At 43.7% G+C, this 135,699-nt stretch overlaps 1 protein-coding gene across 1 annotated transcript; it reads left to right on the top strand.

Moving 5' to 3' along the window:
* Positions 1 to 54,659: 54,659 nt before the first annotated feature.
* Positions 54,660 to 128,668, top strand: LOC147885043 (putative methyltransferase PMT23). The gene is made up of 9 exons (XM_087397776.1): positions 54,660 to 54,872; positions 66,098 to 67,421; positions 77,971 to 78,120; positions 108,449 to 108,719; positions 109,018 to 109,128; positions 109,449 to 109,623; positions 109,710 to 109,982; positions 123,120 to 123,314; positions 128,165 to 128,668. Exons 2-9 carry the CDS (start codon positions 66,162 to 66,164, stop codon positions 128,382 to 128,384), a joined length of 2,655 nt encoding a protein of 884 aa, XP_087253902.1. The 5' UTR covers positions 54,660 to 54,872; positions 66,098 to 66,161; the 3' UTR covers positions 128,385 to 128,668.
* The last annotated feature ends 7,031 nt before the right edge of the window (positions 128,669 to 135,699 follow it).

Genomic DNA, 135,699 nt, shown 5'->3' with positions numbered 1-135,699 from the left:
GAGATGTGACATGCGGTTACAGAATGTGCCAAAGATGGTTGCTACATGTTTTTTGAATTTGAGAGGCACAAGCCGAGCTTGAACGTGCAAGAGAGAAAGCACTTGATCTGGATGAAGCTATTCAAAATGGCTTACAGGAGGGACTCAATGAGGTAACAACATTATTACAAAAAAATCCATCAACCGTGGCTCAAAGGGCTCAAAGTGCAGAAACATATACAGTGGATTAAACTCAACTTGGTGGGATCGAAGGAGGGACAACTTAGCAATTTCATTGACAAATAGGTAAAAAGAACCAACTCAGATATTGATGCAAGTTGTATGTACAACCAAGCCGCCTTGGCTTGTAGTGGACACTTGGTATCAAGATTCCTAACCTAGCAAGCTCAGATGAAGGAGAGTGTGTGCTCATACTTTTACACCTCTCTTCCCTTCTTCCTATTACAAAGCTTTTTCTAGACTAAGCAAAACTGCCTTTTAAAAGGTGGTGCACTCAGCTCGCTACACTCAACTTGCCATTGGCCAATCACCCTAAATAATTTGGTTCATTGTGTGCTATTGTTGGTGCTCATGATTCAGAAGTTAACTGACACGCCGCTTGTAGTGGCAGCTACTCGTTCCAGTCAATGTGGCACTTGGTACCGCATGTAGGAACGATGCTCGATAAGTTCCTTTGTTGTCAACCCAAGGGCCAACATATCCCTTCATGACTTGATTGCATCCTAGGTCTGAATTGAATGTCTACCTACCTAGTAACCTTCATTACCATTGCATCTCACCTAAGGAGGGGAATTCCCGCTGTCAGATCCCCATTGGAGAGGGAGCTGCAACAAGTCTTGTAGGTGTAGAGGGACAATGTAGGAGAGGATGGAGAGGTGGGAGGGGGAGGGAGGAGATAGGAGTGAGGAGGCAAGGGTTATAGGAAATCGCGAGCTAAAAGCAAAAGCAAGGGAGGAGAACGCATGAAAAATCGAATGGCGTTGCGAGACAAACATCGCGGGTTTTTATTCCCAAAATCCATCGGTACGGGCATCAGTATGAAAGTGGGTATATAAATGCAGAGTGTCGGTATGGTCGTTAGTATATACTGACGCACATACCAATGAAATAGGGCTTTTCTAGGGGTTTAGGATTTAGGGTTTTTGGGGGGCTTGTGAGATTTTGGGGAGTGAGTGGTGTTTGAAATTTGAAGGGATTTAGGCCCCATGGTGTTTGATGAAAGAGAGGGGATTAGGGGGTTCGAGGAAATTTGGGGGATTTGGGTGTTTGGGTGTTTGACTTGACTTGGGGGGATGGTTGTGGATGTGTGCACATGAAGAGAATCAGTAGTCGTGACAACTCATCGAATAGGGGGCCACCTCCCAAGAGTTTGGAGTGGCTTTGTGAGAGATTGCCTTGTCCTTGCACGCATTGCAAGCGAGGGGTTTGTCATCAGTGCTGTATTTTCATGCACCACTTGCAGATGTATGGAGAGGTGCCACCAGAAGAGGATATTGGTTGACATGCTAGTGCATCATCGGTAAACCAATGATATTTTAATGATTCATGGATATTTATATTGCTTGTCCTTGTTGCACGACACATTATATTATACAAGATGCGGAGCACATGCACCACCACCACAGTTCGATTAAGATGATCTTGAGGATGATCCTCTAGAGGAGGATGAGGATATGGTGAACATGATGGATTCTTTTTTTGGAGGCACCACGGGAGATGGGGTTGACATATGTGAGCATGAGACCATGATGCAAGATTTGGCATCAACATTGTTGTATGATTGTGCGAGGATGTCAAAACTATGAGCTTGCCTCTTGATATTGAATTCGCAAGCAAAGTATGGATGGTCAGACACAAGTGTCTCAGCCTTGATGAGGTCTATAGACTTGATCTTAGTATCCCATTCCTAATTGTTTTAATTAAGTAGTATCTCATTCACAAGGTTCTTGGATATGCAAATTGTAATAGATTGCTCCCGAAGATGTTGCTTGTCCCAAATACCATGCCCAATTCTTGAGACAAAGCAAAGAAGATGTTGACGATGGTTGGAATGGATTATGACACCATCCATGCTTGCCCAAATGATTGCATTTTGTTTTGTCATGAGTATGGTGATTTTGCCAATTGCCCGGAGTGTGGTGCACAGTGCTACAAATAGGACTTGCTAGGCAAGACGATCCCAGTGAAGGTCGTGAGAGTTTCTCATCATCCCCATAATATAGCACATGTTCAAATGCAACTCCATTGCGCAACTCATGATGTGGCATGCTACACACCAGTCCACGTATGACACTTTGAGGAGGAAGGGGATGTTTTTTGGCAAGATTTCACAAAAAGAGCAAGCACATTCTCTGTCATCTCTCATCTCTCTTCTCTCATCTATCTTCTCTCTTAATGTCCCTCACTCTCTCTCTCTCTCTCTCTCTCTCTCTCTCTCTCTCCCCCCACTCACCCCTCTCCATTCACCTCTTTAAAGTTTACGTCTTTCTCTCTCTCTCTCTCTCTCTCTCTCTCTCTCTCTCTCTCCCCCCCCCACTCCCTCTCTCTCTCTCTCTCTCTCTCTCTCTATCTCTCCCCCTCTCCCTCTCCCCCCACTCCCCCCCCTCCATTCACCTCTTTGAATTTTACATCGCTCCCCCCCCCCTCTCTTTTCCCCCCATATTTTTCTCAACCTCTCTCTTTCACCATACTAGGATCTCCCTCACTATCCCTCTACCCTCCCATTTCTTTATCATTCCCTCTCTCCCCTTGCTTCTCTCTACATGTCTCTCTACCCATCTCACTCCCTCTCTTCTATATTCATGTCCATACCTTCTCTCTCTCTCATTGTACATGGAACTTTCTCTTTTCCTCCTCTTCTCCTCTGCCCTTGGTCCCCCCCTCCCCCCACTTTCACTCCCCTTTACTCTTGTTTTTTGTTATGCTACTACTCCCTCTACCTCTCTCTCGCCCTCTCATCCCTCTCACTCCCTTTGTCACCCCATCTCTCTCTCTCTCTCTCTCTCTCTCTCTTTCTCTCTCTCTCTCTCTCCAAAGTACTGTACTGGTCCTATTTACATCATGCTACTACTCTTGCTTTTGGTCATGCCACTAATCTTGACTTTTATTATGCTACTATTCTTCCTTTTGTTGTGCTATTATTGGTGCCTAGTGTGTACTTATTTGATCCAAATATTTCATTTTGGTGCACGGGATTTTCGATTTTGCATGCCTTGCACTAGGGGTTTAGCGTTCATTGAAGCTGTCTCTGCCTCTCTCTCTCTCTCTCTCTCTCTCTCTCTCTCTCTCTCTCTCTCTCCCCACTCACCTCCCTCCATTTACCTCTTTAAAGTTTACGTCTCCCCTCCCCTCCCCCTCTTTCCCCCCCATATTTTTCTCAACCTCTCTCCCTCACTCTACTAGGATCTCCCTCACTGTCCCTCTACCCCCCCATTTTTTAATCATTCCCTCGCTCCCCTCGCTTCTCTCTACATTTCTCTCTGTGCATCTCACTCCCTCTCTTCTATCTTCATGTCCTTACCGTCTCTCTCTCATTGTACATGGAACTTTCTCTTCTCCTCCTCTTCTCCTCTCCCCTTGGTCCCCCCCTCCCTCCACTTTCACTCCCCTTTACTCTTGTTTTTTGTTATGCTACTCCTCCCTCTACCACTCTCTCTCTCCCTCTCATTCCCTCTCTCCCTCCCCCCCTCTCATTCCCTCTCTCCCTCCCTCCCTCTCTCTCTCTCTCTTTCTCTCGTACTGTACTACTCCTATTTTCATCATGCTACTACTCTTGCTTTTGGCCATGCTACTACTCTTGCCTTTTATTATGCTACTATTCTTCCTTTTTGTTATGCTATTATTGGTGCCTAGTGTGTACTTATTTGATCCAAGTCTTTCAATTTGGTGCACGGGATTTTTGTTTTTGCATGCCTTGCACTAGGGGTTTAGGGTTCATATACATATACACATTGTTCGTAGGAAATGAATTTTGCTCTCTATTAAAATATCATTGTTCATTTTTTAATACACAAGTTGCTAGCTCTAGCTCCCTCTCTATGTAGATCTTCATTGTCCATGTTGATGATCACGAAATGGGGGTACATAAATGCCTGGAAACCACGTGCTTATATTATGACACATGCGTCCAATACGCTCCAAATGCCAAGCTAGACAGCTTCCATCTGACTCTAAGCTTAGGCAATGTCGCCGAAGCTCTGTGCATGCCCTCACCATGCAGCCAATACCAGTGAGAAGGTCCACTACTGTATCACCTGGCACTGTGAATGTCTTTAGTAGGAACCTGTGCAACAGAGTTATTCATGAAATTAGCAACATCCATTGTGTGTTTGAATTCAAAATTTGGAGAATATGCTATCATAATTCTAGCCTATACTCACTTGGCAAGATGGGGGTGCCATTGCGCTGCCCCCCTAATATAAGTGCCATCGTGGGATTTTGCAAGAACATGGGTGCGGTTTGGCTCAATTAATGTGTCTATGAAAGGAGGGAAACTTTGACCATCTGTAATCAAGGATGCTACTTGCTCACGATCATACATTGGTGGGTGGGATCTCCCCGTATGGTGAAAGAATCCCATAGCAAGCGTGCTCACTTGCAAGAATACTCATTAGTTCTAAAGAAATCTCCAACTAGACACCACAATATTATTCAAGAGTTTTGTGCATAACCGATTCTGAAGAATTAATGCACCAATACACCTCACCACATGTCCTCACAAACATGGTTCTCCAGATAAGAAATCCCTCACCAAACATGGCATGCATCACATGCCCAAAATGATATAGAACACACATGGTAAAAAAACAACCATCATCAGCCACCATCGAGAGCCAATCCCTACAGCTGCAACATCTAACCCAAGTTCTGTGGGAAAATCGGGCCACATGAGGCTGCATGCACAGACCTCTGGCAGATTCCAAACTATATGAGGTCGGTTTTGAATGCTTGCAAGGAAATTTAACATTAAGAGCAAGTTCCTAAAAAATCCCAAAAAATGCAATACTTCAACTCAATGTGTAAAACTAACAACACAAAAGAGAAATCGAGTGAACATAAGGTCATAGAACTCACGTCAATGGTGGTATATCCCCGCCACAGCCGAGTGGAAGGTAGTAATGTTGGCAAAAAGTGGCTTGCGGAAGGCTTGCAAGCCCCTTGGTGGTGCAACGGCCAAGGGTAATGGCTGTCGTTGTATGTATTGCTCTGCTAAACCCATGCTTGTTGAGGGTTCATGCTGCAGGAGGGCTGAAGCACCTTCTTCTAGGAAAGATGGGTGAACATTCTCTAAATCATTATGCATTCATATACTACATGTGCCCCTATTGGCTAATGCCTCACTAGCTCAGTCAAACTCCTCATCACTCTCTCATATAGAAGAAAGCTGTTATACATGTGCACACTGTGGAGATGAAGGGATGTTTGTAAGGATGAATGTGAGGACACAGAGTGTGTAGAGATGGAGCCTCTTGTAGAGGACTCTGAGGCTGAGCTCTCTACATCTGTTCTCTCACTTGAGGCATCTAAGATCAACTTGCATTGCCCTTTCGGGGTGGGTGGCTAGCTTGGTTCGACAGGCGGATCTCTTCTCTTCTTTGTTGCTGACCCTTGTCCACCACCTATTGTGGCATGGAGCTCTGCCATCATGCAATCATAACATTAAGACAGTATAACATCACATCAATATTGTATACTCATTGTTATATCCACTACTAACCTTGCCAAATATTTGTGTCACTTTCATGACGTTTGTTAGGTAAGTACTCCACCCACCAGGGATATCTCTCTCGCTCCCAATTAGATAACAATCTCCCTTCCTCATACATGCACTCTGCCCCTCCTGAGACAATCCATGTTTTCACAATACTTATGGCATAGCTTGCAAAGCTCCCTCTTGCATGAGGTCCATGCACCATGTGCCCAAAAGCATGAAGGGTCATAAAACCCCAAAATTTTAAACTAACCAACATATTGACCACGGCAGCCCTTGCCTCATCCCCCTCTACAAGGGTGAATAGAATAGTAGCTTTCCTATTGGCATCCATTGTTCAACAATCATTACTTGCAAATATTTGAAGTGATACCATAAGAAAGGAGAGAGAACAATTGCAAGAAAGAGGACACAACTACCTTTTGTAGGATGGATCTTTGCAAACCTAATAATGCCCTCATAATGCCTATTTTACCTATGGTAAGTGGGAGGCCTTTCACCATCCAATTGATTTGAAAAACTTCATCAAAGAACTCCTTTCCATTAGATGGATTTGCAATGGTAGAGATCTTTTGAAACTTCGGCCATAGACTGTCCTCAACCTTCTTACACCCTAATCGCCTCACTTTCCTGTTTAGGGCTTCCGTGAGGGCATCCACGTTTTGAGACTCTATGTACTCATGGACAATGTGTCTAAAATCATCCTAATGAATGAAAAGTTTTAATAAGAAAACAAATCTTTCAATAAAGTTAAGAAATTGTAAATGAAACTCGTATTGGTGGTACTTACTCACCAAGGAGTTGCACAAGCACTGCGGCATTATACTACGCGTCGGAAGCTCTCATCTTCCTCTTCTTCTCCCGCTCCAAAAATTCTATATCCTCGTTTGAAAGGTATTGTACTAGAGACTCAAACAAAACTTGGCCTAGCTTTTGGGTGTAGAACATGTCCACAGCGAGAGTGTGAGGCACTGTCACTTTTGTTAACCTACATAGACCAATAAAAGATAAGGACACATGAAAAATTCAAGCTTTCACCTCACTTTTAAAATGTAAAGAGGCAGTCGCACGTTGATTCCACTAAGTGCCATCAACACCTCTGTCTCCTCGCAAGCTTCAAACTTTAACATTTGACACTTCACTCGTGCATAGAATGATGAGTCAACGTAAGGATCTGCATAACATTCTATGCTGTGTAAGGAACTTTGAGATATGAAATGGTATGTTTGAATCAAATCAAATAATTATGTACTTACTTCATTGCAAAACTCCCATCCAAGCACGTAAGCGATGGTTCCCATCAAGTACATGGAGCTTTCTGCCTTGCAAAAGTATGACCACTTCTCTGAGTTTCCCAACTCCATTTCAAATTCTACATTTATTCGACCCCATGCTGTCCTACGCCATAGTTGCTCCTTCAAATCCGAAACTTAAATAGGCTCCTGATCAAGAAGGCGATCACAAACTATGATCATTCCCATCGTACGAAAGTATCTTGTTTGTAGGAATTTTCTGTGACAATAGACACGTATGCCACATCCTCCGTAGTACGTACCCTCTCATTAACCATGAGGTGACACAATGGCACAAGGGGTAGTCGGGTCGAGTCTATGCTCTAGGAATGCTTACCACAATGGTGCTTCCCAGCACCCATGCCAAGAAATCAAAAAGAGATTATGCTGCAAAAGAGAGGAAAGGGATGGAAGCGAGAGAAGGTGCAAAAGCAAATGCATGAGTTATGACTTACACATATATGAATAGATAACTTTGGGAGGGAATGATGGATTCAAGGTATTTGGTATTGATGGAGAGTTGTTTTGCAAAGGTGTTCCCATGTAGATGAGTAGAAGCTGGCAATGAAGATTCCAAGAAAAGTATAAAAACATTATTCAACACAACCATTTTGTCTCTTTGGTTCAGAGTTAAAAGACATCCAATCTTTTACATTGTATTTTAGGCAAGGCAAGGAATACGGCAAGACACACCCCCAAGATTGCAATGAGAGAGCAACACATGACTCGACCCTCCAGAGATATGAAAGAAACAACTTGAGCACTCTTGAGTTAATATGCCGAAAGATCAATATGCTTCATTGACTCACAATGCAAATAACAAAGCCTTTTGTTACAATTTCTAGTCATGTCATCTCTTTGTGCAAGTTTTGTTGAATGCATTGTATGTTTTAAATGCATTCTATGTTCTCACCTTTATGTGCATTGCATGTTTTCAGCTCACTATACATTCTATTTTAAGAGCTTCATATGTTTTCAGCTATAAATTCATTCTATGTACTCTACTTTCTATGCATTCTATATTCCCAACTTAGTATGTTTTCATCTTTGAATTCATTACATATTTTGAATGCATTCTATACTTTGCATGCATCACATGAGCTATATGTTTTCAACTTTGAATGCATTGTATGTTTTGAATAAATTCTATGCTTTGAATGCATTCTATGTTCTCAACTTTGTGTGCATTGTATGTTTTTAGCCATCTATGCAACTTTGAATGCATTCTATGTAATTTATGTGCTCTATGCTTGGTATGCATTCTATGCTGTGCGTGCTTTCACCTTTGTATGCATTCTATATTCTCCATTTTTTATGCATTGTATGCTCACCTTTGTAATATGCACTCTGATATGCATTCTAGGCATTCTATAATATGAGTTTTGTATGCATTCTATGCTCTCAACTATGTGTTCCATGTTCTATGCATTCTATGTTCTCAAAAGCACATTACATCAAATCATTGGCATTAATTGTAATCATTGACTGAAATCATTAACTATAATGAAAGGCAACTCACTTAATTGAAACTCGAAAGATAAATAATTCAAAGGCACATTACATTGACTCGTTCTAAAGAATGTAACATGAACTGAGAGAGCAGCTTGCTCATTGACATGGACTTCAATTTCATTACCCTTCAAACTCAAAAGTGACAGAGCAGCCTAGACATGAGCTGGAATCATTACTTCAAACCCGAAAGTGAGCGAGTAGCTTGCTCATTGACATTAAATACTACAATGAATGAGGGAGGGCGATAGAGTCCGTCCTTCGAAGTATGTGCTCTTGAGACTGGGAGCTAAGAGCTTGCTTGCAAGGTATATGGATGGTGATTGATATCCATCTATGACTTTGTTTTCAACCTTTGTAGTTTCCCTATTTTTGGAACTTTAATAGCTTGTCAACCTTTGAAGTTATCATGCTACCCAAGTGGCAGCCTACTTGCTGCCCACATGCTACCTCCATTCCATCCCAAGATATACAACATATAAAAGCTATTGTTCTACTCTTGGGATGCTCGCATTCACATCGCTATCTTTTGCATAGCCAACTTCCCATAGTGAACGATTGAAAATGGCCCTAGATCACACAACTATGGAAGAGAAACAACACTGTGTCTACGCAGTATATAAGGAAATCATAGCTAAAAGCTAAATCATGCACATGAAGTAGAATAGCAAAAGTATGTACAATAGAATGTACCAAAATAGGCAAACCCCGATACAGAATAAGCAATCCCTGATACAAAATATAGTGCACAAACTACCACCATCTAGCAGCATGGGTGTTGCCTAGCTGTGGACTATTGGCACTTTCGGATGCTGCTCTCTACCTCCTCAGATACCTCTCACCCTTGTCAACTTGCATGCTCATATAGAGCTTCAGTGGGCTGGCAAAGTCCTGAACCACAATCTCTCCTTGCAGCTCTTCTTCCTGCAGAAGCTCTACTGCCATGGCAAGCCCCTGCACCCTGCCATTTGCAGGGCTATTGCTGCCCTTGGATCTACCCCAATCTATGGCCTTTCTGTCTACCTTGGATTTGTCCTGCCGACTATCAGCTTTCCTATGAGCTACAAAAGCCTCTACACCCAGCCAGTTGCAGGGCTATTGCTACCCTTAAATCTACCCCATCTATGGGCCTTTCTGTCCACCATATGGGGCTTAGCTGTGGGCAGCTTTAGGGCCTATCGTGATGTCCATGTGGCAACTGATGCTGCTGTGTACAGCCACAACCAAAGCCTTTGTCATGTTCTTCTCTCTATAAGTTCAGCTCCTGTGGCTTGCATGTTCTTAGCCCAGGTGGAATCTCTCTGAATCAATCGTCTTCCCCCATGTCATCCTCATGTGGGGGCTCACACGTGGAGGTGACTCCTAACCCCAACACTATGAGGGCCCATATGAGGAAGACACAGGGAATGATGACCAGCAACATGAAGTGGGATGAGAGGAATGTCTAAATCAAGATTCTCCTTTAGCAAGCCCTTGTCTTCAGGCTCCACTTCCCTAAACTTTTGATTAGGTCTCAGATACTGTGTTAAAACTAATCCTTAAAGAGGGTATCCTGCAGCGGAAGATTGATAGCCTTTACACGTAGAAGTGTTTTATGGAATCTTCTTTACTTATGTGTACATCACAATCATTTGTGTGTGTGCAAGCCAGTAAATAGACAGTGATCCAAGAGTGATATAGCACCAGTGCAAGATATATATGTCCTCAAATGGGCACAATACAAAAGAGAGATCCAAAGTCCCACCATCCTCTAATCTTACCAAAAGTTGTCTTAATATCCCCTTGGCACCTTAGATCCCTGAGCCTATGAGCTTCAGTAGACTTAGTCACCTATGGTGACAAACACACCTCCAAGCTATCCTTCGTGAAAGATACCTATGGCAATGAATGCCTAGAAGGCTTGACCTCCTTGCTACCCTGATTTGTAGCCAATGGCGACATCTTCATACACCTTGTGTAGATAGCCTATAATACCCACCTATCGCACCCTCTGGTTTGACAAATCTCATTCTTGGATCTGGTCCTTAACACGCTACAAACAATCACAATGTTTCCTACAAACATTTTGCCTCTAATCCGTGCTAATCCAATCATCCAAAGAGCCTCCAAAATGCCACGTACATCCTTCATTATGCTTCCCACAAGGCAGCCTATTTGTTGCCCATGTGGCAGTCCCTTCTCCATGGTTTAGTATGAGAGAGCTTGCTGCCCAAATGGCAACCTAGGTGCTGCCCATGTGGCAGCCCCTCTTCATGCTATTCCTTGTGGGTTTGCTGCCCACATGGCAAAGTATACTCTACACGTCCTTGCCACCTCCTTGGTCTTGTGGAAGCCTTCTAGCTGGCTGTGTATTGCTCCAATCTGCTCCTTAGAAGCTGCCACACTGAATGGTTAAATGGCTCTCTTGACTCCCAATCTACTTGCTTTCCTACAGGAAAGTGAAGAGTGCTTATCCTCATGAGCGCTTTGTCTGCTGCTCATGGCCACCTTCTTTGTCCATGTATTGGTCCTTGGCGAAGGCTCCCTGCAGCTCCAATCTGCTCCTCAGATGGACTCTTGGTGAGTGATTAAGGAGGCACCAAAAGACCCTTCATATAGGGGAAATGCCCCTCCAAAAATAGCAGACCCAATAGCCCTAGGTGGCCGACCTATGCTGTCCAAAACTGATGGGGGCTCGGCCCTAAAAACCAACCAGCACAGTCCCTACCAGTCGACATGCAAGTCGGCCTTTTGGTTGCCTCTGCCTAGCCTATAAACAAGAGTTTTAAGGTACATGTGAGAATGTTCAAATTGTAGTGAACCATGATATAGGGAAGGTATGCAAGGTTTGGGAGTACCCAATAAGGCTTGATAGATTGGCATGCTTAGCTTATGGGTTGGCATGCCAAGAATCGCGTTATTGCTTAGCTTATGGATTTGCATGTCTGAGAACCATCCCATGGTTGTTACCTTAAGGGTGTAAGTTGATGGAAAGACATGAGAACACATATATAAAAACTTTGCCAGTATCATCTATGGATTAGATCGACTATATATGGGAATCCATTTGGTCATCAATGTATGGGAATCCATTTGGTCATCAATGCACATCCTCTAGTGTTCTTGGCCTAGTACCTATGTGTTCAAAATTTGTGCATCATGTTATAGGGAAGGTATGTAAGGTTTGGATGAATAGAATGCAACTCAATTCATGCACATCCTAGTGGCTTGCTCTTCTTTTGAGGTACATATGAGCATGTTCAAATTGTAGTGAATCATGATATAGGGAAGGTATGCAAGGTTTGGGGGTACCTATAGATCGGCATGCTTAGATTATGGGTTGGCATGTCAAGAATCATGTTATTGCTTAGCTTATGGATTTGTATACCTAGAACCATCCCATGGATGTAAACTTAAGGATGTAAGTTGATGGAAAGACATGAGAACACATGTATAAAAACTTTGCCAAGATCATCTATGGATTAGATCGACAATGTATCGGAATCTATTTGGTCATCAATGCACATCCTAGTGTTCTTGGCAATTGATACATGAACTACAATATTCGTCTATGGCTCACTATAAAGAAGGGACATCTGATGTTAGTACTTATTATCCTAACCAAGAAATAAGGTGAGAAACATGGATGTTTCTCTCTCTTCTTTGGTGGAATAGATGAATAATTTGTGGAATGGTTTATAAGATGAGATCTCAATGCCAATTAACCAATGAAACCTTTAGCTAAGAGCTTTAATGTGGACTATTCATGAATAACCTTGCTTGGATGATTTCTTGTACATATTACAAAACATAATTACTCTATCTTTTAACTCAATAATGACTCATGTTTGTTGGTTGTGGGACAATTGTCTCAAGATATTTTGATCTTGGCAATCGATACATGAACTACAATATTCCTCAGTGGCTCACTATAAAGAAGGGACATCTGATGTTAAAACTGATTATCCTAACGAAGAAATAAGGTGAGAAACATGGATGTTTATCTCTCTTCTTTGGTGGAATAGATGAATTATTTGTGGAATGGTTTATAAGATGAGATCTCAATGCAAATTAACCAATGAAACCTTCAACTAAGAACTTTAATATGGGCTATTCATGGGTATCCTAGCTTGGATGATTTCTCAAGTACATATTACAAAACATAATTACTCTATCTTATAATGACTCATGTTTGCTCAGGGGGTTCACCTAAAAAAATTTAGTATACCACGTGCATTCAAAAGGAGGGGTATTTTAATCTAGCTTGTTGAAAAAATTTAACAAAACTACAATAACAAGAGGGGTTTTTTAATTCAATTTTTGAAAAAATTCACTTAGTTCATAAGTAAAGGGGATTGTTTTTATTGTGGGAGAAATTTTAGTTAAGGGGTTTTTTAATACCCTTTGAACACACGTGATACATAGGATTTCTTAATAGTGCACCCCCCCATTATGTTTGTTGGTTGTGGGACAATTGTCTCAAGATATTTTGTTTCCCCTACATGTGGATATACTTTACAAATTACATAGTTGCCACTCCATAATCAGTTAGGCAAGGTTATGTTTAAAAACCTAGGAGACTTCTTTCCACAAATCACCCATACTATGTGCTTTTAATATTTATCAATCCCAAGGAGTTTTATATTCCTAGAATCATAAAATTTGGGGATTGTTTGAGACTTTTGGATCATTTTAGTTCATAAGTAAAGGGGATTGTTTTTATTGTGGGAGAAATTTTAGTTAAGGGGTTTTTTAATACCCTTTGAACACATGTGATACATAGGATTTCTTAATAGTGCACCCCCCCATTATGTTTGTTGGTTGTGGGACAATTGTCTCAAGATATTTTGTTTCCCCTACATGTGGATATACTTTACAAATTACATAGTTGCCACTCCATAATCAGTTAGGCAAGGTTATGTTTAAAAACCTAGGAGACTTCTTTCCACAGATCACCCATACTATGTGCTTTTAATATTTATCAATCCCAAGGAGTTTTATATTCCTAGAATCATAAAATTTGGGGATTGTTTGAGACTTTTGGATCATTTTAGTTCATAAGTAAAGGGGATTGTTTTTATTGTGGGAGAAAGTTTAGTTAAGGGGTTTTTTAATACCCTTTGAACACACGTGATACATAGGATTTCTTAATAGTGCACCCCCCCAGTATGTTTGTTGGTTGTGGGACAAGATATTTTGTTTCCCCTACATGTGGATATACTTTACAAATTACATAGTTGCCACTCCATAATCAGTTAGGCAAGGTTATGTTTAAAAACCTAGGAGACTTCTTTCTGCAGATCACCCATACTATGTGCTTTTAATATTTATCAATCCCAAGGAGTTTTATATTCCTAGAATCATAAAATTTGGGGATTGTTTGAGACTTTTGGATCATTTTATCCCAACAGTTCCAACGAGCATAAGCAAACTCTCCATATTTTTTTCCTAATATTGGTTGAGAATTTGGATGTTTCCTGGCTTCCTAAGGCCTCCACCCAACATAAGCAAATTCTTTATACTTTTTATTATTTCTTATGGAAAGATTTGAATATCATTAATCGTTTGGACCCCCATAAACATACTCAAAAATGTCACCAAAATCTTATGGAAGTAGATTATCGGTGATAGAGACACATCGAAATATCATGAAGGCTTTGTAGAAGATGGGAATGATGAGGAGCTTGTGGACAACAATAACAAGAGGCTCAATGATGTTACCAAAGGTACCATGGATTCATACCATGGATGCATTATGCAAGATTCAATTTTTTACTAATTACTAAGTTTTAGTACAAATAATACATTCATGCTTCAATTTTGGGATCATGAGAAAGATTATCCGAGGACAAAGAAAGAGATTGCACAATTAGAGGGAAGGCAAAGAAATAAGACCATGTCCTTCTAGTTGGCATTCAAGACTGTTTATTTCATACAAATATGTAGAAATGGAGATGATGAGGAGGGAAAAAAGACAATGAGAGGATGACAAGAGGGCTTTCAAACAAACAATGTCCTTATGGCATAGATTTATCTATGAAGTGAGAAGGGCATAACAAAGAGATTGTGACCTGTAGGTCTATAAGCATACTCCTTTGTGCCTTCTCTTTGCTTCTCTCTTTTCAGATTTGTTCTAAGCATTTTCGATATAACAAATTGCTATTTTGGTTGATTCATCAATATTCATTTTTCAAATGCAATTTGGTCACATGGTAATCACTTCTAAGTAGAGAAGATTGATATAAAGCATAATTGGTGATCACATGTATTGGAAAAGTTTTTACAACACAATAGAGCTAATGTGAGGAATAGAAAACATCTTAAACGAGGTTCATTAAATTGGAATCACGCAAAACATTCCTCAAGTGACTTTTAAATAAAACATTCCTCAAGTGACTTTTAAAAGTGTCATTATGGAAATCACTATTAGGTTGTTTTTCAACTTGATGGAATCAATGATAAGTGGTGGTATATGATTCAAGTTGCACCTCAAGACGTCGAAGAAGAGCTCTCTATGAAAGATGGAAAAACAAAGGACATGAAAGGTAGTTCCCTTATACACCTCCTACACACAATTTCATGAATCAAAATAGTTTGAGCTCAAGACTATGACTACTGATGATAGACGATAAAATCATGAATTACATCCAAATACTTCAAAATTTAATCATCCCTACTATACACATGCGCAACAATGTATCTTCGGGACGCTTCATTTAATTCTTTCAAAGCTTTTCTCCAACCTGATATTGACGTTTATTTTTTCATATATTTCAATCTAATCTCCATGCTTATGCTGAACTTATGCTTCCTAAAATATATATTCTGAAATTTATTTAGATGCCTGTCAAATAAGACATTTCATAGCTCTATAGTTTGGACGGCCAAACCGATAGCGTTTTACAGTAGAAGAAATGTGACCTATATGAAACTTTGAAAATTCGGCGGGAGCTGTGGAAATTTGGTAAATTGTGTGAACTTGTTACATATCTTTCATAGATAATAGAACTAACTGTCTCGTTTTTTATTTTGAGAATGATGCATATACAACGCCTGATTTGAAAGCTGGAAAGACAATAATATTTCTTGCTTGCTTTCCTGCTTTTGAAAGCCTTATATTCAATCTATTGTGCATACATGCACACTTCGACCTACATATGAGCTAAATCCCGCACAATGAAACGTTGGAGAATAAAGAACTGCCTTTTTTATATAACGTAAAGCGCGAATTCGCATTATCAAAATTCAAAATATATACGGAGCTATGCAAAATTTGTGATGCCTGATAAAATGCATCATCTATGCTAAGGCCAAAGCAATGGTCCAATTCTTGGTCCTACTTTGTTCTCCAGATTGCGCGTTAACAATATACTCCTGGGAGATAGCAGCGATTGAAGACGTCTCTAATTAATTGCAGGGCTTCTGAATCTGCCGTCCGCAGAGACCAGGGTTTCCTTCAAAGCTGCGAGACGACGAAACATGGCGGATAAGTTGTTGTGATGCAACCTCGAACGGCATAGACCTGATAATTCTATCCTGTTTGGAAGAAGGGCTGGGGAAGGAAAGGGAGCAGTACCTCTCAGCAGGAAAGTTGGCGAAAACCCCGTTGAGTGGGATAGGGCCAGTGAGTTGGTTGTAGCCGAGCTCCCTGAAACCAAAGGAAAAGAAACGGGTTACGGTATGAGCGTGACAGCGTGGAGCTTCGAGGGAAAGAAGGTAAAGAACGTCACGATCGTAGTGTCTACACTGACAGGAACTGAAGCTGGGATAGGTTCCCCAGCTCGGACGGTATAGAGCCCGTGAGATCATTGTGTTGAACCTCCAGAGCTTGAAGGTTGGACAGATTGGCAAGCTCCTTTGGAATGGCGCCATTGAAATTGTTGTTCTTGAGATATCTGTACGTCCCACGGATCAGTGTTAGTCCAGTGAAATGGCAGATGTCGCGAAAGAAAGCTCCTGCTTAAATTAAGACACGAATCTGAGATGTACACGTACAGGACTTGCAGAAGGCTGAGGTTTGCGAGTTGAGGAGACAGCGGACCCGAGAGACCCCAGTTTGGCAGCGTCCTGAAGTAATTCCGGATAAAATCAGGTTAGGACGCAAGGTATCAAGAAATTCTGCCACCAGAGTAGCCGACGTAGACGGGCATTAGCTAAACAGAGAAGCAAGCTCTCACACGCTGGTGACGCGGAAGTCGGAGTTACAAACGACGTAGAAGAAGTCGCAGGGATCTAGTGCAGTCGGATCCCAAGTGTCGAGCGCGTGCTGGGGATCGGTGAGACCGCTCTTGAACGCTATAAGCGCGTCAACTGCGGACAAAGAGAGGAAGAGCAATATATTAGACAATCAAACCGTCCTGTTAGAAGGTGGCATGCTACAAGAGCCAACAAGTCGATATTCCTTACCCTCTGGGTTAGGAGGCGTGCGAGCGTGGGCCGGCAGAAGAGGTAGAGCGAGCAGGAGGATGGTGAGATGCAGGGCAGCTGAAAGATGATCCATGGTGGAGATTGGGATCAAATTGGTAGGGAGCGGAGGCTGCGCAGTAATCAGGAGGGCAAGATACGAAGTGAAGTTGGAGCGTGGAGCCTGCAGGATGCGGAGGGTGATATATACTACGTTCGGTAGTGGGCAGTCGGGAATGATATGAGTCGGGTTATTGATCATTGATGGTTCCCGCAGAAGCATGCAGCTTGCTGAAGGCGGCGGTTCTCGATCGGCTGACGAAATTACAGATGGTTTAAGTTCCACTAGTATGCGACCCGCGCAATGCTACGGTTGTTATCTTTTAGGTCCAAACAACAGGTTTGATATATTCTCAAGTTGGGAATGCGACCCATTGCCTGGCTTGGTTTGAACAAAAGACCACACAGGACTTGCACCGCAGCCAATCCAGATCATGGAAGTCGGAGATCAAAATCGACATCCAGCGCACAGGAGTTTTGACACTCTACATCTCGTCGGCCTCTAGCAAAAAATCAGATTTCCTTGCCACTTTTTCTGATGGAGAACGAAGATGGGGACTACTCCGCAGTTTTTCTGCCCTTCGCTCCACCTCCTCCCCCCCCATGCACTCTGATTCTACCTTGATTTCTGCTCCAAGGCATCTCTAATTGGCTACCGAGGCTCCCTCTAGCTCTTGCTGTTCTTTTAAGACAAAAAAATGTGGGTGTTGGATAAGGCGAAATCATCATCGCATGATAGAGGCTTGGCATTAAGGGCGGTGGATTTTGAAGGACGTGATTTCTAACATCATTGAGACACTCAGACGCAGTTTGAGCACAGAGGCTTGACGGCAAACAAGTTGTAGTGCACCACCATCAGGGAAGCATCAGGGTCTCGAGGGTAGGTTCAGACTCCTGGTCGTAGCACCAATTTGTAACAGCAATTTGTAGCATCACTAATTAGCAGCATTACTAATTAGTAGCATCACTAGGCAGGACTAGCAGCACTATATACACCACTTTTTAGTAGCACCAATTTGTAATAGCAATTTGTAGCATCACTAATTAGTAGAAGTAGCATTACTAATTAGTGCTGTGAGAATTCAGAGACTGAGTGCAACGATCGGACCAGGGGAATAGGAGCACAGTCCCATGCTACTGATCTATCCACTTCTCCAGCTTCACCTCCCATAAAAACCCTCTTATATTCCTTTCTTTTGATGGATAGGAGGCTTGAGCTCCATTTGAGAGATCTAAACGCAGAAAACTCACCACATCAATAACACAAGTAAGCTTCTCTGAATTTTCCTTCAGTTGCTCATGTGTCAAGGCTCTTTTCACAATAGCTCCTACTCCATCATGCTCACCCTTTCCATGTCTAGAGCCAAAGAAATTCCATGTCATCTTCAGGTTCATTAAGGATACCTTGCAACAAAGAAAGCAGTCTGTGTCGCTTTAAACTAGGAAGCTGCACCATCTGACCAAACCCAATGTTGCTTTAGTGCTAAATCTTGTCCTACAAACCAATTGTGAGGTAGCATAAAACAATGTTGAACAAACAGAGTATCATGCACCTTGTCATCCGATATGTAGAAATGGATGGCTTTTTGAACCTCACCTCTTGTCCAAACATATGTTATTTGAACAAGAATAGTGACTTGGTCTGAGTGCCAATGCATAGATTATATCTCATTTTGTTCCTTAAAGGTGTAACTTTCTGCAAAATCCACCACAAACACCACAACATCTTTAGGAAACCTTTGCAGACACTCTTTAAATTGTTCAGCTTGCCACTTGTATGTGAAGTTGTGCTTAATGAACTTCTTCATGCAATCCCGAGACATTCGTCAATAAGGCATTGCAAGTCATTTTCTTGAATATGAGCACCTTTCTTCTTTTTTTCTCCCCCTGTTTTTCAACAGTTACGTCTAGATCCTCAAAAACCTTAACGGAAACATGGTGGGTAGAGTCAACCTTCTCTTGTGGGCAGGCTAAAAAGTTTTTTGGCCCACAACTAGGACATTCTCCCATGAGGCATTCCAAGTGATGGTACATGCTTCCTGAAGGCTTCTGACACAACACACTTTCCCAAAAGCACATAACGCCAGTGCATGTATGATTAGAAGCTTTACAAATAGCTCCAGTATTGTCCCTTGCACATATTTCACAATTGTAATAACAATGCACTCCATGCAAACCGGTGTTGGGACGATGCATTATATTGATGGAGTCTTTCAAGAAGGCCATTTGGACATGTTGAATGCAGCAACATGTATATATGTCCTTCAATTTACGGATAAAAAATGGTTTTAATCGTTCAAATGAGCGTTGTTGCATTGTGATGTCTAGATCATTTTTCTTAAACTCTATAAATGACTCAACCTGCACATGAAAACATTCAATGTGATCAAAAATTTTATCTACAAAAGTGATCAGATTAGGATCAAGCATCAACAAGTATTAACAAGCACTAACAAGTACTAATTAGTAGGTTTCTGAACTAACAGGAACTAACAAGCACTAAGTGGGGCAATAACAAGCAACACTAGCAGGCACTAACATGCATTATCAGGCACTAACATGCACTAACATGCAAAAACAAGCAACACTAGATAGCATTAAACTAAGAAGCACGAAATAGCATGTCATTAAGTAGTACTAACTAGAAGGTTACTGAACTAGTAGGCACTAATAAGCACTAAGTCGGGCACTAACAAGCAACAACAAGTATTAACAGGCACTAAAAGGTACTAATTATAACGTTTTTGAACTAATAGGACTAACAAGCAGTAACAAGCACTAAGTGGGGCAATAACAAGCAACACTAGCAGACAACACTAACAGGCACTAACAGGCATTATCAAGAACTAACAGGCAAAAACAAGCAGCACTAGATAGCATTAAACTAGCAAGCACAAAATAGCATGTCATTAAGTAGTACTAATTAGCAGGTTACTGAACAAACATGCACTAACAACCATTAACAGGTACTAAGGAGTAGTTTACTGAACTAACAAGGTACTTACAAGTATAAACAAGTACTAATTAGCACCAACAAGTATTAACAAGTACTAATCAGTAGGTTACTTAACTAATAGGAACTAACAAGCACTAATTAGCACAACAAGTATTAACAAGTACTAATTAGCAGGTCACTGAACTGGCAGGCACTAACAAGCACTAACAGGCACTAACAAACACTATGTGACAGTAAGTGGAAGTAACATGAAATATGTAGCACAAACAAGCACTACCAAGCACCAACAACTTATATGTGGCATTAGCAAGTACTAACAAGCACTGATAACCACTATTAAGCAATAATAGGAACTAAATTGTTGCAAAATAAACAAGTAGTACTTGAAGCACTAATCAGCACTATCAAGCACTATGTCATAGTAACTACACTAACCACCACAAGCAATTAGTAGCACTAACAAGCAATGTCTCCTACTAAGTAGCAGTAACAAGTATGAATATGCCATAACTAGCATACTTAGCAAGTACTCTATCACAATAAGTAGCACTAACAAGCAAATGTGGCACTAATAAGTAGTATGTCATATGAAGAGAATGAACAAGCAATATGTAAGTTTAACAAGCAATACATGGCACCTCCAAGCACTATAATCCGGGTGGATCTAGATGATAAGGATCTTGATACAACACTCACTTGGGAAATATCAAGAAGATGAATAGGGTGTTTTACATAAGACTTTCTCCCTATCCGTTTGTGGCATACATCCTTCTTATTGGGTGACACGCGAGTTTACATTGACCAAAAGGAGAACACCTAGTCCTTCACTTCCTGGGTGATGATGCTACTATGTGCTTGCCATTGGCAGTGGACAAGGGGATGTTTTCATCCTCCTTTAAAAGGAGTCGAGATTTGGCTGCATATCCTTCTATGAATGTTTAAAACTCTTGAAGTTGCTAAAATGTTTAGATTGGGAGCCCCTTCTATCCCATCATTCACTAACATCATCAAACTAGACCTTTTGAAAAATAGTTCATCTGATGACTTTGGTTGCTTCACCATTTCAAGGGTATTGCGAACACCACATAGGAGAGCTACTTGAACACTAGATTCATCTCTTGTTTCTTGTAGTTGATCTACTCTCAGGGCAGGATGTGCCTGTAATCTATCCAATATGTCTCTCTTTACTCCACTATCCATTCCAACTGTTTGTTGAGCAAAAAACATTGCCACATCATAACAAACTTTTTTCCTCTTTCTTTCATCAGTAGTGAGATTGGACTCTTGAAGTCTTGCTTTGTTGCATTGTTCCCTTTTTCTTCTCGCTTCATATTCCCTTATAATTGTGCACTAGTCTCGAGCACAATGGGTGCACGTTGAGGATGTAGGGATGGAGCATCTGCACAAATCATTGTGGCTTCTTGAAATCATCTGCATGCCCTCCATGTTAAAAAAAGTATGTCTGAATAGTGCAACACGACAACAACTGAGCAAGAGGATCACTGAACAAATTGTATAACAATGTGTTTACAGAGAAATAAAACAACTGAAGAGCGTGAGAGAGAGAGAGAGAGTTTGTGCAGGCTATGGTTGCTTAAGAGCATCAATCAAGAGACACCTGACAAGAACTAAACCCACGACCATGTTTCTTATCTTCAGACAGCTACCCAAGCAGAGAGAATTACCAGAATTATAGAATCGGCACAAACAATAGTGTGTTTTCCATGAACGTGAATAGACCAACATTGTGGAAGGAATTTCTTGGAACTATTTGAATCGATATCAGAGACTAGCAACAAACTCACCAAAATTTATACACACACACACAGCTGAAAGCACCTTCCCCTTGTGCAGGTAAAAGACAAACAAACAAAGCTCAAATGGAGAATGAGAGAGACAGAGAAAGAGTGACAGAGACAGAGACAAAGAGGAGGTCGTGGGGTCAGAGACATGACATGGAGGTTGTTATAGGTCATTACAAGAAGACGTGCAACTGAATTCAGTTATGGGATACGTTTTTAAATTTTCATACATTGTACACTGCAGAGCACTATTAAAAGCACCAACATAGCAATGTCTCGAACACCACTTTCTGTACCACCTTATCATGCATCCACCCCTTCATAATTAATTGTCTTAAGTAATTAATTGTCTTTCTGCTTCTTACCCACTCTTCTTTTTGTTTTTTGTTTTTGTCTTTGTGTTTGTGTCTACGTTTGTCCAATCCCCCAAATTAGACATGGGATCACGTCACACATCCAATGAGTATGGAAACCCTCGTAGGAGGAGACATCATGATCTCTACTCTCCAGAGGACTTTGATTCCACTCAAGCGACACCTCAGGGGCCTACCCATGTGACTAACTCCTCTCGAACCTAGCACTGCAACTACCCCTCTGAAAACTTCTTTGCTAGCAGCCCATGGCTTTGTTAGGAGTCCCGACGAGTTTGTCACACAGATGAGTGATGCGGAGGTAGCTAGATTCTTCTCTCTACTATCCCAGAGGACCTCTTCTACACCAATAGCTGGACCTACTTGACAGTCGTCCCCTCTAGCCCCTTCAACTGAGGGGTCATCACCTGAGCATACCCATCATAAGAGAAGGAAGAGTAGAAAGGGTCGAGGCTACTGTGCTGACTTGGGAGATGTAGAGAAGTCAACACACTCACATCCCTACAAGTCTCCACTTGGTTATGAGACCCAGTACCAGTCAGGTCCCTTGCCCTCTCCCACTTCCTCTGCTACTCCTTGCTCCATAAGTGCTTGCAGTAATACCCCTCGCTCTAGGTCTGCCATTCCCATGACTCCTTCTTTCCCGCCTGAGGACTTGTCGTATGAAATAACTAGGGTTGGAGAGATAATAGAAAATAAAAGGGCTCAGCAATGATGGCCACCATGAGGCAGTTGGTGAGCCACCACTTCAAGAGCGGCATAGCTACTGACTAGTGGTACCAAGATGACCAAAAGAAGCAAGCAGTCATCGGTGAATTGAAAAGACAATGCCCTAACCTCCCAAATTGGGAGTTCAATGAGGATTACATGCAAGAGCGCATGGGTGGGGTCTTGAAGCATCGTAGGTCAACCTTGCATACTTCCATCAGAAAGGGGAAGGCTAAACCCAGCTAGGTAGACAAAGCAGACTGGAAGTTTTTCAAGGAGGAGTATAGGGACCATCTCGAAAAGTTTGAGGGTCAAAGGAGGGCTACGAGGAGACGACTGGACTCTGTAGGTACTTCGCACTTTGGTGCAGGCGGACGGTTGGCATTCGAGGCAACTATGGTAAATCTACTTCTTCTCATTTAATTTATTGTTCTATATTTATTTTATTACATATTTCATGCACTTTATCTAACTCTCATAAATTGGTCCCACAGCAAGTTGCGATGAGTCACCTTCCCATAGACAAAGAGGTGAGATGTGCGTTCTGCATAGGAACAAAGCTGTGGTTTATTGAGATGGAGGCATGGGAGTGACAGTTGATTGGGCTGAGGTGGCTGCTCTCACGGTATGTCTACTCCTAATGTAATCTCACTTTTTAAATTGTTTTATTCTTTAAGTTCCAATATAATTTCCAATTAATATGGTTTCACTCTTAAAGTGCAAGCTCGAATGTCCCATCAATGGAGGTGAGTGGTGATGACGAGGGATTAGGCGTACATGGCTTCGATGAGGGCCAGGGATCAAGGCGTAGCTCACGAGGGCCAGGGATCAGGCCAGCATGACCACGATGATGATGAGGATGAGGATGAGGATGACGATTCGGATGAGCAATAGTAGTAGCAATATTAGTAGTAGTTTGTATATACTTTGGCATACTTGTATATGCTTCTATATGTCGGCTCGTTTGAGCGATTTTGTATCACCCTTTTTGAAAGGGTAATTTTGTAACAAACAATGTTGTATATCTTCGGCATGTATATGCTTTTGTCACTCGCCTCATTTGAGAGATTTTGTATCACCCCTTTCACAAGGGAAATTTTATAACAAACAACATTCTTTTGTAATTACTATAAAAAAACATTAGTGGGGCAAAACAAGGCTTGTTGTGGCCCTATTTAGTCCCACTAATGTGTTTTTAAGCTTTTGTCAAGCGTCGCTATATAGCGACATTTACCAGTGTCGCTATATAGCGACTGTTATTTTTCAATGCTAGTAGCGATGTAAATACCGACCTTTGTGCCCATCAAAAAAAAACTTTTTAGTGTAAAAAGGGTCGGTATTTCTGTCGAAAAATGGCCTGTGCCTTGTAGTGTAAGCATCAAAGTCTCTTCCAAGAATGTTCAACTGCCTACTACCTAACAATGGGGAGGTGGCTTAACCTCTTTGTCCCTAAGGAAAAGCAATTCCCTGACACAAAAAGGCTTTATCCAAGACATATGGGCTATTGGATTTATCTTTCTTCAATCTAGGCTGCAACGCTAAATTGCATACATTGTCTTTCCAACCAACTTGAACCTAAGGAAACTAAAATATAATCTTTAAATTTGAGCCTAGTTATATAAATCTTAGTGAAGGATGGAAGAGACAATATAAGAGGGCATGTTTGAATATACTAACCACGTAGTAGGAGTATCTACTGCGACCACAAAGCTGATGCATGTTGGGGTTGTTATAGCTATATATGGCTGGCCTCTAGTAGAATAAGGCCTCATCTACATAAGCCTATGCGGTAATGCAATATAATATGGTGCTTTGGGAGAATATTGTGTCTCTTTCCTTTACGTTCAACATCCCCTGCTGAAACCAAGGCCACTATATGGATGAAGAACCCATGGGGAGTCACAAGGCAAAAAAACTAAGCTCAATATAAGTCTATGTCAATAAAATATACAATGAGCATTATGAATCACAACATGTGTGAATATATATAGTGGTGTGTGTGTGCTAAGTTACAATGATTATGGTAATGGTGTAACACCAAGCCCATTCCTCAAAGAAGAAAATTAAGCTTCTTAAAGCCCCTCAATGAAGATGTTAGCAATAATGTGATTAGTTGGGAAATATTCAATCATAATGGATCCTTTATGTCCTTGCCCTACGTAGGGATAGTGTATTGCAATGTCTTATCATGCTGAGTATAGTCTTTGGCAATGCTTATGGCACCTTGAGTGTCATAGCAAAGACTCGTGCTTGAAGAAGGATCATGATCGATATTGAAAGTAATCAACAAAGCCAAATCAATTCTCATGCTACGAGGGAAGCTATGATATACTCTATTTTTGTACTAGAGACCAAAATGCCACGTTGTTTCTTGCTTGCTTAGAAAACAATATATTGGTTAACAAAAGAGCAATTGCCACTGGTAGAACGCATCTGAGAATGAGAACTAGCCTAATCCACATCAGAATACCCAATTAAAGAAATGGAAGTAGATATTTCCCTTTGATAAAGAAGAGCATAGTCTGAGGTACACTTTAAGTATCTCAACACCTATGTGGATGTTGCCCACTAACCCTGACAAGGTTTGACAAGATACTACCAACAATGTTTGTCAAGTCGAGTGTTTAAACCAATTAATTGCAAGCATCCAACCAAATTCACATATGGAATGCCAACCCTCCAAAGGATGAGCACATTTTGCAAAATGACTCTTGTTGGAATGATTAACAATGGGAGTAGCACCTGAATGAGCATCTCTTAAGTGAAATTTGCAAGAGTGTCTATAATGAACTAGGTTTGTCAAAGCATAAAAGGCCATGATCACGAAGACACTAAACTTCAATGCCCAGACAAGAATAGCTTGACCATTTCAAAGGTGGAAGATAATAGATTTTTGATATGTGTAAGAAAGTCCATATTGTTAGCACCAAGAATACTAGTGTCATCACCAAATAAAGCAATAATGATGAAGAGTTGATGTTCCATCTTCAAATATAGATTAGCATTAGAAGATCAAACATGACATCCTTGAGACTGAAGAAAAGTGTCAATTTTGAGATACCAGGCTTCGAGAGGCTTGTTTTAGACCATAGAGTGCATGATGAAGGTGGACAAACCAAATGTTCCTTGCTAGGAATGGAGGTGGGTATTCCATGAAAATTTCTTCAATAAGATCACCTTTGAGAAAAGCCCTCTTAACATCCATGAGACATCCATTTGATGAATCTCAAAATTAAATTGAGTAGTAAAAGCTATAAAACACGAATGTTGGTCATATGAACCATCGGTGAAAAGGTTTTATGATAATCATTTGCAATTTGTGAAAGACCTTTGGTATTAGTGGAATATCCTTTTTCGAGAAGATCTTCAAAAAGATATCCCATCCGAAATAAGGTGACATTCCAATTAGGTAGTGGCAAGTATTCCAACATAGTAATCAAAAGACTTCTACTTTTTGCTAGACATTCATAGATTTTGGAGTGCACGTGATGATGAGAGGACCTGTGGATTTCTTTCTCCTCTAGCATGAGACACAAACCCTTGGAAGTCCCACTTATGTTATGTTGTATGGAGTGGTCAGGATATGGACTCTACGTGCATAGCAAGAATGATTCAAGGCATTGGATCTTTAATCCACATTCTCTCTTGCTTGTCTTGGTTGCATACACACCATTGTAGATCTTGAAATCATAGGCATAAACTTTCTCTATCTACATGATGTAATCTTTCTCTCTCTCTCTCTCTCTCTCTCTCTCTCTCTCTCTCTCTCTCTCTCTCACCTTAGTTGGATGCAATAGACATGAATTCATGATTGTTAAACCCAAGCACATGTTTCTCTTCCTATCTATTTGCATAATGTAATCTCTCTCTCTCTCTCTCTCTCTCTCTCTCTCTCTCTCTCTCTCTCTCTCTCTCTCTCTCTCTTTCTCTCTCTCTCTCTCCGACACATGTATGTGCTACTTGTTGAGAATATATTTCATTATTTCACGAATGCAGACGAAGAAATCACATGCAAGCACTGGACATAAGTCCATGCTACTTGCTTTCAAACAAAAATTTTAGTACTTCAAGTCTCAAACAATAATAATTTTACTGACATTTCAAAGTAGCATTACAATTCTATTTATTCTTCCATGGGCGGCACATGGAAGGGGTTTTTGGACACAAAATCCTCAACTGTGTCTCAGCATGGTTTGTTAATCGATGTAGAGAGGGTTTCTATATTCTGAGCAAATTGAATCATGAATGTATATTTTTGTCTAAAAGTTCATGAAATGAAGCCATGCATAGGGACCCCTTTTGTGAATAATAGGGTGTTTGAGCCTCTTTTGTTTATAGTGCCCATATTGGGCAATTAAAAAAAAGAGGCCCAAAGACCCCTTTCTTCGAAGAAAGGGCTTTTTGGGGCTATTTTTTTCATGGACCATGTGAAAAAAAAGGCCCAAAAATCCTTTTTTGTTGAAGAAAGGGATATTTCGGCCTCTTTTTTTTATATGTGGCCAAAAACTCCTATTTTCAACGAAAGGGGTTTTTGGGCTGTTCTTTTTCACATGAAAGCAACCCCAAAACTCCTTTCGTTGAAGAAAGGGGTCGCCCCTTTCTTCAACGAAAGGAGTTTTGGGGTTGCTTTCATGTGAAAAAGAACAGCCCAAAAACCCCTTTCATCAAAAAAAGGGGTCTTTGGGCCTCTTTTTTCCACATGGCCCATCTGAAAAAAAGAGGCCCAAAGACCCCTTTCTTCGATGAAAGGGGCTTTTGGGCTGTCCTTTTCCATATGAAAGTTTTCAAAAACCCCTTTCTTCAACGAAATGTGTTTTTGGGCTGCTCTTTTTTAGAAGAAAGCTTTCTCTTTTTCACATAAAAGCAGTCCAAAAACCCCTGCTCTTTTTTAGAAGAAAGCATCCTGAAAACCCCTGCTCTTTTTTAGAAGAAAGCATCCCAAAATCTCCTTTTATTGAAGAAAGCAGTATTTGGGTCTTTTTTTTTCACATGGGCCATGTGAAAAAAAGGGGCCAAAATACCCATTTCTTCAACAAAGTGTGGTCTACTCTTTTTCACATGAAAGTAGCCCAAACCCTCGTGCATTGAAGAAAGGGGTCTCCCAATCCTTTTCACATGAAAGCAATCGAAAGCCTCTTTCATTGAAGAAAGGGGTAGGAGACCCCTTTCTTCAACAAAAGAATTTTTTGGGCTACTTCCTTCTAAAAACAAGCAACCTAATTCGTTGAAGAAAGGGTTTTTGGACTGCTTTCATGTTTGGGCTACTTTCATGTGAAAAATGACAGCCCAAAAACCCCTTTTCGTTGAAGAAAGGAGTCTACAATGGGCATTTGGGTGGGGTGGTTTTGTGACTAAAGGGGTATACAATTACACAACAACATTATCTCTCTAAAGATAATATTCACCATGATCAAAAAATTTGCTCAAACCAAAAGCTTAGAGAAAGGCCACACCCTCGGTGTAGATGGATCAAGTGACTTGAGTGGAGAATTGTATCCATGCTAATCGGTGTAGATAGGGAAAGTGACTTGAGTGGACAACTATATCCATGCGATCCCTCATAAAAGTGGGTGGGACTATGTACGTGTTTGCGGGATTTGTTGAGAAAACAGAAAGAGGAGAGAGACAAACACAAGAGTTACTCCCAAGGAAGTGATTCTATTCATAGATCATAGGCATATATATAGTTGAGGACTAGGTTGAGTTAGGGCAACCTATATATAGCTCTAACACCCCCACTCAAACTAGGCCCTCTAGCTATAGACGAAAAACCCTTGGAGAGTACAAGGGAAAAACCCGAGCCAGTATATATATCTATGTGAAAATATATATACAAAGTATGGCCATATGCCAGTTTGAATGATACAGTGTTATGTTGGATGATACAATGCAAATCGCATGTGGATAGTACAAAGGCATAAGACAAGCATTTGTCCATTGTATAGTGCAAAGTATAGGCACTATGTTTGGTGCATGATACAACGCAAAGTATGTGTGAAAAATAGAAAAACAAATTTGCCTGAAAATCTCAACTTTCTTGACATAGTGATGATGCATAATCAGGGCTTGAGATCTTCGAGTTTGATGGTTGAGCTCTTCATCTGAATAGTAGAGCTTGTTGTCTCCAAGTTCAATCTGGTCAAACCTCCTCAAACTTTTATAATCATTCCTTCATGTTTGTCAGAATTCATCCACCTAAAATGACCAATTTCATGCAGTGTATATGAACACATCAAATATTTAAGTGTCCTTTTCTATTGTACCAAGGATGAATATATCAGGAAAGTGCTTCGATCACTCCAAAGATGAGTATGGAGGGGCGATTTGACATGTCCACAAAGCCAAGGCTAAAATGTCTCTTGTGTAGTGTAAGAAAGCCGTAGCAACACAATAGAAAGGCCCAAAAAGATCTTGCAAATCAAGAACCAATAATCCAGAAACACAATGAGCATCTAGGCATCTGGAAGGATCGGATTTGAGATGTCCACCACAAAGCCAAGGTTGAAATGTCGCTTGCATAGTGTAAGAAAGCCATAGCAACACAATAGGAAAGCCCCTAATGATCCTACAAATCAAGAACCAATAATCCAAAAACATAATGAGCATCCAAACATCCAGAAGTACAAAACAATTGGGCATCCCAAAAGTATCAAATAGATGGGCAGCCGAAAGTACCGAACAACCAAAAATACAAATGATTGGGCATCCCAGAAGTACCGAACAACTGGGCAGCCGGAAGTACCGCTGAAAGTGTGAGTGATGTGATGGCTCATAGTTGAAGGCAGTGCTTGCTTTTGAGCTAGGACAGTGGCCATTGGGCTTGCAGTTGTTCGGTGGACATCTGTGAGTAGTTAGAAGACAGATTGCTTTTGCACTATAGTCCATTAACGGTGTTGCAAGAGCCTTAGTCCAATTCAGGCAGTCGCTTGGAGAGCTGGTAGTTTGTTGTAGTCCGTTGAGAGTTACATGATAGGGTCATTACTAGCTTAGAGTTGTGAAGGTCATTGGTTAGAAGGTCCTTGTTTGCTGCTTCAGGGAGCTGTTGATAGGGACGGCTATCGAAGGAGACTTGTTGGAGAGGCTTAGTTTAGGAGCTTAGCTTCGGAGTTGGGCTACTATAAAGCCTTTGTGCCTTTGAGTCGATGGTTACAGCTGCCTTTGTAGCTACATTGATAGCTTTGCTGAAGATTATTGGAGAAGTTCCCTGGGAGCTTCCCCTCTATCTATGGAGTCCTCTTCTCTCCCTATATTTGAGACCTATCTCTCTCAAGGAAGGATAATGTTAAATGAACACTCAAACTCTCTCTCTCTCTCTTACATGGATGAAAATCCTTAAAGTGGACAGAGATTTTTAGCAAAATGAATGGAAATGTCTCTCTTAATGGAAGTGAACTTGCTCGAAGAACACTCAAGAGAAATTCTCAATCTCTCAATCACTCTCACTCTCTCAATAATCGCAATGCCTCAGTGGAAGGCAAGGGAGCTCTAATACCATGACAAAATATGAAGAGGGGAGAGGAGAAGAGCGGAGATGAGCAGAGAGGGCACAGCTAGAGAGCACACCACAAATGACTAACTGTACAGACTAACTGTACACTAGATTTAGTTGAAAATGTAGAATATATACAAACCCATTTAGGGTTAGGATTAGGGCATCTAACCCTTTCCTTTATAGCACTCTATTGGGTTAGTGCTATGCACATCATATGATCACATGATGGTGCTATGCACATATGATCACATGATGTTGAGCGTGAACTCTCAACACATGCAACGCGGAAGATTGTTTTGGACGAGGTAGTTGCAGGCCTTCTTAGAAAATGGAGACATGCTCCTCAATTGAAATGAAGGGTGCGGAGATTTGGCAGAACCCGTAGTGCAAGAGGGGTAGAGAGTCTTGTGCCTCCTCACAGAGGGAGGGGTAGCATGATTTCTAAGAGGCAGAGTATGGATTTGAGTTTGACATCTGCATGAATGTTTGTTGAAATTCAACTACGTACAATTTGGATTTTCCTTTATGCAATATTGCATGATATCATCGTAGTTCAGTATAATGCTTTGTTCTTGATATTCCACTTAAAAGGTTATGTTATTTGTATTTCAATACATTCATATGCTTGGTGTTTTATTCACAATGATGATACATGCATTATTATGTTTTGCTAACAAGTTTAGCTGCAGCTTCCAATTTCCATGAATCTTAGTTAAAGATACTTGCCAAATATTCTATATCAAGGTGCTCTGAATACAGAGTTGGATAGCCAGCAGGACTGTTCTCCATGCAGCACCAGCCAACAAATGCCCTACTCACATATCGATGGAACCTCTACATCAACATATCCAAGCTCTAGGACTAGAGCTGCAGCTATGGTCTTTAAGAGCAAGGATGCCTTCACTGCAGCACTTCTACAACAACAAGTGACACTAGCCTGCCGATGACCTTCACCCTCAAACTACAGCAAACAATGTGCAATGGAGAAGGTGACAAATTCGTCCATCACCAAAATCTTTTAACGATTCCTAAATCTTTAAAAGATTCTGGCGAATCCTATCTTTGCCATGTGGAACCTTGCCATGTTGGCTTATCTTCCATATCACCTGGCTACCCTGTGAGCCCCATGATGCCATGTCATCACACCACGTGGACAACCACGTAAGTAGTGCCATGTTAGCAATCTCTATGTGCACACCTTACCCTCAATGGTCCAGTACTTAACATGTGGCAGCTTATCTACCATGTCATCCTCATTACCACATCAGTAAGAAGATACTTTGCCAAGCCAGCATCCATGTGGATTGCCACATAGGCAAGTCCATGTCATACCTACCACATAGGCAAGTCCAATCAACAGCTTATGCCATGTCATCCTGGTTAATGTAATGTTGGTTAGTCTGACCTTGGTTACCTAACTGCAATACAGTCAGCAATGCCACTTCAACACACATAGTGCTCCACAGACACTTCATGTGAACACAGGTGCCACCTCAGTCCTTGCTCGGCACAGTTGCTGCATGTGACCCGCTGACTACCACATCATCATTGAGCACATTTGCACTCCTTTTGCCCCTCCACCTAGATCAATTCATATCTCTTGATCCAAGGGCGCTCTAAAAAGAAAAAATTGATTGATTTTTTGTACTCTATGCACTCGTCACATCACACACACATTTTGGTGCAAGTATCACTCACTTTTGAGCCTCGTAGACAAATTCACTTCCTACACGCACATCAGCCTCTACATTGACGCATCTCTGACCTAGACTAGATCGCTAGAGAGGGGACGCTTTGAATCTCCCCAAGTTTCCAATCTAAGCCATACCTGAAATTTTCGACTAGTTCCTACGTGGAGTCATGCCATATGCTCACATATGGTTCCACATCATCACATTACCTGAAACCTAATGTTCATTAGTTCAATGAGCAGACTTAAGAGTGTTCAGAGGCATTGCCGGTTGTTCAGTGGGTAGATAGCACATGATTTGATTTCACACACACAGGCCATCATTGAGCTTATTTGACTATTTGATGGCATTGTGCATTTCATTTCATCCTTGTAAAGCCTCTTGCTATTCCCGGCATCATTTGCCACAAGCCTTGTAATTCAGATTGGATTGTATATATTGCAATTCTACCTTCATCAACAGTTCAGATTTCACTTGCCACAGTCAATGTTTTGCAGTTCATTCAGACAGTGATTTTCAAGACACTTTGAGTACATTTCTTGCACCATGTCTACGACTAGCAACCTCAATCTGGAGGCATCTGCTAAGCTAGACAACTCCAATTACGGCACATGGAAATACCGAATGGAGACCATTCTTGTACTTCAAGACAAATGGGAGTATGTCAATGGATCTACACCTAGACCATTGGATGATCCAACCAACAGTAGCTCTACTCCACCTGTTGTCTTACAGCACTAGCAGCAAGATCTATAGTAGGATCTCTAGCTACACAAATAGTTTCTGCACCTATAGCAGATCCTGCCATTGCCTAAGCACAGGCAGAGTGGCATAAGAAAGATAAGTATGCATATCATCTAATCAAGTAGAATGTGCAAGATGTCATGCTAGGACAGCTCAACACTGTCAAGACATCAAAAGAAGCATGGGATATGTTCGCAGCTCTCTACGAGTCCAAAATTAACACATCCAAGATTCTCACACTGAGAAATCAAATCAACCAGAGTTTTCACAGCAGCAACAAAACCAGTCATGCTTATGTAATTCGGATCAAAGACTACAACAATCAACTCACAACAGTAGTAGAGACCATGAATCCAATAGAAATGGTTCAAGTCATCTTGAATGGACTAGGAGAGGGATATGAGAATCTAGTCCAGAGTATTGCCATTCAATGGCAAATTCTGACACCAGAAGAACTTCAGTCCGTCTTACCTGGTGAAGAACTCACGATTCAGGCCATTCATGCACACAAAGGTCATTCTAATGATCAAGCATTAACAGCTTCAAACAAAAGCAGAGACAAAGGGAGAGGCAAAGGTAGATCATTCTAGAGAAGTGGTCATCATCAGCAACAAAGTCATCAGCAAAGTCAGTCTTAGCATCAACATCATCCTCAGCAACGTCAGAATCAGCAAAGAGGAAATCATTCCAACTGAGGAAGATTTCAAGGACGAGGGAATGCATCCACCAATGTGTCAAACATCCATTGCAACTACTATCATAAGATTGGACACTATGAACGAGATTTTTGCAAGAAGCAATACAACCAAGGTGGTCAATCCAGTAGCAATCGAGGGAATTTTTGCAACAGAGGAGATCATCGTGGTGGACATTCTAGTCATAGTCATTTTGCAAATGATGGGAATATGTTTCTTGCCAATGAGGAAATGCAGAATACTGATACAATGTACCTAGACATTGATGGCAATCCAAATTTCAGCTATCAAGTCGACCAAGCAAATCAAGATCCTTAGTATATCGACAGTGGTGCATCATCTCACATGACAAATCATCAAGAATGGTTCACAGAAATGAAGCCATTAGAAGGTCAAAAGAATGTCATCTACAGTAGATAATACAGCAAATCTAGTTCAAGGGATAGGCATTATCCCTATGGACAATTTCATTGGTTTGTAGGTGATGGACTCCGAGGAACTTGCCAACACTCCAAAGACAAACTTGTCAGAGTCTAAACATGGAATCTGGCTAGCATTAGAGTGTTACATAAGACAAATATCATTATATGATGCTTGTGTAGGGGACTTGACTACTGCATTGTTGCAAATCGCACAGTGTGAGCAACATGAAAAAGGAATGCATATTGGATCGAGTCCCTCTTTGGAAAATCTTTTGCATCGGATTGGTCAAACAAGATCAAGTTATGTTAGTCCATATCAAACACTCAAATTTGCAAATTCTGCAGTTGGTGCAACAAGTGTTGGCAATGACCCTACATATCTCCCTGGGGACCTTGAAAATGTAGGAAAGAAAAAAAGAGTGGTTGAAGGACCTGGGATTAATGATAGCCATCGACATGACTATGAGTATGTGGTGCATCCTAGAACATGACCTGTAGCATCTACTACTAGAGTAGAATCATCTGGCACTAAAGAGAGGCCTCCATCTCCCTCTACCATTTGAGGTGAGCAAAATGCAACTACTATTGGAAATATGGTGCATGAATAGGATGTAGGCAATGTCAGTGTGGAAAGCTAATTAATGAGAATCAACATGTGCAAAATGTGGCACCATGCTTCAAAGGAAGAATGGAGCACAATCACGGTCAAAAGGTGCAATTCTTTTGGTTTTGTGGAGATGATGTCTCCCATGCATGGTCACCAAGCAATAGAATCATTGGTGCACAATCTACACCTCTGATATGGCCAGTGCAAAAGAGAGGAGAAAGAGAGTAAACTTGACATCTTTGGAAGCAACAAAATTGCATGCATCGGGTTTCATTCTTCATGTCCATGATATTTCAAACATCAATAGAGGTATTGGATCCACAACAAGTAGGGCAGGTACAACAAATGTACCTAAAACAAGTGCACCCTCTTCTACTCATCGCAAAATGAAGTGACACTCTTCCATTTCAAAGGCTTGTGCGGAGCGCATTGATCGCTCATTCAAGTTGCCAACTTCAGTGACCCCTGGATTGGTGCATCAACTAGATGTTGATGAAGAGTTCTTCGTCACAAGTTTTGCTTCCAACCCTGTAGGAGAAACATATACTGTGAGAATTTGTAGTGAACCAGCATGCGATTGTGAAGACTTTACACATCATATGTCACAAGGTTCATTTGTGCCTTGCAAGCATATGTACCTTGTCTACATTTGTGTGTTGGGACAAAATATGGACTACATGATGATACACCAACCATAGCTCACATTAGCAGAGATCTTTCAGCTCTTGACCTCTTCAAGGTTGTATGTGACATCCACAGTAGCTTAGCTTGATATCGTGGAGGTTTTTTGGTTATGCTAGCTATACCTTAGAAGTGACAGCTCACATATTTTGGAATCTTTTTTACCCTTGACAGTAAATGCTATGTGGCTATCGTTTTTGGATTGTATCTTTTAGCTCACACCAACAGAGGTCTTTCATCTCTTGACCTCTTCAAGGGTGTATGTGACATCCACAATAGCTTAGCTTGATATCGTGGAGGTTTTTTGGTTAGGCTAGCTATACCTTAGAAGTGACAACTCACATATTTTGGAATCTTTTTGACCCTTGACAGTAAATGCTATGTGGCTATGGTTTTTGGATTGTATCTTTCAAAATCTTCTATTCCATGAAATTTTTATGCTTATGGACCAAAGAAATAGATGATAGGGTATGAAAAAGAATGGAATTTGTTTTAACATTTTAGCTCTTGACCTCTTCAATGGTGTATGTGACATCCACAGTAGCTTAGCTTGATATCGTGGAGGTTTTTTGGTTATGCTAGTTATACCTTAGAAGTGACAACTCACATATTTTGGAATCTTTTTGACCCTTGACAGTAAATGCTATGTGGCTATGGTTTTGGATTGTATCTTTCAAAATTTTTTGTTCCATGAAATTGTTATGCTTATAGATCAAAGAAATAGATGACGGCGTATGAAAAAGCATGGAATTTGTTTGAACATTTCATCCTAATCTTTGCTTGAACATTCCATTGCAATAGACTAAATGAATTGTAAGTTTGAAGGTTGTAATTGCTACCACGAATGATGTTTGCATCCTTGCAATGCAAAAAAACTCTCAAACTCGCTATAAAAAAACTCGTCCAAAAACCAGTCCCACAATGAACTACTCATTCTTTGTAAACTCTAATGAAGATCAAGAATAGCAAAGACCCCCCTAGCACCTATACAATGACTTTGTTAATATATGGATCAGTTTTAAATCATTCTCTAATTGTAATCTCATCATTGTACATGCTTTTTAAATATATTTCCATATTCATGAGTCAACTCTCTCTCTCTCTCTCTCTCTCTCTCTCACACACACACACACACACACATAAGCCAAAATCAAATTTGAAAAGACATACCAAGACACTACTAACTTCAAAATGGTATGCATAAAAAACATGGAGATTGCAATGCAACTACAAAAGACCACGACAATGGTGTGTGTTAAGGGGTGTGATGGATCAGACTCCACCCTATAAAATTTTGCAAAGTTCAATGAACTTTTATGCTTACTATGCAAATGATGGTTATTTTTCTCATGACATCTGTTCTTAAATGAAGTTTTTATTCCACAAATAATTTACGTGGATAAAATATTCACTTCATTTTTGCTGAAGTATAAATTATGAAACATATTCTATTTCTCTATTATAATGCCACTTGTTCATGTATTCCTAACTTATTGGTCCTTATAGGTGATGAATTTCATACATTAAATCATTGTTTATTAATAGTTATCTTTGCAACCTAGGAAAAATATATAGAAAGTGGTGCTATTTAATTGGTTTTAGCCTTTGATTTTTTGGCTAGATGGATTTCTTAGTTGAGAAAAGTTGTAAGCCAGAGAATCATTAATAAGTTTGAGATTTCAAGTGTTAAAAGGATAGGATCAAAAAATTTTATTTAAGATTAGCCAATGAAAGATTTTATGTCTCAAGCAGAATCCTAGTTGGCTTTGGCATTAGGTTACTTTCTTTGCTTTCTAGAGTCTTTCTTATTAAAAAAGACTAGTCGAAATTGGTTATAATTTCATGCTTTTGACCTTATGTTTTTTATTTTTCGCTCTTTATTTGATTCAAAATAGGAGCTCCTTATGGTGGCTACTTTGGTGAAGGTAGGTATTGGTTAATGGTCTCTAGCTATAGGAGTAACTCAGCCTTAGTTGACATGGCATCTTCTTCCTCCTCGCATTGTGAGCTCTTCTTCCTCAGTTCATGCTCTTCTTGGCCACCATTTTTAATAGCTCTTATCACTACTTTTGTCTACCTGTTTGAGTGTGCTCTTCTTCTCAAATTTAGTGATGCTCTCTTACTTCCTAGCCAGCTCATCTTCTTGAGCCGAGCTTGTTTTAGAAGTGTGTCAAAAGAAACCGCCTTGTCTCCTATGTCTAGTCATTTGTGCATGGGCTTGATGGGTCATCTATTCATGGCATCCATGACCATCTAAAAGTATATTTGAAAGTGCAAACCAAGAGCTTCATACGGCTCATTGCTTGCCATCCTCATAGCTTCTATCATTTGCTCGATTGCTGTTCTTTTATTCTATTCACACAGACTTATGTGCATTGCTTGGTTGCTGTTCTTTTAGCCTATTCACATAGACTTATGTGCATTGCTTGGTTGTTGTTCTTTTAGCCTATTCACAGAGACTTATGTGCATGATAGGCCTTCCTTACATGTTTTGCAAAAGGTTTCCCTACCTTCTCTCGCTGAAGCATTTGTGATGATGTTTCCTTACCAATCAGATCATCTATCCTTCTTAGAACGGTTTAAAGGACTTTTGTTTTTCTTGTTGGGTTCCTTCAATCAGCGAGTTGCTTCTCAGATTGTTTAGATCATTATGTTGGTAGGGTCTGGGTTTGATCTTATCATTGGCTGCAGTTTTCCTTTGAGGTCGGTGGACTGTCTAAGTTGGGTTCTAAAGATGTTTGTGTGCCTTCATCTCGAGTCGTTTGTGAGCTCCTTTGCTATTGTCTCCAACTGCTTGACATTTTCTTTGATGGCCTAAGAGATTGTTCCATAGTTCAATTGGTGTGCTTCTGCTGCTAGCTCACCACTCTCAAGCTTCACGTGACGATCTACTTCATTTTTTAGTGCTAGTGGAGCTCGCATGTTGTTCTTTTCCTGGTGGTCTCAGCCGATTCATCTTTCACCTTTCTCTATTGTTTACAGTAGGCCTCTACTCTATTTATTGATTTGCTTTTCCAGTGCCTTAGGAGTTCTCAGATTTTTCTTGGTTTATATACATACGTACATACATACATACATACATACATACATACATATATATATATATATATATATATGTGTGTGTGTGTGTGTGTGTGTGTGTGTGTATGTATATGTATAATTCATATATATATATCTATATAGTTTTTTAGATGTGGCTTTGATTTTATATAGCTAGGCGTTTATCTTTATACACTACTATTGATCTATTTGCATAGATTGTTTTTCACTTTATTGGTGTCTCAAATCGGGCTTATATAAGTATACTGCTTGATAGGCGTTTTTAGTACTCTTTATTTATATAATCTTTTAATTTGTTACTAAATTCTTATTTATTTATTTATTTATTTTAGTGTCTTTATATATATATGTGTGTGTGTGTGTGTGTGTGTGTGTGTGTGTGTATGTGTGTATACATTTATGTAGTACGAGCCTTCGATTTATTTCTTTATGATTCTGTTTTGTGGTTTACTAGAACTATTTTTTAATGTCTTCTCTTTATATTTTTCTTTAAAAGTTTATGTACATATATAGTTTAGATTCTATTTATATTGTTTCTATTTTTATAGTTTTACTTGTGGATTTTTTCGTGTAGATCTATTAATCAAGATTATTGTACGTTATTTTGGTTTCTCTATTTATGTCTTGTTAAATAATGTGTAGGTAAAAGAATTGTATTTCCTTTATATATATATATACTTACACACACACACACACACGCACATATAATGTTTTTTTATCTACTTCATTAGAGGTTGCCTTCGAAAAGTTTGCTTTAGTTTGTTCTATAGAGCTATATATAGATATATAAACATAAATATAAGTGTGTGTGTGTGTGTGTGTGTGTTTTCCTATCTACTACTTGTATCATCTGCAAATTTTGTGTTCAATACCTTTCTTATACTTCTAATGAAAGGAAAATAGCCAACCAAGCAAGTTCAAGCATGTACATTTACTGTTGTTCCATTATTCTTGTATATGCATAGTTTAGTGATTTATATATATCCAAGGACAATCATAAAACTAAAAACCTTTCCCCGTTCCATTGACCCATTTTTCAATTGTTACTTGAAGAAATAGATCCCAAAGCCTTGTCGATTGGGTTGGAGCTGAAGTAATATAATCATACGGTTTCTCTTTTAACTAATTTTACAAACAAATTGTAATAATTCCCTTTGCCTATTCACGGTAGGTCCCATTCAGTGATAAAGTTTAAAACTAGCAGTACTTCTCTAGGTCAAAGCATAAATAGTAAGAAATTCATTAAGGTATCAAGAGACCCTCATGTGAGAAATCAAAACCAAGTAAAACATTCCCAAATTGCCAAGGGATGTCTCAGCAAACAACAACAAGTTCTCCTAAAGTAGTCATTCAAAAAATTGTTTATTAGTATTATATGAAAGAGGGCCCCAATCTTGAATCAACTTCTATCAGCCCAAGTCATAAGACTATTTTTTGTCCTATTTTTAGAATGAAAGTTTAAAACATAACAATAGACTGTTGTCCAGCTACCATGGGGACTAATGTCTGAGCCTCCCATAGTCTTTCTGGTACTTAAAGCAGCAGAGAAAAAGTTTATCAAAAGATTCCAGCTAATTGTCCAATTAGCTCTTGTCAAAAAGGCACCAATCAACTCCATGAGATGTCTTCAGTCAAAAACCGTTCGGAGAAGTAAAGGGACTCACCTACCACCATCTAAAGCAAACACTTGTCAGTTGGTCTCTAGTGGGAAGGCAGGCTTTATAGCCCCTATATAGTTGTCATTCGTGTCACCCCATAAGTATCAACTAAAAACCACTTATGTGCTTTCCTTTTATATAATATTGCAGTCAAGTAGCTCATAACCTAGAAGTTAGTGTCAGAGCTCTGCTAAATTTAGTAGTGTATCATACCATCAAATTAGTAAATTGACACTCATGCTCAGTTATTGTTTATAAAGCAGCATCTAGCATTATAAATTCATTATTTGGTTGTCTAAATACTTGGCTGAAAACTGGGAGAGTGAACATTAGATCTTACATAGGGGTACTAAAATAAATTAATAACCTTACCAAGAATGGAACGCAGCAACCATGCATCCGTTAAGGAAATATCAACTTTTCATAAGTGCTTATATCTCCCACTCAGAACTGTCATAAGTAACCTTTAGATGAAAGAGCGTTAGGTATAAAAACTGACATCCATATATTTACCCGAGGTGGGGAAAGTATATACAAGTTCCTCTTAACATTCTGCCCAAATATTGAAGTTGAAACAAAGGGCGGAGCTCTCGATTGGTACCCAACCAACACACTGCCATTATTGGCCTCGTGTTCCAAAGTCTAGTATCTTAGATGTAGGCAAACCATGGTAAAGTAATCCGAGGCATTCCGAGCCCACTATAAGTACGTTGTCATATTGAAGGGTCCCCATCACGTTTTGTCCTTAGTCCATTATATAGTATGTGAATAAATTTCAATAGGGTGGTTCCTCACCCACTAGCTTTGTTCTTGGACTTAGGTGCCAGGATCAGTTTTTCTTGGAGGATTAACAGCATATTTTTTAACCTAATGGGACTATAAAAGATGAACTCTATGAACATTCGATTGGTCTTGGAAAATGTGAGCAATACATGGCATATTGGTGTGCTTGCCTTGTCGCCCAACACCTCCGAAGGTGTTTGTGAGCATTCGACAAGTCTTATCTCTTCGTGGGTCACAACGAATAGTACCCGCCTATGAGTTTGTGTAGCAAAGAGTTATTCAAAGCTAGATCCTAAAGTTGATTATTTAAAACATTAACCAGATGTTTTCGTCTCAGAGGATACAAAGATGAAAACATCATAAGGCCATTACCATCGGAATAATTTAAAAATCTATAAGAAGAACGAGGTGTTTACTTACTACATGGAGTGCATTAGGCTATTACTAGTACGCTTTCATGTAGATCAATTTAGTGCTCCTTAGTGGGGCTAGGGTCACGCCACATAAACATTAATGAGCTCTGTGTTTTAGTGGAGCAATGTGAGCCTCCTCCTGCATACTTATGGAAGGGAGGGGAGATCGTGGCAGCAAGCAGAGTTGGAAGGGAGTTGTATATTCAAGGCATAGTCCAAAGCATATTACGCTTGGGGAGCAACAAATAACAGTGGCGTTCCACTGTCGAAAGGAAACCATGCAATGTTGAGTCATAGGGCTAGGTGTAACACACAGTTAGATGTTCTACCAGCACCATTGGTGAAACATGAACCACAGTGTAATCGCTCCCACTTGTTCCTCAATGGGTGTACTGCTCAAAAAACATAGAGTCTCCAAGAGACTCTCAAGTCATTGCAGTAGTTGCGAGAGCGATGAATATGAGCAGGGCAAGGAGCTTCATCTCCACTTCCCATCGACAGCTAAACTATAAGTTGATCGAAATGCAACATCTTGCACTTCAACTTCCTATAGCACGTCTTAAGGTGAAGGTGACCGCAACATGGGTACTTCACCTAGACTATCTCCATAGTTTGTAGGGGTCTCTATCCCTTGTTGCAGTCGAGCGTCTCCAGCACCTTAATGTCCCTGACAAAGTTCTCCTTCTCGAAATGGTAGACCCGCTATTAGGAGTGATACTACGATTGTAGGAGCTAGCTTCTCTAGTAGCTGGCCTCCTTCTCATAGCTTCTCTATCCTTGGGTATGGCACCAAAGTGCAGTTCTGAAATTGTGTGCCTTCCTTCATTCCTGAGGGACCTAATATCACACTCCATCCCTTTATTGCACAACCTCCCATACAATTCTCTTATCCTTTGGTAACTCGTGGTTCCCCCTATATAAACCCGTATTCATCCAGTTCATCTCATTCCTCCACGGTCCGAGGGTGTCCCAGGTAAGGGTACCCTGACCACAACTCCCATACCCTCCTTAAATATCAAGGTTGGGGACCACTGAGTGTGTAGTCTAAGTATCCAACGAATTAGCTAATCTAAGGACCCTCTATACCCTTGGGATAATGGAGTACATCTCTCATATAATCCCCCATGAACCCACTGGGCTAACTCGTACTGTCCTAATGGTTATGGGTAAGAGGGCGCATTAAATAACCACCTGTAATCTTTGATTAAGGGAGGGGTATTCCCTACCTCTATTGCAGCTAGTTATAAGGCCTCCAAAGGAAGGTTGCTTGATTGTTAACGGGGTTCCAAATGGCTTCTTATGGTATACACTATCCTTATGGAGACTATTAGATTTGGGATAAGGGAGGGGGGTCTCCACGGTGTAAGTCCTCCATGGACTATAATTGTAGTAATATGTAAATCATGATCATTTCCTTGTAGTATTAATATTGTACAACAACTGATATCTATTCCGAGGCTGAATTATTCCGTGTCCCAAATCAAGGAAGGGAAACATTACATCCTCATAGATATCCAAGTCCCCTAATCCATAAGTCGTAGAGGTTGGGGGCCATCAACCCTCCTGTAGTCTTGAAATTATTGTCTTTGCTAGCCCTTACGTCTTGTATCATTCCAATAGTAACCAATATGGTAAACCCCTAAGGTTTGGTCAATATACTGCACCCTACATTAGATAGGGTCCTTATTACAACCCATTTTATATCTCTCAGCTAGGGGAGGGGAAGGGGGTGTGTGTGTGTGTGTGTGTGTGTGTGTGTGTGTGTGTGTGTGTGTGTGTGTCTGTGTCTGTGTCTGTGTCTGTGTCTGTGTCTGTGTCTGTGTCTGTGTCTATGTATATATATATATATATGTATGTATGTATGTATGTATGTATGTATGTATGTATATATATATATAATGTGTGGAGAGAACAATGAAACTACTACAGAAGACCTCTACCGAATGTGCGTCATGGGGTGTGAAGGATCAGACTCCACCCTATGAGATTTTACAAAGTTCAATGAACTTTCATGCTTACTAATGCAAACAAAGGATGATTTTGCTCCATAAACATATTTCATACAACTTTTTGCTTTGCGGAGATCTTATTTGTTTGACATTTTGGATTTCTATGATCTTATTGAGTAGAGTCATTAGCTGGGTATGTCTTAAAATGATATGTGGGTTTTATTAATAGTTTTCTTTGCACCCTTATGAAAAATTTGTAGAAAAGTGGTGATATTTAAACGGTTTTAGTCCTTGAGTTTTCTTGACTAGATGGATTTCTTAGTCAAACAAATCTGTAAGCCAGAAAGTCGATAATTCTTTTGAGATATCTTGTTTAAAGCATAAAATAATATAATTAAATTTAAGATAAGCTAAGAAAGGTTTTATGTCTGAAGTAGAATTCACATTTATACCTAGAAATCAATGAGATCTTTGCAAAATTGTGCCAAGCTTGGATATAGCTGAAGCTCCTTATTATAGAAAGGGTGTTTAAAGCATTATTTAAGAACTAGATATTAGCCTCAGAAACAAGAAACTGGAAGGAGAAAAGGAGACAAGCGAGCTAGAAGGAAGGAAGCTTAATTTGAACTAGAAATGAAAGGAAATGGAAAGAAAGGCAAGAACCAAAATGAAATCACTTACATGACCAAAATCTCACATGGCACTCTCTCACACAAAGACTCATAAAACTAGTTTCTAGTACACACAAGAACACACTCTTTGACTATGATTTCTCCAACATCCCCCCTTAGAGCAAAGAGTGAGAGACCCAGCATGCAAGGAGTAAACCGATCCCCCCTCCACCAAAAAACTGCAAAGAGCAAGTGCAACTATCGAACACCTCCTGTGTGATAGTGACTTCTCAGTCAGTTGTGATCGGCAATGAGGATTATCACTTGTCACCCCCCCTTACTCTGAAGTGGGTAGGAGTCTTGCATAGCCATAAGAGTAAATGCCCAATACAATCACTTTTTGTGGGACTACCCAGGGTAGAGTACCCTTATTGACTCCAAATCCACAAAAGCATACATCATTTTAGAGGGATTATTGAAGGCAAAAAACCTTTATTGACTTACATAAGAGAAATTAGAATACATATGGGTTGTCATCCTTGATGAGGGTGACATGGGCAGTGAGTGCATGGTCGAGGTCTGAATTTCCTCTAGGATCTTCTCTTATGCAACCAAGTTGGCATGATGCTAGTGTTGTTCTTTTTCTTTCTTTGTGTAGAAATTTGTTTCCATATGGCCCTTGCGCTTACAATATCTGCACGTGATGTTCTTATGGGTTTCCATTTGCTAGTGGAGGCAAGAGCCTCTTTACTGCCTGATGTAAAGAGTGGATATTCTTTGTTTTGGGTGGTCTTTTTCGAGAAGAAGAGTCACCATATCATCAAAGGTTGTCGAGGCAAGCCTAAGTACTTCAAGAGTGTTCTCAAAACGAGAGACTCCTTCCATACTCTTCATGAGGATAGCCATTTTGTCCTCATCGTTAGGTGGACACTTCAAGCTGGAAAGTTGTTAAACAAGAGATTGTATTTTTGCCAAGTATGCACTTAAAGCATCATTATTTTCCACTTTTAACTTATAAAATTGTAGCTTCAAGAAAACCTTGGAGTTTGTGATTTGGTTACCAAACAGATTCTTGATAGGCTCCCAAATCTCCTTGGCCTTTGATTTGAAGTTGATATGATGAATCAAAGTGTCGGCATGGCAAAGTCCAATAAGAGCAATGGCTCTTGAGTTGTGTTGCTTCCATATCTTAAGTTGTTGAGGATTTGTTATTCTAGCATAGTCCTCGTCTCCTCAATGACATCCCATACATTTTCTTTCATGAGTAGTAGTTGCACTTTAGTTTGCCAAGTGGGAAATCCTTTTCCTGTGAACTTCTCAACAATGAGGGATGTATTGGAAAGAGAAGTCATGTTGGCAGCTCCAAAGAGAAGGAAGCACCAAGAGGAGATAGTGGGCAGCATGAGCAGTAGAAGAGGCAATGGGTAGTGGGCAAAAGAGATGCAAGGTGTAGCAAGGAGGAGGAGAGGCTGATGGCAGCAACCGGCAGTAAAAGTGGAGCAGAAGGGGAGGCAGAATGAGTAGCAATAGCAGGAGCCAAAATGAGCAACAGTAGGAGGCAGAATGAGCAGCAGTAGCAACAAGAGGTTGATGAGCAGCAATAGGAGCAAGATTTATGAGGCAGTAGCTCCACGAATCAGTAGTAGCATCTCCACGAATCAGCAATAGCATCTCCATGAATCAGCAACACATGGAGAGGCTAAGGGAAGAGAGAGAAGGGTTGTCCTTTGGGAGAAGATAGCTTCCATTTCCGAGCTACCTCACTCCTAAGGTTTGCCCAAGGAAGGGAAAGCTAGAAAGGGGACATGGCTTTGATACCACATGAAGGAAGAAGGAAGAAGGAAGAAAGGAGACAAGGGAGCTAGAAGGAAGGAAGCATAACTTGAATTAGAAACAAAATGAAATGGAAGGAAAGGTAAGAACCAAAATGAAATCACTTACATGACCAAAAGTTCCACTGAGTTGATTGATGTGACAAGTGAAGGCACAACACTCATATAAAGTGGCCGGCCACACACACTCAAGTACCATATGTATATGGGATAACTCCCAATATGCCACATGGCACTCTCACACACAAAGACTCATAAAACTAGTTTTTAGTACACACTAGAACACACTCTTTGACTATGATTTCTCCAATAGAGTTTAAAATCACCCTTTTGGTTCTTCTTAGGAGTAGAATACCTCCAAAGTGGTCAAAGAAGCAATCTTTCTTGTGTAGAGGGAATCTGCCTTGGATGGACAACACTTGTCAACTTTTATGATTAATTCATCATTTATTTCCAATTTAACTTGGCTCATGTATTGTTTAAGACTTTTTTGTAATTTTTGAGGGACTACAATTTTTGTGTATGCACTATGACTATTGCCTCAACCAACATGCCCATGCTGATATGGAAAGTTGGGTCAACCCATCCACTCTCCATGATGTGCAAGAACAAGAAAGGATGCATAACTATCATGGAGGAGTGGGAAAGCTTAAATCTCTATGGACTGGAAAAGATTGGATTTCTTCTCTTGATAGGATAGAAGGATTCAAGGAATTAGCAAATGATGGATGATTGGATAACAATGATGGGTCCTTAATGGTGAAGCTATCGGATCACAATTAGGGCCTCGTTTGTGTAGGGCTCCTATTCAAGAAGCTTTAACTATACAATGGTGGCTATTTGATTTTTCTTGATCCATCATTAGGCTTTAGGTCCCTTGCTTGTGCAAGGTTCCTATTCATGCATCTCTAACTGACAAAAACATGTGGTGATAAGAACTAATTACAATGGCCAAACCTTGCAAATTGACCATGGGTTGATTTGAAAATTGATATGTGTAATGACCTCAATTGCCAAAAAGTGTAAAAGGTGACCTTGGGGCATGTGGGTTAGGGCATTCAAATGTGGTTAGGTGTATAGTGCATTGGTGGGTGTATGCGGTGTGTGTGGGGGATGGAAATGGAACATGTGTGGGTGTATGTGGGGGAAGGAAATGGAAAATGTGGGATGAATATGGGTTTGCATGATGAGGCAATTTCAATGAAAAAAATCTACTAATCCTACTTTCATCAAGACATAACTCTAGTAGAGGTTCCCATAGGTTCAGGCAATAAGTCAGGTAACCCAGCAGAGCATAACTAAGCATGATTAGCAACAAGAAATTTAATTGAAAGATTAGAAGAATCACATTACTCTATGCCTAAAATACATAATTATAATGTTAGATCAATTATCAGTGCCACTCTACACAAATAAATAAATAAATTATATATATATATATATATATAAGCAAATGTAAATCTATAATTATTCATATATACTTCAAACACGCACTTTTTTTTAGTGAAAACTTTTGATTGATTATATTACAAAAGTAGCAACCTCAAAACGAGGCAACCAAAATTACATGAACTGAAAATCTCAGTGTATGCTAGATATACATCATGATCTATGCAATGTGTCTGCAAGCAACCAAAAAAGGATTGCTGTAGAGAATGCTTAAAAAAGCCAAACAAGGAAAATATGAGATCACCAGACTTTACAGTTCCTGTCAGTCCATAAAGTCTAGAGTGCCCAATAATGAACCCAAATAAAGAAAAGATGAAACTCTGGTCCGGGTGGATGAAAACCAAAGAGCCAAAAAGACTTCCCAAAAAGACTAGTCAGGAATCTTGCTCACAGGTGCTACCAAAAAAGATCAATGAACTCACGAGAACATGGACAAAACCAGAATAAATGAGGCACAGTCTCTTGAGGACTCAAGCATCTATGACGAGCAAGAGCAATGTTTCTACGGGCCAACATCTATCCAGATGGAAAAATGCCCAGAAGCACTTGCCAGAAGAAAACTTGTTGCCGAAGAGGAGTTTTGTAAGCCCAAAGCTGCTTTAATCTCTTTCTCCACCACTTGGCTGGGCGATACATTCACAAAATAGAATTGCCTTTCTCTGAAACCGAAGGTTGAGGCAAAAGGATTTTATACAATGCAGGAACCATAATCTAAGATAGCCTCAAAGGGCGAGAAGAGGATTCTAGTGAAGTCAAAGTCCAATCCTCCAACCTGTCCTAAAGTTCCAAAGGAGGAATCGGAACAAAAGGCAAAAGTATATAAACAATTTGCTGCCACAAAGGAGATGCCCTTAAAAGAAACAAAATAGGAATGACAAGGTTCCTGTAAAGCCAGTGGAGATTGAAAAACTGTCAACCAGTGAATGCTTTCAGCTCGCAGTGAATTACCCAATAGAGACTATTGACCATTCTATTCCAGATGAGAGAGGACGTGCTTCCAATCAAGAAACAAACTAGAGACAAAAGGGCAACCAGGCAAAGTGCCATCAATGCAACCAAATAAGAAATCCCAGTAATTGATTTTCCAGTGACCAAAGGCAAAAATACTGATATGTGTGACGAGATCTAATCATAAGAGCCCAAGGCTGATCCCATGTAGAAATTGCAGCAACATTTCCCCCCTGTGAGCAAGGATGTGCACCTGGATATTCATGATGTTCAAACCACCATGCATCTTAGGAGAACAAAGTTGATGCACTGAAAGCAATCGGATACTTTTTCTTCCATGTTTGGAACGCCAGAAGATTTCCATAATGGCAGACATGAAAGAAGCAAGATCTGCCTTGGTAATGTGGGGGTTAAAGGTCACTGTGCCTTTACCCCGGTTATGTACAATACTCAAACACATATATAAATGAATGAAAAAGAAGATTAGGTGGTTCTGCACCCACTAAAACTTGTGTGGCTCTCTGTTTCTCTCTCTCCCTCTTCCATTCTTGCTTTCGTTGAGAGCACTCTCAATTGGTATCAGAGCCCGGGTGATCTAGCTGAGCGTGCGTGAATGCTTAGAAGCTCAGCAACTCTATGGGAGGAAGGAGAAGCTCTGTGGGAGCTTTGTGGGTGACTTTACTTACATTCGAGTGTGCAGAGACCTTGGAGGAACCTTTGGAAAAGTCACTTTGGTTTTGCGAAGTGGTTTTGAGAGCCTGTTAATTGTTTTCAAAGAAAAAGTCGTTTTTTGAGCTTTTCCCTATTCCGTTCGATGACAGAGACTCCATATTGACTTGTAGAGGCAACTATTGCTTGTTTTTGGTGTCCACTTCACTTCAGGAGCTTGGAAACACCTTCATTCTTGAATCTGGGATCATTTCATTGGATTTTTGACTCACTGTGTCAGTTTTTGCGTTTTTCCGCCCGGGTGTTGGAACTCAAGTTTGGAGCAACCATTTGTAGATCTGTCAGTTCCGGTGGACTCAGGAGGTCCTAAAACTTCTATGTTGCTCATCATTCGCACTCCGGTGGAGTTTACAAACAGCTCTGTTTCCAAAAACGTTTTTCAGTCCGTGTGTTGGACCCAATAATTGAGACCACGGTTTCCAAAACCATCTGTCCCATTACGTTTCAGATGCCCAAAAACCCCTACCTATCAATTCTTATGCGATTCGGTGGAGGATTTTTAGAGTTATAGATCTCTATGTATTCGATTTCGTCTCTCTGTTATGCATTTTTCATTCTAAGGTTTTGAAACCTTAGATTTATGCCACATGGCAGTGGATAAGTGTTGACTCCCATTTCTCACTCATTGGTTGGGATTTTGGAGTTCCAGCAGAAGAGAGATATTTGTAGATTTTCTTGCTGAGTCCGATTATGCAATGGTGCCCATGTTTTGAGGCATCTCAGGTTCTATTTTCAGTAGCGGTCATCACCGTGAGACTATTATTTCTTGAGCATACCTTATGCAGATCACTCTGGTTGCAGTTTGAGCAGTGTGCGCTCATTCGTGGTGTGCATTGGGTTGCAGTGGATGATTTATAGGCCATTTGGATGCATTGCGGTCCTTATTGGATGCGCTGATAGGCCCAAATTGCCTTGTGGGATGCTATTTTTATGGACGCTTTGCACATGGATGCTATTTTATGCTGAGGGACAGCTTTGACACATTGCAGGTGATGTACTGATAGTGCTATGCTCTCTTGGATGAGATATTATTAATGCATATGCCAGTGGACGGTGTTTATGCTTGAGTCATTTGGCACTTATTAGCATTTTGGATTGGCATTGCAGTTGGCATTTTCTTTTGGGCCAGATTTGCTCATATGGATGCATAGTATATGCACATGAGTCAGATGCCTTGAGACATGAGTTTTGGTGATATTTCACTCTATTGTGGCATACACATTTGGATGCACCTGGTATTTGGTGTGATTCTCTCTTGTAGGCACTAGCATTTGGGATTTTTGCTTCATTTGCATCATGGCATCCTCTTCCATGTCTGAAAAGATTTTTTTAGCATTAAAAAGTATGATGGGACAACTTTTCTTTGTGGAAAGAACAAATGAGGGATGTGCTTATTCAAAAGAAGCAGATTAAACCCTTGGCAGGGATTGAAGCTAAGCTTGCAAATATGTCTGAGGATGATTGGAATGAGTTGGATGCATTAGCAAAATCTACTATTAGACTTCATCTTACAGAGTCACTTTATTTCACAGTAGTAAATGAGCAGACTACGGAAGATTTGTGGAAGAAACTGTGTGCCACTTATGAAAAGGAAACTGCCTCTAATAAAGTTTACCTCATGAAGAGGTTGTTTGAGCTACAGATGAAGGAAGGGGTCTCCATTGCTTCTCACTTGAATGAATTCAATATTATTTTCAGCCAGCTTCAGGCTCAGAAGATGAATTTTGATGCGGAGACTAAGGCAATATTTCTCTTATGTTCATTGCCATCCTCATGGGATACCTTCCATACAGCTGTCAGTAACTCTGCACCTGGTGGAGTACTGAAATTTGATGATGTTGTGGGTAGCTTGTTGGCCGAGGAGATTAGATGGAAGTCTATGGATGGCAACAAGCAGGATGCAACCTTAAATGTGCAAAGGGGCAGATCACAGTTCAGGGGGAAGTCCCAAGAAAGAGGGAAGTCTCGTAGCAAATCCAAGGCACGGAACATTAAGTGTTACCACTATGGCAAGAAGGGCCATATGAAAAAGGATTGCTACAAGCTAAAAAGAGAGCAAAAGGATAAGAAAAAGAATGCAAATTGGGGTGCAAATCAAAAGGAAGAGAGGACAAAGGAAAAGTGAAGATCGAGGAGATCAATGCAGTCACACATGATAGTGACAATGACGTCCTCTTCATGTCTAGTTTATCTGCGGAGTTGCTTACCACTTCAAATGATGCATATTCCCAGGATTGGATTTTGGATTTTGGTGCTTCATTCCATGTTACTCCCCATAGGGAATGGTTCTCCACTTATGACAGTGGAGTGCATCTTGGAAATGACTATGCATGTGACATAGTGGGAGTAGGTGACATAAAGTTTTCTTTTGCAAATGGGTCTGCATTTATTTTAAAACATGTGAGACAAGTGCCTAAGTTGACCAAGAGTCTTATTTCAGTGGGTCAGCTAGATGATGCTGGTTTTCACACCACTTTTGGCTTTCAGAGTTGGAAAATTCAGAAGGGCTCTATGCTTTTGGCCAGGGGTGCCAAGTGTGGGACTTTGTATCCCTTACATGTATCAGGGGTATTTGATCATGTTGTTGCAATAACCGAGCAGCCAAGCACTTCTTTGTGGCATTGCAGGTTGGAGCACATGAGCCAGAATGGAATGAAACTCTTATGCCGTTTGGGTTATGTACCACATTTGAGTTTCTCTGATTTTGAATTTTGTGAGCACTGTCTCTATGGGAAGCAGACTAAATCAGCCCATAAAAGAAGGGGAAAGAAAGAGTTTGAAAAGCTTGATTTGGTGCATTCAGACATATGTGGTCCCATGCCTACACGGTCATTAGGCGGGGCTGAATACTATGTGACGTTCATTGATGATGCAACTAGGAAAGTGTGGGCTTATGCTATAGCTCGGAAGAGTGATGTGTTCCAGGTATTTCAGAAATGGCTGGCCTTGGTTAAGAATCAGTCAAGTAGAACGCTTAAATGCCTATGGACTAACAATGGTGGAGAGTATCTCTCTCATGACTTTCAGCATTTCTATGATACACGTGGGATTAAGAGGGAGCTCATATCCCCTCGTACTCCATAGCAAAATCCAGTTGCAGAAAAGATGAACCGTACCATTCAAGAAAGGTTGCAATGCATGCTTTCCAATGCAAGTCTTTCTGGTGGTTTTTGGGCTGAGGCAATGAAGACTACAGTGCATGTGATCAATAGATCACTTAGTAAGAGTTTGGATGGTGGTATTCCTGAAGAGGCATGGAGTGGCAAGAAGCCCTCTTACTCTCATTTGCGTATATTTGGGTGTGAGGCATATGCGCATGTGCCAAAAGAGCTTCGAAAGAAGCTAGATCCTAAGTCTAGGAAATGCATCTTTCTGGGTTATGGTGAAAGTGGAGGGATGGGCTATCATCTCTGGGATCTAGAAGCAAAGAAGATCATACGTAGCCATGATATAGTCTTCAATGAGAAGAAGATGCATAAGGCACCCATGAGGGATGTGGAAATGAGGAGAATCACTTTCCAGAATGTGAATCCACCTGCATATGTTGATAGACAACAAGCTATCCATGCACCCAATGTGCAAGAAATGGTACCACCAAGTACTCCCACAGGTATACAATCAAGGGTAGATGATGGATCATCTATTGGTGGAAATGATGAGCCAAGTATGGCTGATATGCACGTGGGACAGCAAGCTGAAATGCCCTTGAGAAGATCATCTAGAGTGTCTAGACCTCCTGATAGGTTTGTTCCAGGGGTAGACTATGTGATGCTTACTGATTGCGGGAAGCCTTCTTGCTACAGAGAGGCTATGATGCGCGAGGATCAACGCAAGTGGGAGTATGCTATGCAATCAGAGATGAGTTCACAGGGTTCTAGTCAACCAGTTACAACATCTGCAGCAGCAGGCATACCTCCTGGAAAAAAGATAACGATGGCATGCTTGGCATATTCTTTGACTGGATCAAAAATATCATCCACTTCCACCATGATGCCTGTGGTGGGAACTGGATCGTTCCAACTTTTTCGAGTATCTTCAAACCCCTCGTGCATCACCTCATATACTAGTTGAGCCTCTGTAGAGGCACAAAAAGGCTCATCCTGACCCATAACCTGCTTTTTCTTTTTGCTTTGGACCGATCTTTCTTTTTGAAAAGTCTTTTCATATGGACAATCTCCCATTTTTTGAAAAGGAGAAGAGGAAGAGAAACTGAAGAAAGAAAGTGGAAAGGGCTTAGACATGAGAAAGGTAGGTCTGTAAGAGGTCATAGAAAGGGCATCAATAGCTAGAGAAAAAATGAGGGAGGGAGGAGTAAACTCAGGAGCATAAACCCGTGAAGAACCTGCATTAAAGAACCCACAAACTATACAGCTGAAAAATGTATGGAATCTAATCGTACGGCCGACTGTCAAAAATTGTATGGCTGGAAGCAAGTAACCTGTACGAAAAATCAGAGTGGGGTTGTACGAAATCTGTATGGAGTGCAGCACGGAACCTATACGGATTGCATGGAAACTGTGCAGTGTACGGACAACCACCTGTACGACATACGGACGAGGGCCTGTACAAAAAGACCACACGAGGCCGTACGGATGTACGGACACTGCATGGGCACCGAGGGAAGACTGTATGGGGCCGTATGGATGTACGAACAGAAAGGGAAAGCTATACGGGGGGGCTGAACGAGTAGAGGTCGCTCCTCTCTCTCTCACACACCACACCTCTCTCTCTCTCTCTCTCACTCACACACACACACACACACACACACACACACACACACTTTTCAAACACACACACACACACACGCACGCACGCATGCACGTACACACATATGTCGCTCGATTCATTCATTTTTAAGTTTACTTCTTGATAGGCTTTTTATTAATCTTTATTTTTGTAATCCTATATATGTATGTATGTATGTATAAAAACAAGAAAATTTATGAAAATGAGTCGTAAAATTTAGCACGATAAATTAGATAAACATCTTTACTGGCATACATTCTAAACTGATAAATTTAAAAGCTAATAAAAATATAAGTATATAGGAACAAACTAAAATTGGGACTTAATGTCACAAATTGACCTTGAAAAATGTAAGCCTAAATTTTTTATGATGAAGCTGTTCAAGTTTGATCAAGAATTGCATGTTTTAAGGGTATACAAATTTTTGACCTAATAAAGGAAAAGGTAAATTACTTTAAAATTTTGATATTGGATAGATGTTAAAGTATTTACAATTATTATAATACTAGTACTAGAAATAGGTCCTAGGGTCTAGGTTGAGGCTTGGGCTTGAGAGAGTCGATACAAATGGTGAAGAGTGTGGATCATTATATGAGTAGGTGCCAGCTCTCAATGTAATGGTGCAAAGTAGTATTCTAAATGAGTTATTCTATGTAGACTGAATTAGCTTTTAAGGTTAACAATTAAGCTCCCTTATTAAATGTTTGAATATTTGTTTTTTTCTCGTCACATACATACCCACTCACACAACAATGGCCACTTGCAAGGGGCCAACAACACGTGGCCTATGTTGAGATGTAGTAGAGGAGCATCCCGAGGGATTTGAACACAGCCAACCAACTCAGGTGGGTGAATGCCCAAACTGCCTGAGCGGTACCTGAGCTACCGCTCTTCTGTGTAGCAAAGTTTGAAGTTGTAGCTTAAAGTAGACAGCTTGTTGTGTGGGATAATTGTTGTAAACTTGAGAATTATGCAAAACTTGTAGCAGTGTTCACAGAGAACCTGCAAACTATATACAAATGAACGTGCAACATTTTCATTTTCACTTGTAAAAAATATATTCTCGATTTTATAAAACCTCCAAAAATTTAGTCAATTTTGTTATGTTTCACTTTTGCAAATTTGCGAATTCTCAAAAAAAACATTAAAACTTCGAAACCTCGGAGTTTTGTGAGTTTGTATTGTGGTGCCGTCGAGGGTGGGGTCCAACTCACACACCCTCTCACACACACACACCGTGTTTTGTGATTTGTTGAGAAAAATGTTTTCAGAATTTTGTTGTACAATTAAAATTAAATTTTTTTTTTTGGGGGCATTGTAAACGCTCCCATAGAATCCTCGGCTAAACTGAATTTGGCTTTGTTGTACAAATTTAGTGGAGGATTGGCTAGTCAACGTAAACGTTGACTGGATAGCTCTTGAGCAGTGGCTATGGCAACGTCGTTGCACGTCGCCACTCCTTGTAAATGCCATCTTCCTCGCGGATCCATCCAGCTTTTACCTCCATTTTTCACGAACACCATTCTTCTCCCGCTTCTGCTTTTGGACGACCGCGATCTCTCACAATCCCAGGTACTTTGTCCCACCTGCATTTGCTTTCCGTGAATTTAGAGCTACTTGAAAGCGCCCTTTTTGAACGAGCAAGCTGTCGAGAGCTGCGGCGAAGGCTTCAATCATTGTGCATTGCATTCTTTACTCTGGAATCTGCGTTGTCTTGCGCTATACGTTTGTCTTTCCATTGCGCGTTCTTAATTATGGGAAATCACTTTGTCCTTTGTCTAAATCACCTAACGCTTTTTCTTCGCTGCTCTCTTCGTGGGAATCGAATTTGTCCCGGGCTGACCGTTTCACAAATTGTGTCCCCTATTGTTGTCGTATCATATCTTATGAAGAAATATGGCATGTATGAGCAGAATGTTATTGATTTAATTGAATGTACAAAGGGAACATGTCAATTCAACATGAGATCATGTACCCATAGTCGAGGTAAACAATATGTAAAGACAGGGATACTACTATATGCTTGCTCATAGGTGTTATATGGGTTTTCACGCAGTTACCCCCAGTTATCTTACGCATGTCCAAGTAGATGCCACTTGTTATGGGTAGGGGGATGACTAATTGGGAAGAAGATGACATCACGTATATGACAGGATTGGCTTCTGCACTATGGCTAACTAGGCCAAAGCAAAAATAGACTTGGCCAACTAGCTGTACGCAAATGAATCAGCATAATGGTCCAACCCATTTGAAAATACAGATAGTTGTATGAGCTATGGGACACAACTACACCTAGGGGAAGCCAAACAGTCCATTCCATGGTTGCACAAAGTACGACCATGGACATGCAAACGGGAAAAAGGCCCTACCTATGCTAAAGAGCCCAACTGGGGACACTAATGTGAAATCATGCGATGCTTTGTGCCACTAGGACTGAAGGAAAGTTCTCATAGATCCTGAACCGCTTTGGAGTCGTGGATTATAGGGTCCCAAAAACCACGGAAAGTATAGATAATATTATTCCAAATGGTAGGATAATCTTTGCAGCACAGGAATCTTCTAAGACTCCCATGGCTGAAAGCCATGTTCCCCCTGGCAAACCACCCTCAGGCTGGTACCCCCTTTAGGTCCTCTGCCAGTTGTCACTCTCAGGTTTGTCTCCTCCATGCATGTCTTCTCCTTCTGCGCAGGCTGAAAGAAGTTTGAAGGTGCCATGAGTAGGTAGAGGATAGCTTTTTAAAGTGCCAGGGGTCTAGATCTAGGCAGCACGTTAGATAGTGGCAAACTGAGCACACTTTGCCATCAAGCTCTGTTCTTCTTTCGAACAATCTACATTACATGTTTTGTTGTTGTACTCTACTATGTTTAGTTCAAGATTTGTGTCTTATATTTATGTCTATTACACTTGTTGCACTACAAAGAGGGAGATTTGATTAGCTTCGTGTGATTCGTGGGCAATATTCTTCCACTGCGAGAGCGTTGGCTACAGCAAGCCACCTCCATCTCTGTTTTGTAACATGGTATTAGAGCTGTGAGGAAGATTCACATATGCGTGGAGCTTGGAGTCGAGAACCTTTTGGAAGGAGTTCTCATTTAAGGCTTATAGAAATTGAACTCAGCTCCTATGTGAAGGATAAATATATCTATGAGAAGGAAAGCAACCAAAATTCAAATAAGTGTGCCGTTGTCAAGTATGCAAAAGAGATTTGAAGTTTTCTAGGATTAACTAGTTATGAAAGGACACATGTAAAAAGGACTTTTCTCACCTTTTGAAACTTAACAAAGAAAGAAATTAAATTCATTTGGGTTGGTCAAGGTCAACATGCTTTTGATGCAATGAAAAACAAAGTGGCTAAGAATTGTGTTTTGAAAATTCCAAAACTTGGTAAACCTTTCACAATCACTTGTGATGCGAGAGGAGATCAAATAGGCTGTGTTTTGTCTCAAGATGGGAGAGTGGTTGAATATGAGTCAAGAAAGTTCAAGGAGCATGAAAGAAAATATCTCATTCATGAGCTAGAGTTGGCGGCTGTAGTTCATGCATTAAAACATTGGCAACATTTTCTCCTAGGTCCTAAGTTTGAGCTAAGGACGGATCATGGGAGTTCAAAGTACTTAATTACCCAACCACACTCCAACAATAGAAAAGGAAATGGATGGAGCTTCTTTGTGAGTAAGGTTTTGATATTAAGTTACTGCGGGAAAGAAAAATAAGGCAGCAGCCGTAGACCACGTTACAATTCCGTAACTATGGCTTGTTCTGTGTTGATTGATGATATCCGGGATGCTTTGCCTCATGACTCTTATTTTCAGCCAATAATGCAGTAGCTTATGGACAGTAGTGATGCCTTGCTTTCTGAAAATTATTAGAATGTGAGTGGGAATATATTTTCCAAGAAAAGTCCATGTGTGCCTAATCTCCCCCAAATTAAGAAAAGGATATTGGTGACCATGGGTTCAAGAGTGCTTGTACTGTCAAAGAGTAAACTGGAACAATGAAGGATGCCGGGTGAGTTGGATCCATTAGATATACTAGAGCGGAAATGGGAATCCATATCTATAGACTTCATTACAAGACTACCTGATTTGAGAGGAGGATATGAAACGATCTATGTTGGGGTAGATAGACTTACTATTTGGCCCTCTTTCTGCCACCCATGATGGCCCTAGTATGCACAGAATTAGGCTTTGCTCCAAATTTTACATCTGATTTTTATGTACAGCATTTGGCTTTGCTCCAAACACTACCAAATATTGTCAGGTACCAGCGAAATGGGGCTGTTCTTATCATGCTACTCAAGCAATGGGCTTCTTCTCCGCCTCCAATGCATTCCCCTAGTGCCACCCCCAAGTTGTGTGTTTCTTTGGTATTGGCCACTCAAGAATTGCTTTTATTATCTTGGGATTGATATGTACTCCATCTTTAGAGGTGACATGACCTAGATACTCATAGATACTCAATCAACGTTTTAGTAAAGACTCATTTCTTTAATTTTTCATATAATGAAATTTCTCTTACCTTTTAAGACTTTCGTGAGATGACTCTCATGTTCTTCTTCATTCTTTAGGTAGATAATGATATCATCTAGAAAGACAAGAACAAAATCGTCCAGATATTCATGAAAAACGTTATTCATTAAGCACACGAATGTGGCAGGAGCATTAGTCAATCCAAAAGGTAGGACTGTACACTTATAATGCTTATAGCAAGTCCTGAATGCAGTCTTAAATATATCCTCTTCTTTTCTTCGATAACTAGATCTAAGGTCTATCTTAGAGAATACTTTAGCTCCTGAATTGATCTTATAGATCATCTATCTGGGAAGAGGGGAGGTAGAGTACGATCTCAATCTCGAATTCTGCACTTGGAACCTCAGTCTCGATTTCATTCTCAGGTTTCAATTCAATTTGTCTCAAAATTCGCGCACATGAAGCTTCTTTGCAAATGAGAGAGCTGTTCTCCAAAAATGTGTCTTTCTATCAAGTGCAAATCTGCTTTTCCAATCTAGTCGTGCTTTCCAGAAATAAAGCCATCGGCTTGATTTAGCAAGTTCTTTTTTCTAACACACACTAAAAACAGCCCTATTTGGAACACAATCACAATGAAACACTTTTTATTGGAAATGAGACATTTTTGAAACATGCAACACATTTAGAAAGGTTCATTACCAATGAAACGCGGAGTACTGAAAATTTAAATTCTATATTAATATTTCAGTAAACTTCTGTTAGAAGTTTGAAAGATTCTAGTCTATATATTGTTGATTTCGTAAGCTCAATGTTCACACTCAATTTAAAAATTGTCTCTAGATTTTGTAACCGTTATCTAGTAACATCTTAAGAGTCTAGAGTACTGACCATTTCAAAGTCATTAGGCATTATAGGCATTGTATTTTTTTTCGAAAAAACAGTGCTAATTATATTACTTCGAGAACAAGATACAAGAGGTCAGCTTATAGCTGACGGGCTGCGTTCACAAATCGGACGCAGCCCTAAAAGGTAGCAAAATAAACCATCCTCTCACGGAGGGATAAGACGAGTATGAATGAACAGCCATCGGGGTGGTGAGTAATGCCACCGAAGGCCCTGTGTAGTCTGCGCGAAGAAGAGGCCCAGTGTGTCCCAAGCCCGGAGGAAGCGTCTCCGCTTCTCCTGACCGGCTTGGGAGTCTCCCTGAATCTGGTCCCACTGGCCTCTGAGAGTATGAATAATCTCACTCCAAATCTCCGCCATGATCTGGGCAGTCGATAAGGAGGTGCCACCTAGGATCTGCGTGCAGGGCGAGGTCCAGATGTGCCACCCTGTGATGCTGCTAATAATCTCCCAGACTGGCTGCCTCTCCCGGACTCCTGTATCAGCCTCTGCTAGGTGCTGTGGGATGCCCTCGAGCGGTCCCCACGTCCCCTGTGTAATAAGGAAAGTGGGGTCCTGCTGGTATGCCTCGAATAAGTGATGAAGACCAGGTGCGGTGCTGCACCAACAGAACGCGCCCCAAGTGATCAATCCTAGCTCTGGTGCTGCGCGAGTAAGAATCCCAAAAGTCCACCTCCACACTTCCTGGGCGCGAGTGCAGCTCCACAGGCAGTGTTTTGGTGTCTCCTCATCCGCATGGCAAATCGGGCAGCAACCGTCCTGGCCTATCTGCCTCAACCAGCTCCCCACTAGAAGACCTTTGTGGGCAAGAAGCCACAGGAAGTATGAGATCTTCCGCGGCCGCCAGCTCTCCCACAAGGCCTTCCAGAATGCCTGCAAAAAGAACCTGGAAATACCCTGTGCGTACCAGCTGGGTCGCTGGGTGGGGGGGCGGCTCTGCATCCTCCCGAGAACTCGCCTGCCCAGAGTCGTACTGTAGGCGAAGAAGGAGGTCGGCCCCTGTCCTGTCACAATCTCTGGCCACCACCACTCTCCTGGGTCCCACTCAAGCTCTGACAAGGCCCGCCCCTCCCAGAGCCAAAGACGCCAAAGCTGCACCTGGTCCTGCTCGATGTTAGGGTCGGTACGCCAGACCTTCCCCAAGAGGCCTACGACCCGAACCCTCTGCCACAGGAGTAGGGGGTCGATGAGCGCACCCTCTCTCCTGAGTCGTCCATCCCCAGAAACCGCGAAGAAGGAGATAGAGGAGTCATCCAAACGTCCTGCGATCACCAGTGGAATGCCACGGGGGGTGAACTGTCCCAGCCAGCGGGTGTCACCAGGCATGAGGATCTGATGCTCAGGTGGAACCAACCAAGCAGCTGGGATCGCACCGTCGATCTCCGTGCGTCTCGCCTGGGCTCCACGTGCACCTCCAGTTGCGTCTGCAAGATCAGTCATCTCCAGATGTCTGTACGTATCCCTCCAAACATGAAGGGATCGGGCTGGCCCCCTCATCCAGCCGTCCCACCTGATATGTGATCTCTCCCCTAACTGAAGGCCTTCGGCATCTCTGACCTGACCGTTCCAGATAAGCGGCTGGCGATCGATCTCCTCCTGACAGCTGGGAGGGGACTGAATGAGACTGAGGCGGAGCCGCCTCCAAACCATGAGGAGGCTACGAACGAGTGGGGAGCGGGGCTGAGTGAGCGGGGTGGAGGTGAAGATCCACCTGAGGGACGGTAGCCACTCTCCACCTCGGCGCGGGACACAAGAGCCGACTCCCTGCTGAAGTAACGTCTTCCACGTCTGTCCCCCTGGGGTCAAACCGCGAATGATAAGCTTGCCTAACAAGGCCTGACTCTGAAGCTCTGGATCAATGACCCCCAGACCACCCTCAGCCTGCGGAAGAATGACTGTGATCTGGTCCCAGAAGGAGGTGAAAAATGCTCGGGATAGCCCATCCTCACCTGGGCATTTCTGTCCGTCGATAGCCATCAAGGCCTCCAACATCTCATCCGAGGTGAACGGCGCCAACAACGTCGCCTGCATGCTAGGCTGGACCAGGGGTGGAATGTGCCTCCACACCTCCTCACGGGCACGACTAGCACGAGGGGCAAGCGGCTCCTGCTGGAAGAGGGTCCTGTAGAAGTCAGTGGCCAACCCCAGGACCTCCCCCGGATCCGTAACGATGTGACCATCCGCTGCCCTGAGACTCCGAAGCTGATCACCTGCAGCTCTCTGGCGGTGCGTCCTGAAGAACTCCCTGCACATCCGGTCACCCTTCCGGGCCCAGAAGGAGAGAGAGGCGTGATAGGAAAACTTGGAGCGACGCTGGAGGGTCTCCTCCAGGAGGGCTCTGGCTCGAAGGGCCTGGATCCGAAGCTCCTCCGAGCCCGGGGAAGCCTGCTGGAGTCGCTGAATGGAGGCTAGGTCCCTCCGAAGAGCTCTCTCTCTGCCCCACCAATCCTGTCGAACCTGTAGGGCTGCGAGCTGGCAGATCTGGCTGGACTCCTGCAGAGCCTGCGCGACCGAGTCTACCAGATCCACGCCCTCCCCCCAGTCTCTGTCCCAAAGACTGCAAATGCTGCTGCGCACGTCCTTCCTCGAGAAGATGGAGTCGGGAATCCTGCATGATCGGGGGGGGAAAGTCTGGGCTGCCGAATCTAATGATAGGAGCACAGGCGCATGGTCGGAGAGTGTCGTCCCTGGAACTATACCCGCCTGGCCGCCTCTACTGATGGCCTAATCACTGACATAAAGTCTATCAAGCCTCTCCAGGAGTCTGCCTCCTTCCCTGCGGAAGCCCCAAGAGAAGTCCAGGCTCCCGTGCCAACGCCGGAAGGACGGGTCTCTCCAACTGTCCCTCCCTCCTGTCGCGAAGATGAAAGAGTCCCAAGTTGACTGCTATTGAGCCATACCTGTGAACTCCGGATCTCTGCCCTGCTGGTCCTCCAAGGTCTCCAGGTTGTTGAAGTCTCCTCCAACAATCCAGGAATCCATGTCGAGAAGAATCCCTGTAAGTGTCCTCCAGAAGGTGGCTCTGCATCGGAGGTCTGTGGGAGCATAAATGTTGAGGATTCCTATTTTGGATTCCTCCAAATTCAGGCCTACCCAAAGGGCTCGGCCTGGGATCAACGTGCCGTGACCGAAAACTTCCTGGGCTAACTGCTCGCACACGGAGGTACAGACACCCCCACTCCTCCCCTGTGCGCCGATCGAAGGCTCCCAATAAGTGTAGGAACGTCCAGGGAGAACCTTCCCGCAGCTACGGGAATGAGCCACAGAAAGCTTGTGCTCCTGGAGCAAAAGTACATCCAATCGACCAATCACTGCAGGCTGAAGTTCCTGTCGCAAAATGAGCTTCCTGGGACCACGGGTGCCCGAAGAGTGAAACCCGTTCACATTCCAGGATACGAGGTGTAGGCTCATGGAGAGGGACGGGGGGCTGCGAACAACTGTCTGCTCGCGGTCGAAGTCGAAGAAGAATCAGACATATCGGAATGGAGGCGCTGCCGCTTATGAGAAGGTTTGGAGGGGGAGACGGGGTCGTCCTGCCTGTTCTTCAACACCTTCAGCAATGGCGAGAGGCCTCTGGTGCCATGAGCAAATGCTTTCTCGAGCCAGCTCGAGATCTCTGAAGTGGTCATCCCGTAGAAGGTTCGGAGTTTCTGTTGGGACCAAGCTCTGACATCCTGGGGGAGAGGCCATGACAGGGGGGTCTGAGGATCACAATCAGTCGGAAGCGTTTGGCGGCGCAACGCCACCGCAGACGCACATCGCCCTCGGACCACTGAGTCTCGAGAAGCTGCCCACTGGACGGGCCTATCCAGGAGCAAACCTGGGCGTGTGTCTGCTCTCTGAGAGCCTCCCAAACGGAGTCGTCTGTCCAGGTCTCGGTGCCATCGCTGAGGAACGTGAAAGCGAAGCTAGGGCCATCCCTGGGAGCCAAGGTAGCAATCTTCCCATCCGCCCCTTTGCGGAGCAGGAAGATACTAATGTCGAGACAAGTCGGGAAGGTCCCAAGGTCGGCCACATCCAGGTAGTCCCAGGGGCCAGATCTGTAAAAGTCTCGAGGAAGCTCTCTCTCCTGGAGCTGAGACCCAGCTGAGTCTGCCACTGAGGGGCTAGCGGGAAGGGAAGCCTGCTCCACCGGTGGTATAGACTCCGGGTGTCCTGCCAGCGGGGGGGGAGGGGGAGGAGGCTGCGGGATAGGCAACTCGGACTCCACGGAGGCGACTGGCGGAGGAGGTGGAGGAGGTGGAGCGGGGGCTGCACTCGGCTGGAAAGCCGACGGTGCAGCTAACTCTGTAGGAGAGGCGAGGGGGACAGGGGGGGGGATGGGGATGCATCTGGAACTGGGGCTGAGGGGGAGGAGGAGGAGACTGAGGAAGAGGAGGCAGGGGCTGAAACTGCGGGTCGGGCGAAGGGGGGGAAAACTGGGGAGAAGGCGGGGGAGCGGGAGAGAGGGGGATCTGAGGCTGTGGAGGGCGGGCTGCCGTCGAAGAAGAAGCTCTCCCAGGTCCCTGGGGCATCTGCCTGCCAGGTCTCTGGAGTGCTGCTGCAGGAAGGGTAACCTCTGCCTCCTTGCCTTTATCCGAAATCTTCTTGTTCTTTCCTCTTTTCCTTCGAACCTCGGTCCAACCGCCCACTACCTCTGGACCAGACTCCGACTGCCTCGGCTCCTCCTGACGTGGCTGTCCGGGGGAAGGGTGGGGGCGGAGGGGGCGGGGGCGGGGAGGGTCGAGACGAGCTGGCGAAGCGTGGACAAGCAGCCGCCAAGTGCCCAAAGCCGTGGCACCGCAGGCACTGACCTGGCTGTCCGGTGACAATCATGCTCTGGGTGATGCTGCCGGCACCTGTCACAATCTCGATCACTGCAGGGAGAGTCGCAGGATCCGCCACAGCCACACGGACTCGGGGAGCTCTTGCCGTGGTCACCACGTCGGCAAAGGTGTCGTGCATAACCCAGCCAAAGTGGGAGCCCAAGTCCCTGACAATCGGCCGCAACTCAGTAGCAAGCCCTGGAAAAACTAGTGTCACTGGGTGGCGAGGTATACGAAACCGAACATCGAAATCCGCTGCGCTGAATCCACGGTACCACGGGACTATCATGATAATCTTCCCATCCACCGATGTGGGGGAACCTGCAATCAGGTTGCTCGCAGCTTTCTCATTGGAGAGTTTGAGCCAGAAGATGCCCCTTCCCATAAGGGCCACCTCCTCAATATGGCCATCCTCTAGCAGGAGAGTGGACTGGAGCCAGTCCCTGATGGTAGACCTGGAGGGGGAGTGTCCAATGACTCTACCGTAAACAGAGGTACGAGCAAAGTCAATGGCAACCTCCTGAACACGAGATGATTGTTGCTCTGTCAGGATAACGCGGTAGGCATCTGGAGAGGGAGGGTCCGACTGGGCCTCCGGATCCGAGCAGGGGGCCGCCATACCGCCAAGACTAACTGCAAGCTTCCGATGAGGAAAAACAGGCTGCCACCCAAGAAGGGGGACGAAGCGGGAGGTGGAGCCTGGGGGTGAGGCGGGCGAGGCGAAGTGAGGGGGCGGGGGGGTCGGAACAGAGGGCGTGGGGAAGGCTGCGGGGTGCGGGGAATACGGAAGGGCGCGGAGGGGTGGGGGGGGCGGGGTTGGAGTGGCGGGGGTGGAGGGTGAAGCGGGGGGCGGGGAGAGCGGAATGAAGGCGGGGGGGCGGGTGAAGCGAGGGGGCGAAAGAGCAGCGAGGGGGCGGGTTGGATCGGGGCGGATGGCGAGGGAGCAGCGAGGGGGCGGGTTGGAGCGGAGGCGAGGCGAGGGCGAGGGCGGGTTGGAGTGGGGGGGGCGGGTTGGAGCGGGGGCGAGGGGGGCGGGTTGGAGCGGAGGCGAGGGGGCGGGTTGGAGCGGGGGCGAGGGGGCGGGTTGGAGCGGAGGCGAGGGGGCGGGTTGGAGCGAGGGGGCGGGTTGGAGCGGAGGCGAGGGGGCGGGTTGGAGCGGAGGTGAGGCGAGGGGGCAGCGAGGTGGCTGGCGGGTGAGGGGGAGGGGGGACGGGGGTCGAGGGCGGAGGGGAAGGGGTGGGGGTGGTCGCGGCGAGGGGAGGAGCTAGGGGGAGGTAGAGCGAACGGCGAGGGGGGGGAGGGGAAGCTCGCAGGAGCACCACTGGATTCGCGTTCTGCAAGACCAGTGCTAGTGAGTATAATCATTATAGGCATTGTATGAAATCATTTTGTGACTTTTCAGCTTGTTTTGCATAGTTTTAGGATACCATACGAATCTGCATTTTTGAGACCCAAAAATACAAACTGAATTTTAAAACTCCCCCTGCTTTTTTGAAAGGTATTGAAACGTTTCACGTTTCAAAGTATTGAGATGTTTCTTTGAACTATGATTCAGAGCCACGTATCTCCCAAACAGTGTGGAATCTGAAAATAATCAATAAGACGACTTTTAACCGTCTTCGACTCCTTGCAACTTTGATCTTTCTCTCTTTGTGCCAAAATCTGCTACTTTTTGGCCTCAAATCTGCGTTTCAGAATTCGACATAAAAATCCAAGCAAAAAAACCAATCCAAAGTGCTTTTCCATGCTCTTTGGACCATCATTTCACCATCCAAATGATTGAACCATGTAAATTACAATTTATCAAAACTGTAGCCTGCTGGAAAGTCTACAACTCTCTTATATAGACTTTTTCCAAAATAAATTGTTTTCCCATACATATTTCCATTTCAAAAAGGCCCAACATCAATATTCTGATGACAAAATTACCAAAAATGTGGTAACAACATAACATGGAAACTAAATAGAGTGCATTTGAGCTGAGACCTCACATGAAACCATAGCTTTGGTTCTTGGACTAGCATCCTATCATTTTGAAAGAATTACTTGCTCCTCTTTGTTTGTCATTTTCAGTTTCATTTAGCTATAGAATGTACTCTTTGATAAGTTAAATGTACTTCCAGGTCGCTGGTGGCTATTTTTATATTATCGTAAGAGTAGATTATTAACATCTGTGGATAAAAAGACTGGTCGAATTTAAGCTTCAGAGAATCACTCTTCACAGCTCGTGATCAAGATATCAGATTCTTGTGAACACGAGGATCACTGCTTTGTTGGTAGCAGGCTTCTTTGACTATGCTTTTTGTCTGGCCGTCTATCCAATGGTTGTCTCAGTTTGCACGCGAAAAGCATGCTGGCTAGATCCATTGCAATCATTTTTAGTGCATATGAGTCTTTTTTGCCTCCTAGAAAGAGTGCTATTTTCTAGGACACCTTTATTGCATGCTTGTTTGAGAACACTCTGAAGTATCACTTCTCTGTAACAAGCTGGACATCCTCAGGAGTTGAACAGCAAGGTGACTGCTTCTGTTTATGGTTATAACTTGGAGTTGGGATTAGCTATAATTTCTTTCTTGTTTGGAAAAACTTTGAAATATATCTTCTTGGTAAATGTTGCAGATACCACTGAAATGTTGATACGTGATTGCACTTAGTATTTAATTAATCCTCTACCTTGAGCAATATGGCCGTATCAAAGCATTTCAGGCTAGAGAGACAAGTGCCATCCTACTTCCTGGTGATGGGAGTCGTTTTAGTAGGAGCTTTCCTGATGACTGTGTGGTTGCTGAGTCCGTCTTCTGAAGTGATTCCAGAGACAATCAGTGATCATCCAACTCAGAATAAAAGGAATGGCCCTATGAAACATGAGACCTTAGAAGCATCCAGAGAAGAGCACATCAAAGGTGAGGGACAAGATCTAAGTCACAACACAAATGGAGATCATGATGGAGAAACTTCTGGTAAAGACACTGAAGAAGTAGATAATGGTGAGGATCAGTTCGAAAGAAGACCTCTTGATGGAAAGGGTAAGGACAGTGAAGTCCAACATGAAACTGAAATTGAAGGTAGCAAAGACAAAGATGCTGTTGAGGAGGATCGAGAAAATATCACCAATTTTGAATCTGGAAAGGAGGAAAAAAATGAAGCTCAAAGCGATGATATTGCTGACAGTGATGCTATTCAGCATGAGGAGGTGGTGGGAGGAAATAAAGATCAGAAGGTCCAGCTGCCGGAGGCTACAGCAGGGGCAGAATTAGAGCTCACTTCTGAAAATAAAGAGATGCCACAAAACTGGACCACTCAGGTCACAGAATCGAATGAGGAGAAAAAGATGGTCACTGATGGTGGTGTACCAGAGACACAAGAAAACGTAAATACAGAGCTTCAGACAGATGCTAAATCTGGACAAGATTTAGTGCATGATAACAAGGGCAACAGATCAGAGTCTTTAAATGGAGAGAGGAAAGAAGAAGAGCAGAGAGATAATGTGGGACAAGGGCGAGGAAAAAGTGAGGGAGAGTTTGGAATAGGAACTGAGGAGCATGCTGGTAATGAAATGAATAAGGATGCTCCAGAGAAGGAAGCCAAGGTGGAAGAGGTTGCAAAACGTGGAGCTGATGTAGTAGACGATGTCAAGAACGACATGTCAGAACATTCCGATCGACAGAAGCAAGCTCAAGAGCCACCAGAAAAAAGTTATGAACCAGGAGAAGAGAGCACTGAAAAGGCACTTGCATATGATTGGAAGATATGTAAATGGAAAGGTGCCATGGACTATATTCCTTGCCTTGAGAACAAGGAAGCAATAAAGAATCTGCCTTCTATTAGACGTTTCCAGCATCGTGAGAGACACTGTCCTTCTGCAGATAAATTTCCTTTGTGCCTCGTCCCTTTTCCACAGGGCTATAAATTGCCAATACGGTGGCCCCGCAGCAGGGATGAGGTAAGAATTTGTCTCACTACTGCATTTCTACACTTGTTTTAAGGAGAAAAGCCTGTTTGACAAAGGGACAGCATTCACTATCTCTTAGAAAAAATCCTGGAAAACTTGTTTTTGTGACTGGTGATAATGCTTGCTCTTCCAATGTTTGTCTATTGATGGTGTATTTTTCAAGATTTCCCAGATGAATACCACAAACTGTTTGGTTCACAGTGACACAACACTGTACAGTAAATTGATAAACTAGGCAAATTGGGGATGTAAGTTATTCAATGGAGTAAGAATTAGTTAGTGAATGATTGCAGACAAAGCTTTCTTTTTGGATTGTGTTTTAGTCTCCAATCACTAGGGTAATGCTTTCAAATTACTTTCTTAACTTTAAGTTAAACACTCTTGCAAATGCACAGCAGAGAGACTTGCACATGTAGTTTAAACGAAGATGCCAAAGAACTCATGAGAACATGTACAAGTCTAAATTTCAATGAAGTATCAGATTGGTGTCATTGACAGTTTGAAGGATTTGCAGATTTCTGCATAGGAAAACTCTCCTTCACAGCGATATGGTTGTAGAGGACATGGGAGTTCCATATAAATTTTCATCCAAGTGGTGATTTCTCAATTTTATAAGAACAAGTATATTCTACCGTTATGAAGGCTTAAGTACACACACATTCGTACTTTTTTTTTGGGGGGAATTTTGAACTAAAAGATGGCATTATGTGTCACAGGCATCCACAACCTGTGGCATGCTGCCTACAGGCTGCAGCACTAGAAAGTACCACCAGGCAGCCTCAAAAGGCAACGCAGGTAAAAAACCATTTTTTGGTAAAAAAAGTCAACGTGTTGTCTTTCGGGTCAACATTGACTTTTGGGTCACCATTGAGTTTTTGACCGACCTGGTCGATGGTCGGCATTGACCAGCCGACCAAGGTCAACGTCGGCATTGACCATCCAACCAGGTCGGCCAATCTCCCTAAAAGGCCTATATAAGGGCGGCCCCTTGGCCCTTCATTTCATTCACATTTACAGGCTGTTTAGATCAGCAGCAGATCAGGCCTGGATCAGGGAGCAGCAGATCTGCCCAATTTTGGCATCTACAGGCTCATCTATAGGTCCCGGTTCAGCTCTGGACAGCAACAGCAGTGGTCTACATCAGAGCAGCCCCTTATTTCCAGCAGTTTATAGTTCGTATGGTGAGGGTGTAGTTCCCTCTATACAGTGCTTCTTAGTCTTTTGCAGTGAGGGTTATCCCCTCCATACAATATCTATTCTTTTAGTTGTATTCAACCTATTGGGCATACATTTATTCGGTTGTTTATTTCCCTCTTCAGAGGCCCGTTATATCCCTCCCTTAGACTCTCACAGTCACTCCATAGTTCCAATTGTATTTTGAGTGCATATTCTCTGAGTTCAGGTAGGATTGAGTAGGAGAGAGAGTGAGTGAGGCTTTCTCTCTGCTACATTGGTATCAAAGCTTCAAATTTTCTTTCATGAGATAGGGAGGGAAATTCAGGGACAGCCCACTGTTTTATGGTCCAGACAAGATCCAGAAAGGACACCATGGATGCCAATGACAAGTCCAACTCCCAGTGTGGAGACTGATCCAGCTTCTCACGGCCCTCCACCACCAATAGTACCTCCAGGGGTTGCAAAGGCCCCAATGACAGTTTCCGCCATGGTAGCCATGATGTAGACCATGCTGTAGATGCAGCAACAATAGTCAGAGAGTCTCTTTGCTCTCATGCTTCAGCTCCTAGAGATGTGGGATGATCATGAGCAGGCACCAGAGAGTGCGAGAGAGCAGCTCGGGTGGCAAAAGAAGAGTGTGATTGCAAGGCTCAAGAAGCCAGGGAGCTTAGAGAGCACACCGCTCGAGAGGGGAGGGGAGGAAGAACGGGACCGACATTTTCTCATTTCTCTACTCCGCCCATTGGGAGATGAAGGAAGGGAGAGAGTCTAGCAGCCTATGAAAGCTTCTTTTCCTGAGAAGCTCAATTTTCTTTAGTATGATGGTAAGACTGAACCTTTAGTGTTGATTTTGTGGCTTAACTAGTTTGGAAGCTTTTTTCCAATTTTGCCTACTAACCACAGCGAAAGGTGTATTCTTGCATTGATGCATCTCACAAGCAAGGAGGTTACTTGGTGGCACAAGTGGGAGAAGAACCAATATGATGCAAACGAGGAGACACTTCATTGGGGGTGGACGAATTTTTGAAGGATATTAGAACACGGTTCTTGCCACCCTAGTACTTGGGCAGACTGTAGAGTCAGGTCTTTGAGATGAGCCAGGGGGATACCGAGACGGTGAACCATTACGCCAACAGGTTTACTCAGGTGCCCATACAGTTTTGCAGCAGGAGGACCACCAGAAGTCGGGTAAGTTTCTATGAGAGGCGAGTGCAGGAGCATACGAGAGAGAGAGAGAGAGAGAGAGAGAGAGAGAGAGAGAGAGAGGCAATGAAACTGTATATACAGCAGGGTAAACCCCTAAATAGAGGAGGAAAACAAGCTACCAACATCAGTGAGGCAGGACCTTATAAATAAGGCCTGCGGTGGCTCACAAGGGGTTGCCACATGGCCGACCCAAGGGCCAGTCAAGTGACCCAGGCTGGGTCGGTTGAGCCCTAGGTTAGGCCCCAAGGGTGGCCATGGTAGCCTGCCATATAAGCTGGCCTACCTACTCTACAATATGGGCTAAAGTGCCCTACTACCTAGGCCAATGTGCCCTACAAAACAATCGTATATTGACACCTATCCTGAAAGGGGTAGGGACATTCACATAGAATCCCTCACTCACTTACTGTACACATGAGATACTAAACTGTCACACCCACATAGAAGCCCTTGTACACATGAGATGCTAAACTCTAACACCCTCTCTGGAGCTCATGGTGTACGAATAATCTGAAAAGCAAGCTGATGAAGACTCCGCCATCAACTCTCCAGCACTGTGGAAGTGTCCGAGAAGATAGCTCCGGGTGCACCTCTAATCGTGAAAGAGTCATCCTCAACTATGCATTTGCATGCTAGTTGCATTGAGGTCGCAATGGAGTAATATGAACTATGAAACATTCCACGTGCAGTATCCTTATGGTAAACTCATAACTCGCAGGAACCCTAAACAATGAACTCAAACTCATTAGTCGAATTTTTTGTGATCCCAAGCAATGAACCTCTAACTCATCTGGTCCATAGCTCCACGCTGCTACCTTGCCTGCTAGAATTTCGACTGATTAGAGCCAGAAGCAGCCCTCTCTCCCGCCGACTCGCCCTCTCCGGTTGTGACAACCACATTGAGGAGGTTGCACTCATGGGTCGTGGTATCTTCTGGCTCAAGCTCTCCTCAGCACAAACTGCGAGCAATATGGTCAGATGGTCCCCTACTTCTGTGGGTGGGAAGATCATCCTTATGGTCCCATGGTATAGGGGTTTCAGTGTAGCGGACTTCGATGCTTGCTTCCGCATTCCTCGCCATCCAGCTACCCTCATTTTCCCAGGCCTCGCAATCGAGCTTCACCCGATCATCAAGGACCTGGGGGCGCACTTTGGCTGGCTCATGCAGGACACCTTCGTTGATACGGCGGCAGCCCAAGGGGTGCCACGTGTCAAAGTGGCAGTCCTAGATCCGCAGAGTATCCCCTCAGAGTTCGAGATTGAGACGGACACAGGTGTGGTGACGCAGCGCATTATGGTCACTGGTCGCCCGGATCAGTGTCTGAGATGCCACGGCTTCGGGCACTAGGCGCGCTCCTGCCCTCGCTTCACGAGGACAGAACCTCAGATGGCCCCCATCCAGGCAACTCAGGATCCCCCCCGCCAGGCATCGACACCCCCTCCCGAAGGGGAAGGCTGGATTGAGGTCAAAAGAAAACGGAAAGGAAACAAAACATGACCAAAAAAGCCTTCCCATCTACAGCAAGAGCCCCCTGTGCTCACCAATCAGCAGCAGCCCGGTAAGGGGAAGGAGAATAGGAAGGAGAAGATCAGCCAGCCTCCCCCTCCTCCTTCACCCCGCCCCCCCCCTCCTCGGTCCCCCCACCTCCCCCCCCCTCCAGGATCCCCCCCAGCACCCTTGGTTTCAGCCCCCCTCTCTCCCTCGAGCATGATCCCGAGGGACCCCCCCCCCTACGCCTGCGGCCTCGAAGCCAACACAGACCTCCCCCGCGCCTACCCCTCCTGGCCGGGCGGAGGGGAGAGGCCCTTCGCTGCAGATGGTCAGCACCACTCCAGCTTGTTCGACAGCCAGCACCCCTCTCTCTGGTTCAGACTCCTCATCCTCGTCCCCACACCCAAGGGTTGCTCCTAGAGCTCTACCTTTGGAGTTTACCGAGCAGGACCTTGGGATTATTTGGATGCAGCAGGTATTGGCTCCTTCCCTGCATGCCTAGACATCAGCATCTTCTTCCTCCGAAAGGGGGCGGAGGGTAAGGTGTCCGTCCTTGCCCCCCACGATGGTCCTAGCTATTCCTTCACTATCACCAGTGACGGGAATGAGCAATGGACGAATGAAAATGTTTGGGAGACGATTCGAGATCAGTCCCAGGAGCAGGTGCAGGACTGGATCGGTAGCAGAGCAGCGGAGCTTCTTCAGCAGCAGTGGAAGGAGGGTGACGTTGGTGCCACAGTGCCAAATGATTCCGCCTTTTGGTCATTATACGACCGCCTCTGGAGTGAATCTACGCGGAAGGGCTCCGCCCGTGGAGGACCTCAGAGGTAGCGGGCTTCTACAGTATTTCCTTGGCGGAGGCGTCGAGTTGGTTAGAGAGAGCTTACCACCATGGGACGAAGGGCCTCTCCCCTCTGTTGAAGGTTTTAGAGGATGGGTCTGATGATCCATCCTCTCCTTCGAAACCCTCATAGAAGCGCCTTCGTCTGCACACTAGACATCCTCCGACCACCTCGACATCGACCGCAAGCAGACAACTGTTTGTGGCCCATCTCCCCTCTTCATGAGTATACGCATTATCTCTTGGAACGTCAACGGGTTCCACTCATCAGGAACCCGCGGCCCCAAGAAGATGGTGCTCAGACAGGAGCTCCAGCCAGCCTTGGTGGGAAGGGTAGATGCGCTCCTATTGCAGGAACACAAGCTTTCAGCTTCTTAGACCAGTAAGTGTGGGAAGGTCCTCACAGGACGCTCCCACACCTACTGGGAACCTTTGATTGGCGAGTAGGGGAGGAGCAGGGGTGTCTGTACCTCCATGGACGCTTCTCTAGCATGTGTGTGGTTTTGGCACCCTGATCCCAGGACGAGCGCTTTGGGTGGGCTTGAAAATTGAGGGATCTCGCATCGGCATCCTCAATATCTATGCCCCGACCGACCTCAGACAGAGAGCCGCTTTCTGGAGCTCTTTGACAGACTTATTGCTAGAGATGGATTCTTGGATTGTAGGAGGGGACTTCAATAACCTTGAGACCTTAGAGGATCAGCAGGGACGGGGCCCAGAGTTCCTTGGTATAGCTCAGGCAGAGCAGGCAGATTGGGACTCCTTTTTGTTCGCTGTGGGAGGTCGGGACAGCTAGAGGGAGCCTTCCTTTTGCAGATGGACAGGGAGTCTGGACTTCTCTTGGGGTTACAGGAGGGAGGGAGGCAAACTTTTGGAGCGGTTGGACCGTTTCTATGTCAACGATTGGGCGCTAGGTAGAGGTGGAGAGTCAGGAGTGATTCCAGGGACGATCCTCTCTGACCATGCCCCAGTCATCCTAGTCCTAGACTCAGCCTCTCACTCCTTACCTCCACGCTCGTGCCAGATCCCAGACTCCATCTACTCCAGAGTAGCGGTTCGCAGCAGGATAGTGGACTTGTGGGAGCAGGATTGGGACCCCATGGGGGATATGGCAGCTCAGGTAGCTCAGGCTCTTGCCGAGTCTAGTCTCATCTGTCAACAGGAGGCGATTCAGGTTAGGCAGCAGTTGTGGGCGAAGGAGAGGGGTCTCAGACGAGATCTTGCCTCGATACAGCGGATGCAGCAGTCTTCTCCAGGCTCTGAGGAGCTTAGACGGCAGGAGGTTAGAGCTTGAGCCATGCTAGAGGAGAGCACACAGCGACGCTCAGAGTTCTCGTTTCATGCTTCCAAGTCCTTTTGGGCTAGGAAAGGCGACAGGATGTGCAGAGAGTTCTTCAGGACCCATGGCCAGAGATCTGCAGGGGAACAACTCCGATCTCTTAGAGCACAGGATGGTAGTGTCAGGACAGATTCAGACGAGGTCCAGGACTTGGTGACAGATTTCTACAGATTCCTGTTCCAGCAGGATCCCCTAGAGCCCCGTGCCCGCCGTTGCAGGGAGGAGGTGTGGAGGTATACACCGTCGCTCATGCAGCCTAGCATGAGTGAAACCCTTCTCACCCCTTTCACCGTGGCAGAGATGCAGGATGCGGTGAGCGCTATTGATGGGTAGAAATGCCCAGGTGAGGATGGGCTTTCTAGAGCTTTCTTCACCACCTTCTGGGAGCAGGTCCACCAGCCCTTGCTCGTAGCCTTCCAGCATATCTTCTCCAGCAGACAGATGCCAGAGATCCTTGTGACATGCTTGATCTGCCTCATCCCCAAAGGGGGGGACCGTCAGGAGATCAGACAGTGGCGCCCTATCACCCTCCTCTCGACTGCCTATAAAATCCTCGCCAAGATGATCAGTAGCGGCATCCGCCCCCTGCTACATGACTTGATCCATGACACCCAGACTGGTTTTGTCTAAAATCGCAGCATTTTGGACAACATTTTCACATTCTCAGAGGCGACGAAGTGGGCCCAGCACAGTGGCCAGCACCTTGCCATACTCCTTCTTGACTTTGAGAAGGCGTACGACAGGGTAGATTGGTCCTTCTTGGAAGGTACACTCTCCCGGTTCGATTTCCCGGACGAGTGGATCAGAGGTATTGCTAGCCTCTACAGGTCAGCCGGGTTAGCATCAACAGCAGGATGGGGGAGAGATTCACCCTCGAGCGCTCGGTGCGTCAGGGCTGCCCGCTTGCGCCCTACCTCTTCCTATTTTTTGTCGAGGCCATGACTCACTTCCTACGAGCCCTTTTGCGGAGGCCATGACTCACTTCCTACGAGCCCGTGCCACTGGTCTTCAAGGGTTGCACCTCCCTATTCGAGACGATGTAGAACTTCTGGACTCCGAGTATGTAGACGACACAGCCCTGTATGTGCAGGATGATATTGAGTCACTGGAGCGAGTGAGACTGTCCTTAGAGGTTTTTTGCCTAGCCGCTGGGGCGAAAATCAACTGGCATAAGTCAATTGGTTTTCTTACGGATCCAGGAGCCAGCTCACAGTGGGATATTTTCCTAGGGTTTCGCTGGATCCCTAGAGGACAGACGACACATTACCTGGGATTCCAGGTCAGCCTGGATGTCACACCGGCTCAGCAGTTCTTACCGGTTCTAGTTTCCATACGACGGAAGCTAGCCTTCTGGAGCACGGCTCGGCTATCCTTGGCAAGCGGGGCCCTTGTGGTTAACCATGTCCTTCTTGCCACCGCTTGGTACGTGGCATCTTGCTGGTGTTTCTCGAGATCGTGTGTAGCCCAGCTGAGGAGACTGGTGCGGAACTTTCTTTGGTCTGGCTCAGATGGTTCCGGCACCACCAGAGCCTAGGTCGCCTGGCAGACGGTCATTCTCCCCCAGACAGAGGGCGTTCTTGGCATCATAGATCCAGAACTGCAGAGTCAGGTATTACTTGGCAAGTTAGTCATCCGCAGGCTGACCCCAGGAGGGCAGACGTGGAAGCTCTTGCTTCAGCATGGTCTCAGCGCGTGTACCCCCTAGAGGGGGTGATTGGCAGCCGTCTATCCGGTGGATTTTCACTTCTGCCCCACTGACTCAGCCCCGTTCCCCCTTCCTCTGTAGCCTCGTCTCGGTCTGGAGGAAGCTGCAACACAGCCTCTCTCAGATTCCCCCTAGTTGCCGAGAGGAGATAGACAGAAGATAGCCCCTGATCTGGAGTAGCCAGGTGACAGATGATACAGGTTGCCAGCTTGGAGAGAGATTCCATATCCCTTGGGCGCTCTAGGCGTGTGGGCCCACGCGCTCGCTCCAGGTTTGGAGGGACGTCTATAGCCAGCTGAGCCCAGGCGAGCTGGCAGTAGCAGTAGGTACGGCACGAGGGATCCAGGCTCGGCGAGCGGAGATCGATGCTGCCATTCCTGCAGGTTGGAGGATTCCCATGATCACCAAACAGCTCCTCCCGGGAGATGAGAGGTGGCTAGGGCAGTTCACACCCCGTGGCATTCCTTTGGTGGTTGCAGGCCTTTTCTCGGACTCCTCGATTCACTTCTTCTCCGTCGCCGATGATAGCCGTCTCTAGAGTAGAGAGGTCGTGATCGACCTCCAGCTTCCCTGGCAGTGCCTTCGCATCATAGGGCTACAAGGGAAAACGTGGCATATAGACCCCTTGATTATGCAGGACCAGGATTGGAGACTTTGGATTTGGGAGGGCCGCTCCTTGACAGAGGTGGAGTGGGACACTAGGGAGTGGCGCTGGCCACCAATGGAGACCTCAGAGAACCCTACCCCCTTCTTCTCTTACAGTGCGCGTACTGGTAGGCGTGCTCTTGGGGCTCTCTAGCGCGAGCTACCCACACAGGCACATAGTTGGTATGCCCAAGGGATATCTCTGGTCTTTCTTTGCACATTCTGGAAGACTCCTTGGGCAAGCTGGTGGCCGAGGAAGATCTCTTACTTTCTTTGGATGGTGGCCCACAAGGGGCTACCAGTTGGCAGCTGGCTGAGGCAGATGGGGTAGGAGGGGCGCTGCCAGATGTGTTGTCAGGAGGAGTCCCTGAAGCACTACCTTTGGAGCTGCTCGCATGCTCAGACAGTGTGGAAGGGAGTCATGGGGATCTTAGCGAGGGCTGCACCCGAGCTAGGACCGGTCACTTGGGGAGCCGTTTGCTGGTGCAATACCGAGATGGGACATCACTTGGCTTATGAGTTCTCTAGGCAGGATCCAGTTTTCTTCATCACGTAGGCCACCTGGGCATACATGGACAGCTTCCCTTGGCATCTGACAGAGACAGATGCAGGAGCAATGACTCGGCACCCAGTTTGGGAGATCATAGGGGGTATTGCAGGCTGGCACATCTGGACTTCCAGATGCGTGCAGACCTTAGGAGATCAGGCTTCTTCTGCTACCCAGACCCTAGCGGACATTTGGAGCACGATCATTCACACGCTCAAGGGTCAGTGGGATCAGATTTAGGGGGAGTCCTGGGCAGGGAAGGAGAAGAGACGGCGCTTCCTTCGCGACTAGGACCATCGAGAGCTGTTCTTCCAGCACTCTGCTCAGAGTCTTTAGTGGCACTACTCCCCCCCACCGTGGCTGTTTGTCCACACTCCGATGATTATGCCCTGAGAGGCTTGTAATTAGTATTTTGTTACCACGGGCTGTATCCGTTTGTGATTGCAGCCCGCTGGCCTTTAGGCCCTCTTGTACTCTCGTTTTCAAGCAATATAACTAGCACTACTTTTTGCGTTAAAAAAATAGGAAACTATAGAAAAGTAACCACTGGTAGCCCCTACTAAAAACCATGTGAAGAGAGACCCAAAACTTGCCAATCTCAGCAAAAGATCTCTGAAATGATCAAATTGGCACTACCGTCTCTCAATCGCCGGATCAAATCAGAAAAAATTAGCATTTTTGATCTAAAGATGGTTAGAATCTTCAGAATTCTAAGGATATACATTAGGAATATTTTAAATAAAGTCAGTTTTAGAAAGGCCTACACATGAAAAATGAAATCTGAAAATCGCTTTTAAATGGGCTTACAAGTGAAAAACGGAATCTGAAATCATTATTTTCATCGGCAAACATGACGAAATCTCTTAGAACTCAAGGTGGGTAGTTTAGAAATAAAAGAATTTACTTTTAGAGGTGATCAAAAGTGAAAAGCAAAATCTGTAATAGAGAAAAACAGCTTGAAATTGAATCGCAATTTCAGTAAAAGGCTAAATCTGAGAATTGCACTTACTTTGGGGCTTGTTGCGGGTGTAGGAAGGGGAAAACAGCTAACTGAAGCAAGATTCCAGCAAATCGTTCTCTCTTGCAAATTCACTTCCTCTCCCTATTGCTCTCCTTGCAAATTCACCCTCTTCCTAGCTACCTTCCTTACTGTCCACTTGCCCTTTGGTGAAAGCTTCATAACTGTCTTATAGACCTTGGGTGAAAGCAGAAAGCTTCAGAAAGCTGAGAAAGCACAAAAAGAAGGCTGAAAATGCTATAAAAAGCTGGAAAAAAAGGGATTTCTAATATAATTGCAATTTTTGATTGGTTATTTTAGGTTATAATAGTTTTTAGAAGTTATTTTAATCTTTGAATTAGCTCTCTTAAAAATATTTCCCCATGCACACAATGAATTAAATTAATAGGCCTAGAACAAATGCATATCTTATGTTTGCTAGGCTCATAACTTCACCTAGACAGCTTAATATTGGAAATCCAAGAGGAGTGTTCTTCCTGTTCGCCTTTTGATTTGTTATTTCTGCCTCAATCATTGCATCTCTCAGTCAAATTCAATTGGAAATCAATGATTCAAAGCTTGTGTATTGTAGATTTGGTTCACAAATGTCCCTCACCCTAAGCTTGTCTCATACAAAAAAGATCAAAACTGGGTGCGGATAGAAGGGGATAAGCTTATTTTTCCTGGTGGTGGGACACAATTTAAGCATGGAGCCTCTGAATACATAAACACCGTGGAGAAAGTAAGTCTTTTCCCATCTCAAAACTCAATTTTCAGTTTGACTTTTTTTGTTTTTCCCTTGCCGGGGGGGGGGGGGGTGTACTCCCTTTTTTCTATTGTTTTACAAAAATGAAAGCTGAAATAGTGCTTTGGAATTACTTTGAATTGGTTTTCAAAAATACCATGCTATAAAAAACTGTTAGTGCCTTATTCCCATTATAGAGGATCTGTATTGTAAAGACTTTAATTTTCATAAGTCAGCAAGCCAGTTTCTCCAAGGCTACCATAGGGAGAAAGAAGGAAAGTAAACTTCAAAAAGTACAACCATGGAGGCCTCCATATGGCATGTGATTGTGCTTTTTGGGGAAACATTCTTCTTCTTGGAATGAAACAAAAACAAGTCTTAAGAGAGAATATTTCAGAAGAAGCTTGGAACCACTACATAAATATCTTGGAAAGGCAAGACTGTACAATTGAGCAATGTGAAACAAGTCTCCTATTGGTGAACGCTACAAAAGTATCAGAATGGCTAGAGTAGTACTAATTGATATTTTTCTTGTGGATTGCAGTCAAAAAAGTTGTCTCAAGCTCCTTACAAAGGCCACCCTTGTTCAGCTGCTGCCCTTTATGCACCCACCCCCACCTTGTAAACTATTAGCACATCAAATGTAAACTAAGCATGTCGAGGAGGTGGCCGAATCCCCTCTATTGGAAGATTTTATTCCATTTATGACATAATGTGGCGGTTCCTTCAAAATGTGCTATATTGCGAGATGCTGTTGATGAAATTTGCTTTGTCTTTGTCTCATTACTAACAGCCTTGATAACTTTTGAAGCCTCTAGGAATGGAAGCTCCTTGTAATGAAGGTCCAAATCCTATTTTTCCATATCATCGCTCATGAGAAAATGGTATCAATAATTAAGTATTGTGAATAGCCTAAGATGTCCACAAGCAATGGGTTAGCTCTCTGCATCTCCCTCCCGCGCCGCCTCCCCCCCGTCTGCTCCTCTACCTCCCCCCCGTCGGCTCCTCCACCTCCCCCCCGTCTGCTCTTCCGCCTCCCCCCGTCGGCTCCTCTGCCTCCCCCTCGTTTGCTTCTCCGCTTGCCCCCCCGGCGGCTCCTCCACCTTTGCCTCCGCTGCGTCTGCTCCTCCACCTACCCCCTCGCCTGCTTCTCCGCTTCCCCTCGTCTACTCCTCCGCTCCCCCCCGTCTGCTCCTCCGCTTGCTCCCCCACCTTCTTCTCCACTCTTTGGCTTCTTCTCCGCTCCCCTCCCTCCTCTACACAGCCCCTCCCCGCCTACGTAGCTCCCTCTGCAGCTCCCTCCGTGCACGCTTATCTCCTCCCTCCACCCGCACATCTTCTCCCAGCATGCTCCTCCCTCTCCTCTGATGACAGCCTTCCTTCCGAGAATTGGGGGCTTGTCATGCCCCGATGGAGCGATCCGACTGCATTTGTGGCCAATACTCTTGGGGTAGCTGAGCATAGGATTGAGAGGGCATGGTGGGTGGGGAGAGATCCCAATCGAGTGCAGCCCCTTATCATACGATTCCATGATACCCAGGCATGACTTTCAGCTCTACATCGTAGATCAGCCTTACGGGACCAGCCATCGATATCCATGGATGAGGATCTCACCCCCTTGCAGGTTGAGGAGAGGCACACTCTGATACAGCAACAAGATTAGGCTTACAAGGATGGGAAGTGGGCAATAGTTCAAGATGGACGACTCCTTACAGGCCCCTGTCAGGGCATCTGTCCCTCCCACATAGGGAGGCGGGGTCTATGAGATTCAGCATACCAAGACCCTATCATGTACCATTTGGAATTGTAATGGAACCTTATGGTTAGAACCAAGGAACTTCTTGGAATCTTATACAGGTTGTGACATAGTCTTTTTATACAGATACACATCAGAGTCTAGAGCGCCCACTACCAATGTCAGTGGGTATGCATGGGAGTCTACCTACAGAGATGAGACGAGGGACACAGGGGGAGTACGAGGATCGGGAGGAGTAGCAGTTCTTTACAGCTCCACTCTTCAGGGGACCATCTGAGTAGAGCGGAGAGCTACACACTCCAGATTTCTCTGGATCCGAGTTCGACACATAGACAACTTGGGATTTGTTCATTGCATTATGCTATTTCCCTTTGGAGACCTCACACTTTGCTCGAGATGTTCGAGAGGAGATAGAGACATCACCATATGCAGCTCTATACCAGGACATTGTCGACCTCTCAAGCCGCGGGGAAGTCCTCCTTGTTGGGGACTTCAACACAAGGACAGGGGCTTGTCAGGCACCAATTCTCGACTTCTGAGATGATTCTATTTTACTGCCAGACATCGATCTTGAGGATGTAGGTATGATGCGAGTTTCAGCTGATAGACGAGCTCCGGTCACATAGGCCTTGTTAGATCTAGGCAGAATGCATATCTTATCATTTATAATGGTCTTGATAGATGGCCCTCCTCAGGTGGTTTTACCTGCTTCCCACATGAAGGGGACTCTAGCGTTGTTGATTACATCATGGGATCTCCTACCTTCACCTCTCGTATCACTAGTTCTACTATCACACTCTGTCCTCTTGGGGCTGATCACACATACCTCTTCTTTAGTATCTCTACACCCCATCTCATGGTACCTCCCATACCATGGATTACTCACACCACTTATCATGACATACATTTCAACCGCAACCTCTCGCCTATATATTCAGCTCGCGTTTACATACTCCTCACATATATTGATTTTATACCCTTACTAGAGAACCGTGCTGATCTAGTCACCCGCTCACTACATGAGGTTGCCCTTCACGCTTTCCCTCACACTACTCACTCCACTCATCCACCACCACTTGGGACCATCCCTTGTACAATGATGAGCTGGTATGATGATGAGTGCAAGGCTTTATGCCGTCAACTTAGATTCAAAACCAAAAACCACCTCTCGAACAAACCAGAGATGCTACATGAGTATTGTCGATTGGTACATAGGAAGAAGCTGGATTTTATCCTTTGAAACGAGGAAGAACTACTGAATATTCTGTTTAGTAACAACTATAAGGACTTTTGGCTGAGATTTCTAGAGGGGCGGTTCCCTTCACCACTCACTGACACTCAAGTCTGGCATAATTATACATGCACACTTTATGATATCCCAAATCATCCAGCTCCTGATCTCTCACACATACCCCGCCCCACATCCTGCACACTCTTCACTATGGGGGGTGTGAAGGATGCCATGATGAAACTTCACAATGGCCGAGCGAAAGATCATGAGGGCCTATGCACTGAATTCATTACATATGGGATTAATCTCCTAGCCCTGATCTTAGCAAAGCTCTTTAATGAACTTGTTTGTTTTGGGTTTCCACTCACCTGGACTGTCAACACTATCTCACCCATCCCCAAGGCAGGGGATCCCATGATCTTCAATACATCTCGAGCCGTTATGCACCGGGAGCAATTCACATTTGACGGGTCGCCTATTGAGATTGTTTCGTCATATATATACCTTGGGGTTATCTTCTCTGGACCGATCTTCACTATGAGACCTGCGATGCAGGCTTGCTTGAGCAGGGGATACGTTTCATTGGCCAGATTAGAGGGGCAGTGCTTCCTCTCACACTTTCAGGATCCGCGGACCAAGGGATTGCTGTTTGACTTCTTTGGTCCATCCAGCGGGGATGTTCGGCAGCCCTTGTTGGGGGCCGGATCTGATAGATATAGAGTGGGCTCGTGTGGAGCGGCTACAGGTTCTTATGCTATCACGGATGATCTGCTGTAAGCCATCAGTCCCTCACCAAATTATTTGGGCTGAGTTTGTGTCATCCCCACTATAGTTGGATGCAATATTTCAGGTTATCGCCTATCTATATCGGGTCAGGGGGTATGGGGATTGCTCTTCTGGGCGCAGCAGATTACCATGGCTAGCACTGTCCTTTTCTATGGCACTATCAGCATTAGGTGACCAGAGATGTTGGTATGCACGCACAGAGAGATGGTTTGAGTGATCAGGGTTCCACATGGACAGACTCCCTCCCTTCCAGTACAGCATTGACGCACTGTTCTCTCCTCTCTTGTCACATGAGGTTAACCAGATCATCCGCGAGATCTTTTACAACTACACACATTTCGGACCTGGTTGGGACTGAGTAAGCTTCCAGTGAAGCTGAGCTTCTACAAGGATCATTGTTTACATATCACAGAGGAGGGTCTCATTGACCCACTAGAATACACGCAGATCCACTTACCCCATTCATTGAGGATCTCTATTGGGCAATTTTGGGTCTCTTCACATAGACTGCGCATTGAGAGTGGCAGGGCAGAGGGTCTACCCCGAGAGAGGCACATATGCACATTATGTGACATATAAGAGGTCGAGTCGGAGGAGCATTTCATTTTTAGGTGCCCAATCTACTATGAGATCGGAGGACACTCTATTGCATCTTCAGACACAGTTGTGGGGTGTTGTCTCGATTTCTCTCCTATCCAGACCAGCAGAAATGCTTGGCGGTAGACCCTTCTCAGAGCTTGATCACGGAGTTCTTCCACCTAGAGCATGTGGACCCCCATACTATGAGGCCTCGACATAATCAAGATCCAGAGCTAGGGACACGAGATCTCAGACAGAGGGTTGACACACAGATTACCCTTGGGGATATCCCCACTCTGTTCATAGTCGGGGCTCGGCCACTATAGCCCTTCTTAGGCGCAAAGCTATGACCAAGAGACAACACAGGACGACGCCCACGAGCAGCCGACATCACTCTATCGCCAACTTCATGCTTCCGCTGTCTCATCCACCTGGATGAAATGATGATGATGATGATGATGTGTAGTCGATCTGACATGACTATGTAGTACTTAGCACCAGCTTTTTGCATTTTGCATCGGTGTGGATGCTCGTTTAGTAGCTCCACCCTCACAATTTGTTTGTATCAGTATTCTCACAGTCTCATAGACCCATCGGTCTTTCGAAGACTTTAATAAACTTTCTTTCTTTCTTCCTCCTCCACTTGAGTGGTTATGTTGGCACTTCACAAGGCCTACTGTCATTCTAGCCATGGAAGGCATCCACTAATGTTTACCCAAAAGAGGCTATGGCTGCTGCTCTACCGATGCTACCTCTAAACTATTGCTCTAAAGTCTTCCAAGATACCTATTATCTTGGAATGAATTTTTGAAGATTGGACGCAGATGGAAGCAAGAGAATGCAGAAATCAGCCTTCAACTTTCCCTCGAAATTTCGAGAGGGGCAGCATGGCAAAGTGTGTGAAAGGAATGCAAAAGACTCAGCGAGTCTAAAACTATGTAGTACAAAATAAGGGTTTCCACAATCCTTGATTACATGGCAGGTCAAAAGCTTTTTTCGTTCCAATTTGTTGATAAGCTGCCTATGTGAGCTTAACTGATGTTATAATTTGAAAATGACCATTGGTTGTTTCAACATTGACATTAAAACTGTTTTAAAAAAGTATTTTAAAACTGATCAATAAGATTCTCCCTTAATACTCAATTTTGTATCTTGCTGCCCTAATATGTACTTGCACCACGAATCCAATGCATTTTTGCTACTATATTTAGATATCTGATGTGTTGGCATATGGCTTCCACTTTTAGCAGCAGCATGCCTGCTTCAGTAGCTAGTTAGATTGGGTAAGGACTTAGAACCTTGATTCCTAGCTCTTTGATTAGAAACCTTTTTGGCACTCTCTCCACACTCTTCCATGAGCCTTTGGCAAGCCCTAGAGTCCAAGGCCTAGCATCCATAAAGAACGATGGTCTGCACTTGAAACCTCTCTGTTCTCTCTTAAATCGAAAGGGGGAAGATTGCTTTGCATAACATTGCAGAATATGGCTTTACTTCATAGACTTCAAAGAATAGACTGAAATGTACAAACTTGCTTGAGAAAAGATGAACACATGATTAAGGAGCCAAGAGGCAGCCCGCCCCACCCCCCCACCCCTCAGTGCCCCCCTCCTCCCCGGGCAAAATCCAGGCTCTTTATTACAATGAGATACAAGATCAAGGTGTGGAAGTAAATCTTATCAACACCTGCCGAACTTGAGACCAAACGAGAAGGACTTAGAGCTAGCATGAGCTACGTATAAGGCGTGAAAATGAAGCTCAAGGCTGAGCAGTAAGTCTAACATATAAACTTTTCTGCCCCAATGCAATATATTCTGATTTGTGTAAGTGATTCCTGCAACTAAGTCCTATTCCCAATGGCAAATTCTTCCACCGTGCTACTCATGGGTACTATGCCAATCTTTTGCAAGAGAAAAATACAAATGATGCACACAAGGGAGGGCAAGAGTGTCTTACTTGACTTCCAATGAAATAAGGATTAACTTTGCCAAATGTTCCAAAACCACCTTCAAGCATCAACTACACTTTTTTGTTCTCTATAGAAGATAGAGCAGTCGTCCATGTATTCAATTGAGTATGAGGATGAAGCAATCCTCTTTTCCTTATAGAGGAGATGAGAGAGTGGTATATGTTCTAAAGAGGTGAGTGCCCAAAGAGTTCTAAAGGGTGTATTTACACCCACTCTTACATCCAAAGCTTTTAGGGGCACTAAGGTTGAGTTCTCCAACGAATTCTGGACAACCAGTCAATTCTCCACTCTGTTCTGTGTATTGTAATGTTTCAATTTGTCTCTGCTCAATTCGATTGATTGTCCAATAATTCCAGATATACCACCAAGAAGAGCCTGCCAAGCCACAGCCCAATCCAGTTCATTTTCTACTTGCCATCGCACTCCTTAGCTGCTCATAGGTAACAATCGGGTGCTTGTATGGAAGACATGCCTCAGCAAAGCAGGTGAGAGGCCTCTATACAGACCCTCGAAAACTTCTTGAACTATTCCTATTGCTATTTTGAGTGCAGGATGCGCACAGAGGTAATGGAGGGCGTTGGGGACAGCCTCAAAACGTGCAGCAGCCGTGCAAATGTTGGTAAACCTGTCTTGGGGAAAAGTGGCCTTGAAATCGATTGTTGTTTGACTTGCTGGATCTATACCAAGCTAACCTCAAGGCCTTACTGCGCTTCTTACTAGTTGAAGAGTTGAATGTGTAGCTCATCGGCGAATATACATGCCCCTATCCAGATAGCTTAATCTGTTAGCCCACTACGCTTCCACTGCGCCTTCACAAATCGGTAGGTAGACAAATCTCCTGGTTCACAGTCTCTTTCCTGTTTCACCCGGTATTGCAGGATCAGCTTTTGAATGGTGATTCAAGTCCGAATGACAACCTCTTGAAGGCATGGCTGGTTGTAGAAATCCGAACATTGCTCCCTCTCTGCATTACGACTAGCCTCACCTCGAAAAGTTGCAATGCACAGTTCTACAACAAAGGAATTAACCCCTCTAGAAATCAATGCAGTGGTTGCTAACAACACTCTCACTCTCCCTCTTTGTATCTTCGTTGAGCTCAAGCTTGTCTGCCGTTGGCCATCTCAAGTTTGCCTTCAATTTCTATGGTTGGGTCGTGCTCCTTTTACAAGCATATTCCAAGCCTTACTTACATTCTACTCAGCTTTACAACTATTCGAGGCTTCACTGCTACAAGCCAATGTGACTGTCTTCCAACTTAAAATCTCAGTCCAGGCTCTAAATCCAATTGCGAGTACTTATAAGGCAGAAAAGCACTTGCCCCATTAGCAGTTCATAATGCATCAATTACTCCATCTTCTCAAAACCAAGCTCTCATGGCTACACGGGAATGGGGATCTTCATTGGCTCTGATACCAAAGTGTACAAGTATGGAAGAGGACACACACACATGGAATCCTTCATCTATTACGGGGGGGGCAACATTACAGCATACCATCGAGATTACATTATTTTCAACAGTTTCTAGGAGAACGACTTTAAGTCCATTCACATAGATGCTTTCAAGAAGCCATGCCACCCAAGCATATACATGGTCTATACATCAACATGTCGCCTCCTTTAAGAACTAGCCGTTCTTTAAAATTTGACAATATGCGAGCCCCCAAGATATCATCGAAGAGCTTCTTGCGTTTTCGGGGCACTAGGTGTGGCAAAGCCCCTGAGTGTGGCAGTCGAGGTGGGGAAGGTCAAGGACATCCTGTTCCAAAAGATATATCATTGTGGATATGGACGATTGGGTACTAGTGCTGGTGGCCACGGATGAAACGCATTGATACTGATTGAAACCTCATCCGGGTGGATCCGCCACTCTTCTTTCCAATGCTTGATTACCTGGACCACTTCCAGATCCATGATGCCTAAGTGTGTAAATTCGTACTTGTAATGCTTCTGCTGCACCTGTGGCTCGGAAAATCTGGCGTCGGTCACTTGCACACTTGAATAAAATACTACCCAGAGATCGGTATTCTCGATCATGGTTATCTTGAGTAACTTTTGCACTAGTCGGAGTAGGGATCCAAAATACTTTTGTAGAGTCAAAGTAGGCAGGCGAGGCAACTCCTTGATGTTGTTCATGACAGCCTGGCACTTGGTCTTATATTATGCCTGCTGGTTAGTTGCCTTGGTTTTCACCTGCTTATCAAACTCATGCACAGCCCGATCATTAAAAGAGACTTCCGCTGGTAAATATTCCAAGAGAATGACCTGGGCTAGCAGTTGATACAAAACTGGCGCAGCAGCCACATCCGATGTCCAATAAGTGACCCAAAAAATCTTCTTTGCGAGAATGGCCCACAAAATATTTAACGATGTATACATGGCCATGGGGGAGATAGAGGCTTCATAAAAGGGTGAGGAGGCTTGAGGATACTTGCGGATGATGAATCCATTGGAGAACAGGACTCCTCCCGCACCTGCTCAACGGTCTCTAGCTTGTCCAGCATCAGCAAGACACCGGCAGTTGAGGCATCGAAACATGTTTGAGCCAAGGTGGTGTTTGGAGTTGGGGTTCGTTGGGAGCCCATCGTCTTTAATTCGGAGGTACAAGTACTCCTGGCCGGGATGTGTTGTGCAAAAGGGGTACTGGAGATCGATCCTATCTAACCTGCTTGGTCGTTTCGTTGTCAGGGTCCCTCCTTCGCCTTTTGTTGGGGTACTCATCATGAGGTAACCGGAGCATCTTTTCAATCCACTTCGATGTGTGGAGCCAGTCTTCGTAATCCTGGTTTTGCTACTGAAGTTGAGCGACTTCATCTTGGAGCCTTGTGACTTCGGTGATAGTGCTTGCCGATCCTTGGGTGCTCTCTAGTTCTCTGATGCATTGCCGATGTCCACGGTTCTGCTCTTTGAGTTTCTCAATCCTTTGCCCGGTCTTGGTGAGCAGCTTCATGTCCTCTTCCTACTGCAGTACCAATGCAGCGTGCTCTTCCCTCAAGTTCTTGTGGCTCTCGGTTAGAGCCTAGAATGCCACCTTTAGTTCATCATAATCCATCTGAAGGCGCATCTGGGCAGCATGTTGAGCTTTGTCGTGGGCGACATACTCCTGTTGAGCAATGCGCACAAACTGGGGGGTACCCAATAACTGGCCAGCTGGTAAAGAGTGCATAAGGCACCTCTAGCTTCGGTGAAGACTTGGCGTCATATCTCTATGTACTGCTCCGTTGAAAGAAGATAATTTACTACAAAAAACAATTCGTTGACGCCCGGGCGATCGGGATCACTTGGAAGAGGGGATGGAGGCTATGCTACCAAAATTCTTTGGCCCATCTGCGACCACTCTCCCAGGCGAAGAGACTGAGTGACTATGGGCTCCAAGCCAAGAGAGACATTGGGGTGGACACACTTGTTGAGGCTTGTATTGGAGCTTAGGTTGGGCCGGCCACTGGTAAGAACACAGTGCCATATAGCTCCTGCATGACGGGGACACATCGTTGATCAAAGAACACACTGTTGTCGTTGATGATATAGGTATCCATGATCCCTTGAGCAACATCATCATCCCAATCATCCGCCCATGGAAGAGAAACGAATTTGGAATTATGATTCCAATGCAACCATGAATGGAGAGGTTTTTGGAAGGGGCTTGGAAGCGAGGACGTACATGGTGAGAGGAAGACAGAGTAGATGCAGAAGCGTCGGGAATGGTAGCCATAGCAGCAGCTGAGGGATTGGGTTGAGAGGACTCATGGTGAGAGGAGTCGGAGGAAGTGACAAATGCCATGAGGACGAGGACATAGAGGTCGGAAGGAAGCACGAATGTAAGGAAGTTGGAAAGCTAGAAGCAAAATAGCACAATGCTGCAAGGTGAGAATGCGTATTGTAAAGAGAAATGCATCAATCCGTCTTTCTTTAGCTTGCATGCTACAACCAATGGTCTAGAGTCCTACGCCGTTATTAAGTGAAGATTAACTGCAGTTTTGGACTCTATGAACCCACATTCATCTCATATCTGCCAAATTAAATATGTTATTAATACCACCACTATGCCTATGTGTCCGTTGGACAGGTTGAACAGTCTGCATGTTGAACTGAGGAACAAGTATGTCTTTGCTTGGTATGGCTTTACTCGGCTTCCATTGAACAGCTCGGGATCACCTGCCCTTGGAGATCAGCTAGTTACACTGTCCCGTTGTCGAAGTATGGTCCATCCCAACCAAGCTTAAGGTTCATCTTTAGAGGACCAAGCTTGACATTATAAAGAAGAACCACCATTCCCTTCCCAAGATGCTTGGGCACAATGTGCCTGTCGTGTCAAGCTTTTCATCGGCCATTGAATTACCTATTGTGACCAAGCTACCTAGACCCGCAATTCATCTAGCTCAGCAAGTTGATGTAATCGTTTCTAGATAGACCCGGGTTCTCCAAGATGGTGCTCGGCGGCAACTTGTAGAGTGGGAACTAAGAAATCCACGGGGACTATCGCTTCTAATCAAAAAACCATCTGGAATGGGGTTAGGTTTATTATTACCTTGTAGGATGTATGGTAAGCCCATAATGGTGCATGTAGCTTGGTATCCCAATCACGCCGATGAGTACTTCCTGTCTTGGCGATGATTAGCTTAATCAATTTGTTGGAAGAGTCGGCTTGGCCATTGCACCTCAGTTAATAAGTCGTGGCAACCCTGTGCATAACCATGAATTACGTGATCAAAGACTCAAAGACTTCATTTATGAAGTGAGAGCCTTGGTCATTAACAAATTCAATTGGATGCCCAAATCTACATATGATATTTTTAAATAAGAACTTGGTCGTGCTTCAGGCCGAGTTGTTTCTCAACGCCTTGGCCTTGACCCACTTGGTGACATAATCTGTGACCACCAAGACCTACTTGTTTCATGTGTATTAAGCAGTCTTGAATGAACCTATGAAATCTTATCCCCATCGAAAGCTTCCCATGGCTAGCTTGGTTGAAGAGGAATGTGATCTTTGGGAAGCAAGCGGCTTGTTCGCTGGCACATATCACGCCTGACACACCGAGCACGAGCATCTTTGAACATGGTTTCCCACCATAGCCCGGCTTGCAGCTCGTTCCGAGGAGTCACTTCTCCACCAAAGTGACCACCGGCAATTCCAATGTGGGCCGTCGTGTGGCAAAACCCATCTGCAAAGTATACCATCTACTCCTTGGTGGTATAAATGGCCACCAGTTAGGCTATATCGCCAGGCATTCAAAGCGAATTGCCTACGCTTGTCCCGAGGCATGTGCTCGTGAAAAGTCCCCTAAGATAGTTTTGGCATCAAGTCATCATATTTGGTATTCACAAATCCAACAGCAAACAATTGTGTGTCAGTAAGTTCCGTAGAGACACCTTGATTTTCCTCTGAAGAATCCATCAAACCAGACAACCTTGAATTACTATTTTGTTGATCAATGCAACAATGCTTGGTGGTTCACGTAGAAGATAAATTGATTTTCAAGCAAATAATGCTGGGATTTCTGTATGCTAGAGACCATGCCAAGTGCCTCCCTCTCGGTGGTACTATAGTTGCACTTGGCTTGGGTCATTAGTCAGCTTGCATAGTAAACCGGGTAATCCAATTTACCTTCTAGCTGAGCCAAGATAATCCCAATTGCTAACCAGATGCATGAACATGGACACGAAATATGACATCCCACCTAGGTTTACAATAATGGGTGTCTGAGCGGCCCACTTCTTCAAGTCATGGAAAGCTGTAGCTAACTCTTCGGTACACTGAACTGGTATCCTTCTTGGTCAACTCATGACAATTTTTGCAAAACCTTTGTACAAACTAACGAAACCCATAAATGAGTAAGGTTTTTTCAGGTTTAGGCATTTTCTCAATGGCTTTGATTTTACCTGGCTCAGCGCAAATACCTTCTTTAGAAATCACATGGCCAGGCAATATGCAAACATGTACATAGAAAACACTTTTGGTCGGGTTCAGAAATTTTCCTGCTTATCTGCATTTGTCAAGGACTTTGCCCAAGTACATAAGATGCTTGGTCGCTTCCGAGCACACATAGAAATCATCCAAGTAAATGGCAATGAACTGAGTGAGATAATCACAGAAAGTATCAATGAACCTCTGAAAGGTGGAAGGTGCTTTTTGCAATCTGAAAGGCATGACTTTTGTTGCATAAGCACCCCATTTTGTAATTAATGCTATTTCTGATTGATCTTTGGGAGCAATGGATATCTGATTATAGCCAACTATAGCCGTCCATAAATGATTACATCTCATGTCTTGCAACTTGGTCAAGGATCCCATTTGTAAATGGAATTGGAAACCGATTTGGCACTATTTGGCCAATCACTCCAATCAATGGCACATGCTTGAATCAACTTGTCCAGTTCAACTTTGACGTGTTTGACATAGTTCGGTACTGTCGTTGTTGAATGGGCTTGGCATCTCGAACCCAAGGTATTCGGTGCTAACAGACCACCAGTGGCACTCCACATAGGTCTATATAACTCCATGCAAGCATATCCTTATATTGCAGAAACAAGTCTTCAAGTGCTTGGAGCTGATCACCGACTAGGTATGCGCTTACAACCATTGTCTGAGGGTCTCCCTCACTTCCCAAATTGAGTTCTTGTATTAGTTTTGAAATTAAATGCTCCAAACCAAGCCGAATAGTGGTGGCTGGCTCCTCAACAAGTTCTCGTTCACCTACTACGTCTTCCGTGCGGTTGCTTAGATAGCAATGCTGCTGCTCAACCAATTCTCGGCCTTTTCAATATCTTGCGGAAATTGATTTGGTACTTCCTATTAGAAATATTTATATTTCCTAAGGCATTGGCCGATTATGTAATAAGGGACTAGGGGCACTTTTTCCATTTATTAAGGTTTTTTACCCCTAACCTCAGTTAGAGGTTGAGTTTGTGGGTGATTTAGTCACCACACATCTTTTTAACCCTAGTTAGGGTTCATTCTAAGGGTTCTTCTCTATGACTATCCTAGCTTTTTAGTTCATTGTTGTTGCTGCAATTTCATTCCAGCTTGCTTCAGCTTCATTTTCTCACGTTCTCTCGCTTCCATTTCCAACATTTAGTATCAGAGCAGGTTCCCCTTCGTTCCCATGCCTCTCCTTGTACCTGCCACGCCCTCTAGCTTCGATTATACCGTGAAAAACTTCACTTTGTCGTGAAGAACTTGGCCAAAACAGTTCGTTTTTGCTGGCAGCCACCTCCTTGAGGGTCCTCTTGCTTGGGTGCCACTGTTGGAGAAGTTCTAGCACTGTTTTGGACCTGGGTGACCAGTTTTTGGAGGCTTTTTTGCTGATTTCGAGCTCGTTTGAAGTAGCCACCGCCTCCTACTGCATGTCCAAGGCTGGGTGACTCTTCTTGAGCACTTTAGGAGCTTCTTTTGGGCTGGGTGACCTCATTTTGGACCCATTTTTGACAAAAACGTCCAGCTAAACCTGTTTTTGGTGGGATTTGTTGCTGTTTTTTGAACGCAGCAATCATTCCTAGGCAAGGCGGCTATTTTTGGAGGGGTGGACACACTTTTCAAGGTTTTTTTTAGGGCTGGACACGCTTTTTGAGGTGTTTTTTAGGACTACCACTCTCGGGACTGTTTTGGAGCTTCCGGAAACTTCTCCTTGCAGTTTTGAATCTATCTCAAGCAGTATTGTGCAAGGACAGCTCATATTTTGCAGCTCCAGATGCATTTTCAGTCCATACAGTGGGGGACTTGCTGTATATTCCAAAACAGAGATAAAAATCAGTCATTTATTGCTTGCTAAGGAAAGCACATATAATTCATGGGAGATCTTTTTCAGTTCATCTTGGAGCTCTTTTTCGAGGCATTTGCAGCCCATTTGCTTGGGGCTTGGTAAACTTTGAGTTCTGTTACTGCTTTCATTGGGAATTCTTTTCCCTCTCAATTGCTTGCATTTATTGGGCCTCGTGCCGTTGGAGTTTGCCTTTGCAGGTACAATCAAGCATTCAGTTGGGTTTATGCCTTGTTGAGCTGTTAGTTTTTAAGGGGAAACTTTGAGATTGCAGCACATATCCTAGCACGGGATCTTTCTGGTGTATTTGAGGAGCATCCTCAAGCCTAGTATAGGCTTTGGCAGTGATATTTGTTACTTGAGTAGGGTGTTCACAGCAAGTGAACTTTGTTGAGATTATTTGCCTCCTTTTGTTTGCTCAAATGGCACAACAAAATCCAATGATGTCTTTCAGTTGCCCAGGAAGATCGGTTGGATGGCACCAACTACCCTCTTTGGAGTTTTTTGATTCACGGTCTATTCATTGCCAAGGGTGTCTGGGATTATATTACAAGTGATGAGGCCCGTCCCAGTCCTATAGCACCAAGTACTCCTCCACAGCAAGGGGGGCTCATGGTGGTGGTCCAGGTCGTGGGCAATAAGGACAACAAGCTGTCCTGGTTGGGCAAGCACTTGCAGATATTACTTGTGATGAGCAAAGGAGGTGGGATACTCGTAATGCTCAAGCCTTTTTTTTAATTTCACTGAATATCAAGAGGTTTATTGTCCCTCATATTAGGTCCTGTCGAACTGCTAAAGAAGCCTGGGATATTTTGGAACATATGTATCAAGCTCGTAATGAGGCGAGAGTCTCATATTTGCACAGAGAGCTTGATAATGTGCACAAGGATGAGGGTGACTCTATGCAGGAACATGTCACCTAGATTTAAGATTTGTGAGAGCAACTCTTGAACATTGATGAGGTCATTCCAGGCTCACAGCTTGTTACCATTACTTTGAACTCCTTGCCGGAGTCTTATCTTTCTTTTCATACGTCTCTCAACCTTTCGATGCAATGGAATCGGAATCGCCTCATTTTTCAAGAGTTGGTAGCACTATTGTTGCAAGAGGAGCAGATGCGAAAGAATATGGCTTCACATTCTCGTAGTGGGGAGCATGCTTTTTCAGCGAAGGATAACAGCAAACAGAAAGCTCATCCAAGTCATGTCTCTAGTAGTGGTAATGGACATGCACATGCAGGTGGGAAAGATAAAAAGGATGCCTCGAAGCCTTTCAAGAAAGGCAAGTGCCATTATTGCAAAAAGCCTAGTCATCACATCAGTGAATGCCCTAAGAGGCTTGCAAACGAGAAGAAGAAAGAGTCTGGTATGGTAGTTTCAAGCTCAGCTCATCATGCAGAATCTGAGGATACTTTTGCTCATTTTGTTAAGCATGATTGGGCCTTCTTTACTTCCAGCTATAATGCTTCTTGGGAGTCATGTATTTTCAGCGTGAATGGGACAATTAAGACATGGTTCTTTGATAGCGGTGCTTCCCATCATATCACCTCACATAAATCTTTCTTTGATAAGTTATCCAGTGCACCGATTGGCGAAACAATTTCTTGTGCCAATGATTCTTCTTATCGAGCAAAAGGGATTGGGGAAATTTCACTCACAACCCTGGATGGTTCAGATCTTTGCATCTAGGATGTTTTATATGTCCCTGTGATTAAGAAAAATTCACTTTTTGTCTCTTCTTTCTCTTGAAGAGGTTACCAAGTAATCTTTGAGGATGACAAATGTACGGTCCGTGACAGGGAGAGAAATTATGCCTCGGTTTTCACCGGTACATTATGTCACAGGTTATTTCAGCTTGATGCCTATGAGAAAAGAGCATACTCTTGGATTGATGAGAGGCACCGAGAGAAGAGCTTCCCCTTCTTTCGCTATACAGTTAGAAATGCCCGGAGGTTTCAGCTCAACAGTAGAGGTTGGAGGCCTTCCAGAGCACCTCGTTGGGATAGTTTTCAGATTTCCGCAGTAGTTGATGCTTTGCCTCGTTTGGAGACTCCTCCAGACAAATATGTGAGGGCTGTATTTTGGGTAAAATGCATCATTTTTCCTTTCCCAAGGATGGTGCATTCCGGGCTACTCAAAAATTACAGCTCGTTCATACTGATGTTGTGGACCCATGCGCACTCGGTCTCTTGGAGGTCATCTTTATTATATTACATTCATAGATGACTTCACATGTTTTACCTGGGCCTTTGCTCTTAAGCAGAAGTCTGAAGTTTGCAATGTGGTCAAACACTGTGTTGCCTTAGTTGAAAATCAATCTCAATGCATAATGCATACCCTTTGTTCAGATCGAGGTGGGGAATATATGTCCAAGACATTGCAACAATTTTGTGCCGAGAAGGTGTTTGCAGAACGGGCATTGTGAACTAAGAGGGTCTATGTTGAAACCATGTGAAGACAGGTGAAATGAGTAAAGAACACAAGTATGCTAAAGAGAACAACCAGAGTGCAAGAAAACTTGTATTAACTAGAAGGCCTCAGCCGATACAAATAGCCGGGGGCTGCACAAACACTCGGCGAACCAGTCACTCACAATAGGACTCAAGACTCACTTGGACTTGCCACTCATACAAGAAGCAATTGACTGCTCAGCAACGAGAAGCTCTCAAGGCATCGCGTACGTGTAATCGATGTGGTTAGAAAGGTCATTATTGGCGTCAGTGTCCCCAAAGGAACACAGAGGGGTCCAGTAACCAGGTAGCCAATGGTGTGACTGCTGCGACCACGCTTACTTCAACCTTTTAGTAGCACCTGGCAGGAGTTGCCAGCAGGCCTCTCGGATCCAGATGGAGGATTGCTTGCTTGTTTGTGGTAGCTGGACCTGCCAATCAGGTGCACCGAGCTAGGAGTCATTTTTTGAGGTAAGGCTTTGAGGCGGACCTTGAGTCACAAGGAGTTGTCCCCGTTGACTCAGGTTGCAGTTTGTTACCAATTTGTATTTTGTTTGGACATTATGACTTGGCAGATCTAGAGGGGGTCTGCTAGTGTTCTGTTGTAGCTATTGTCTAATGTTGCTGGAGATCTGGATGGGTCAGTAGATTGCCACTGCGGGAACCTAGACACAGTTGATTGATCCTTGTGAGCTGTTATATGCCCAAATTGGCATTGGAGCACTGAAGTTCATCGAGCTGGCGACAGTATACCAGTTTGGACTTCAGATGGGGCTTTAGAGGGGGCTATCTAGTTCTACGATACAGGTGCACATGCAGGGAAGCAAACCTTGCACGAGAGGCAGTATAAGTTGGATTTTTATTCCAGGATCCTCTATTGGAGTCATGTACCAGACCAAAGAGTGTACCTAGCACCATTGGCATGGGAGCAACAGTTCCAAGTTTCTAGTGATCGTGTTGAGGCGGTTCGTGCCACGAGGGAGCTTCTTCGACAGTACCTATGGCGGTCTTCAGTGGTGGAGTATCACTCAATGGATTCCTCCAGTTGTTCTAGCGGCACACCTAGCTCCCTGGCATCTCTATTCCATCTAGGAGCTGAGAGGGGGTGTTGGAGGTCAACATCGGCTGATGTCACCTAGAGAGAGGGCCTTGCTTGTGGGTGTGCCCGCCTAGTAAGTGAGGCTAGGGTAGATGAGTGAGGGCTAGTGTTGTGGGTGTGCCCGCCCCTCTTGTGAGGCCTAGGTAGAGTTAGGGTTGGCAGGCTGCTCAGTCCGGGAGGGCTTGCTGGCCATATGGAGGCTGTTCAGGGCCTTCTTGAGGCCTGATGGGTTGCCGCGTGGCAGCCCCTTTGAGGCGCCTAGGGATCGGCTCCCTTGTGAGCAGGTCAACTGGAGGGCAGAGGGTTGTGCAGATCCCGGTGGAGGGCTAAGAGCAGTCGGCTCCTGAGCCTTGCTGGCTGGCTGTCTGGCCCATGCCTTAGGGCCTTGTGCAGCCCTATATAGGCTGCTAATGGGTCGGCCAGCCTGCCCTACCCGACTAGGGAGGGGGTGGGGGGCTATATATAGGCCCCTCCTCAGCCCTCTTTGGAGCATCTTGTGGAGCAGCAGATCAGCTCATTCTAGGGCCTGGTGGAGGAGTAGAACCAGCCCAATCTTGCACCTGTGGAGCAGGGTAGTGGAGCAATTCACCCACTCCCTTGTGCTCCCTTCCACTTGGTTGTTGAGCTATGTGTTCCGAGCTCTCGAGCAGCCCATTGGTTCCGAGGTTTCCCCCCACTTGTAGTGGGGTTTTCTCCAGAGATCACTTGTAGTTCTCATGTGCCTCTCTCTCCTTTCTCTCCTTCTTAGTGTGTGTGTGAGAGAGAGGCATGCTCTCTCTCTCTCTCTCTCTCTCTCTCTCTCTCTCTCTCGTTTAGGAGGGGCTCGGCTTCGGACCACTCACACGGCAGAGATCAGCTATAGTTGATGCCTCAGGACCCCGAGCTAGACTGAGCACAGACACACATCACTAATTTTTACGCATCCAAGCCAGCGCTAGATGAGATTGAGGGGGAGGAGCTCGAGGAGACGAGAGCACTATGGATCGGCAGTGAGATCCGTCACCAGGATACAGTTGGACGAGAGACGCGGAGACCACACACAACACATGGGGCGACCAGAGCACGCACAATTGAGGTCCGACCTATCTCAGCCCTCCTCAAAGGGGACTGCTAGAGACGAGGCATTACTCTCGATGTAGCTCACCAAATAGAGAGTCCAGGAGAGCACGCCCCCCACCACCGCGGGAGACAGCCCGCCGACAGACACAGATACGTGAGCTCTTTGCATCACATCAGAGGGCCATCAGGGAGCTGGGTTATATGGAGTCTGCACATGTACTTGGAGCTCTGGCTCTGATCAGTACTTGATTGCTCTTTTCCCATAGTGGCTTATATGGGTTACATATATTTTGTATGGCTGAGTCTGCCCTTCACCTCCAGAGTGTCGACAGAAACTCAGTACGAAAACTTTGTATAAATGGATGCTCAAGTATGTGTGGGTGTGTGGATTTGTATGTGTGAGAGCATAGTTTTATACTATGGTCTACACCCACTATTGGGCGCTGATGATGTCAGTGGGGATGTCATAATAGCTAGTCCCTACTATGCATGATGGAGTTTATGGTTTTCAACCTTGTGAGTGACTATCATGAGATTGAAACTGCACTATGTTGTGTTTTTAGAGGATGAGTTTGGGAATGTTCTTGGATTCATCGAGGTATATATACATATATTTTGTACTTTGTCTCATAGACCCGCGAGGTCTCCCGAAGACGTTAATACACCTTTCTTTCTTTCTTTTTTCTCTCTTCCGTTCATTTCCGCTGCACTTCTCACAGGGGCGGGGGAAGATCCAGAGGAGGGGTAGGGTAGGCAGAAGGGGCAGCAACTGCCTTCAAAGTGGCGGGAGCTCCGGAATCCTTTTGCTGTGCAGGTGTTTGGTGTTGGCTTTTAGAACTCGTAACTCAATTTGATTTTTCCACATAAGATGATGCTCTCATAAAATATAGATAAGGAATGATTGCTACACAGAGGAGCACAAGCATATTCCAAAAGGCACCGCTTATACGAAAAGAACTCACAGGTCGAAATATCTCAAGCACGTGTGATATAGAACTGCAACAACTTGAATCCACACAGTATGCTTCAACCAGCAAATATGAATCTGTAAATGAGAGGCAGCTCAATGTAGAACCTTTTGTTGAAGATAGATGTGATGACTCATAGACTGCAGCTCATTGCTACCTTGTTGCTACGTACAACAGACCCAACTCAAAGACTAGACTCAAGACCCTCTAGATACATCTACAAGTAGCTTCATAAGACAAAAAATCACCTGAATTGGTCGACTCTCATTGCTAAGACACCTCAGGCTCACAGCCTGGACAAAGAGAGGAGATGAGTTGTCTTCATGAAGTTTTATAGTAACAGATCATTTGCCGCTTCATTTGCCACCACATCTGCTGCTAGAACTCTCCAACTGCCATGCACTGTACCGTTGAGCCCATGCATTCGCTCTATTGCCACGAACTACGTGTTCTGACCAATCAACAACTTCGTTCTTGCATAGTCCAACCAGTAACCAGCAACCACCACGAGCTAACGCTGCCCACCAATCAAGTGCCTCCAATAACAAGCATTCCTAAACCTTATAAGATAAGCCCCCCATGAGGCTTACTGCCAACAATCTCCCCCGGAAGTTGAATGGGAAATTCATACTAGAACACCGAAGCCAAAGACATGCCTAAATAATCGAAGCCTACTGCAATTAACAACATTGACAGAGACCAAAAATACTAAAGTTGCTACCTACACAAGGCAAGATAACAAACTGCCACCCACACAGGGCACGGCACCGAAATCAAGTTACCCACATAGGGGACAACCCCTCAACATGATCTTGACCAGCACAGAATACCTTCCAAGCACAAAATGCATGCTAAATCACCTCGATATGTCCTAGCAATTTATGTACTGTCTTATGTCCCTTGAACAAAGTGGAGTCGAAAAAAAAAAAGCATAAAGAGTTGCCAACTAGAATCAGCAACGCAACTACACCTTGTCCTCAAAACCAAGACAGAGACTCTAGAATAAGCATCAGCAGTCTGCCACCAAGAATCTCATTCCTCACAAACGAGGTGAGACAACCAATCACAGTTGCATGCATCAACAGACATCCAGTAGAGAGAAAAAGACAGGCCACCAAAACAGAGCATCCATGAACCTCTTTTGCCAAGGACCTGAAACAAAAACTTTTCTCAAATATACAGCACGCTCTTGGACCCTTAGAATCCCTCTCGGATCATTGTGGTAGAATCACGAATCACAACCTTCACAAGCCATCAGATTTCTCTGAGTTGCATGGACCCAAACCGCTCTTGATACCACTGTTGGCTTTTAGAGCCTCATAATCCAAATTGATTTTACCACATAAGATGACGCTGTCATACAATATAGACAAGGAATGATTGGGACACAGAGGAAGTACAAACATATTTGAAAAAGACACCGCCTATAAGAGAAGAACTCACAGCTTGAAAATATCTCAAGCACATGTGATATAGAACTGCAACAACTTGAATCCACACAGTATGCTTCAACCAGCAAATATAAACCTGTAAATGAGATGCGACTCAATGTAGAACCTTGTATTTAAGATAGATGTGATGACTCACGGATTGCAGCTCATTGCTACCGCATTTATTGCTGCGTACAACAGACGAGACTCAAAGACTAGACTCAAGACCCTCTAGACACATCTACAAGCAGCTGCATAAGACCAAAAATGACCTCAATTTGTTGACTCTCATTGGTAAAATACCATAGGCTCGCACCCTCGACAAAGAGAGGAGATGAGTCGTCTTTGTGAAGTTTTAGTAACAAATCATTTGCCGCTTCCTGCTACTAGAACTCTCCAACTGCCATGCAATGCACCATTGATCCCATGCATTTGTTGTTATGCTCTAGCCGGGATAGCATGACCTCGGATAGATCGGTGGGCATTTTCTCTTAGATGACCAACTTTTGTAATAGTTAATGTGCGTAATTGAAATGGTCAAGAGAAGTAACTGCCAAGGTCCTAGGTGAGGGTGGAATGGCATTGACTAGATAGTTCTGAGTGCTAAGGCCTAGGTGCACCTAAATGTGCAATAATGCCAAGGGGCAAGTGGTTTTTAATGTGCCCCAAGAGAGGGGTAAAAAGGTGCACCAAGTGGAGAGGCTAAATTGATGACATTTGGCAAGGAGAACTATCTAGGGAATTGAGGGTCTCATGGATAGGTATGAATGAAATAACGTACGTATCTGACGATTTACGATTCATGAGAATAGGCTGGGTGGAATAACAGATAGCCATCGCCCGTGATTGTTTCAACGACGAGTAGAGGTTCAGGCTACAAATAAAAACGTGGATAGATAAAGTCGTTTACATTTTGGTATCAGAGCAAGGCTAGAGGATGAAGGGGGATTCGTGATTTACGACGACTGGTGTAGGTGACGCCTAAGTGACGGCGTTTTCAACTGTGTGGTTGGGGGTCTACCGAGTTGGGTGACGTGCTCAGATTGGATCGCCTCGAGCAAGAATTTGGTGAAGACCCGAGAGCTACTGACCGTCGCATAATGAATCTGTTTGTTCCGCTCCTGGAGTATGGCTGGTTGTGAGCAAGCAGAGATGGGTCGTGGAAGCACGAGCGACGCGCATGCCTGAGCATTGAAATTAATGGCCACCGTGGCCTACGAAGGCTGTGCGTGAAGGGACTACGTGGACGGACAGCAGGCGGCGAAGAAATTGCGACTGGTCAAGGGGGATAAGCAGTCCAAGGTGGTGACGGGTAAACGAGGCTATCGACTTCGTCGAATTCGAGCGGACGTTGAGACATTTTGGAAAGGGGGTCGTTGGAGCAACTGCTGGCATCCCTGCGTGCGCAAATAAAGGGCGACTTTGGATTGGAGATGCAGGTCTATTACTGAGCCATCATTTCGGGCTTGGACCTCCACCCACTGGGCTGCCCAGTTTCTCTCGTGAGGCAACGCCAGCCTTGGCTCCGCAACGTCAGATTATTTCATCAGGGAGCCTTTCTTTCCATGCAGTTTTTTTTTTGTTTTTCATATGTCCTGTTATTTCTGCGCCGTCGAAAAGAAACAAGAAAAAAAAAAAACCTGGAAAGCAGAACAGAAGTGAAGGGTGTATATATTGGTTATTTGGGTTTTAGATAAGACTGAAAAAAAAAATAAAAAAAATCCCATCTTCTATTGTGAAACTATGGAGGCAGAAGGGCAGAATTCAAGGGTGAATCCTAGTGAGTCTAGAGTGCAGTCTACACAACAGATGTCACATCATGCAGCACCTACATTGATTGGTAGGATTTCGATATTAGAAGATGCTTTACAGCAGATTATGAACCAGCAGCTTCAAGTGAATGCTGGTCAAAATGAGATCAGGGAGATGGTGCAAGCCTTGTCGGCTAGACCGTCTATAGAATTGATAAGGGCAAAGCTCCAGCAGAGCCAGAGCCCAGTATACATTCCTTAGAGCGCGCAAGGGTCAAAGTGCCTAATATCGCTAATTATAGACCGGAGAAGTACGCTGGTCGGATGACCGAGCGCAGTTCTGATGTGATCGAGGTTTGGTTACACAAGTGGGAAGAAGCCTTCGCCATTTGTGAAATTAGATCCGATCTAAAGAAAATTCGCGAGGCCACACACCTGTTTATTGAGGCAGCGAACAGATGGTGGATAAAGCAACAGAAGGATCAAGTTGCTCCAACCACCTGGGAAGGGTTTAAAGTTGAATTCAAGAAACACTTTCTCCCACCTGATGAAGAATCCCGAGCTTGGGATGCTTATAGAAATCTTCGTCAAAGGAGTCTGTCAGTGGCAGAGTACACTGACAAATTCAGGGAATGTGTCATGAAAATAACAGACCCTCTCCCTATGTCGGTTCAGTTAAAAGACTATATCTATGGACTGAACGACAAGATCAAAATGGAAGTTCGGGCTAAGTATGTGACTACATTAGATGAATCTATTGCAGTAGCCCTGAACTATGAGGATGCCAGAGGCAGATCTGGTGGATATGTGCAGGCAGGGACTCAGTATGAGTACCCGAAAAGAGGGGGATTTCCGAGGAAATGGGTTTCAAAGACAAGTGTCTCGCAGCCAAGTGGCCAAACCAAGCAGGTGAAGCCGGTTGAGGGACCAGTAAAAACAAGTACCACCGTTGGGGTGAAAAGGAAAATAACTCCAATGGCAGCCCGGGCTTGGTCAAAGTCCTCGTTGACCCCTGAACAAAAAGAGAAAGCTAGAAAAGAAGGATTGTGCTTCGGCTGCCTTCAGCGACATCAGTGGAAGGATTGTCCACTGAATAAAGACCGTCGCACGGCTAATATGATAATATCTGAATGCGACGTAGAAATGCAAGAGAGTCCCAATGCGGAACATATGCAGATGCAACTGGCGGGACCTTCTCAGAGGTTAGTACCTTGTTTGTTATGTGTATCTGTTGCTAAGTTAGTGACGAGTGCACCTGATAACATCCTATCTAAGCCCGTAGCAACGGGGTATACAGCCTTCAATGATACGGAGTTAATTAAAATGATAGGGCAAGTGGCCAGTCATGATGTCATTGTGTTGTTTGACTCGGCGTCAACTCACAATGTGATTAACTCCAAGCTCGTGAAGAGGCTGAAATTAAAGACAAGTCCATCTGACTATGCGTATACAGTCAGGATGGCAGATGGTAGTTCAACTGAAGTATGGGACCAAAGGGTTACCCAGTTGGAGCTTCGGATTCAGGACTATGCTGAGGAGCTTGATTTTGAAATGACTAAGCTTGCTCATGCAGATATAGCCCTGGGTATGGCATGGCATTCTAAGAAGAATCCAGCCATTGATTGGAAAAAGCACGTATATCAGTTCAAGATGAATGATGTGCTTTATGTATTGCGAGGTGAAAAAGATATACCTCAGGGACCGTTGGTTTCCGTGATGGAAATCAGAAAGGCTCAAGTAGAGTTGTTATTCCTTTGCACAGCATCGGTAGATCCGGTTGATGATTCTTCGGCTAGCACTGATGTTACGCAAAGTGGCGAGATGGCCAAGCTGGCTAATCTTATAACAGAGGAGTTCTCTGAATGTTTTAGGGATGAACTACCTTATGGGTTACCTCCAGAGCGGAAAGTTCAACATAAGATTGAACTGATCCCGGGGCAGAACCTGTAAATAGACCTCCCTATAGAATGAGTTTTGCTGAAGAGGCGGAGGTGCGTAGACAACTAGAAGAATACCTCAAGTTGGGGCAGATTCAACCAAGTTTCTCAACTTTTGCTTCGCCAATGATATTAAAGAAGAAAAAGAATGATACGTTTCGCCTCTGTATAGATTACAGAGCATTGAATAAAATCACTGTTAAGCACAGGTATCCGATGGCTCGGATTGATGATTTGCTAGATGCATTACATGGAGCCGTGATTTTCAGCAAGATAGATCTTAAGTGCGGCTACCATCAAATTCGGATTAGAGCCAAGGATGTGCATAAAACCGCTTTTAGAAGCAGGTTTGGTCATTATGAGTTTTTGGTAATGCCCTTCGGACTTACCAATGCTCCAGCGACCTTCGTCATGCTTATGAATGATTTGCTACGTTCGTATATCGGAAAGTTCGTAGTACATTTTATTGACGATATCTTGATATTCAGTAAAAGTGTTACTGAGCATCGTGAACACTTAAGAAGAAAGCCAGTCTTTATGTGAATAAGAAGAAAACTATACTGTGTATTGTTAGGCTTGAATATTTAGGGTTCATAATTACTCCACAGGGGGTAGAAATGGATCCAAAGAAAGTGGCTGCGATACTAACTTGGCCAATCCCTCAGAGTCTGACCGCGTTGCGATCATTCTTGGGATTTGTCCAGTTTTATAGAAGGCATATCAAAGGATATTCCGGAATAGTATCGCCATTGACTGATCTGACCACAGATAAAGTACCTTTTATTTGGGGACAGAATCAACAAGAAAGTTTTAACACCATAAGACAAGCTGTGGTCTCAGGACCGGTGTTAAAAATAGTTGATCCCCAGAAACCGTTGTTTCTAGAAACCGATGCAAGTGGCATTGCGGTAGGAGCAATCCTCCTTCAAGAGGGAAGGCCAGTAGCCTTTGAAAGCAAGAAGCTTTCTCCCTCTCAAAGGAATTGGCCAACTCATGAATTGGAGTTGTATGCTGTTATCCATGCTTTGAAAACATGGAGGCATTATTTGTATGGTTCAGAGTTTTATGTGGATGTGGATCATGATACTCTGAAACATTTTTGTAAACAGCCTGACTTGAGGGGCCGCCAAGCTAGGTGGGCAGAGCTCATGCAGGAGTTTAATCTAATGATTCGGTACCGAAGAGGAAAAGATAATAAGGTGGCTGATGCGTTGTCTCGCATTATGCACAACCTGAGTTTCACGGTATTAGAGAGTGCTCTAATGACCGAGATAAGAGAAACTCAAAGGGTGGACGAGTTTGTCCAGAGCTTATGGCCTAAGGCTCATGTGTTAAAACCCGGGGAAAGTGAAAAGGATGACCTGGCATCCAGAAAAGGCTAAACTTATGCAAGATATACCATAAGGGATGGTATGCTAGTTAGAAATGGCAAGGTTGTAGTACCTGGTCAGAATGATCTCAGGCAGAGAGTCATTCGACAATGCCATGATAGCCCGTGTGCGGGACATCCAGGTGTCGAGAAGACATGATCTCGTGAAGCGAGATTTCTTTTGGCCAAAGATGAAAAAGCATATTCATGAATATGTGACACGGTGTTTCTCGTGTCAGGTAAGTAAGGCCGAGCGGGTGAAGCCACCCGGACTTTTACAGCCCTTGGAAATACCACTAAGTGGGAGAGCATTTCCATGGACTTTATTGTAGGGCTACCTGCAACACAAGGAGGGTATAATTCTATCCTTGTGGTGGTTGATCGTCTAACCAAGATGGCTCACTTCATTCCGACTAGAGAGTCTGTTAGTGCCCCGCAAGTGGCGGATTTGTTTATTAGACATATATTTCGTCTGCATGGATTGCCTAGATCCATAGTGTCAGACAGAGATGTTAGATTTACCGGTCATTTTTGGACAGCGGTATTTGAGACACTAAGGACTGAGTTGGGAATGAGTAGTAGGGATCATCCTGAGACGGATGGTCAGACGGAGAGAGTCAACCAGACTTTAGAGGATATGCTGAGGGCATATGTGTCATTGAGGCAACATACATGGGACAAGTGGTTGCCATTGTTGGAGTTTACCTACAATGATAGGAAACATTCCTCTACCGGGTTCAGTCCGTTTGAACTGAACTATGGTTATAGACCAGCCAATCCGACTATAGTTGGAGTACCTCAGAAAGTGCCTAGTGCCGCGAACTTTGTAGTTCAGATGCGGGAGATGCTAGCACTTGCGAGAGCTAATATCCGCCAGGCTATGGATAGAGCCAAGGTGTATGCGGATGAAAATCGGTCTATAAGAGTATTTAAAGAAGGAGAAAAAGTTTTTCTCAGAGTTCCTTCGCACTCGAAGTCGCTGACTTCAGGAGAGTGTGCTAAGTTATCACCTCGATACTGTGGGCCGTGGTTAATTCTAAAGAGAATAGGCAGTGTAGCCTATAAATTAGAATTGCCACAGGGGTGTAAGGTGCACCCGGTTTTTCATGTTTCGCGCTTAAAGAAATTTTTGCATACAGGTGACTCACTAATCGAAGGTGTGGTTTTGTTTCAGGAGATAGAGGATATTGCAAGGCGCCAGCCAACAAGAATCCTGGACCGAGGAACAATGCAAATACGAAATCGGAAGATACCCACGGTGTTGGTTACATGGCATGGTCAGCCTCTATCGGAAGCTACCTGGGAATCCGTATACCAGTTACGGAGAGCGTTCCCAGATTTCATCATCGAGGACGCTGATGCTTGAAGAGGGAAGGAATGTTATGCTCTAGCCGGGATAGCATGACCTCGGATAGATCGGTGGGCATTTTCTCTTAGATGACCAACTTTTGTAAAAGTTAATGTGCGTAATTGAAATGGTCAAGAGAAGTAACTGCCAAGGTCCTAGGTGAGGGTGGAATGGCATTGACTAGATAGTTCTGAGTGCTAAGGCCTAGGTGCACCTAAATGTGCAATAATGCCAAGGGGCAAGTGGTTTTTAATGTGCCCCAAGAGAGGGGTAAAAAGGTGCACCAAGTGGAGAGGCTAAATTGATGACATTTGGCAAGGAGAACTATCTAGGGAATTGAGGGTCTCATGGATAGGTATGAATGAAATAACGTACGTATCTGACGATTTACGATTCATGAGAATAGGCTGGGTGGAATAACAGATAGCCATCGCCCGTGATTGTTTCAATGACGAGTAGAGGTTCAGGCTACAGATAAAAACGTGGATAGATAAAGTCGTTTACATTTGTTCTACTGCCATGAACTACGTGTTTTGACCAATCAAAGACTTCGTCCTTGCATGGTCCAACCAGCAACCACCAACCACCACGAGCTAACGCTGTGCACCAATCAAGTGCCTCCAATAACAAGCATCTGGAGTCTTACAAAGATCAAGCCCCCCATGAGGCTTACTGCCAACACCTGGGTGCTCTGAACCACTATCATTGGGGGTTGGAGGGCAGCCCACTATGGTGCCCTTCGACTGCTTCCCCTAGGGTTGAGGAGTCTGCCTCCCTCTCTACCCTCCATTCTCCGTCCCGCATATGGTTCTTCAAAGTCTTCATTCTAGGCTTCTTGCGTGCCACCTTGGTCCGAGTCCCTTCAGAAGGCTCTACCCAGGGAGCTTGGGACTCCAGCCATGGGTTGAGCTCTCTTCAAATGTGCTGCCTGTCCAGCCATGGGTTGAGCTCTCTTCAAATGTGCTGCCTTCTATACCTGATGGGGCTCTTCCCAAACCCCTCCGACAGTCCCGTGCCAAGTGCATCATCTCTTTGCACTGTAGGCACTACCTTGGCAGCCCCGAGATCTCGATGCGCTGCTTGATCTCTCCACCATCGAGTCTCAAGAATGATCTCCTTTGGTAGGATCTCTGGGCACTCAGCTATCAACCTGAGGCAAGGAATCTGATCATCTCCTACCACTGATTCTGTTTTTTGGACGGAGACTCAGGCATCGTGCCAAAAGCCCTCCCAATGAAGGCAATAACACACGGTTGCGTAGAAGGAAAAGGGGGGGGGGGAGGGAGGAGCAAGGAAAGGCCAGCCACAGGTTTGGGCAGAGAAGCTGCTCCCAACACTAGTAAAGGCTGGCAAAAAGCTGAAAGAAGCCACACAAAGCTTGGATCAATGAGCTGCAAAGGGGCCTGGAAAACTCTGTCCAAAGGTTCCAAGAGAGAGCGACCAGGCTGAAGAGATAGCCCAGCCCAAGCTCTTTCTGCTGAGCTACAGAAAAAGCCTGGGAGCCCCCGGAACAGCAAGCTAAAAATCCTCTAAAACTACACCCCAAGAAAACAGTTGCCAGCAGCCCCAAGGGCATCTAGAACATCCGTGACCTGCAAGGAGGCTTCGTCGGGCCTTGCAAACACTTATCCTAAGGGGCCTGAAAAAAGGCGACCAGTGCAGCAAAGGAACCGACCCCCAAGAGCGAACTGCTGGTCACACAAAGGGTAGCAGACAATTGCGTCCCAGAGCTCCCGAACAGCAGGCTAGTTTCTACACCCCAAGAACCAGCTGCAAGCAATACCAAGGGCTCAAGGAAGTGTTGTGACCTGCTAGGAGGCTTCCAGAAGAGGCACAAACAGCTGTGCAACACCCCAGGTCCACTCGGCCTCAGATTACAGACGCGAACAGCAGCAAGTGGCTCCAAGAGGCATTGTGACCTGAAAAGGTACTGAATTGCTTCCTGAGAGAGACGAGACTAGCACATGGGCCATCAAGATCCAACCAAACAGGCTGGAAATGCAGCGAACTGAGACAGATTCATGCAGCGAGGGTGTTGGAAAAGATAAGGGGGAATGGCAGGTGAGAAAGAGAAAGGGGGGGGGGGGGTGCGACGAGGAGGGGAAGGGAGAGGGAAGGCTATGGCGGGGGAGCAGCTTCGTGAGCAGGAGGAGCAGTTTTAAACATACCAAATCTCAAACAGCTCCTTGGCATCCTTCAAAAATTTTCCAATCAGATTGTCTCTCCCTCAATGACCTCAGGCTTATCCTGTGTCTCCACTAAAAATGACAACAGATTATTTGAATAAGCCTTGTGCTTCATATTTTGTTTATGGGATGCAAGTAGAGGTGAAGTGGGAAAGGAGCAAATCCATCAGGCCTCCTAAAACTGTATAGACACCCAATATCTCCCTATGAACTCCACATATTGTGGTCACACAACATCCACCTGACATCCACACGATTTGGTCACCTTCTCGTCTCATTCTCTTTAGAAAACTCTCCCATCCAGTGGTGAAGGAGTTGAGTGTATCAACTTTGAGAAATCCAAGTCCATACCTGGATTAATACCTACTATAGAACAAAAAATTTATCATGAATCATTGTTGCACAAAACAGAAAATAACAAGCATATTGAAAATTGAGCAGATATTAACGTCTCTTTCCCAATTCTTCTTATTTGAAAATCTTTATGCCAAGTGACATGATAGCCAATTAATCTCAGACGTTGTTTCTAGGTTCAAGACATGCTTATAATTTTTTTTTGTTACGTCTTCGCGATTTCTTTCAATAACTTTGTTTCGTTGCTTCAGTCTTGCTCCACTTTAGCTACCTTTTAATTAAATCTTTACATTTTTGTGTTAGTTTGTAGGAGATGTGGCATGGGGCAAACACACTCGAGTGGTTCTGGATATTGGATGTGGTGTTGCGAGTTTTGGAGGATACCTCTTTGAAAAAGATGTGCTTACCATGTCATTTGCTCCAAAGGATGAGCATGAAGCACAAGTTCAGCTTGCCCTTGAACGAGGCATACCAGCAATATCAGCTGTGGTGGGCACACAACGGCTTCCCTTTCCAAGCAACGCCTTTGACCTAGCGCACTGTGCAAGATGCAGAATCCATTGGGATGGAGATGGTAAATTATGTGGTTATGCAAGCTTTGTAAGCCATACAGTCAAAAAAGAGGGCCCACTAGCACTACCTTTTGGTTTTCAAAAAAATATTTCAAACAAAGATAGAGAGCAAAGCATCCAATAATCATCTTAGATGTAGCAAACGATTCAACCCTTAACTCTTCTAGATCAAATGGGTCACACATCGGAATACCACTACCTAGAATGTAGTGCTAACAAATGAAAAGTACAAATCTTATAAGTGGCTTATTGATTGGGAGGAAAACAATTTAACTTCATCATTGCATGAACATACTACAGGTGGAAAGCGGCTTATTGAGGTAAACAGACTTCTCAGACCTGGTGGCTACTTTGTATGGTCTGCAACTCCAGTTTATCGGAACCAGCCTGAAGATTTGGACTTCTGGAAAGGTTGGACATCCTTGCTTACGATTTCATGCATTATGAGTCTTTTGACACTTGCAGTATTGGTGTAGTAACATTATTACAGCAACAGCATGTAGTCAAATGTTAATTATTTATACTTGTTCTTGTTTTTGGTTAACTGTGAGAAAGAAAAATCATACTGTTTTGTATTGATGCATCATTTTGTATCTCAGACATTAGGCTGACTTAACCTTTGACAAACATTTACTTTTTCTACACATGGAAAGAAAGTAAATCACTATTGATTTTCTTTCCTTACATTTCATGAGACCTGTGACAATTTTTTTGTCGCATATACTTTGCAGCCATGGTAGCCTTGACGGAATCTATGTGCTGGAACCTGACAACCAAAGTGAAAGGGATTACTTCAGGTGTCGGTTTCGCTGTTTATCAAAAGCCAACATCTAACTCCTGCTATGACAAAAGGGTCAAAATGGACCCTCCTATTTGCAATGAAAAAGAGAATCCAGATGCTGCATGGTATTCTAGACATGCCATAAACTTTATACCTGTCACCCCTTGTGTTTAGAGTTTGGCTTTTAACTGGCATGTTCTTGTCTGGATAGGTATACACCTTTGGAGAAATGCCTACAAAGCATTCCAACTGATACAGGTGTTCATGGAGCAGAGTGGCCTCAAGCTTGGCCTCAACGCCTTGATTCAACACCCGGGTGGCTTAACAATTCTCAGAAAAGCCTCTTTGGACAACCTGCGGCAGTGGAATTCCAGATGGATACTGAACACTGGAGGCGAGTAGTTGGGAAGTCTTACCTTGAAGGTCTTGGGGTTGATTGGACCAGCATTCGGAATGTGATGGACATGAAAGCAGGATACGGGGGGTAAGAAGAGACACCACCTTATTGTTTTCCTTCACACTTTTTTTTTGGGGTAAAAGGGAGTATATCATGAAGAGAAAATGTATATTCGAAAGCGCTCTAAGGGGGAGCAACTTCCATTGGAGAACCAAAAACAATGAAAGAATGCTTTTAACTGGGCCAAGGAAGATCTCCTTGGCCGTATGCATCCTGAAGAAACTGATGCAGGGAGGATCGGAAAAAATGATAAATATCCACAGAGGAAAGCCCATACAAGTGAGAGATCCAGGCATGATATAATGACCATAAAGCCCAGTAACGACACCCAGTGAAGAAGAAGTCATAGTCTAGTGTGTAGCTTCATCGGCTTGTTTTCCTACATACACTTTTTTTTTGGGGGTGTGAAATACATTGAAATTATGTTACAAGAAACAGTCCCAAAGCAAGGACCTCCAGTTGCAAGCATCAGAAGATATCATTATATGACAAGAAAGTAGGATAATCTAAATCCCACACATGTAGAAAATCATAGAATGATTGTTGTAGAGATGCCCGGAAAAACTGATATTTAGCAAGAGAGCGATCACCAAAGACCCAATGGTTGTGGTCCCTCCATAGCGTCCATATAGTTGAATAACGAACCCAGTAAAAAAGGAGATCAAAACCCTTGTGACTGGATGAAAACCAAACAACCAAAAATACTTGTAGAAAGAAGCGCACACACTTTCTTGTGAAAAGGAGTATCTCATTTAAAAAGAATGTACGCGCGCACATATACTTTTTTTTTTGGGTGAAATCCATTCGTCCTTATATTACAAAGAACACTCCCATGAAAAGGGACAACCAATTACAAGTTCTCAAACATTATCATTATATGACAAAAAGGTAGGATAATCTATATCCAACGCATGTTGACAATCATACAATGGTTGCCTTAGGGATGCCCAGAAGAATTGATACTTAGCCAGAGATGGATCACCAAAGACTCGATGGTTATGGTCTTTCCAAAGAGTCCATAGTGCCCAATAACGCACGCGCACAGATGCACACACACGCTTTTTTTTTTTTTTTGGTGAAAGCACATTACTATATTAACATAAAATCAATGTACATGACATTAGACTCCAAAGGAGAGCCTAATGGAAGAACTCAAAAACAGCAGAATATCAATGGTCGAGGCCTTCTAGACTTAATTTCCCTCCACATGTATGCAGAGATAGGATAGATGCTTTTTGGGGGGGGATAAGAACTTTTTTGTTGGGTGAAATCCATTTGTCATTATATTACAAATAACAATCCCAAGGAAAGGAACAACCAGCTACAAAACATCAGAAGACGTCATTATATGATAAGAAGGCAGGATAATCTAGATCCCACGCATGTAGACAATCATAAAATGATTGTTGTAAAGATGCTCGAAAGAATTGCTATTTAGCAAGAGAGGGATCACCAAAGACCGATGATACGGTATGTCCATAGGATGAAATGCACACACTATTCTTTTTTCTTTTCTTTTTTGTGAAAATTTTTGTCACTTTATATTACAGATTCACTATCCCGAAATAGGATGTGTCAAAATACATCAAAAAAAGATCTCAATATATGGCAAGTATACATGAGAGTCTATGTACTGAGTTTACAGACAATCATAGAAAAATTGCTGCAAGAAGTGCCTGAAAAAAGAGTAAATAGAGAGAAAGTAGAATCACCAAAGTCTATGATTCCTATCCTTCCATAGAGTCGAGAGTGCCCAGTAGCAAACCCAGGTGAAAAATAAATCCAACTCCTGTCTAGGTAGTTGAATCCCAATAAGCCAAAAAAACTTCCCAAAAGTAGCATTTGGAAATCTGGTTCTCAAACACTGCCCAAGAGAGTCCAAGAAATCACGGGTGTGCGAGAAAATGCCAAAGAAGATGAGGCACTGATTCCCGTGGAGCCAAACATCTGCGACAAATAGTCGGAGCAATATGTATGTGTGCCAAAAGCTGCCTAGATTGAAGAAGTCCTAGTAGCAAGACTCTCCACAAGAAAACCTGTTGTCGAAGAGGAATTTTAGAAGTCCAAATTCCTCCCAATCTCTTACGCCACCACTTTGTAGGATGATTCATGTGCCAAAGATGGTTCGCCCACTGTGATACCCAAGACAAGTGTAAAAGAACTTCATACGAAGAAGATAATGTAATGTGAGACAACCTCAAAGGACGGCATGTCGACCCTGGCAGATGAAGAGTCCAATCTTGAAGCCGCGGTCCTGAATCTCTAGTGGCAGTACTAGCTGAAAATATTGAAGCATATGAGTAATAGTGTGCCATATAGGACGATAATGCATGCCAAGACCATATTTTGCAACAACCAAAGGAAAAGAAAGAAGTGTCCCATCATCATGAATAACATCTGCAATTGAGTGGATCCCTTTTAAACTAAGGAAGTACGAACGTCTAGGCTCCTGAAAAGCTAGTGGAGGGACGAAAACGTAAAGAATTTGCAAGGTGCCATTCCAAATGCGAGAGGATGTGTTTCCAGTCCATCAACATGTTGGATACCAGTGGACAGCCTTTGATCTTACCATCAATACATCCCAAAAGAAAGTCCCAGTGAGTGGGCTGCCAATAGCCAAAGGCAAGGGTGGTGAGTTGTAAGAGAAAATGGTGCATCATGGCAGCCCAAGGCGGAGAACCCTGCATAATTTGCAGCATCATTTTGCCTTTATGAGCAAGCATATGCACATGGATGTTAAGAATATTGAGTCCCCCATTGCATCTTTGGCGAATAGAGATGCTGCACAGAAAGCAATCTCAAACCTTTTTTGCCATGTTTGTAGCACCAGAAGGTTTCCATAACTGTAGACATGAAAGATGTAAGATCTCCCTTGGTGAACTTAATCAGAGGCAAGTAAAACTGAATATATGCCATTAAAATGGATTGAACAATCCGTAGCCTGACATGCAATGGCCAAGTGGCTAACTTCCAGTATTCCAGCTTTTTCTTCAGCTTTGCAAGTATCCAGTCAGACTGTTGGCGACAAGTAATCATCCAACCTAAAGGATAACCAAGATGGTGAACCAGTTAAGTGGGTTGGATAATTTCCACTAGCCATAAAAGAGAATGTCAGTCTTGTTAATGCAAAGGCAGCAACTTAGACTTTTGAAACCCATACACCCATGCATTTTTGGCGAACATAACTGCTGTAAAGGAAGTAAGCGCAAGCTTTTCTTACCATGTTTTGAATGCCAAAAAATTCCATAACAGTGGATATAAAGGAAGTAAGATTTTCCTTGGTAAAGAAGATCAAAGGCAAATAAAATTGAATATATGCCACCAAGATAGATTGGGCAATTCGGAGCCGAACATGTAGAGGCCAAGTTGCCAGGTTCCAATATTCAAGCTTTTTCTTTAATTTGACAAGGACCCAGTCAATCTGTTGACGACAAGTAGGATAACCAAGATGGTGTACCAACTTAGCAGGCAAAAGAATTTCACTTGGCCATACAAGACTATGCCAGTCTTTTGAATGCAAAGGCAACAGGCAAGATTTCTGAAAATTCACATGAAGACCAGTAGCTAATCTGTGAAGAACCAACTTTCTCAAGAATGCAAATGTGTGCAATGCATGGAGAATTTCAATGCCAATTGGCCCTCCAATGGGGAAGAGCACCCTCGTGAGAGTACTTGTTTCTGTTTTGACCTACATGCAAGGTGTGTGTGAGATGGCGGATGAATGCAAGGTGAATGAAGAATGCTACGTGAGATTCACAATGAAAGGGTGGTACCCTTTCATTAATGTCCCTTGAGATCACTCAAGTTCCATCTTTCCATACCTACCCTTATCCTATGACCCATGCATCGACCATTCAATGCACCTTAATGCACCCTTCCCTTCCTATTGCCCCTAGGACCTAGACATATGTGTGCACATTTTTATTAATAGAATAAGTATCACATGTCCAAATTCGATGCCGTCTGAAGCAATGGCTCTAGCTTGACTAGTCCTATCTACTGAGATGATCCACCGCCATAACAAATCGGTCGGTGTCCATCATAAATACATATACATGTTAGACCATTGGCGTATAATATATAATAATGTTTTAATGTCTACTAACCATGGATTAGTGATTTCTCTTGTCATGACATAGTCCATATAAAGAAAGAGCTTGGATAACTGTTTCATGGCACAAAAAAAGAATCATTTGCATAAGCCTGAGCAACCATAGGTCGACTTCCAGGAATCTCCAATCCATGTAACCTGTTAGTCGCCATCAAATGATCCATATATTGAAGCATGGGATGAGTTGCTATGGCTTATAAAATGGCACTAAGAGGACAACCCTGGCAGACCGAACAAGGGAGTGTCTAAAATTTCAAGATATCTTCTAACAATATGCATGCAGCTTTATTGTCACTATAGAGACAATAGATAACATGCTTCAATTTATGTCCAAAACCCAAAGGTTGCATAGTCTGCACAATGAAATCCCATTGAATAGTATCAAAAGCCTTGGCAATGCCAACTTGCAATAATAGAACATTCTGCTCTGTATACTTGGCATATTCAATCCCAACATAAGCATTTGCAATATCACATGTACACACACACACACATATGCACAAACGGATGCACACATGCAATGGATTGGTACAAGGGAAATGTCAACACTAGCTAGAAGGAAAGCATAAAATTGTAAATGCAACAATTGTTGCAAAAAGATGAATGAACCCAACATGTAGCAGAGGCATGGAGGTGTGAGGGTGAACCCTCCTGGTGAAGCTAGGGCTTCAGCCCCTCCTATGTAGTTCATTAGGATGAATCAAATGGTAGGTCTATGAATCGTAGGCCAAGAGTAGAGAGTTATATGGGAAGGTGGTCCTTGAGTGAACTCAAGGTTCACAAATGAAGGCATATCTGTCTTCATGTGTCAACATTTTCTTCCGCTTTGTCATAAAAATCTATGGCATTTATCCCCCAAAACTCCAGCCATTTAATTCCATCTTTGTATCAGCCATTGTCTTTTGTTGCATCCATAGCTCTATGTAGGAGTACCTTAATTCCCAACCCTCCGATGAGGAACTTTTTTGTAGTGCCTCTACTCTTTTCCAATATCCTTAGAGAGTCTTGGTGCCCAAACATGGCATCGGTAGAGAATTACTATCTATGCCAACATTGTGTACATGAACTTCCTCATCTCCCAGTTCCATAAGTGTAACTTTTTGCATTTATTTGGAAGCTATATAGCGCCTTAATGCTTCCCATGACTCTTTTCTCCACTATGTTTTCCATTTGTAATTGTTCTTAACTCTAGACCCAAATTTTTTGTAGAATGAAACCACTTCCAATTCTTTCCCTTCGAAAGTAAAAGATGCTTGTCTCGTGTCCCAATGGTGATTATCTTGTCTTTGTAATGTTTACTTTCATTCATTTTTTTGTCCATAAAAAAGACTTCTATTACGTATGGAAAGCCCCAAGAGCAAAGCGTTCAAGGCAAGAGTACACCATGCATGGAATGAGAAACACTTGAGAGGGTCAAGCTCTACTCATAAAAAAAGGCTGGTTATTATCTAGGACTGATGCTGAAAGTGCCACCTCAAACCTATAGTGACCTCCAAAAACAAGGGATAAACTCTCCACTCCCTGAGGAAGAAAGTCCTCTTGGTAGAAGGATCCCTAGAAGACCCCTGCATACTTAACCAAATTGCCATCAAAGTGTATACAGTGTCTTTCCAAATACTAGCCATAGTGTGAGATAGTTGGGCCTGGCAAATATCAGGTGCCTCTATGCATCAAGATCTCCAGATATGCCAAGCTAAAATACTCACTATGATCTCTACCATCATTCCATCGAGATTTACAGCCCTGTAGGGAGAGAGCATAGCTCAACCAAATGGCGTCGAACCTAGAAAGCCTGAGAGAGCTATGCATCTCATAAAATCCTCGAGGCCCACATAGAAAGAAAGAAAGAAAGAAAGAAAGAAAGTTTACGAAAAGTCTTTGAAAGACCAAAGACTCTATGAGACAAAAAAAACAGATTCAATCAGCTGAATGAGTGGAGCCAAGCCGGCGTGTGCACCCAAGACAAGTGCAACGTAAACATAGAAACACTAGTATAAAAAATGTCTTAAGCCTGTGGAGAGGAGGAAGCTATGGTGTGGCATCATTGTGGTGGCTTTTCTAGACCACTGCATGTAATTAGAAATATCTAAGGGTCTCCCATGATCATCCAGAATCATATCAGGCCACATGACAGGCTGCCTATCAATCTCTCCCCTTGAGGAGGGAGGGATCCTCCATAGAGAATTCCTAAAGTTGCTCCAATTTTCAAAATGGTACCCATAAGGTGGGAGAAAGGCACCCTAAGGTGTCGGACGTAAAGGTCCGCCTAGTGTTGTCTGGTCCAATCTCCACCTAATGAGGGTATACAAGACCAATGCATAGAATGAAGAAATCTTCACAGATCACAAATTTGCAAAGCAAAGGCTCTGCTTTGCAGATCTATTATATTAAGGCCCCCATCCTATGTTGAGAGAATGAAAGTCTCTCAAGCCAGCCTAGCTTTGGCATTGGCTGAATCATCAAACGCACTCCAAAGAAAATTCGTGATCGGCCTTTTGAGCCGATGATGCAGTCCCTAGATTGAGTCTCTAACCCCTCTGATAAGCACCTGGCTGTGGGTTGAGCAAGAGACCCCTCTGATCCAAACATCTGAAAAAAGCCAAAACGCAGCAGGGTACCCTCGAATAAATTCCATTCTAAGGTGTCATAAGCTGTTTCAATATCTGAAAGCAAAGTGCTTCTTTTACTCAACGTCCTGTAGATCCAAATGCGGCCTTCTCTAGGTATTCCCTTAACCCATTCTGTCTCAATACGTAATCAATGGAAATAAACATGAAATTGTCTGATCAAGATCATCAAGGAGTGTGGGAGGTGGATCCATGTGTAGCCTGGTGGGTTGATGAGGCCCCCTCTGATATCTGCAGGCAGGGATCTCTGTAGAAACATTGCTTCACAGGAAGCTCACCAAGTGCTAACTAGGTCTTGTATGTGTGTAGCTACATGAAATCCTTTCAAATGACCTAGTTAGCCTCGTGATAAGTGAGCATAATAGAGGGGACCTGAAGGCTATACTAAAAGGAGGCAGTCAACCACATGCAGTCCAAGGTTTTGAAAACCATCTGCATGTACATGCGTACCAACGTCTTAGATCCCCCTCAAGTGCTAATGTCACAGATGTAGATAAGGCCGGCCACGGTAACCTACGTCATCTTGAGGTCGAGAAACCAAAATCCCTAACTTAGTGGAGGTATGTGATCACGTAGAATGTTGCGTCAAGCTAGAGTGGAGGGGTTGTGAACTCAGCCAAGACAAATCTGGTGTGGGACTAAGGGCATGAAAGATCATAGTGGTAGGGAGAGAAGCAAGCTAACACTAGGAATGGAAAGGAAAGATAACAAGCATAATGGAAATGAAATGGAAAGAAAATGAAAGCAATGGACAAGTACTCACATGATACCAAAGAGCTTGATGTTGACTGATGTGATAGACATTAGACGAGTACAACACTATATAGTGTGACACTAGACTCTAGAAAGCCATAGTGTATATGGGATAACTCCCAATATGACACGTGGCATGTCTAGGACTCACTAGAATATAAAACACACCTAGACCACCTCGAACACTCATTTTAGACTCACTTTGGCTTCATATTCCAACACCCCCCCATGAAGGCAAGGTGAGAGACTACTAGAATGGAACCAAGAACAGAACATGACAATGACAGTCATCAAACTGTGCACCCCATGTAACTCAAAGGCTAAAATCTGAGCGTGTTCAAAGGTTGATCCAAGCACTCTTATGGCTTGAGACTCAACATGCTCAGAGGCTCACATTATAGCATGGCTACATGACCAGCTCATAGGTCTAGGATTACACCAACATCCTGGAACTCGGCCAAGCTTGATAACGAGACCTATCAAAGCCAATACATATGGCTCCCACAGTACATTCCCCCTTGGCTTCATAACAGGGCAGGAAGCCATACACCAAAATATGAAAACCAATACATCTTTTTAGGAGGACTGTCCAAGGCAGAGGACCTTTAGACTCAATGAAAACCAAACACTCAATACATATCATTTTAGGGGGACTACCCAGGGCAGAGGATCCCAAAATACATCAAGCTGTAGGAATAATAGATCAGAAACAAAAGTCCCGATCATAGGTTCATAGACCTCTGAATAGAGAGAGAGATCTCTGATGTCGGCAATAAGAGCATGAGTCGGTGTCAAAGCATCATCTTCTTCTTTGTCTTCACTTGTTGTAGCCCCAACCAAGTTGACATGATCCTTGTGTTGTTGCTTGGCAAGCTTCTGGAAGCAGCGATCCTCGGTGTGACCAAGCTTCCCACAGTGATTGCATTTGAAAGGCTTGAATTTGCCTTTGCCTTTACCCTTGGAGTACAGTACAGTGGAGTCCGGAGTGTTTGTATACCATCTGTCATGATCAATAAGCATAGCAACCATATCATGATAACCCATTTGTGTCACACGCAATGCTGGTATAATCTCCTGGTACTTAGAATTTTCCTCAATGCTCGAGAGGAGCACGACAACTTGATCATCTTCCCCTACAAGGGCCGCCAGACTAGCAAGCTGAGTGACAAGGGATTCCATATGATTCAAGTGAGCAAGAAGAGAGTCTTCATGCTTCATTTGCAGCTTGAAGAATTCCTGTCTGAGGAATACCTTTGAATTGATGATTTTGTTGCCGAACAATTCTTCCAACTTATCCCCTAAGTCGTGAGCAGTGGAATCAAAATCAAAATGATGAATAACGTCATCACTCAACCCCAAACCAATGAGAGAAAGAGCTTTGTCATTCAGATTCTCCCACTGTGCAATTTTCTTTTCATCTGATTGTGGCTTTTTCTCCTTGCCACGCACAACACTCCACACTCCATCTTTCATAAGTACAAGACGCATCTTTGTTTGCCATGTAGGGAAATTCTTACCATTAAACTTCTCGAATGTTTGCTTCTAGATCCAGATAGAAGCGTCACATTGTCGGCGGGTCACAGAAAGATGTAGCTGAAGGAAGGAGAAGAGAGGTGGCAGATCATGGCGTGGAGAAGAGAGCTCAAGGAAGGAGAGAAGAGGACAGCCTTCCAAGGAGGAGGAGATAGAGTAGCTTCATCGGCCTTCCTCACGTCAACCTCTTGGAAGGGAAAAGGAAAGAGAGAGTAGGGCTAGGAACATGGCTCTGATACCACATGAAAGATCATAGTGGTAGGGAGAGAAGCAAGCTAACACTAGGAATGGAAAGGAAAGATAATAGGCATAATGGAAATGAAATGAAAAGAAAATGAAAACAATGGACAAGTACTCACATGATACCAAAGAGCTTGATGTTGACTGATGTGATAGACAATAGACAAGTACAACACTATATAGTGTGACACTAGACTCTAGAAAGCCAGTGTATATGGGATAACTCCCAATATGACACGTGGCATGTCTAGGACTCACTAGACTATAAAATACACCTAGACCACCTAGAAACTCATTTTAGACTCACTTTGGCTTTATATTCCAACAGGGCTTACCACAAATCGTCCATGCAAATAAAAGAACCTAGAGCCTCTCCATCCAAGCCTAGCCCACCTCTAATAGATCAAGGCCCTAGCATGGGCTGCCATACATAATTGGACGGACCAAAGAACCAAAAATAAAAGACTCAGTCTGAGGATCCTAGAAACAAGAGTTTAAGCACAGACCTCAAACTTGCCAAGCATGGTGTGTCTCCTTTTCAATCAGGCTTGCTTTGCTGGTCTCATCTTGCAGATTGACCAAAGACAAGCATTCCTAGATACATGTAAGATGCAACGATCTCTACTGTTTATTCATCAAAGGTGAACTGCTTCCTATGCATGATTGCCCTGCATGTGTGGGGGGGGGGAGGGGACAGCGTATGGAGTGGCAAAGGGGGAGCAAGGGGGTTGTGCAAAAATGCGCAAGGGGGGCAGAGGGGAAGCATTGGGAGTGGCGAATGGGGAGCGGGGGAGTCTGCACAGAAACATGTAGAGGGGGGAGGGGGGGCGCACAAGGAGAGGCAAAGGGGGCTAGGGGGGCTGCACAAAGCAGCGCATGAGTGAGCAGCACCATTGGGGTTAAGCAGGGGTGCCCTTTCTTGCCAGAAATGCGCAAGGGGGGCTGGGGGGGAGCATAGGGAGTGGCGAATGGGGAGCGGGGGAGTCTGCACAGAAACATGCAGAGGGGGGAGCGGGGGGCGTACAAGGAGAGGCAAAGGGGGCTGCACAGAGCAGCGCATGAGTGAGCAGCACCATTGGGGTTAAGCAGGGGTGCCCTTTCTTGCCACCCTCTTTGACCTCTACATTAATGAGACTGGCCTCTTTTGTGGATACCCTAGGATGGGTTGAGGATTGACTTTGGCATAGTCCGTCATACACACCCTGCTATATGCTAATGTTGATCTCAAACACAGCCGAGGGTTACAAATGCATTTGACTGCATTACAAGATTTTTGTGAGAACTGAGACATGAAAATCAACCTGGGAAAAACCAAAGTTATGATCTTCAACACTAATGAGCCTCAGATCCAATGTGAGCCTTTCACACTTGCGGAGGAGTCAGTTGGGATAGTTAGATCCTATCTATACTTGGGGCACTCTTTCACAGGGGTCCAAGTTTACCATTAAACCAGCAGGGCAAGCACGTTTGACCAAACAGCATGTATCATTACCGAGACTCCAGAGACTCTGTTTTCAGGCCACTTTCCACCATGTGACTAGGGAATCACCTCTTTTTTACACTCTTGTTCAACCGGCAGCCTTATATGCAGAAGCATTTTTTTCAATAGACCTCAGAGAGGATGTGTGGAGTGATCTTGAGAGACTACAGGTCATAATGCTATCTCATTTGATTGGGGGAAGATATTGTAGGACATGTCTATGTGGACAATTTACCGCCTTATCAATACTTACTAGACGCCCTTTTCCTGCATTTGACACCGTAGGAGACTCATCAGATCATCTGGGATGACATATGGCAGATATACATCCATAGAACTGGATATCCCTTGCTCAGCCATGTGGGGTCAAGATGGCCTTCTACAAGGCGCATTTCCTCCACCTAAATGAGGATGGTTTCATTCAGGCACTAGGGCACCTGCAGATTTATCCCTCATGCAGTACGGATGACCAAGGGCCAGCTCAAGACCTCATCCCCTAGGTTCCAGATCAAGGCAAGTCTTGAGATTTTCAGCCACACAACACCATGGAAACGTGAGGCTTTGTGATAAATACAAAGTTGCGCCGATTGCGCCGAGGAGCATGTTCTCATGCGATGCCCCAAGTATTATGAGATCCAAGGGAGATGTCACTGTCTTTTCTCCCATGGATACACTTTTTTTTTTTTGGTGAAAATCGAGTTGCTTTATATTACAAGATCATCGTCCCAGAATAGGAGGATGAGAAATACATCAAGAGAAAACCTCAATATAAGATAGATATACATCATGGTCTATGCACTTTGTCTGTAAGCAATCATAGAAAGATTTCTGCAGAGAGCGCCTAAAGAAAGTAAAAATTGAAAACGTGGGATCACCAAAGACTCGATGATTTCTATCCTTCCATATAGTTCATGGACACACACATGTGAGTAGAGTCATTTACTTACTTGGACCAGAGATGTGCCGCATTCTTCGTACATGAGGTCACTGGAAGTCTAGACTCATAAGACCTGCTATGGGGCATGGATCCAAACAGCAGGAGATCACAAACTTCTTCTTCATATGAGAAGAAGTGGAGAGGAGACGTCGGGCTCGAGACCTTGACTTTCAGGCACGCCATGTTAGCAAGAGACTGCAAGCGCAATGAGCACCCACCCCATGAGGCAAAGTCAGGCTGCCTCACGCCGTCTACGGGTATATCCTACTGTAGAGAGAAGTAGAGGACTTCAGCAACAGATTTCAGACATGTTTCAGACTCTAGATGTGATCCTTGTCAGGCCCATGCAAAGCTCAGGTCACTCATGCCCGAGTGACAAGAATTCCTCAACACACAGAGTTTCTTTCCTGTGATTCCTAGCTTCATTAGTAGTTCTTTCTTAGAGGTGTGATAGAAACTCCTAGTTCCCCCCATAGGGTGTGTACTCTCTTGATGATTTCAGATTCCATGGTCTCATAGGATTTTTTGGCCTTCCACTATAGTTAATAAATCTTTCTTTCTTTCTTTCTTCTTTCTCTTTGCAACCTCTTTGTGCAATGGCATGTGGGGCACTAAAAGCCTGGTGGTTCCCATAGTTTTTTCTATAATTGTACTGAGGACTTTCGTTTGTAGCCAACCAAAGAATGCTTCAACTTTTAAAAACAATATCTATCTAGTAAATAGGCCACTGGTAGTGGGCAGCTGTGCCAAAGATGTTTGCATGATGGGCGATTGCAAGAAGAAACAAAGGGCAAAAAATGCTTGCAAGATAGAACAGAAATATTTATATGGGAAGCTGTACTAAATACATATTTCTGCAGCTGTATGAAAGGGCCTCAGCTGTGTGCTTCATGGTTATAGAAATGGTACCGCAGGTTGCTTGCTTGCTAGGTTGCCTAGGGCTTATCTGACTTGCACAAGCTGGAGGAAACAGCAATTAGGGAGGATGAATGTGAGAAGAGAGCACAACACAACAAGCAGAAAATTGCAAGTAAAGCCACCCAAAAAGGAAACAATAAAGAGGTTGAAGAAATGTCTAATCATTTAAAGTAGGTGGAACTGATTGGAATCATAGGATTGAGGTACCAATTTGGAGAGAGGTACTGGCTAGGTGAGCCACTTAATAGATTTTGTACAGGGAGGCAAAACATATATAGGCAATGCCCTGAAGGTGTGAACTGATGTTTGAGTCTAGCATATGATTGCTGACCTCTAAGGAGATAACTGTTGCTGAATCCCCTTAGTGATGCAAGACTCATGAGTTGGAAATATAATATAATCACCTCATTGGTTTTTTTATGAGAACCTAATTTCAGACTATTACAATGAATGTTTTTACTTTTAGAAATGATAAATATAAAGCAATTGCCTTATTGTGTAAATCAATCCTTCTGATGCAAGTTTCTAACAAGTCCATTCTTATCCAATGAGCTTTTCCTTGCAGATTTGCAGCGGCTTTGTCGGGGCTATCATTGTGGGTAATCAATGTCGTACCAATTGATGAGCCAGATACACTTCCTGTTATATTTGATCGTGGCCTTTTTGGTATTTATCATGACTGGTGCGAATCTTTCAATACTTACCCGCGCACATATGATCTTCTTCATGTGGACCACCTCTTCAAACGGTTGGTCTTAAGGTGATTGCCTCACCCGTGTAACTTTCCTCTTGCAATAGCCTTCCTATAATCTTATTATATGATTTTCAAAGCAAGTTACAATTTTCTTCCTCGAAGCTTCCTCATAAAGTCAAATACATAATTCTTCATGGGGTTTATAATCCTTTTTTGTAAGCTTTGTAAGTGCTCTTTTTGTGTCTTCTGACGATGTGTTTTGCATTTTTCCTCAAGTGCATCTTAATCTTGGAATTATAATGATAGGTTTGTGGGTTAAAATAGATCCCAGTATCAGTCCAATGTGATATTGGAGGACTCATTGAGCAACATCACATAGAATCATTTCATGTTGCTGAGGCTACAATATTGAAGGATTTATATATTTAGAATCAATGCTTTTCAGAACTACGCAAGTTGCAAGGTTTAAAATCTAATTTGAACTGACGGTTTTCAGGTGAATTAGAGGAAGCTTAGAAGTATCAGTTTCTTCTAGGCTTGTTGATTAATCCTGTTCTTATTTAATTGGTAAAATCTTTTCTAAATTAACTGTTTCTTATAAAAGAATACAGAAAGCAATTTGAAGTGGAGATTGCAAGACACAAGAGTGTATGTGACGACAAACCTTGAACAAATGAAAATATAAGGGGACTTCAATTATGTAGGAACCCTAAGGACCTACATTTAGAGCTGGCTAACCTACATAACTACACCATTCTAGGCACCCTTCAATTTCCGCTCAGTGGACATGCAGCCCCCCTTATACCACATGATGATGATGCTCCTTTGAAAGTAATGCTTGATTTGAGCCTGATGAGCAGCCACGTATTGAGGTAGATCCTCCTGCATCAAATGTTCCCACAAACTAGATCACCAATTTCCACTTTCTTCACATGATAGTTGTGTAATGCATCCAATTGATGTGAAAAATAAAGAAAGACTCATTAACACCTGTGGAAGGCTTTAAAGACCTAGACGAGCGAAACAAGACCGTAAAGTTTCTTTATGGATTGCAAGCAGACATTCAGTGGTATGTCGGCAGCTTTAGGCCCGCAGGATGTAACAGTGCTATCAGCTTACTCAAAAGTTCGCGCTTACGAGCAAGAGACCGAATTCCAAATGGCCTCCAATCAGGGTTTCCTTCTGAAGCTACAATAGACCCAACTCCTAGAACTTGATAGGGCTCGTCCATTCTCCGGGAGAGCTGCAAGAATATCCAGAGAGCAGAGGATCTGCAAACTATGCCGGATAAAGGAGGTCGAGACAAAGGATCACTTTCTGTGTCTGCCCAGTCTATTATTTGATTCAAGGGCGATATCACTGCCTCTTTCAAGAGGGGCATGGCTTTGACCCACTTACATGGCTGATCCATTTTTTCGACCAGGTTTGTGTTGGGATCTATCTGATTGAGATGCGACAACAAAGATTTATATTGATGTGGCAGGTCAGGGAGCAGGAGGGGTTGATGCCACAGGCCACCGAGATCGACAAAGCACAGACACTTGTTACAGATTTCTATGCATTTGAGTCAAAGACTGGGGAGGCTGACGGAGAGGAGCTTGATAAGATGAGAGCATCATGGATTAGCAGTGAGTCTCCACCACGATGCTACCAAATGAGAGACACGCACTCCACGTGCTACGTGTAGAGTGTCTAGAGCACGCACGATCGAGGTTTGGTCCATTTCAGCCCTCATCAGAGGAGATTGCATGCCAAAGAGGAGGCATCACCCTCGGATACAGAGATCACGGAGACCACGCCCTCCACCACATCGGGAGATAGCTCGATAGACACAGATACGAGATTCCCTCACATCCCATAGAGAGCCACCAGAGTACCTTGATATATGGAACCTGGGCGTGTATTAGGAGCATTAGCTATGAGCACTTGATACTCTTCTGCTATTTTGCTACTCTACTATTTTGCTCACTAGTTTAGCACTTTAGCTTTCAGCAAGGGCCTTAGTGAGCCCTTTGCTTCAGCCCATAGTGGCTTCTATGAGTTACTTTTTTGGTTTTGTACTTTGTCTCATTGTCTCATAGGCCTGCAAGGCCTCCTACGGACGTTAATACATCTTTCTTTCTCTCACTCTTAAGTATTGTTAAAATGGCCAATTTACGGGTTGGTACTAGAGGGAGAGATCAACTCTTACACAAAAGAGACACACAGGCAATGAGACGAGGACAAGAAGCTCGATTGGAGCGGTAGCACTTTCCGGCACATTTTCAGGAACTCCCCAATGAAGGGATGGCTATTTGACACGTTGGTGAGGCCAACAGCCATGTAAGCAACACCATTCTGGGGTTGTGCCTTGACAGCGACTGAGTGACGACGCTCCTCCCCTCCCTCCCTCCCTCCCTCGACCCTGCCCTCCCCTTCTCCCCTCCCCTCCCCTCCCTCCGTCGCCAGAAACCCTCCCCCCCTTTGCCCCCCCTGTCTCCCTCCCGCCCCCCCCTTCCCTCCAGCCCCCCTTCCCCCTTCCCCCTCCAACCCCCTTCCCCCCCTTTGCCCCTCCCCCCTCCCTCCCCGCTGCCAGCCCTTCCCCCCCTTCCCCCCCTTCCCCCTCGCCAGCCCCCTGCCCCCCCTCCCCCCTTCCCCCTGCTGGCGGCCGCGGCCACTAGCCCCCCCTTCCCCCCCTTCCCCCCCCCCTTTCCCCCCACCCTCCCTTCCCCCTGCTAGTGGCCGCGGCCGCCAGCCCCCCCCTTCCCCCCTGCCCCCCTTCCCCCTACTGGCGGCCGTGGCCGCCAACCCCCCCTTCCCCCCCCCATTTCCCCCCCCCCTTCCCCCTGCTGGCGGCCGCGGTCGCCAGCCCCCCCTTCCCCCCCCTTCCCTCTGCTGGCGGCCGTGGCCGCCAGCCCCCCCTTCCCCCCCTTCCCCCTCGCCCCCCTTCCCCCCCACCCCCCCTTCCCTTGTTGGTGGCCACGGCTGCCAGCCCCCCCTTCCCCCCCTTCCCCCGAGGTTGCAGGTAACTATGGGATCCAGGATGATTTGGAGCAAGCCTTCAGTCCCCCACTAGATCATACAGGCAGAGTTTGCCATGACACGGCTTAAGATCAACGCCATCTTCTACACGGTTACTTATCTTTACAAGGTCTGGGCCTTTACCGAGGGTGGCACTGGAGTCATCAATACGATGAGTTGAAAGTGGGGCTTACATGGCTTGGTATGCATGCATTTCCAAATGTTTTGACAGATAGGCCATTCAGATGGATCGTCTTCTCAATTTCAGTACAGCTTGGATGCTTTTGATCCCTTGGTCCCATGGGATGAGATCAACCGTAGGCCTACTTCAGCTTTATATGTCATGGACTTGGGGAAGGGATCAAGAGTTCCCCACAAAGACCCGGTTCTACCACAACCATTTCATAAGAGTGTTGGAGGATGGGGTGATCATCAGGCACCAGTATATGGAGGGCAGGTGAGTTTCACATGTCCTTAGGATTGCCATAGGACAAATGCGGGTCTCATCTCATCAGCTGAGGATTGAGGTAGGAAGAGCCACGGGTACACCCAGGGAACAACGAATCTGCAGAGTATAGACGGAGGAGCATTTCCAATGTCACTATCGAGTTTACTATGAGATCCGTGGATGTTATCACTGCCTCTTCTAGGAGGGACATGGCTTCAGGCCTCTCTCGACTTATTCACTTCCAGGGCTAGGTCTGCATTGGGCTCTATTTGATGGAGATGAGACAACATAGAGAGATATTTCTTCGTTAGATCACAGAGCAGGAAAGAGCAGTGCCGCAGGAGATAGAGGAAGATCGAGCCCAGCGACACATCACAGATTTGTACACATTCGAGTCTGCTCCTAGGCATGTCGTGGTAGAGGAGGAAGAGATTGACGACATCAGGGTAGTATGCATCAGTGAGACGATACGACGAGGAGGAGGTATGCAACCAAAAACGCAGGAGCCACACACGATGCAACGATGGACCGGATCGTGCACAATGGACATCCATCCCATCACAGCTCTACTCGGTCGAGACCGTCCGTCCAGAGGCATCACTATCGAAATGGCCCACCGGATACAGAGATTACGGAGACCACGTCTCCCACCATAGCGTGAGACGACCAGACAGACACAGATACGAGATATTTTTTGCAGGTCAAAGGAGAGCCACCATGGCACCTGGCTATGTGTTCTGACTCTAATTTTGAGATTGAGCCTAGCTATTAGTCCCCGGATTTGGAGTTTTGAGTTTGCTTTTTGTATTTCTGAGTTTAGTTTAGTTTGACTCCTGAAAACATTAATACATCTTTCTTTCTTTCTTTCTCTCTCCAGAAGTAAGAGTCCCAATAGACCACAAGCCAGTGCCCTCAAACATTCACATATCTCTCCATCCACTTGTATCTTGGCTATAGCTTAACATGCCTGACTGGATAGAGTGGAATTATTTGCATAGTGACTGTGTGGGGGTTGACGTTCTTAGCATCAGCAGAGCCTGACCTTTTTGTCATCAATGGGTAGGTTTTCTTTCAGTTTCTCTATACTAGTAACAAATTTTTGGCATGCTTGTTTTATTGTCCTGATTTGTTTTTATTTGTTCTCTCCACCTTTCTTACATGGTTTTAGGCATTTGCTATTAATGTAAAAACATATAATTTCTGTATGTAATGTAAGGCTTAAAGATGGGAAAGCCAAATTGGTTGAACTCTTCCATGACTATGCAAGTGTTTGGATGTGATTTCCATATGATTGGATAAATCTCAGTGCTTTGAAATAAATTGGCATTTGAATATATTCCGGTCCTTATAGGGCTATGTATCTATATATATTAAAGGCCTTGTTCATCTTGTACTACTTGCAAATACTTTTGGCGCGCTGTATATCATCTAGTATTACATAGGACTAATACGATAATTTGTATCACAGATGCAAACCAGTGTACACTTTGCTAGAGATGGATCGAATCCTGAGACCTGAAGGGTCGGTCATCTTTCGAGACAAGTCTAACATTCTGAACGAAATACTTCCCATTATCCAGTCTTTACATTGGAATGTGGGCCACACATATGTTGAAGGGGAAGAGCAGCTTCTGGTGGCTCGAAAAGGGAATTGGCGACCCGAAACATCCCAATTCAAGAGCGATTAAATAACTTGGGTTTTGAAGCAGTGGTTGTAAAAACCAAGTGTTCTGCATGGTATACAAGAATACATTTTTATTGCTTTAGCTTAAATGTATATATGATGCAGTGACTTCAAACATAGGCTTGTTGCATGTGTTACTCTTATGATTGAAGATCCACTCGTATAAATGTGTGGTGACACAATTGTTCCCGAAGGGTTCCCTATCTACGTAAATACAGGGAAAATTATTGTTTGTCAAGAATCTAAACAAGAATACCATGGAAAGAAATATTTATTATTTTCTCCCTAGGGACGCTTGCAATCTTGTTTTTGTTTATTGTATGTAGAAAGGGTGTTCAATATGCTAATATCTACTAAAGCCTTCGAGAGATTGTTCGGGATGAATGATAAGCTGCTTCTTGAAGGTTGCAACTTTTGTGCTTAGTTTTGATGGCAAGAGGCAGCTTATGATTAGTTTGCACAGAAATTCAAGTCTAAGAGTTGTTTCTTCTAGTCGTCAAGAAGCCATCCATTGTTAAGAGAATTTCCTCCTTATCATGCCTTATAAAATGCTTATGAACTCGAAAATTAGAGATTCTAAAATTGTTGCATCAAATGAAAGCAATGTATGTCAAAAAGGTGAGCCCCCTTAATTTTCCATGTTGGGAAAATGATTTTACTAGAGTGACCTTGTTAGCACTGCCTTCCAGGCAGCGCTATACTAACACTTTTGTAAAGAAAGTGTCCCACACTGTTTCTTGCCAAGTATCCCCCTTCTATTTTGGTTCTCTCTCTCTCTCTCTCTCTCTCTCTCTCTCTCTCTCTCATCATAGAGTTTGCAAATCTCTTTCCATTTGCAAGCGGTTGCATTATAGCATTCAAACTTTCCAATGGTTCTATGCACAGGCGTCCATCACGAGTGTTGCAAATTAATCATCCATTCATCTTGACAATCGTTTGCATCTGGCGGAACGTAAGGCAGTGCTCATGAGTACTTGTACTCACTTATTTTTAGTCTTGTGATCTTCACATTCCTCACATTTTTGTGATGAGTTGCAAGGTAATTTGGTTGTCAATCTAGCTTCTTCTTGGTAAAGCACTTCTTGACTCTATCATCTCAAAAATGCTTTTTACATTTTGAGAGTGAGCGTGATCGATACGACCCCTTTAATAACCAATCCTTAGAGAGTGGACACAATGGATCAGTATTATTAAGATCAAAAGCACAAAACTATACTTGATTCTTAGAAATTTCTACATGTCTACTTAGTTTCTAAGAAAAGGTCATTGTACTGCCTACCTGGACCTTAAAGGCCAATGGCCTCGACGCAATTTGTCAACTAGTCTTGTGGTCCTCAAGTGTTCATGATCCATGATGCAAGGATGTATGGTGGCTCTTGGCACATGCATTGGGCCGTTGGCCTTTAGTGTTTATAAGGCTTAGCAAGTAATTCAGCATAGAGGGTGGCAAGCAAGAGCACTCGAGCTATTTCCTAAAGAACTAGCAAAAGGCCTAAGAGTATTTCACTAGGTAGTGAATAAACTTAGCAAATTCTATCAAAATGGATATTTCACTAGCCTTATTTAGGAAACAAAAGCTAAAAAAGGATGTTAATTTTCTATCAATGATTCTCTGAGAGTAGATATACGAGAACACGAACTTGCAAGGATAATTTGGTCATGTATTGGTTCTTTGATACTTAATAGAGGGGGTTCCATTATATCAGTCAGGGTGTGGAGGACAAGGTGGCACATAAATTAATTATTGTGGAGAAAATGGTAGCTGACATGTTAACAAATCCATTGATAAAACGAAGGTAATCCGACACTTGTGTTCGGCAATGTTCGAGAGGCTTCGCTTTATGAGTTTCTTAAAACAAGGGAGACACATGTGCCTAGAGCACTGCCCCCAAGTGGTTGAGTATAACTCCAGTTGATCCTCTTTCAAAGGGCCTCTAAAATAGAAACTTTGTAGCAGCTAGAGCTCTGCCCCTAACGAGGTAGTGATAAAAATGAAATTCTACAGAAGTACGGATAGAAAACGTCTATGATCGTGTACGCGGTTAGGAACCGCTTGTGGGTAGTCGGAAATGTATAGAAGTGACTATCTATACTCTTTAGCCAACTGGCCTGCATTTTTGCATTTTCGCACATTAGTGTATTATTACTTTTTTACCATTTTAGAATCCTCCACGCACTATGCACTCTTTTAAGCTTGGTCGTTGGAGCGTCATCTTAGACAAATATATCGCAAAAATTAAAGCATATCATTGAAACTAAGACGCAAGCGGATGATGCCACAATAACAGTACAAACTTGGCAAGTTCAATCATAGCCAGCTTACATCCCATTCTTTACATTTTCAAGGAAGATGCTGCCATATCTTTCAACTTACTAGGTTGCCTCATTTTCAAGAACGATGTTGCTATATCTTTCAACTTCTAGCTAACAATAGGATATGTTTGGTTTGAAACTCCACAAGCTAACTTGATTCCTAGCTAGCCATATGGAGTAGATAGAGTCCATGGGGAGGCCTTTACCTTAGGTAGAAGTGGTGAACGGCTTTGGTTGACTCATGGCTACTACCGGTCGACAAAGTCGATGGGGCAAGGAGGGTAAATATTTTACATATTTATCATGATGTGACAGGGCGCGTCAGGAAGTTTTGACATATCAAGTTTTTACCATTGACACATCAGCAAGCTCATAGTGCCAACAATTTTCTGGATTTGAGAGTGGCTTGATCCAACCGTCAAGGTCTTACCTCCGAACTCCAATGACTTTGACATCACAGAGGAAGCAAAGGGGCTACAAGGAGGAAAGGGGCTAAGAGGTGGAAGCAAAGGGGCTACCAGGAGAGAATGCCTCACATCTTTTGTTAATCCCATAACTGCCTTTTCAATTGCAATGTTGGGAAATGAATGATATTATATTGTGGATGGAAACTATGTATAGCAATCACTAAAAAATAGGTTGCTTGTTCTGAGAGTTTAGACTAGCACAACCACTAAATGAAGTGGAACCCGTATGAACCGTGTCGATGTATGCATGCTTGTAATGAGTGAGTTGGGGTTCTTTTACACAAGCCTTCATTATATATGATTACCTATGTCCGTCTCTTATGTTTCATGAGAGTCACTACTTCTCTCAAATGTTGTATAGATTTTTCCCTTATACATAGTACTTATATAATCCCCACCCAACACACAATTGACCTTACCACACACAAAACTAAGCCACATAACCAACGCAACCCAACACCACCTCCACCCTAAGACTAACCTTATCCTCTAGCCTAAGCCTCTAGCCTAAGCCTAACACATCACATATGAGATTTTCCACCCCTTCCCCCCTCCCTCTCTTGTGTTGTGATTTTGTCGTTGTGTGTGTGTGTGCGCGCGTATGATCCTTGGATTGATCAATCTTGTAGGCTATGTGGCATTGTTGCTACAAAGTAAAAACCCCCATCCCATCCCCCCCCTCCCCCTCTCTCTCTCTCTCTAGTACAACACAAAGTTTATCATCATAACCCTATTGAGCCCGAGTAACCACTTTGAAGTAAGGGAGGATTGTAGGAACAAGTTTTGATTTTTTTTTGCTCAGTTAACAATTTAAGCAATTATGGATAAGGTTGTAGGCAGCACTGAGCAGACTGTAGGCTGCCACCTATCACCTGTAAGCTGTAATAGTGTATTTGAGAGAGAGAAAGAGAGAGAGAGAGAGAGAAAAGAGCTTTGCTTTTGCTAATAACCTTTCATAGGAGAGGACATCGCTATCCTATCTCTGGTCAAGAGTCTAGTTGCCTCATACTACAATATATATTTATTTATTTATATAGTATAATGGAAGAGAAGGCCCAGCAGAGTAATGTTAGTTGGAGATTGAAAGGAAGCCCATAGGGCATGGGAATTTGGCATCCATGGGTTTAATCGTACTATTTGAGATAGTTTGGTTACCATGTTGGTTTTAACACCTTGCCTTTGCATCAAATAAAGACAATTTCATACACATGAATATAATGATTTACAATACAATTGCACTTATTCTAGGTAATACAACATTGACCTTGAGCTAGGTTTTGATTTATACTATTTGATATCTTGCTTCTTTGCAGGACCTTTGATGTTACCAACATCAAACAAAACTCAAGATTCTTGTGAAACTTGACTTTTGAATAGAAAAGGTGGTACACATGCCATTACAATCAGAGTAAGGATATGTTAAATTTCTAGATTCAAGAGGGAGAATTACATATATTGAACCCAAAAAACACATAGCTAGTACTTGTCTTGGAAGTTGGTTGGAGTAGAGCTTAAACCAAATGATAGCAACCATATCAACTTTTTCTTTTTTGACTTCAACTGGAAGCAATATGCATGTATATGGTTGCATGTTGTCGGGGACGAGCATTTTCTGAGCGAAATCTTCCGAGCGTCCGAGCGAAGGAAAAAAAAAGCTTCCAACTATGCATAAATATGGCAAAAATCGATCAGAAGAAAACATAGTTTCACTTAAAAATATGCAAAGTATTATAGCAATGCCTATTTTATACAAAAATCTTTAGGTGAATCTTTAGGAGTGGTGAGAGCATAATGGGATGGCTTTTGAAGAAACCCACATTTAGAGTAGACTTCTCTATGAAAATTCCCTTATGATCCTTCTTACAACTTTTACTTAATAGGGGGTGACATTGAAAACCCTCTCTCAACCTATCTTCATGAAAGGGTTTCTTCAAAGAAAACTCATTGAAGCAAGCCATCCAGGTAGTTTCGCCAGCGAAATCCCTTTGAAGTAGGTCTCCCAAGGTAGTTTCGCTGGCGAAACTACCTTGGACAGCACTTTTAAAAGTAACATAACTTTCATATCCAATGTCCAAATATAGTCATTCAACCACTCAAATTGATCGGAACACCCCCTTTGAGCACATCTATGGAGTTATATTTTGTAAAATCTTGCATATATTGTATTAAATATTACATGTATTTTATGAGAGTGATATATAAGCCCAAGTTAATACTTATTTATAGTAATTTAAACTTCTTTAGAAACATGTCCATAAATATCTTGTTATTTATGCTATAAAAACACTAAAAAGACATTGCCATATGATATAAATGTGTTAATCAGTAATTATCTATGCATAGTATTATTACATTGAGAGTGATTATGAGGGATGTTTCTTAAAGGAATCAACACTTTTTTAAGGTAATAACAGGGGTACAAAGGGATGTCTCTAAATAAGAAATTTATGTTGTGTAAAAATGAGTGAGTGACTAGTCTGTATATTTTTATGATAAAGAGATCTAGTTCTAGTGAAAGTAAAAGTGTAAAAACCATATTTCCTAAAGAAATACATTTTTTTAAATCTCTTGAAAAACACACTCGGATAAACCTGCTCATAGGTTTTTACTCGTAAAATTGACGCATCCCATGTTGTCAATGCTTCCAATTCATCATATCCTTGATTCAAGTTTTTTATCAAAGAATAGGGTTGAAGTACTTGTAGATGCGAAACGAAGAGAGAGAGTGAGAGTGTAGGTACAGGACGCGTCGAAGAGAAGTCACGTCAAACTTAGATAGATTGAAAAATGCAAGTACAAAGTACTTGTACCTAGGCTTAGGACTAAGTGTCCTAGGTGTCACATAGGACTAAGTGTCCTATGTGGCATAGAAGGCACTAACACTATAAGTGCCTACACTTATGCCTACAAGGCACATACCATGGCCTATAGGGCATCACTAGAACCACCAAAAGATGGCCTACAAACCCCCCTCCATGGGATGGGCTGAAGTACTCTGGAAACGTCTCAGAATACCTGGTAGTTTCTGGTCATGGTGGCACATGTTCATCCAAAAGGATATAGCCACCTATGAATGTACAAGGAATGTCAGATCATGTAACAAAGGGAACCAAGTGTAAAGCCTGTCGAAAGACTTCAAACTTGCGACGAGGAAGTGCCTTTGTAAACATATCTGCAATGTTGTCCTCTGTGGGAAGATAGGACAACTCTATGTCTCCTGCTGACAACCGCTCCCGAACATAATGATAGTGAACTTCAATATGCTTGGTACACGCATGAAACACCAGGTTACGCACAATGGCCAAAGCACTCTGGCTGTTAGTGTAGACAATAGTGGAGGATGTCTGGCAAATACCAAGATCTATAAGTAACTGTCGAAGCCAAACACACTCTACTGTAGCGGTGAAGGCTGCCCTGTACTCAACCTCACAACTAGACGTGGCAACTGTCAGTTGCTTCTTGCTGAGCCAAGAAATACATGAATTGCCAAGTAAAAAACAATTGCCAGTATGTGACACTCTGGTGTCGGAACATCGTGCCCAGTCACTATCCGTGTAAGCATGCATAGTAAGTGAACCCTGATCACCATAGAAGAGGGCTAAATCCTGAGTGCCTCTGAGATATCTGAAGACTCTCTTCACTGCCTGCCAATGCTGTGAACTGGGCATGTGCATGAATCTGCTGAGCTGAGATACTGCATACTGCAAGTCAGGTCTGGTGTGACATAAATAAATAAGGCATCCAACAGCCTACTGATAAAGAGTGATATCACATGGTGGGCTCCCATCACGAGTTGAGAATTTGAAGCCAGGGTCCACTGGAGTAGAGATTGGCTTGCAATCCTCAAACTAAAAACGATCAAGGAGCTGTCCAATATACTTGGACTGAGACATCATGATACCCCCCTCAACATGAGCAAACTGAATGCCCAAATAATAATGGAGCTGTCCCATGTCTGACATGTCAAAAATCTGCTGCAAATCAGCCTTGAAAGCTGCAATTTGCTGAGTATCGGGGCCCGTGATAAGCATATCATCCACATATAATCAGCACTAAAAAATTAGATCCACTCCCACGAAAATAAAGAGTGGGTTCTGTGGGACTATTCTGAAAACCAAGGGATAGTAAGTGTGCATGAATTTTGGCATACCATGCCCTGGGTGCCTGCTTCAAACCATAAAGGGCTTCAAACCATAAAGGGCTTTTCTAAGCCAGCATACCTTATTTTCAAAATTAACAACCTCAAAGCCAGGAGGTTGTGTGACATAGACTTCTTCCTATAGATCCCCATGAAGAAAGGCAGTCTTGATGTCAAGTTGGTGCACTTGCCAACGATGATGGGCTGCAATGGCAATGACACATCGAATAGTAGTAATCCTGGATGTGGGAGCAAATGTCTCCTCAAAGTCAATGCCTTGTTGTTGGGCATATCCTTTTGCAACAAGACAGGCTTTGTATCGATCTATGCTTCCATCAGATTTCCTTTTTAATTTGTAGACCCACCGTGTTCCAATGGCATGCTTGCCAGGTGGGAGATCT

Source organism: Dipteris shenzhenensis, chromosome 26, assembly GCF_047967505.1.
Source record: "Dipteris shenzhenensis isolate YYH24624 ecotype China chromosome 26, Dip_SZ_1.0, whole genome shotgun sequence".
NCBI classification, from domain to species: domain Eukaryota; kingdom Viridiplantae; phylum Streptophyta; class Polypodiopsida; order Gleicheniales; family Dipteridaceae; genus Dipteris; species Dipteris shenzhenensis.
The sequence above is the reverse complement of the archived record's forward strand: the minus strand, read 5'-3'. Positions and strand labels throughout refer to the sequence as shown.

Excerpts from the sequence above, each read along its gene's own strand:
- LOC147885043 (XM_087397776.1), top strand. The coding sequence starts at position 66,162 with ATGGCCGTATCAAAGCATTTCAGGCTAGAGAGACAAGTGCCATCCTAC. Across the intron at positions 108,720-109,017 it reads AATCCATTGGGATGGAGATG|GTGGAAAGCGGCTTATTGAG; the intron begins GTAAATTATGTG and ends AACATACTACAG. Across the intron at positions 123,315-128,164 it reads TTCAAACGGTTGGTCTTAAG|ATGCAAACCAGTGTACACTT; the intron begins GTGATTGCCTCA and ends TTTGTATCACAG.